The sequence below is a fragment of the Rattus norvegicus genome, chromosome X (assembly GCF_036323735.1).
Source record: "Rattus norvegicus strain BN/NHsdMcwi chromosome X, GRCr8, whole genome shotgun sequence".
Classification (NCBI taxonomy): Eukaryota; Metazoa; Chordata; class Mammalia; order Rodentia; family Muridae; genus Rattus; species Rattus norvegicus.
Genome location: NC_086039.1, coordinates 22,700,303 through 22,822,198, shown reverse-complemented (window position 1 = coordinate 22,822,198; position 121,896 = coordinate 22,700,303). Strand labels below are relative to the sequence as shown.

Here is a 121,896-nt window from a genome sequence, read left to right as displayed (position 1 = left end):
ATTATCCTAGAGTTGTCTTCCAAGTTTGCTTGCCTTCCTTCCTTCCTTCCTTCCTTCCTTCCTTCCTTCCTTCCTTCCTTCGTTTAAGATGGTGATTCATGTAGGCAAGGCAATAGTCCAACTTGCTTTAGAGTGAAGGTCTAACTTGGACTGGAGATCCTCTTGCCTCTCTCTCCTTAGTGTTGGCATTACAGGGATGTGCCACCATGCTGGCTTGTTTTACAATTCTTTTCTCTGTGGTACCAAGAATCTATAAAAGGTATCCTGTGTCCCCAAGTAGCAGTAGTGGCTTTGTTAGCTGTACTCTTTCTACTGTTGTCTCATGACAAGGTAAATCTGTTTTGCTTGAATACTTCGGTGAGTTTTACTTGCTTTCTCTGTCTTTTGGCAACCCAACTTCATTGTCCTGTGGAGAAGGCTCCTTTGATTCCACAGCAAGCTGAGAACACCTTTTCATACGTTTGCTATTTTATTTATCATAGTCTCTAAAAAGGCAATTCATTTATTTTGTATCTGTTTGGTTTGGGGTGGTTTGGTTTGGTTTTATTCAGGTGAGAAAGAGTCTCACTTCGTACCCCAGACTGGTATGGAAACTCAGTCTTCTAGGCTCAACTTTGTGAATGCTAGGATTATAAGCCTGTACCTTACCTGACAATTCATTTATATTGTAGACACTTTTCAATATGCAGAAAAGTATAAATAAAAAGAGTAGCTATAACTCAAGCATTCATATGCATCCATTTAAAGGCAACATGACTATCATTTTTCATATTTGGCATAGTATATTGCCTCAAATTAAATTATGAAATTATGTTGTGTACACTAGGTATCATATATTTTTGGGGAATTCAAATTTTCCAGTAGTCCACATAGTGGTTTGGATATGATTGGCCCCCATGAGGCTCATATATTTCAATGCTTAGACACTGAGGGATAGAACTCTTTGAAAGGATTAGGACAATTACAAGGTGTTGCCTATTTGAAGGAAGTGTGTGGAGGTGGAGTCATGAGGATGAGAAGTTCAAATCTGGCCTTGGTGAAATATCAAGTTCTGGACCAGCTTCGACTACAGGAGACCATCATGCATGGCTCAAATACAAGCAAACATACAAACAAAAAAGAAAGACAAAAAGCAATATAGATTATTTGTGTACAATACTGTTCAAAATATACCTTTTTTGGCAAAAAGGATGTGCTTTTTTCCCCCAGTGTTTTTAGGGTACAGGTAAAATCATTCAAAAAGGCTTTATGGTCAGAGAGGTAAGGACGGAGAGGCTGGGCTGACAGGGAGGAGACCTGGCTCAAGGCTCAAATGGTTAGAACAGAAGGAGATCAGGGCTGTGTGGCTGCAAGTCACAAGCTGTCCTTTGGCCTATATAATAACAGCTTTGGAAGGCACATCCGGGCAAACCTTAGGGAAACTGGCAGCAGCCTCATTTGTGCTACTGCGCAAACGCAAAAGTTAGCCAACCCCAGACCGCAGTTTACAACTTCCTTCCGGTGAGGGGGAGGGACTTCGGCTGATTTTCGCTAGGGCGAGGATGGGCGTACGGGCTTTCATCGCGGATCCAGTTGGTTGTGCTCTCTTAGGCAAGTACGAGTGACTTCGGCGGTTTTCTCCATTCCGCTTACCTTCCGGAGTCTTCATTTCTACAACCGTTGACTGAAAAGCAGCCGAAATTTTTTTTTGTTCTGTGAGGGTGAGTCTCAATTTCCGTGGCCGCTAGATGGCAATGTTAACCGTAGTATCGCAGTCCTGCCTACTCCACCCCGCCCTTTGTGCTTAAAAAAAGTCGTCTTTCTAAATTATGCTTCCTTCTTCCGGTTCTCTTTCGCTTTTTTTCCCCCCGCTTGCCGGTGGTTAAAGCCCTTTGCTCTTCTTGTAGGCGGTTTTGCTTTTTCCTTCTGTTGGGCAGCCTAGACACCACAGCTACTCGTGTTTTGGCTTTCCTAAAAGTCATTCTTTTCTTTAACTTGTCATTAGGATTAACATTGTCATTAAGATCTTTATAAACATCTTTGTTCTTTCGTTTAACCGTCTGCGGGGTCAATAATGAAAACAGTTCTTATCCACATTGCTATCATCCAGGCTCCTTATAGTTTACAATACTTGATTCAGGGTTTTGTTTTTTTTTTTTCTCTATCCCTATGGGTATAATTTAAACATACAGAAATGAGTATTTGCGTTATTGCTTTAACAACTTAAAATCCCACTGAACCCCCTGATAGGTCTAATTACTAGATATTACTTAATGATTTGAAAAAGACCCGACGAACTGGAGAGATGGCTCAGCAGTTAAGAGCTAGTACTGCTCTTCCAGAGGGCCCTTCCTAGGACCCACCTTGGCTCCAGAGGAGCAGATGCCTCTGGCCTACACGAGCACCTGCACCCACATGCGCAGTCACTTGTATGATTACAAGTTGCTAAAAATGAAGCTTAAAATGAAAAAAAGACTTGAACAGTTTTTCCAAGTGTGACATCATCTAATAACCGATTTTCCTCCTTATGCCAGTGTCACATATCATAAAGTGTGGTGCCTAAGGATTGTACCATACTTGCTTTGCTTCCTCCTTGCTCACCATTATGCTTTCAGCTCAGCACCAGAACAGCTCTGTGTTCTCAGCATTAGTATTTGTTGAACAAATGGCCAAGTGCCTGATTTCTTCAGGGTGCAGTTCTCTATCCATACAACATGACTGAGTCAGATCAGGCCTGGTGGTACAGGCCTGTAATCTAGCTACTGGGAAGACAGGAAGGGTTGCAGTTCAAGGCCTGCCTGTGTTGTAGAGTGAGTTGAAGACCAGCTGGGACTTTTTAATGAAACTTTGTCTTGAAATTAAACAGAAAGAAAGATCAGGAGAGCTGGAGATATTATTCTATTGTAGGCCAATGCCTAGCTGTTGGCGTCCTTGGATCCACCATCCTTGTATGAGATGCAGCAAAGCATTTTACAAAGCAAGTGTGTGATTAGATAGTGATGGACTAGGGATGTTGGCAAAGTTTGGTGTTCTTGTTGCTCATCTTGATACCCTTGGTTGTTGTCTCAGTAAACATTCCTAGGACACAAGAAGCTGTTGACCTATGTGGGCTACCACCCCCTAAAGCAGGTTCTGCTACCACTCTCATTTACTTTTTCTTTTTTCTTTTCTTTTTTTTTTTTTTTTTTGAACAGGTCACCATCAGCCCAGAGTAGTCTTGAAGTGGCAATTTAGTGTAGCTAAGGATGATCAGAGTTTCTGGTTCCATATCCTCAAGTGCTGGGATTACAGGTATAATGTCAGGGGAATATAAAGAAGGAAAGCAAATCAGTATATATTTTTTAAAGATAATTTCTCCATAAAGTGAAAAGAATATTGTTGTACTGACATACTGTTTCAACATCTCCAGTTATCCACAATGCATTTTCAGAAGTAGATTTATTAGGCCCAAAGGCCGAACAGTCCATTCACTCTTATAAGCATATACTTTCTATAAGGATTCTTGTTTACCATGCCTTTCATATGATTTATAATAACAAATTATTATAAATATTAAAATAAATTAATAGCTAATAAATTAATATACAATGACTATTTATTTTAAATATTAGCTTATATATAACTAGTAAAATTTAATGTAATATTTAATTATTAAATATAAATATTATATATTGTTATTATTGTGGTACTGAGTATTGACCTTATACATGCTAGGCAAATGCTCTATCACGGACCTATACAGACCAGTCCTAATGCTTTTTGGTTTGCTTGTTTTTCCAGGTAAGGTTTCTCTGGGCAGCCCAGGCTGTCCTCAAACTCAGAGGTCTGCCTGCCTCTGCTCTCCTGAGTGCTGGGATAAAAGGCATGTGCCACCACCACCCAGCTCCTAGCCCTAATTTTTAAAAGTAGTTAGTTAGATTATTAATTTTAATAGTTACAGGTATATAAATTAGCTCCCATCCATCACCTGCATTGCAAATTCTTCTTTTTCTTTTTAGAAAGTGAATCATGACAATTTATTAACAAGGTAGGCAGTTTTTTTCACCCCAGAAGGTAAAGTTGACTTAATTTGTTTCACAAATTTGGGTGTCGACCTTACACACAGAAGCCATCCATACATCTGTGGATTGTTTTAAAATATGTGCTGCTGAATTGAGCGCTACATTGCAACTCTTTGATTTTTTTTTAACTTTGCAGTTATGTTTATCATTTTCAGATGTATAATATTTTTTTCTATGATCAAGTTTATTGATCTTTTGCCCCAGTGCTGGGATAAAATCTGCTGCTTAGACTGTGCAAGGTGAGTGCCCAACTGCTAAGCTATACCCTTAGCACTCACCCCGTTTTAGACTTAGGGACTTAGACTTGTGTAGAAAACTGAAGGGATCCCTCTGATTTACTCTACTCCACCTGTTATTTATTTATTTATTTATTTATTTATTTATTTATTTATATTTCATGTGCATTGGTGTTTTGCCTGCATGTAATGTATGTCTGTGTAAGGGTGTCAGATCTTGGAGTTGCAGACAGTTACATGCCATGTGGATACTGGGAATTGAACTTGGCCCCTCTGAGGAGCCAACTCTCCTCAGGTGATTCCTCAACTAAGTCAGCTCTTCAGGCGTGTGTGTGTGTGTGTGTGTGTGTGTGTGTGTGTGTATATATATATATATATATATATATATATATATATGTGTGTGTGTGTGTGTGTGTGTATATACGTAATATGTACATTAGTGTTTTGCCTACATGTTTTGCCTACAGACATCTGTGAGCTGCCCTCACAATGGGGAATTGAACCTGGCTCCTCTGGAAGAGCAGATGCTTGTAGTTCATTCCAGATATAGTCAAGGTGACAAGCAGGAATAGCCATTACAGCATAAGATATGTCTAACACAGCCCTGGTTAAGATGTGGTCTCACTCATCTTTGGCATATCATCAGCTCAGATCCTGTCTCTCTTACAGGGTATGTTGTCAGAACCATGTGAAATCCATCCTTGGGAGACAAGGTCCTCATCTGGCTGGTCCCAGGCTTTTAAGTCTTTACTTTGTCTGAGGATAAGATTCTTGAGGAATGTCCAATTCTCTGGGGCTAACTGTACTCTCATGGCCTTCACCTTGCTCTAGGACAGTGGTTCAACCTATGGGTATTGACCCCTTTGGGGATCAAATGACCCTTTCACAGAGGCCACCTACGACCTTTGGAAAACACAGATATTTACATTACGATTCCTAACAGTAGCAAAATTAGTTATAAAGTAGCAATGAAAATAATTTTATGGTTGGGGTCACCACAACATCGGGAATGAATTCCATGAAAGGGTCACAGCTTTAGGAAGGTTGAGAACTACTGCCCTAGAGAAATCCCAGTCCTGCTTCTGCTGTGGAGTTAGCTGGTCTCACTGTCATTCTTAGTGTGCTTCAGCTGAATAAACTTGAAGTTAAGCTTGATTATTTTTTTCCCATTAGTATTTGTGGTACCTTGGCTTGGACAGGTATGAACCACCCCTCCAAACTAAGATTTCAGAGAAGGACAGAACACAAGGTCTTGAAGACCACTTTCAGAAGGGAAGTTCAGCCATGTGACCTGGTGCTTTCCTTGTATCCTGAACTTTGAAGGCTTTGATTCCCAAAAGGCTTTGATTCCTAAAAGTACATACTTAACCTTAGTCCTGTGATTTTATAATCTATAAGACCATCAATTCTATAATCATGACTTTATAGAGAATAAAGAATTCTTCTGTATCTTCAAAATGGAAACCAAAGACTACTAGTTTTTAAAATTAGTAGCAGAATTTGTTATGGTATTCCATACTACTTTATGCTGATCCATGGCCCCCTCCCCTTCACCATTGCCTTCCTCTTCCTGTAGGTCTGTCTTTACACCACCTGGCAGCTTTTCTGCTTTCAAAACAAAGGGTTCTGTAATAAGACAACACAACTTAATATGGCGGTAGTAGTTAAATATAGGGGAAAGTACGATGTGCTGTTTGGTAAAGATTTGTCACGAGAATATCACTAATTTGAAATAAAAGAATTCAAATCTCTATAGTTTTTTTTTTTTTTTTTTTTTTTTTTTTTTGGTTCTTTTTTTCGGAGCTGGGGACCGAACCCAGGGCCTTGTGCTTCCTAGGCAAGCGCTCTACCAGTGAGCTAAATCCCCAACCCTTTGTCTCTGTAGTTTTTAGTGGTGCTAAATCCCCAACCCTTTGTCTCTGTAGTTTTTAGTGGTGCTCAGGCTGGGTAGGAAGAGAAGGAAGGGGGCTTTGTGCAGTCTCAGAGACTCCAGGCTATCCTTGTCAGGTTCCTTTGAGACAAGTGCTGCTTCAGTCCATGGTGTGTAATTCCAGCTCCCCCTGCAGGCGGATCACTTCAGTTTGTCCCTTTTTTAAAACTGAGGGGAAACAGGCCTAGAGAAGGACTGACAGATGGGACAGAAAGGAAATTGGGTCTAAAAACCTACCTTTCAGAAAACCATGTCTGTCTTTGATAGTGTTTAAAGTGAAAGCTTGTTTTGTTACTGCGTATATGATTTCTTTTTCAGTTATGTGGGAATAGATCTAAATCATTTTAAAAGCCTACAGTTTTCTTATCTTTGTCCAGGGACTCAGATACATTCAGGACACCTGTCTATTACTGACTGATAGACAGACACGGTCTTTCCTGCTGCCTGGGGCATGACAAAGGGCAGGTATACTAAAGAGAAACCAGAAGGTTCTTGAGGAAGAGGGTTTAGTGGCCTTCTGCTCTCTGTCCTTGACTCTGTGGTGGGTAGTTAGGGTGAGTTTTGAAAGACTGAGTGCTCTTCCTGAGGAATGGGTTCCAAGGCTGACTTGAATGGGAGGCCTGTCCAAAGGACTGGTATATGATGGTGGTTGGGTCAGCTGTTTCTGGAGATCAGCAGTCCCAGCCATCAGCCTACCAGCAATTGCACATTGGGAAGGTATGTCTTGGTAGGCTCCAAGAAGGAGAGTTGAAGAGACCTCACTATTTCTGTACAGGCTCAAGGCCTGCTATTTCTTGGATAGAAACCAAGGGCTATAGCAGGGAACGCTTATATGGTGAATATCATTTTCTGGGTTAGGACCATTCTGGTTGGTAAAATATAAATGTATTTTGTAAAGGTTTTGGCCATTTCATTATTTTCTCAGGTATGACATTTCCTAGCAGGAAGCTAGTTTAAAACAAGCCTTTCTTCTGAAGTACGTGAGTCAGTTTCTTTGACCATTAGGTGGCAGTATTGCCCTAGGATGTGACCCCGTGCGTAGGTTCACCCGCCCTTTGTGTTTGAAAAAAAAGGGGAAGTTGGCGTTTTTTTGCCTGCTGGGATGATGCCATTGATTGCGGCATTCTAGAGGTTCTTGCCTTACAATTCAGGGTCTGTGGACTTAGAATGCTTTACTTTTTAAATTGCTATTCTCCTGTGGAGCATTCTAGGCATTAGGCTTCTTAGTATTTCTTCTCCTCTGAAAGGTCTGGTCATTGTTTCCCTTACTTGTTCTGGGGATGTGGACATTCTTGTAATAAAGACTCAGTTTCATCTCTGTCTAGAAATTTCTGTAAAGTGTAATGAGAGCAGTACTTGTGCTTATCATTATGTATATTTTATGGTAATTGCCTTGTAGGCCTTCTCCCCGGTAAAGGTACATTTAAACATACAGATATCCATACCTGTCTGCCTTGATGCTTTTAACATCTTTTTACAAACACACAGATCAGCTCAATAACCGCGACTGTCTTCTTAGAGAAGGTTAAGAGTGTACCTGGAGCTGTTTTGACTGACCATAGCCTGACAACACAGATTTAGCTTACTCCAAATGCCATGTTCCAACGTGGAAGCAATTTCAAGAAGTTTTATAGTTTTAGAGAATAAAGCAAATTTAAAATACATTGGAGGATATACATCAAGGAACTAGGTCTGCTGTCTGAGCTTTCGCCTTGGTGGAAGCTAGTGATCTACATGAAGAGATTCCAAAAGGTTACTGTTAGTCACAGGATGTTCCAGTATAGATGTGGAATGGCTATTCTTCTCTAGGGCTAGAACTAGTTCAAGGTAAGTTAATTAAACTCTGGACTTGTAGCATCTGTATTCTCACAGGTCTCTGCAGTTCCTGTCAATGAGTCTGCAGACACAGCTTCTTTGCACGCACACATGCACATGTTTATCACAATAAATCTCATTTACATGTTGTAAGCTAGGGGCTTAGTAAAGAAACCAACATGACCACTCCATGGTGAAGAGTTTTATATTTTTGTTATAGATCAGAGAGGGAGTGAGGGAGAGAGGGAGAGGAGAAAGTAGCAGGCAGGCAATAGCCCGGGCTATGGGAGCAGAGAAAAGCCAAAATGATGGTTGAGAGCTGCCAGGTATAAGGGCTTATGTTATTTGGGAGGAGGACAGGTTGGCTGAAATAGCCTGGGAACTAGCTTGGGGCTCTGATGTGTTGGAGGCTGAGTTAATAGAGAAGTAGATTCCCTTTTTAGAGGTTGGGGAGCAGGTAAGACAGTAATGGTGTTTCCTAACAAATTGGAACCATGTTACAGGGTTTTTGAAGAATGCAAGTGTTTACTGAGTAAGAGTCTACCCTGAGCTGAGCTAAGCTGCTATTTGAGGTACTGGGACCCAACCCATGTATTAATTACCCAGTCTCATATTTAATATCAATCACCTTGACCACATAATCATTTGAAAAGCTGTGAACATTTTTCTACGTAAAACATTGTTCGCTTTCTTTTCATCATATTTTTCCTTAGCACACCAAAAAGTGCCCAGAAGTGTACTTTCAATATGCATATTTTGTTCAGTATGTATGTGATGATTTCTTCAGAGTAATTTTAAGACTGCGTTTTAAAGATTTATTTTTAATTGTGTGTGCATGCATGTTTGCATGCATGTATGAGTGCTTATAAGTGCAGTGCCCACCCTTTGGGGCTGGAGCCACTAAACATGGGTCCTGGGAACTGAACTTGGGCCTTCTATAAAAACATTACTTTCTTTTAACTGCTGAGCTGTTGTGCCAGCTTTTTAAAAAGTTTTCTTTATAAATATAACATATTTCATAGTGTTCTATAGTGTTGGAACAGTTATCTAACCATGGCTTTCTTTCCACTTAATACTTTGTTCTGAGCTCTGAATATGTTGTAATAAAAATAAGTCTTTTGTGAATGGAGAGATGACTCAGTATTTAAGAGCACTTGTTGATTTTGTTGATGACCCAGGTTCGAGTACCAGTACCTCATGGTGGCCCACAACCATCTGTAACTCTTAATTTTAGGGATTCCAATTCCCTTGTCCTCTTTTGACCTCCATGGGCACCAGGCAGGCACATGGTACATAGACATACATTCAGGTAATCGTTCACACACATACAGATGAATCTTTATAAGTTTAAAAAGAAAATTCTTTACCTGGGTATTTAGCAACAGGAAAGCATCTTGCAAAGCCATGTAGAGTATAAGAGATCAAGGAAATGGGTGCATACTCCTCTGTTTTTCTTGTAGTGGCTGGAGACTCTTGATGATTGGCTTCACATCTGCATGGCATGTTCTCCACAAATTTAATTCATCATTAGATGGTATTAGTACCTGCTTCAGGAAGTGATGGTTTACATAATAGCCCAATAGGCTCTTAACATGTATCTTGCCAGTGTTACATGTCATGTTATTATTATTTGTCATATTTCTGAAAATGTAGAGTAGACTCTTTAAAAAAATATTAACACTATGATAAAATGTACCTTAAAAAGAAAAAAGATAGTCTCATGTAGTCCAAGCTAGCTGTAGCTGAGATTGATCTGATCTTCTGGTTTCTACCTCTTAAATGCTGGGGTAACAGTTATGACTCCATACTTAGTTTATCTGTGGCTAAAAAATCAAGCCTAGGGCTTTGTATATGTCAGGCAAGTGTCCTACCAACTGAGTTAAATGATCCTCAGCCCCAAATATACTCTTTAAATACCATAGCTCATATATGCTATATATATGTTAAGCTTCTAATTTTTGCTTTTTAATAGAAAGAGAAAAATATCATTTGTATGAATCCATAAAAGAAATGTGAGTCAGGAAAGCACATTTATACATTTCTCAAAGATAATCTTTCTATAAAACAAAGAATATTTTGTGTGTAAAGATTTTCACCATAATGAATTGTTTGTAATATATTTCTTGAAGCAGACTTATTGTATTAAGAACATACACACTGTATACCTTGGTTATATACTGAAGGAAAGGTAATACCCATTATATAAAAATTCTTGTATACCCTCACTATTATTTCTTGACTTTAAAATATCATAGTATTAGATAATAGCTACAGGTATAGAAATAAACCCCAGGCGTCACAAACTTTGTAACTATTATCATTGAATTTTGCTCTTTAATTGAACTTTTGAAATTTTCATTTTTCTGTAGCTAAGTCTATAACAGTTTCTGCTGCCCCTGAAACACAGTCCATGAAGAATAAGGATTCTACCAGTGAGACATGCCCATAATGCTATGGGCTTTGTTGGTTTTTTTGTTTTTTTTTTTGTTGTTGTTTTTTTGGTAAGCCTTCATGCTAAAAATGTTATCCCTGACCTGGAGAGGTGGCTTAGAGGTTAAGAGCACTGGTTGCTCAGCAGAGGTCCTGAGTTTAATTCCCCACAACCATGTGATGGCTCACAATCATCTATGATGAGATCTGGTGCCCTCTTTTGACATACAGGTGTACATGCAGGCAGAATGCTGTATACATAGTAAGAAACAAACAACAGTGGAACTGGAGAGATGGCTCCATGGTGAAGAGCTTTTACTGCTTTTTGTGAGTTCCTGAGTTCAGTTCCCAGCAACCACATGGTGGCTCACAACCATCTGTGATGGGATCCGATGCCCTCTACTGGTGTGTCTGAAGACGGCTACAGTATACCATATACTTAATAAATAAATCCTTTTAAAACATGTCATTCCAATCTATGGTTTCTGTCACTGAATTTTACCCCTATTTTTCCTGTTTTCCAGTATCCTGGTAAAGTTTCCCTGGATTACCTAGGGAGATACCAAATAAAACTCACATTTGTGATTTCTCTCAAACTCCCAGATATCTTCCTAGACTTGCTAATATGAATACTTACAGGACTCTTAAAATGGTTATTATTTATGCATATATGTGTGTACCTAAATGTCTGTGCACCATGTGCACACATTTCTCCTGGGAATAGTCAGAAGAGGGTATTGGATCTCTTAGAATTGGAGTTACAGGCAGTTGTGGGGCATTTGATGCAGGTGTGGGATATTGAAGCTGTCCTCTGGAAAAGCAGCGAATACTTTTAGCCACTGAGCCTTCTCTCTAGCCTTGGACTCTTTTTTTTTTTTTTAAATTTTTTTTTTATTTTGTTTTGTTTTATAACACAGTAGCTCTGGCTGTCCTGGAACTAGCTGTACAGACCAGGCTGGCCTCCAACTCAGAGAAATCTCCCTTCCTCTGCCTCCTGAGTTCTTGGATTAAAAGCATGTGCTGCCGCCGCCGCCGCCGCCGCCGCCGCCACTGCCACCACCACCACCACCACCACCACCACCACCACCACCACCACCACCACCACTACTACCTGGCCTGCCTTAGACTTGATGTCTATTTTCCTTCCTCATAATCTTTAAACTTGTGATGTAGCCCAGTTAGACCCTGTCCTATAATCTCAGTAGAAATATTGGACCCTACATATTCTGACTCAGTAAGCTCCTTGAAAATGTACATTATTTTAAACTTCATCCATGAGGAAGGCAGAGTGACAGCTATACAAATTGTTCTCTTCATCAGATTGGGTGTAAGGACCAAGAGTTGCTGGGGGTGGGGTGGTGAGAGCAAGAAAGAGATTCTGCTACTGTCAGAGGGAGAGGGAGAGGGAGAGGGAGAGGGAGAGGGAGAGGGAGAGGGAGAGGGAGAGGGAGAGGGAGAGGGAGAGGGAGAGAGAGAGAGAGAGAGAGAGAAAGAGAGAAAGAGAGAAAGAGAGAGAAAGAAAGAAAGAAAAAAGCTGATGGTGCTAGCCTCTAAGTAAGACAGGCACCTTTGGGGGTAGATGTCTGTGTTAATGTTCCTTCAAGGTGTTCTTTCATTTACTTTCAGCTAGAACTTAATGGTGTAAGCTGAGCCTGCCTAGAGAGAAGCCTTCCTGCTCATCACTGAAATCTCTTTACACATGTGCTCTAATTACATTAAGTGAGCATACTTAGCAATGGGCCCACCCCTATATGAATCTGTATAGGCCCTTGACTAAAATCTCCATGCTCTCTCTGATCCAGGGGCATTGCTTTGGAAATAGCCCTGTGCTCTCCTTCCATGTTGTAGGAAATAAATCTTTCTTCAGCCTGATGTTTTGGCCTTGCTTATTTTAGTCCTTGTGAACCCTTTTTGTATCCGTTGACAGTGGGAGTTGTGGTTTCACCAACCGCTATTATTCTGTTATTTTCACTTTAAAAGGGTTATCAGTTTTGCAGAGACTACCAGCAATAAATTATACTTCTTTTATATGTTCATTGATAACCTGACTTAATTGCCATCATGAAGAGGCTAACTGCTCCCTTGAGTCTGTTCAGTGGATTGTAGGAGTTTACAAAGCCATTTTTCCTCATATCTTCACTCTATCATTAATTCCTTATTCTAAAATAGCATTTTATATATTTTTGGTATATTATTTTGAGACAATGTCTAGCTATTCAGCCAGGTTGTCTTAGCGTTTTCATTATCCTGATAGTCTTTCTTGAGCTATAATTTCAAGCTTGCACCATCATATTTAGCCTAATAGGTAATATCTATTGTAGTCATTTTGGAATAGACAGACAAGATAGAAGGGAAAAGAATAACCATGACCTACCTGCTCACACAAATCCCTTGTAATAGGTTCCGTACTTCCAACATGTTTTGTATATCATGTTCATTTTTTTGTATTTGAGATAATATATATTGCCCCATACTGAATTCTGAAGTTGTTTAGTTAATTATTAGGTAATTAGTATATTTTGTTTAAATCCAGAACCCAGTACTTTGGCATATATTATCCTTTATAAAATACTTAAAATGTCCTCCATTGTTTCTGAAATAGAAAAAAAATATAATTCAACTGATATAGGAGAAACTTGAAGTAGTAAAAATTGATGCTATAAAGGATTTTCTAGTGAGCTTGCTTAGGAAGTACTAAATGGCACAAAGGAGAATTTGGCTAAATGAGTGCTGCCTTGCAGTAAAACTGGAAGATAACTAGTGTATTAACGTGACTTGTTGGAAACTGAGAAAGAAGATTCTGTGCCACTATTGAAGATCCTGGTTGCTGGGAAAGTTTCATTCACCAAAATTGACTTCCAATTAGGCTCCATTCTTATAACAAAAGGGAACAACCCTGAGTTAGAACTAGCTATTAAAAGGGACATGCTTCTCAGGATGCAGTGCAGGGTTATAACTACTTGGTCTGCCATTAAGCCCCTCTGCTCTCATCAGGAAAAGAACAATTCTGGCAGATAGGCAAGGTGAACCTGGCTAACATTTATTGAAAACAAACAGATAAACAAAAAACCAAGAAAACCCAATTTTGACCAGATCCTCTGAGCATTAGCCAGAGCTGGACAAGTGCCATAAAATTTTTTCTTCATTAATCTCTTGATTATGAAGTATGCAGAATGATTTCCCATGGGGAAGACATTATTTCTATACTCTTCAACAAATATTGTTAATAAATCCTTATTCACATTTGAGATAAAAATTCTCATGTTGAGTTCTACAAGTTGACATGTTTCTGGGAGTTGCTGGGTTACAGCAGCCTGATTCTGGCAGCCCTACGATAGGCATGGCCATCCATCTATCATCAATAAGTCAATTAGAGAGACAGGTAACAGTGAAGATTTCAGTGTGGTCACATTGGAAAGAGGAACAAATAAAGAATCCCCATTTGGAGGTCCTGGCATCTGGTTTGGGATTCAGTAGAGGGCAAGACTTTTGTATGACTAAGCAGTCCTGGTCAAGATGTGATCCTACTCATCATTGACACATCCCTGTGAGGTCTGCAAGGTCAGCCATATGAACTGTCAGCAGCATGCAAAATCTCAAGCTCCCTCTCTGGCTAGCACCTGGACTCAGTCTTGTCTCAGGGTGAGACTCGGGGTAAATGCCTATTTCTTAGGGTCCATTGTCTCAATAGTCTGATAACCTAAGGCAGAGGCACAGGTGTTTCTTTTCAGAATATCTTGGCTCTTGCTGATATGATTCAAGATACTTTTTGCAAAATTCCCTGAGAACATTCATCAAGAGTCTGTATTACTGTACCCTAAGATTATTGCTGCCCTTTTAAATGTTACTAAATTGAGACTTGGTTATATATTACGTCAAAGGTTTACATTTTCATATTTTTAATACCTAAACATATGTTTTCACATGCTTTTTTGTGAAAAAATATAAGATATCATACTGTTAACTTAAATGAGTATTTTGTGATCAGTGTTAGAGCATTTGCTTAGCACTGCAAGGCTTTGGGTTCAATCCCCAGCTCAGCAAAAAGTAATGACAAAAAGGGAAAATATTCTCATAAGGAAATGTTTAAAAGGTGGTAGAAAACAATTCTCAGAAAACCTGGGGCTGTTCCCAATACAATCTCAGACTCCATTCCCTGCCCTAGATAAACTACCATCTTGCCTCCTTGTTATCTTTGTGCGTATAAGTTGAATAGGTACTTTACATTTGAGTGACAGCTTGGCATGCTGTAATCCCAGAATTTAGGAGGTAGAGGCAGGAGGATCCTGAATTCAAGGTAACCTCGGTTATGTAGCTAGTTGGAGGTCAGCACGGACCACTTGAGACCCTGTGTCACAAAAAAATCCTGAACTTGGGTCACTTGTTTAGTTTTTACATTGTGATACTTTGGCTTGGACACATTTGAACAACCCCCTCCCCCCTTAAGATTACAGACAAGCACAGAGCACATATATTTTCCTTCTGGGAAACAGCAAGTTCCATTCCTGACTAAGTAATCTGATATTTCCTTGTGTAAGTGTCCAGGTAGGAATGAAGATATCTTAAGGAGATACTAAACATTTGTTCCCTTTGGCTAACCGTTGAACAGTGGACCTCAAGGAATTGGGACTCTCCCCAGGAATTTCATTCTGGGGGATCTAAACTACTGAAGCTCTGTGCCAGCCAGAGGATGAACAGAGCTTGAACAAAGAGTTCCCATAGTTCTGATGACTTGCCAGACTACCTTGTAAGAGCCTAAACTATGATGGCTGGGACCACAGTGGGACCAGGACAGCTTAGGCATACTTTTTGCTTTCCTTTTAAACCTAAATGCCACTTCTGTGCACTGGAAGTTGGGCTTGGGGGTAGATCACTGGAGTTCTGTGCTCCTCTGTACCCTGTGGCTGCAGTAACCAAATCTTTCCACTTCTTACTCATACTTTGTTTAATTGGCTTATTGAGGACAGGTGGTCTGTCAGGGCCTGTGCTACTTTACTTATGACTTTAGAAGTAAAGGTTTCCCCATGCACCTTAAATCAGAAAAGGGTGCTGAAACAAAATAGCATATCCTACATTGCTATTAGGAACTTCAGACTGGAAAAAGCATGATGAGCTTACTATTTGAAAAGTTAGCCTATTTTAAAAAAAAAACCTCACCAGAAATGGCTTCAAATATCTATGGAGTTTAATAGTTTTCAGTGCTGTTACGTCTGTGTACTTTCATACTGTTTAGGTAGGACACAGTATGGCACAAAAAAAAAAAAAAAAAAAAAAAAAAAAAAAAAAAAAAAAAAAAAAAACAACCCATAAGAGTGAAAAGTTTTCTTCAGATACTCTCTTAATTTGAATGCCTGTCAGTGTTATTGCCCTCCGCTTAGAGGTTACTTTTGGATGGCTGATACCCTTCAGGATGGTAGAGTTTACTTATTCTTGTAATATCCAAATTCTCAAATTATTTTTCTGCTTGTCTAGGATAGTGAGTAGAAAGAAAGGCTTAGAGGTCCTGTAGACCAATGGATTTTAAAATCTAAATCTAAGTGAAAGAAACTTGTGGTGTGGCAGGGGAATGTGGTGTAGGGAGGGAGCAAATAGAAGCAGGGCTGTTTTTTCTTTTCTTTCTTTTTTTTTTTTACCACCTCCTTGGTCCAAGCCCGGCCTTGGACCCCAGGAAAAGTAAAGAACTGTGTGTGTGTGTGTGTGTGTGTGTGTGTCTGTCTGTCTGTCTGTCTGTCTGTCTGTCTGTCTGTGTTTTTTATGGTAAACCTCACTCATTAAAAAGGTGGCGTACAGTTCCATTCAAAAATGGAACCTGTTTTTGTTATGAAATATGATTTTTCCGGTTATGTTGGGATAGAGCTAAAAGAATTCAGAAGGTTTTTACGATATTTTTGTCACTGCCTCTGGGAGCTCAGATTCAGGGAGGGGGCCTATCCATTATAGGACCTGTAGGCACGCGCTTCCCTGCTGTTCCCTGCTGCTCAGGTGTGACCGCCGGTGAGGAAAGCCCCAAAGGAAGAGAGGTTCCAGTGGAGGTTTGCTTGGTGTCGTGGACACTGGTGTGGGTAGTTAGATTCAGATAAGTGAGGGCCAAAAGGATAGTGAGTGCGTCAGAAGTGGGTTCGAGGCTGGGGTGAGTGGGAGGAGCGAGTTCTTGTACGCGTCTTGAGCGTGAGACGCAGGGGGCTGTCGGGAACAGGTTCTGGACATCTCCAACCGCGTCTCTTAGGCAACAGGCAACTACAGCATTGGAAGGAAAGTGCAGAAGACTCGAGCCACACTGGCAACAGCCTCCCCAGCATATGCGTGCAGACTCTGAACCAGCCAATCCTTCCCTAAGAAGAGTTCATCATTCCAATGTGGTAGGGACTTCCTGTTGCTGTTGCCATGGTTCCGCGGGCGGGACTTAAAAGAGGCTTCCTTTGTTTGAATGGTTCTCCAGTCCCCTTGCTCAGGTTTGAGTGCGTTGTGTGCTGTTCATCCCACCTGTCTTTCCCAGCCTTCATCTTATGGGCTGTGGGTAGAAAAGCAGCGGAAAAGATGGATGATCCTCCGAAGATGGACGATCCTCCGATGTGGGTGCCTGTCTGTTTTTTTTAAAGTCTTAGATGGCAGTATTGTGCCATACAGCCCCTTCTCTTCTGCCCTATGTGTTTGAAAAAATACTGTGAGTCTTTTTAAACTAAAGAGGCGTTTTTTCCCTTTCCTTCTTCCCTTCTCTTCTACCCCTTCTCCTCCCCTCCCCGTCCTTTTCCCCAGTAGGATTTCTGCCTTTCTGGAACTGGCAATTGAGTTAATAAATTCTAGAGTTTACCTTGTTGATATTCACAGCCTTAGAACAAATCCTTTATTTTTCAAGTTGGATTTACTGTTGTGGGGCAGCCTGGACACTATAGCTACTTGTATCTTAGCTTCTCTGAAAAGCCTTATTATTCTACCCCCTGCGTTCCCTGGGGTTTGTCGGCTTTTATCAATGTGTTCTTTCAGTATAGACTTTGTTTCACTTCCGTCTGGATATTTTTTGTAAAGTGTTAATGAAAACAGTTTTTTCCTACAGTCCCATCACCCAGTGGTCACCATTAATTGCATTTTTATGGTAATTGCCTCGGAGTTTTTTTAATCCATACGGGTCTTTTAAACATACTGGGATGCATATTTATACCTTTGCTTTAGCATCTTAAAAACTTATTTAGAAAATAAGGCAAAATTCCATTGACGTGTAATTGCTGAGTCACATTGTCACCTGAACATTTTCTTCAGTGTGACAAAATTATTTAATAACTGATGTGAAAAATACAAACAACCCATAGCCCCTATCTCAATATCAAATATTATAAAAGTATTGTTGCTAAGGACAAGATCTGTACTAGTTTGTTTCTTTTTACTCACCATTGATTTTTGAGCACATAGAGTGGCTAGCAGTGTGTTCTGAATAGATATGTTGTGTATATGAATTAGTGTTTGATTTCAGCAGGGCAATTTTGTTTACAAATACAGTGTGACATTTCATTATATCCTGTAGTGCTTAAACAGTTTCCTACATGCCTTTTCTTTCCATTTAATATGTAATAAGTATCTTACTGGAATTTCAAACCACCTTTGTTTCCAGGGTTACATTCCTTCCCAGAGTGTCTTTTGTTCTTGTATTTAGCACAAAAAATGTGTTCTACAAAAGGGTGTATAATGTAGAATGTGATTCCACATCTGTGTGCCACAGTTGCCACAGATATGAAGGGCGATGCTTTTAATTTGTGCTTCAGGGTGTTGATAGCCTGTATAAATGGTGCAACAGGTTCTTAGTTTGAGTCCTAGTCACTACTAGATGTCACCTTATTGATATCTTTACTATTTGCCTTGACATGTATAGTAGGGAGATATTTTTAAACCAGCATTTTATTTATTTATTATTTATTTAGTTGAGCCTGGGTATGATAAAAATCTCCTTAAATGTAACCTCTTGAGGTTCTCATTCCTACCTTCCAGTAGGAAAAGCACTATGTAATTTTGAGTGAACTGTGTCAAAAAGAAAAATCTTAATACATTCTTCAAAGATACTTCTATAAATTACAAAGAATATTTTCATACATTGTTATATTTCTAGAGGCAGAGTTATTGACTTCACAAGTCTAAACTTTTTATATTAAATTAAATTTGCTTTTGACAATATTATACATGTACAAACTTTATATTTTATGAATATATTTTGCATGAAAGTTAATTCCCATTCTATGTAAACTTTGTTTTCTTGTGTACTTGCCATCATGTATAAATTTGGAAAATTGATTTAATGTTGCAGATGTAGAAATTAACCCCACAGTGACACATATATTATAAATGTTCTCGTTTTAAATTATGGTTGTGGTTTCCAGATATATAATTCTTATTCTTATTCTTACTACTTACTTATTCTTACTACCCTACCCCCACACTTCTCTGCTAGGGGTGGAACTTAGAGCTTGAGGCACTCAGGTATATTCACTACCACTGAAGTACTGCTGCCTCCCTCCTGGCATTGAAGTTTCCGGTCCACCATTTTATTCTTCGTGTAGAGCTGACAGTCCCATCTAGTCCTCCTTCCTCTGCCACTCAGTTTTAGCTTCTTCCTTTTATTTTTCCACTATTCCAAGGAAGTCTACATCAAAATGCTTTGAAAACCTCAAGTAAAAATTCTAAGTGACTACACATTTGAATACTCTCCTAACTACTTGTTAAACTCGTTACCCTCTAGGACACCAATATATGCCTGGTCCCCATATCTCTTGTGGTAATTCAGCAGAATTACATACTTTTTATACTCTCACTAGAAAGACTGGGTCCCACAGATTCTGATTCATCAAAGCTGCCCATACATACATAAATTTAACCTTCATCAGTGAGGGCAGAGCTGGTAGTTGTGGAAGCAGTTATTGTCATCTTCCTTCAGGAGCTGAGGGGGCGGGTAAGCAGTGACAATGTTGTCAAAGGAAGAGATGACTACAAGGTGTGGCTGGGAGTGGTGGCTCCATTAACCATAACTTCTACCATTTCCACCTTAAAAGGAATGTCAGCATTGAGAGAAGACCCGCAGGAACTCTACTTGCTTTCTCTTTCATCTTGCAGTTTTACTTCATTGTCCCCACGGAGAAGGCTGACTGCTTCTTTGATCCTGTCCAGTAGGTGTGGGAGTTTACAAAACCTGCTGAAGAAATGTTTCTCACATATTCACTATTAATTTAATCATTAATTCCATGTGATGAAATGGCAGTGTCTTTTGTTTCTTTTGTTGGTTATTTTTGAAATAGGGTATGCTTGTGTGGTTCAGTCTGTTTCTAGTTTTCTGCTTCAGCCTCCCATGTTCTGGGATCAGAGAAGTGTGTCACCACCCTGAGTTTCTAATTCATTTCTGTTGTAGTCACTTTGGAATATATGGACGAGAATAAATGAAAAAGTATAATCTTTTCTTAATGTGTTTTGCATATTGCATTTATTTTTCCATAATTGTGGTAATATACTGTTCAATGTTAGAATATGAAGTAGTTTTTCCTATTAGGTAATTAGTATATTTTCTTTGTTTTTACTTTTTGGAGATAGGGTTTTTCTGTGTAGCCTGGAACTCACCTTTGTAAACCAGGCTGGCTTTGAACTCACAGATCTGCCTACCTATGCCTCCTGAGGGATGAGATTAAAATGCCTATGCCACCTCAGCCTACTATCTATATTTTCTTAAAATTCAAATTTCATGTCTACCATATCTATCTCTTATAATATGATTAACAGTTCCTTCATTGTTCTGACAAAGAAAAAATAAGTGCTATGACAAACATTGTTAGGACACCATTGCCCTCATTTTAAACAATGTATCTTCTGTGACTTTCTGCCAAGTGGACAGATACTGCAAAACTTCTTGGACCAAAAATATTGTGTACTGAGATTACTGTTAACCTTCAAAATGATACTCTGTTGAGATTTGAATTTGTTGTCTTCATTTAAAAAATGTCTTTTAAGTTATTTATAACAGTGCCTTTTCATACATTTAAGCCCTGTACATTATTATATACTCTGGGAAAATGAATTTTTCAGATTTCATGTGTGATATTAATTTTAAAAGGAATACATTGTGGCTGGAAGTGGCTTTGTACTTGCACAGTACAATTAAATCTGTGGGCTGAGTACGTACAAAGGGGCGGGGGTGGTAGTAGTGGACAGCGACCATCAGTGAGTAAATGAACAGTAAAACAACCCAAACATTTCTCAAGGACTGTCTGTCAGCCATGTACTCCAGATAGTTCTGTGTGCAAATTTATAATCTGAGAAAGATCAAAGGTCATGGTTGCATACCTGACTCTCTGCCCTATGGAAACTGCCACCATGTTTCAACTCTGTTGTTGGCCCATCTCAGGGTTCTCCTTGATATCTCTTAGTTAAAAAACAGGTCAATATGAACCCGCCCTGCCCCCACCCCCGACTCCCTTTTCATGTCACAGTTCCTTGAGTTGGATATTTCTGAACAATGTTACCACACTAAGATTGCAGGGCATAGAACACATAGCTCTTCTTGGGACCTGCTGGTTATACTATAAGCTTGTGGGCTTTGATTGTTAAAAGCATATATATTCAGTCTTAGCAAAATCAGAGCACCAGCTCTGGAAGCACTCAGTTAGGGAGAGCAAAATTTTCCTTACATCTTCAAAATGGCAGACAAAGAATTCTGCTACAACATTCTATAATCTATGGTGCCAAATGATTGAATTTAGGAAAAACCATCGTGTGCTCTTTGGAAAACATAAGCTACACACACTCACAGGAAAGAATAGGACCCGACTCTGTAGGGATTTGGTTTTCAGTGACAAATGCAGATATGATGTAGGGAGTCTAAGAAGGAAGCAAAGATACGCTACCTTGGAAAAAGATGAATTTTTTTCTTATCTCTTGTTTAAGTTTATGCCTGGTTAGCAGCTTATCAGTATCATAGACCTTAGCATAGCAGTTACTTCTGGGTATACATAGAGGCACTCCTAAGAATGGTTAAGTTTACTCATTTTCTTTCTTTTGTCCATTGTCTTTTCTGTTTGGGACACTGGGAGGAAAGCTTAGAGAGATTGTTGATACCAGTAGATTTCAAACAGCTTAAGTGTAAGAAACTTTCTTGGGGAAGGAGTGTCTGGTTGATGAGATACTGTAGAGGAAAGGGGTTCTTCCCTTCCACTTTCCTATCTAGTTGGTGCTACCCTCTGGTTCTTAAAGCTAGAGAAACAGCCAGAGAACAAAAGGAGTTTTGTTTGCTGAGTTATTTGTTTTTTTTTTGTTTTGTTTTGTTTTGTTTTGTTTTTTCAAGAAAATAGGAGAGGCTGATGGAGCTTGGACTAGAAAGGCCCACGCTTCCCAGGGCCCCGTTTGCTCACAGTACTGTTTGAGTCCCTCTTAAGTAAACGTGTGCTTGTTTTTTCCACATTTGACTTCTGTGAGGATTGAGTTAAATAAGGAAGTGGGGTGATTGGCGTCTACTAGACAGTAGCATGCTGTGGGCATGACCACCAATAGGAGATTTTGGAGGGGAATAAGTGGGGTCCCCAGGAGGAAAGGCTCCATTGGCTTCCTGTATTGTGTTCTGGGCTATAAGGTGGACGTTTAGGGTTAGAGGGGATGAAGGCTGCAAGGAAAATAGTGCAGCCACGTGAGAGTAAGTATTAAAGGCTGGGCGGAGTTTGAGGAGTATGTCCAGGGACTGGCACACAGCCCACGTGGCCTCCTGGGCAGAAGGTCATACTTATCAGCAGTTCCATTCTGCCTCAGCAGTTGTATCCCTTGGCCAGCAGAGAACTACAGTCCACAGACTTGGAATTTGCCAATACTACGAAGAGCAGCATCTTTCAGATGTGGTAGGGACTCTCTTATGCTGTTGTTGTGGTTCTGTGAGCGATACTAAGGGGAGGCTTTTGTTACTGGTGTAGACCGCTTAGCCTCTTGAGTTCTGGGTATGGTCTGTCTGGTCAGTCATCTCAGTAGGTTGGCCTTTTCATTTTTATGTAATCGACTGGCAGCAGGAATCTCAGAAAAGATGGACTTTTCTCAGATGTCATTGTCCAATCCTTAGGTGGCATTATTTCCTGATGTAGTAGGAGGGTACCCTTTGCGCGTAGAAAGAAATGCCCACTGCAGAGCCTCTTTCTAGTATGGAGGCTTTTTTAGCTTTTTTTTAAGTTGCTGTCTTGGAACTGGAGAGTAAGTTACCAACTTCAGGATCGCCTCCAAACAACTCCCTGCTGCTTGGACAAAGCCCTGTTCTTTCCAAGTTGCCCTTGCTTTAGTGGTCCAGCCTAGGAACTCATTCTTCTTTGCTTCTGACCTTGGAATTTATGCACCTTCTCAAATAGATTTTATTTCACTGCATTCTAGACATTTTCTGGGGGATATTAATGAAAACAATTTTTTAAAAAGATTTATTCATTTACTATATATAAGTACACTGTAGCTGTCTTCAGATACACCAGAAGAGGGCATCAGATCCCATTACAGATGGTTGTGAGCCACCATGTGGTTGCTGGGAATTGAACTCAGGACCTCTGGAAGAGCAGTTGGGTGCTCTTAACTGCTGAGCCATCTCTCCAGCCCCATGAAAACAATTTTTAAAAAAATTAATTTTACTTTTTACTTATTCATTTTACATCCATTCACTGCCTCTCTCCCAGTCACACCCTACCACAATCATTTTCCCCTTCCTTTTCCCCCCTCCCCTTCTCTGAGTATCCCCCCACTCCACCCTGGCACTTCAAGTCTCTGTGAGGCTAGGCGCTTCCTCTCCCACTGAGGCCAGACAGGGCAGCCCAGCTAAAAGAACATATCCCACAGACAGGGAACAGCTTTTGGGGTAGCCTCTACTTCAGTTCTTCAGGACCCACATGGAGACCAAGCTGCACATCTACTACGTAAGAGTGGGAGGTCTAGGTCCAGCCTGCATATGTTCTTTGGTTGGTGGTTTAGACTCTGAGAGCCTCAAGGGTCCAGATTAGTTGACACTGTTGATCTTTCTGTGGAGTTCCTGTCCCCCTCCAGGGCCTGCAATCCTTCCTCCTATTCTTCCATAAGAGTCCCCCAGCTCCATCCACTGTTTGGCTGTGGGTGTCTGTATCTGTGAGTCAGCTGCTGGGTGAAGCCTCTCATCAGATAACTTGCTCTTTCTTGTCTGCAAGCATAACTGAGTATCATTAATAGTGTCAGGGATTGGTGCTTGCCCATGGGATGGGTCTCTAGTTGGAGTAGTCATTGGTTGGCCATTCCCTCAGCCTCTGCTTTATCCTCCATGCTTGCATTTCTTGTAGATAGGATAAATTTTGGGTTGAAAGTTTTATGGGTGTGTTGGTGTCTCTATCACTCCACTGGGGTTCCTGCCTGGCTACAGGAGGTAACTTCTTCAGCTCTGTAGCCTCAATGTAGTGAGTCACATCTAAGGTCACCTCCACTTCCCTGTCTCATCCTGGATATGCCCCCCACCTCCTCACCTTCATCAGTTGCAGATGTCTATTCATTTTCATGGCCATCTAGCCATCTCTCCTGTTCTTTTCCACACCTGATCTTGAACCCCCCATTTTCTTTCTTATCCCCTCCCTCCCAGTTCCCTCTCTCCATCTGCCTCTTATGACTATTTCATTCCCCTTTCTAAGTGAGATTCAAGCTTCCTTATTTGGGCCATCCTTCTGGTTTAGCTTCTTTGGGTCTGTGGAGTATAACACGGTACCTGTATTTGATGGCTAATATTCACTTATAAGTAAGTACATATCATGCATGTCCTTGGGACTAGGTTACCTCATTCAGGATGATATTCTCAAGTTTCATGCATTTGCTTGCAAAATTCATGATGTCTTTGTTTTTAATAGCTGAATAGTATTCCATTGTGTAGATGTACCACATTTTCTTTATCCATTCTTCAATTGAGGGACATCTAGATTGTATCCAGTTTCTGCTTATTATGAATAAAGCTGCTATGAACATAGTTGAACAATTTTTTTTTTTGTGCAATGTTGGAGCAGCTTTTGGGTATATACCTAGGAGTGGTATAGCTGGGTCATGAGGTAGGACTAGTCCCAGTTTTCTGAGAAACCACAAATTGATTTCCAAAGTGGTTATACAAGTTTGCACTTCCACTAGCCAGTATGTGCTACCACTTAAGTACATCCGAGAGAGGACTAATTGCCAAAATTTATAAAGAACTCAAGAAGTTAAACACTAACAACTCAAATACCCCAATGAAAAAAATGGGTTACAGACCTAACCAGAGAATTCTTAACAGAGGAATCTTGAATGGCCGAGAAGCACCTAAAGAAATGGTCGAAGTCAGGGAAATGCAAAGAAAACAGCTCTGAGGTTCCATCTTAACACCCATCAGAATGGCTAAGATCAAAATAAAATAATTTTACCCACAGCTCCATTACTCCACGATCACTATTAATTCTGTTGGGTGATTCTTGCTTTAGAGGTTTTCTCCATGCAGCTGTGTTTAAAGCATACTGACACCTGTATTTGCATATTAAAACAAAACCTGAAATTATTGCTATGAGTCCCTTTAACTGTACAGTTACTGCAAGTTACTGTAATATCCACATACCTAATTAGCCTCTGATAGGTTGGTCCTAGTAATGAGCAACAAGTATGACAGTTCTTTCAGAACTGATTTGGAAAACAAGTAACCCTTGTATTCCAATGTAAATGTTGAACAACAAAGAATTCCTGGGAATCCTTAGTCTCGCCCCAGAGCTGAGATTACAGGCATCTCTGATAACAGTGGAAATTGGGGTTTTGTGCCCATCTGTTAGGACTTCCAGGTTTTTGTGTCCCAAGGAGGAACTGAACAAAGAAATGAAGGTAATAGCAGAAATGGTGCAGTTTATCAGGAAGGCATAGACTTCCAAGGGAGGAAGTGGGCTGGAGCTGGGAGGAAGATCAGAAACATGGAGGATTGGGACTTTTACAGCTCATTTGCATAGTATGGGCTTTTTTGATTACAGTTTAACTCTTTTATTTTTTCCATGTGGACTTTGTTAGTGTATGTAGGGCATATGGTTCTAGTCTTCCTCTCTGCAAACACATTTATTCTGGGACGGGGGGACGGGAGGACAGGGGTGGGGAGCAGAGACTGACTCTGACTTTAATAATCATAGTTCTACCATTCTGCACTTAGAGAGGTCGTCCATTTTTGCATGGTAAAATGTTTTAAATCTGCTTACTTTCTTTGTCTTCTGGCAGCCTGACCTCATTGTTTAGATGGATAGGGCTAGGTGCTCCCTGCTTAATCTACTGAGGAGATCTCAGGACACAGTCACTCTCTGACTTTAATTTTTTTTAACCGTAATTTTTTTTTTTTTAAATGTGGCTGGAGAGATGGGTCATTGGTTAAGAGTACTGGCCGCTTCTCCAGAGGACCCAAGTTTGTTTCTCAGTACCTGCATGACCACGCACAGGCATCTGAGACTAGTTTCTAGATATCTAGTACTGTCTTCTGGCCTCCATTTGAACCAGGAATGCATGTGGTACACAAACTACGTGGTAGAAAAGAACCCATGCACATAAAATACATGTAAAAATTAAAATTGTGTGTGTGTGTGTGTGTGTGTGTGTGTGTATGTGTGTGTGCGCGCGCGCCCCCCCCCAACCCATTATCATAATGCATATGTAATTCAGGTGACAAGTTTTGGGAATTGTTTTTTTTCATAGCCTTGGAGGCAGATACCTTTCTCCATTGAGCCATCTTGCTAACCTGGCATTTAATTTTTATTGTAATATGGAACGTACAGAAAATAATAAGAGAAATAATCATTATTGAAATGCTCATAAACAAATTATTTCACTGTTTTGTATATCACATTTTTTTCACTTTCAAATACTACCAATATACTCTCTCAAAGTATGTTTTCCAATATTGAATTCTGAAGTTTTCATATTAAATAATACATTTTTAGAAATCCTTTGTATTCTAGCATACATATTTTCCATATTGTATTTTAAAGTTCCTCTATTTTTCTTCAACTATAGAAATTAATTATACAACAAATACCATAAATAAACAATTTCTCTAATTTTAGACAATGCGCCCTTTGTGGATTGCTATACATAGAGATGAAAATAATATCTTTAAAATTCTTTGAGAACTGATATCTTTTCATGCCTTTAATATATATGCATGTGGGGGGATTTGTTGTTTTTTACTTTTTAATTTTATATTCAGTTCTGGGAAGTGAACCAAAGATTCATGCATACTACACAAGCACTTGACCACTGAACTATAACCCAAGCCCTCTTTTAGAAATACTTGTATACTTCATGTAGTTGATGTTTACCTTACAGATATCTTCTTTGTATCTGAGAAATATAACATTTATTAATTTATACATTGTATGAAACAATTCTAAAAACTCTCAAAAATGTATACAGAAATATATTCTGAGGAAAGTAAATATCTCAAATTAAGTAATATTAAAATCAACTAAAGGTTCATCTGATCTGAAGAGAGCATGTGTATGTGTTTGTGTGTGTGCCTATTGCATGAGGATTATAGGAAAATCTCAGCAATTTAAAAAGAAAAACAAACAAACAAACAAACAAACAAACAAAACCCAAATGCTGGAGACATGGCTCAACAGTTGAGAGCACTGACTGCTCCTCCAGAGGTCCTGAGTTCAATTACCCGCAACCACATGGTGGCTCACAACCATCTGTAATGGGATCTGCTGCTCTCTGCTGTTGTGTTTGAAGATAGCGACAGTGTACTAACATATAAAATAAATAAATCTTAAGAAAAAACCCCAGATTTCTCAAATGCTCATTAATTGCAATTAGTTTACAACCAAATTAAAAAAGATACTAACCTGGTAAGTTCATGTTCTGCTACTTAAGTAAACCTTAGTGCAGTAGTCTTCAACCCACGGTTTGAGTCCCACCTCGGTATCACATATCATATCCTGCCTATCAGATATTTACATTATGATTTATAATAGTAGAAAATTATAGTTATGAAGTAACAATAGAGTAGTGTTATGGTTGTGGGTCATCACAACATGAGGACCTGTATGAAAGGGTTGCAGCATTAGGAAGGTTGAGGACCACTGCCTTAGAGAATTATTTTACCTAACACTTATTTTCAAGAATGAAATTAGAAAGTGGATAGTCATAAGATGTTTTTTTTCACAGTGAGTACCTTATAGACACAGTATATTGAAAACTTTCAGAACATCTGCAAGTTATGTGTTTTTGGGAGCCTTGTACACAAATTGCTTTGTATCAAGTGCTTCATGTTGATAAATGTTGGTGCCACTCCACTGAATGAGGAATTTCTCCAGGTTTGTGACATTGTTACAAATAATAAATTTATCTTGCACATTTATGTGGTTTTGATCCACTGTGGATTTATTCTCTATTGGTAAACTGATGATTTTGTGTATCTCCTCTAATCAAGATTTCTAACCAGAGTACATTATTTTATATTTCTTTACTGAACTGACATGACCAGACATGCTCCTGGGCATTTAATATTGATGAATTTCCTTTGTTATGTGTTGTCTTCTTTGATTAAAAGTCTTGGGATAATAGAGCCTTCTTCTTCTGTCCTTAAAGTCTCAGTCTCTCTCTCTCTCTCTCTCTCTCTCTCACTTATTTTCACAGGGAACCAGAACAACCGAAGGCTTTCCCATTACATATTCGTTAATAGTTTCTGTTCAGTGGGAATCCTTACATGATTCAGAAACCTTTGAGAACTAAAGGCATGCGTGCCCTAATTTTTTATATTTTCCCCTGTCTCCTTTTCTGTTCCTATCTGGATGATTTCCATTTTGAGTTGTGATAAGAACATTTAGGGATGAATGAACATAAGGGATATCTCCATCTTCACATTCCTGCCTTTCACGTGGTTTTACTCTACAAGGATTTTCTTGTTCACAATGGGATGGAGAGTTTAGCTGAATTTTTCCCACAGTGATTATTATGTTCCAAGTCTCTATGACTTGATGTATTTGATTTTTCCTGGAATTTCTGTAGTTCTCTTTAAAGTTCTGCTCTTCCCGTCTCCACCAGGTTTCTGAAGGTTTCATGCATCACATGTCTGTGGAGCTTTTGTGGGGAAGAATCCTACAAAGCCCACTCCTCCAAGGGGAGATTCACAGCCCTGTCTTCACATGTCACACCCTTCATTTCTGCTTCCAAATTCTGCTCTCTTCACAATCCCTTCTAGGGTTGCTTGTCACAAAGTGACAGATTGGGTCACCTGACAATGTCTTACCAGGCTGCATAAGCTGACCATGAATTCTGTAGCCCAGGCAGGCCTTGACCTTGAGATGGAGTGTCTTCTACTTGTTCTCCAACTTATTTTTTGAGATAGGCTTTCTCATTGAACCTAGAACTGAACATCTGGCAAAACTGGCTGGCCAGTGAATTCCAGGAATCTGTCTCCCCAAATACCCCTCTCTGGCACTGCAGCATTGGGGTTACAAGATATGCCTACAAACCCGGGTTTTCATGCTTGCTGGGGCAAGCAGCTTACCAAATAAACCATTTCAGCAGTCCCTGCTTCTGGTTATTCAAGGAACGATTAGTGAATACCATAATAAGAGTTGGTGTTGGTGCTCTTGTAGGGCTATTATAAGCAGAGGAGTGAGAACACAGACTTTATTATTGGGGCATTTGAAAATTAGTGAGGAGGGAAAAAAGGAACAGCACAGATGTTTTTGTGGGGAGTTCATAGCTACAGGTCTGGCATATGGTAAGAAAACTGGCCAGTGGAGTGAGTGGAATCCTATAGGATGTTGAAGTTATGGATATGATGTGGAACCATTAGGGAGTTAGAAGGCCAGAAGAACTAGTGGTGATGAGAGAGGAGAAGAAAAGAAAGAGATAGCACTGAACGGCATCTTTCTTGCTGCTGGAGCATGACCTCAGGCAGGAAGAGTTAGCAGGAGAAAATGAGAATGTCCCTGGAGAGAAGATCCACTAGTGGCCTTCTCCATGTTGTGGGCACCAAGATAGGCAGTTAAAGGGTTGCAAAGAAGACAGTGCAAGTACCAGGGTGGGAGGAGTATGTCCAGGGGATTGGCACACTTTTCAATTCTGGCACTACAGGAATAATTGGGCAGTACGTTTCATATATTGGTGCTCCAGATCCTTAGTCACAATAGCTTAGGCCACAATAGCTTTAGAAGGAATACTTAGGCAGACCCCAGGGTGTAGACTGAAAGTGATCTCTCTGGGTTCCTACAGTCCTACAACCTACAAATCTTAGGTAGTCTTCCTCGCCTGTCTTTCCGCTTCCATTCAGGTTTCATGTAGTACATGTACTTTCTGTTGTTGTCATGGTTAGGAAGGTGGGACTAAGAAAGGCTTCCACACTGAAGGCCTCGCTGGTACCAGTTCATCTGTTATTTTTTCTTTCATTCTACTTGGCTTACTTACTCGGAATTTTCCACAGAAAAGTAGCTGGAAAATTGGATTTTCCATCAGGATTGGAGACACATGCCAGCTTCTCTGCCGTTCACCCTACCTTTCACTTTGGAAAAGGTCATGCAGAACCTTTTGCTGGAAAAGCCCTTTCTTCTGGTATCAGTGGTATGCAGGTTCTGGTGTATGTATTTGGTGGTGGTGGGTGCTACCTTCTGGAAGTTTCTTGGTAAAAAGTCATCATTTAGAGGCACAACCCTTTGGAGTTTCAGATGTTCAGTTCTCCCATGGGGATGCCTAGATACCTTAGCAAGTTGGCATTTCTACTTCTCTGAAAGATCTTTTTGGTTTCTTGGACTCAGTGATGTCCTGGGGTTTATAGGCCTTTCTTAACATATTCATCCTTTGTAGTGACTATTCATTCCCATTCTAGAAAACTTGGGAGCCGTATACTGTACACTATAGAAAGCTTATTATCCATAGTCTTATTGCTGAGAGATTAAGCTTTCATAATGCATTGTAAGAATTCCTGTAGACACTTTTATTCATGAGGTATGTTTAACATACTGCTTTAGAGCTCAGTTTTACATTTTTGAAAAATGACTTTTTTACACTGTACATATTTTTGTTTAAAAACTAAAATGTAAGGTGTTGAAAGCTTCAGTAAATCAGGAGATCAAAGTACAGTAACTTATGATCCAAAACCAGCCATCATCATCACACGGTCTTGTGAGAGCAGGAGCTGAGATCTATGCTTAATCTTAACCCAATACCCAAAGGAACATCTTTATTGTGGTTTGTGCTCAGTGAGTGTTGTGAACTAAAATGTTAGCATTTTCAGTCTTTTTTCGTTATGTGTATGTATATCAGTGTTCTCATAGGATTGTGTTGTTAACAGTTTTTCTATATAATTTTCTATTTAATATTTTACCAAATTTACTATTTTGTCTTGAACATCAATGAACATCAAGCTTCAGTCTGGTTAGTTCACTTAAGGGAAAAACATGTAGCTGGCTGGTAATAAACAGAGCCCAGATCTTTCCAGGTTGAAAGTGCCTTCCTTCATTATATGAGGTTTAAGTAAATGCTGTATAGCATAGAATTTATTTGGTTAGTATCGTAGACCTGTTATTGTTGCTTCATGTGTTATTTGATTGGCTCTTAATATATTTACTATCTTTCTACACAGACGCTGTTCTGAATCCTAGTCAGTTTATAGCAACTAAGATTTTGGAAAGCATCTCAAGGTTAACTGATAACATAGTCAAGATCTGGAGTCAGCTTAAAGTGTTAGTGATTTGGAATATGTGATGAGGTGGGGGGGGGCTCAGAAGAATATAATATATGTGAAGTTAGAAGCTAAAGTATTTAAATACTATTGTAATTAAGAACATAATTATTTGACAGGAAACAGTGTGAAGGGAAGCCAGTCTTTTTTGCAATATTCCATATTTCCCAAAATTAGCCACTAGGTTTTGATGTTGTTTTGGCCTGTGTGAAATACCTAGAAAAAAAATTTGTATTTGCTTCTGAGAAATTTCTTTTTAAATAGCACTCTATATAGATAATATGACATGAACTATATCGTCAACTTTTTTGCCATAAGAAACTATTTGATAATCTATTAATTGTAAACTGATTTTTCCCATAGTGTAGAAAAGGAGACTGAGTCAGTATTCAAGAGAACTTCCCTTCCAGCCACTCTTGTCCTTCTTATTCATTATCTAGTCACTTCCTTTTATTTTAAAAGGTTAGCACTTGACATGGGAAAGGGGATTCAGAAAGGGATGTGCTTAAACTTCCCATGTAGTTCTCAGTTTTCAATTAGACACTGCTTATAGAAACAGGAAAGAGGCAGTGTAGAAGATATTAAAAAAGAGTCTGATAGCGCATTGAGCCTCTTAGAGATGAGCATAAGATCAAAGATCAATGAAAGAATGAACATCAGTAAATTTATAGTCGTAAGGAATAACAAACTCATAAGATAGTTTCTAATTAAGTAGTTAAAAAATATTATTTCTGCAAAACTTTTAAGATCAGGCAAATAGACTGTAGTCTTGAAGGTGAAGCAGGAGAACTATAGCAAGTTCAAGACCAGCCAAGGCACGTAGTGTGATTGATGACAGATTGGACTATAGAGGGAGACAATTGTAAATTAAAAGAAAATAGAAAGATAGGGATTATACTGGCAAACACCACAACAAAATTAGTGATGAATAATGTGGTGGTTACTTTTTTTTCTGAAACAGGGTTTCACTATAAAACAGCCCAGGTGACTTGGAACTCATAATATAGCCTAGGTAACAATGGAAATATAGATAGATCTTTAGGCCTTAGCCTCCCTGGGACTGGTAGCATAGGCATGTATCACTATCTGGTTTCATTAAAACACTGTTTAGACATGGTTTCAAGGAAGTAATCAGCCATAGTGCGATGCTGATGCTGGCAGTCAAGTGACATAATAATTGTTGCTATAGCAGACTACACAGAGGATGTATCTGTTCAGTGTTTCTAGCCACTGGCCAAAGGGACAGAAGCACAAGTAGACTCTAGAAGTTACACATACTTTGAGAGCTGCCATATGGCAGCACGTAAAGTCTATTAAACTGGAGTGGATGAAGACTAAAATAATGGACCTGGTCAGGTAGACTTTTAACATTTGACCCAAAATTCTTCGTTTCTAGTTTGAGGCAGTGGTTGAAATTGAGGTGCTGATTTGGGGAAATTGAAGTTGGGCTTTGAGGTACACATAGACTTCCTGTTTGACATGTTTCCTCCACTGCCTAGTGCCACCTGCTGCAGAATGTGAGTCCATCAGAGCAGTACTGACTGGTACTTTCATAGACAAGACCTCAGATTTGGGTATTGGCACAGGGTTGCAAGGTAAGCATCCAAGGTCAATTACTGAATGACAGATGTCCCTCTCCCTTTGAAAACTGTTTTCAGGAAACGACGACCAGATGACAATGCGGACGACAACCATCATCCCCCTCATTCCAAGAGGACAAGGAAGGACCAGACCGAACAGGATCCTTGTGCTATAGAGGTAGGAACTATGGCCACATAGCTGATGCTTCTGACTCACTGCTCACAAGTGCTGTATTCATTTCCATCCCCACAATGGCAAGAGAACCTTCCCAGATGTCCTCATGAAAGTCTTCTCATGGGCTGCAGTAGCTCTGAGCCAGAGCAGGGCTTTAAGTGTTGTCTCAAGCATGGTGTGACTGTTCAATAGAACACAGAAAGGGTTGACAAGGAGACTTTCCTAAGCACAACCAGGGGGGACTGAGTCACAGAAATTTCTCCACTGCACAAATGGGGCAGAAAATCACACCCCACCTGATATGGTTAGGTCAGAGCACTATGATAGTAGCTAGCTACAATGTCCTTCTTGCTTCTCACTGGAAAAAACTGAAAGCAAACTGGGGGTGTGTGAAGGCATTTTGGAAAGCTTTAGTGATGCTGTGCTGAAGAGCTGGCACTTCAACTCTTGCAGTCTTAACGTGAATAGCTAATATTGGGTAGTTATAACAGAAGGCTTTGAATGGAAGAATAACATAGTGAGGAGGGAGCATTGTAAAGCCTTTCTGGACATGTCTCACCAGGTAATGAGTAAGTATGGCTCACTTTTACCTTTCTTGAGAAAGAGAAAAAAAGTTTATTAACATGCACCATTCCTCCCTCTAGGACATGAACACAGGTAGGTTTTGGATAAAATATATCTAGAATCTGGGTGCTAGGCCTACCTCTGCAATGAATTTGGGCTCTTGAGCAATAGAATGTCCTGTTGCATACAGTCACCAAAGTACAAATACTGGCCTTATTTTCCAAGGTCAGCATCTTTAGACCATTGCATGTAAATGCACTCCCTGGATGAAAGGTATGAGAGATGGTGGTCCACAACAGGAGCCCGGAAGCTTCTGTGTGTATCTGTATTGCTGATAAAGAACAATGGCTTCCTACATTTCCCCCAATTACTGAGTAGAACAGACCATGGAGAGTGTAAGGCAAGGGTGTAGATTATACTAGTACAGATACCACACCCTTACTCTGCTATTGATCACATGTCCTCGTGCTCAAGTTCCAAGGAAGAAACAGCAACAAGACAAATGAGAGAAATAATTTAGGATCTCACATATACTTCAGTTAGGCTTCTGTGCATGCTCATTTCCAACAAATGTTGGGCTAATAGACATTTGTTAGTTGACAAGGTAAGTTCAGGTGTCTGAGGGAATGTTTGGTAAGCTGCTTTATTTCTTTCTTGTGTTGGCAGTTTGTGGCCTTTGCTGGTGGGTTTAACCATCAGCCTGATGGGACTCCGAACAGCCTGAGAGGAGAGCCTCATTTTAATACTATTTTTTATTCTTTGAAATTTTATGCGTAGATACCATATGCCTTGATCATATCCATCTGAAGCCTCTCCTTGCACCTCTACACCAGATGCCTCCTGATACATGTCCTTCCAACCTTCATGTCCTTTTTATTATATATGAATGTTCCTATTTAAAGCACTGTGTCTGCTTAGTGCTACTCAAGTGCCCAGAACTGTGGGGTCACCCACAGAGGCACAGGTCACTGACCTGTGGCCATTACACAGAGAGAAGTGACTCTTCTCCAGGAAACATCAGCTGTCAATAGTGCCTCAGCTAGAGATTTGGCCACCAGTCTCCTTCTGGGACATTTACATGCCTTGTTCAGGTCTTGTGCAGGCAACCACAACTGTGAGACATGCATCAGCCATACCATCACCAGAGGACAGCATTTCACAGTGTTCCTACCTGTAATCTGGCTCTGACATCCGTCCTGTCTCTTAGTAAACAGTGTTCCTGAGCCTTGTGGCAGGAGCAGATGGATGGATATGTCCCATCTGTGGTTGAGCACTCACAGTTGTTTAGTGTCAGAACTTTGGAGAGTTATGTGTTTCTGCACTGACCACTATTCCTTGCAACTAAAAGCTTCTCTGATCTGTGTGGGGGACAGCAGTGTAGATCCATGGATGTGAACATAAATATTTACAAGGCAGTTTAACAACACAATCACTTAGCAGAAGAACAGTAAGTATCCCCCAGCACCATGCAGAAACTATGGGCTCAGTAACAGTAGGGATAGACCATCTTTACAATGCCAGCCATCCACTTACTCATGTGGCACAGCCCTCAGATCCAATCAGGAGAACACTTGCTTAGCCCCAGAAACAGAATTGCCAGTAGTACACCAGTGTACTCATCATGCCTGCCAGGACAGTATTATAGCATACAGGGTCCATCCATGGGTAAGACATGACATTTTCTCTCATGAGAGCCATCATAACACCTTCTGGGTACTGTGAACACTAGTTAGCTGGGAGAGTTTTATGATGAGTTCAAGACTGATTTTCCTATGCCCACTAACAACACTGTGTAATGTCTCAGCTACAGGGTCCAGGCCAGTGGCAATAGCCTGTATCCTTATGGCCACCTCTGTGGCTGCCCTGACCAGAAGGAGCTAAATTGTTTCTGGTGCTGAAATTTTTGTTTATTGAATTGTGGCTCCCAGGTATAAGTTTGTTCACCCACATACAGTATACCTGTTCATATTTCTTAAAAATAGTATGAATGACTTCATTTCCCAATCAGAACAGTTTCGTAAAGCTTTTTCATTCATCCTTAGTTTTGCTTAACATGGCCAAATTCAACCTCCTTTTCCCATTCCTACTTAAGCTTTTTGTTCTGGTTTTTTTCCCAGACAGGGATTTTCTATGTAGCACTGGCTGTCCTGGAACTCTTTGTAGATGAGGCTTCCTCTGCCTCCTGAGTGCTGGGAATAAAGGAAAGTGCCATCATCACCCAACCCCATTTAAATCTTCAGCCTCCAGTATTCCTTCACATTCTTTCTTGGCACCTGTGTTCCCTTGCCTCCTCTTTCTATATTCTTTCCTTGGGGTGGAAGGTCATAGGTTTTCATGCAGCTTCCTTCTGCATACATCATTTTGGTTGACCCTCATCCCAAGGCCACCTTTCTAGTCACTCTACAAACTGCTTAACCTTTATGACACCAGGATTTCTGCTCTCTACTTGGATTTTACCGTGCTCTGCTCTTTCCCCCCCTGTCAAATGGCCTCTTCCCATTTTCTTGGGTTCCACTGGGACTTCATGATAATCACAGGAAACATTTGAATCAAGGTCCCACATATGAGAGAAATCATATGGTGTTTGTCCTTAGGGTGACCTTACTTAAAGTTTTTCTCAGTTCAATTTATTGACTTTCAAATAGTCTTAGTGAGAAAAATTTTTTTAAATCAGATTAGAGTGTGTCTGTGGGGGTTATTTTGATTGTGAGTGCATTTAGAAAGACACAACCCATTAGAGGTGGTGCCACTCCCTGTGCAAGGAATTCAGAATGCATAGGAGAAAAACAGAAGCAACTATAAGGAAACAAGAAAGGGAGCCAATAAGGATCGCTGTGCTGATTCTGTTTCTACCCTTGAGTGTAGGTGAGATGCTTTCAATGTTCTGCCTTGACTTTCCCACAATAAGATGAAAACATGGAGCTGTAAGCCAATTAAAACTTCCTCCCCTGAGCTGTTCTTGCTTAGGGTGTTTTATCACAGCAACAGAAATGAAATGAGTGTGGGGTCATTTCTGTCACTCCAGATGTCTTCATATGATCTGGAAGACAGAACTTCTGGAGGGGGACATTAAAGGGCTCTGAGTCTATGACTATGAGCCAAAACCATGTCTCTGGTTGTATTGGAAACACTAAGCAAAGGGGTCCATTCTGAAATGACCTTCCTAGAAGATATAGTCATTGAACTTGTGTGTATGGGGGCATGGAGCCTGCCAAATATGGCCTAATAGGTTATAGCCATATTAAAAAGTTTTGTCCATGGAGCATGCCAAAGTATGGCAAGCAGTCTCTTATTCAATTTCACATTAGAATCTGAGTTGCTGACTGAGGCTTATACGGGTTCATATGTTTTCTACACATGAGATGTACCTAATTTTTTTTTTTTATTAGAAACTGCTTAGAGCCCAAGGTCTGGCCCAGTTTTACCTCTGGTCTTCAGAAAGCCTCGCTGAGCCCCCTACATGTGCTCAGAATTTCACACATGAATGTCATTCATCTCTTGGTTCTTTGCACTGTGGCAGTAATTCAACAGCCTGCTTCCTTGACTTTCTGCTTGCTTAGTGTTTTGATTGGCTCAGGGAAGGTGAGGCAGTCAGTTTGAATGTGGAGAGCCTCGGGAGTTGGTAGTCTAAAGACTCCAGTGGACTTGTTCCGCCTTTTTGGATTTTCAGGTGTAAACAACAACATGTAATTCCAGGGGTGTATTAGGGGTGAATTTCCTTACACTCTTGGGGTTCATAGAAATGAGTATCTCTAAGGTCTACTGGAATGGAATTGGGTGGAAAGCAAGAACTGAAGGTAAAAAAACATTGAATTAACTTGTTTCTCATGTTAGGAAGCATTTACAGTTCTATGTCATAAATACTCATGAATTACCATTCAGTTCTTGTCATGGTATTCTCTGATAAAGTTCTTCCTTACAGGTTCCATTTTCCCAGCATTTGTATTAGTCCATTGAGGCTCTCTTTCCACCTACTGTGAAGCCTCCTAGCCTATGATACTTCTTCAGGTGCTGGCTTTCTTTTGGCCTGTGATTCTAAGCTGCTTCTGCACTCCTTCCTGCCACCTAGCCTTTGGCATCTACTTTCTTATAGCTGCTCACCATCTTACTTTTGGTATCTTCCACTTTGCTTTGTTATAGCTTACAAGGGAGAACTCAGTACGGGGCGCCTGCCAACCTAAAGGACAGAAATATTTCAATTACCAAGCATTTTCTGTAGAGGTGGGATGATCTTGTGCATCTGGAATTCATCAACTCCTTCTTCCTTCCTTCTCTGGGCATCACTGGATTGTCCCTTGTGTTTCTGCCAACAGAATCAAGACCTGCACAGCCTGTTCTGGATAGTTTGCAAAACTGTGTGGGTGGCCTCTGTGCTCTTGTCTTCTTCTGCAGTTTATCCATTAGGATATCCGTCTGTCCAGCTCAGATAGACACCCCATTCCTGTAGAGCTCTCAGCACAACAGCCAAGCCCCCCATTGTCCTTGACATGTTTTCTCTTGCATATCCATGGCTCAAGAATTTCCCAAGGGCACAGACCCTCACCCTAGCAGCATCTGACTGCTCCTTGAAATCCTCCTCACCCTTCTTGAGCTCTTGTTCTCCCCAGTAGTCATACTCTTCCTGTTAGTGTGCCTCCCATCCTGCAATGTATTATGCAGGAGACTTTTTTCTTTTAATTATTTATTTTTGATATTATAGTATAATGATATCATCTTACCTTTCCCTTTTCTCCCTCCAGGCCCTTTCATATACCCTTCTTTCTTGCACACTAACTCATATTCTCATTGTCATTATTGACCGCACACAAACACACACGCACACACACACACACACACGCACACACACACACTCTCTCTCTCTCTCTGTCTCTCTCTCTCTGTCTCTCTGTCTCTCTCTCTCTCTCTCATACTCACTCACTCACTCACTCACTCAAAAATGTCAGCTGCCCAGTCTGTATAGTGTTACTTTTATGTATGTTTTGAGGATGGAGTTTTGGTATAAATGACCAGTAGGTGTGTTCTCATCTCACCTCATCAGCTTTTCGTAGTTGCCTGTAGTTCTTTTGCAGCATTAAGGTCTCCTGGGCATTCCCTGTTCACTTTGGCATGCCTATTCTGATTGTTTTCTTCAGTTCACGTTTAGGCACTCATAGTAGTGAGACTGTATGGGTGTACCTTCTAAGATTCGTAGGAGACACAGTCCCACAGCACAGTTTATGACCCTGTGGTTCTAACAATTGTTTCTTGTATCAATTGTGGCTGGGCTCCACAATTCTCCATTCTGATGAGGGGTAGTTTTCTTTAATGGTCTGTCATGAAGAGCTATTTCATTTATGTGGCCTGAGGACTGTTCTGCTCAGTGGGTATAAGGAAAATATTTAGAATGCCATTAGGGACTATGTTTGGTAAACAGGCAGTTAGTGATTCTATTCCAAATTTCCTTAATATATCTATCTATCCCTGGGTAGTTTGCTAGGTTTCCTGCACTAGGCATGTTTCCTGTCCTTTGAGAAGTCCGGACAGCTGAGTAAAGAGCTAGAGGTTAACACCAAGGCATGTGTGCCACTAGTGCCCCTTTAGGTTTAATGTACCCTGCTGATCATTGTGGTGGCTCACAGGCATCACAGCTGGGTAGGACTGTTGGTTGCTTCCCTCATTTGGAAACTTGTCCTCATGAAGGACAATCCTCATGAAAGCTAATCCTCCAGGAGAAAGAGTTCAGGTCAGTTCCAGCTGGGGCGCCATTGTGGATGTGCTGAGATTTGTGCTCGGTTAGTAAACACTTAAGCAACTGTTTGTATTGGTTGGGCCTTGGCAGGACATGTGCCTACCCAGCATTCTCCCACAAGTGCAGCCCAGGTAAGTAGGCTGGGAGGCAAGCTGAGAAAGAAGCCCCCACCCCAGGTGTTTCTGTGGCCCATCCTCAAATAGAACTATAGCAGTTTCATGCTGTTCTTACAGCTTCTTTAGCTCGGAAGTAAATATGCAAATTTTATGATGACCTTGAACCAAATACAGCCTTGCCTTTGCACATATATAGAGCCTACATCACCATTGTGAAGCATACTTGGAAATTTTGAATGGTAAGACTTCTTCCCCAGCATCTTCATAAATGTACTCCTTATTTTGTAGTGTGTGTGGACCCGCAAGGACTTGCTCAAAGCAATTGCTTGTCTTAGTCAGGGTTCTTATTCCTGCACAAACATCATGACAAGATGCAAATTGGGTAGTAAAGGATTTATTCAGGTTATACTTCTACATTGCTGTTCATCACCAAAGGAAGTTAGGACAGGAACTCACACGGCAAGAACTTGGAGGCAGCAGCTGATACAGAGGCTGTGGAGGGTGCCTGGTTACTGGCTTGCTTCCCCTGGCTTGCTCAGCCTGCTTTTTTATAAGAACCCAGGAGACTAGCAACACACTCATAATGGGTGGCACCACCCACAATTGGCCCTCTGCACCTTGATCACTAATTGAGAAAATGTCTTACAGCTGGATCTCATAGAGGCATTTCTTCAAGGGAGGCTCCTTTCTCTGTGATAACTCCAGCTTGTGTCCAGCTGATACACAAAACTACCCAGTACAGTGTTAAATTGTGTTCAAAGTGCAGAGTGTCAGGACTGGGCTTTGTGTGTTTGGAAGAATGTCTCAGCAGTTGGGAATATAAACTTCTGTTTCAGAGCACCTCACATCTCTATTGGTTGGTTCCCATCCACCCATAACTCCAGTCAGAGAGCAACCAGCACCCTCTGTCTGCAGAGGCTCCTCCTTACATGGTGCATATAGCATAAACCCACACACACAAAAGCAGTCAGTCTTTTTGTTTGTGTTTGGTTTTTGAGACTGGGTTATTCTATGTACCCCTGGCTGTCTTGGACTTCAGACATCTGCTTGCCTCTGCCTCTGCCTCTTCCTCTGCCTCTTCCTCTGCCTCCCAGTGCTAGGACTGAAGGCCTGTACCTCATGGCATGACAAATAAATCATTTTGTTCCCTTTTCTATTTTTCCTTTTTAAGGTGTGAGCTTTGTACTTGAGCAGGCATTCTGAAGAGATGTTTCTAAGAGCAGTCAGGACATGCTAAGAAACAGCTGTGTCGATGAAGATTTGTTCAACCTAGAAGCATTTCAGGTCTTTGTATTCTGGCAAAAGAACTTGTCTTTCTGAAAGTTAGGTGTAGGAATGTGTAAATGTTTATGTTACAAAGAGCAGTGTAGGCAGTGAAAACACACACCTTTCAATCAAGCAATAAACAAATTACCAGTTAGTCCCACACATGAACATGTCTTTAATTCAAGAATTCTTTCTGAAGTTCATTCTCTTAGAACATTAGAGCCCAGGCTTTATGACTGGGAGGACTTGATTAGATTAAGATTGATTTTGGATCCAGAAAAAAATTGTAGACTGTCTTTGCTACTTTGAAGCATATTAAGCACTCTTCCCAAGGTCTTGTTTCCAGCCACATAGTTCTTTTCTCTAATCCTCCTGTTGAGGTGAGGGGGAACTGAGTCTCAACAGAGATTTTCATTGGCATTTTAGCAGCATTGTTTGTTTAGTGACTTACAAAAGGAATCTTTCTTTGTCTATAAATCATTTGCTGTACATGAGATGCAAAGTGAAGGTTTCAGCAAAATGAAATAGTGGTTTCCCATCTCAAGGTTTGAATAAGGATCACCTCTATAGCTCATGGATTTAAGTGCTTGATCCTCAGTTACTAAATCTGTTTGGGAAGGATTAGGAGGTGTGTGGTCTTGTCGGAGGACATGTATCATTGATGGTGGGCTTTGAGGTCTCATAGGCCCTTGCCATACCATTCCTATTTAGTGCTCGTGTTCTCTCTCTCTCTCTCTCTCTCTCTCTCTCTCTCTCTCTCTCCCTCCCTCCCTCCATCCCTCCATCCCTCCCTCCCTCCCTCCCTCCATTTTTCCCTCTTTCCCTCTTTCCCTCCCTCTCTCCCTCCCTCCCTCCCTCCCTCCCCCCCCCAGCCCCACCTCTGCTTCATGGTTGTGCCTCAAGTTCTAAACTCTCAGTACCTGTTCAAGTGCCATGCCAGCCTTTCTGCTGCTACATACACACTGTGGTGGTCTTGGTGTCGAACTGCCCATCATGGTGATCTTGATGTCTAACTACCCACCATGGTAGTCTTGGTGTGTACCTACACTCTGCATCTATAGATCTCAAATAACTCTTCTATAAGCTGCCTCCATCAAGGTGCATTCAGAACAATAGAAAGTAACTAAGGCAACATAAAGATACTTTTTCAGTGAATTATTCCTGTTGATGTGTACAAACTACACGTCAAAATTTCCAAACTGCTTGGGTAATACAGACATCCCATGAGAAATCAGGAAGCACATTTTCTATTAGCAAAACCACAACTTTATCAGCCTTGTTAGCAACTGGAGCCCCGGAGACCCTATTTAATTAGTAGATGTTCTTTGATTTAGATTGATTAAATTTAATATTGATTTCTGTCTTTGTCACTTTTTTCTTCTTGTCTGTCTGTCTGCCTGCCTGCCTGCCTGTCTACCTGCTGTAAGCCTGTCTGCCTGTCTGTCTCTGTATATTGGCAGGTTCTTCATACATAGCTGGGGTGGGCCTGGAACTCAGTATGTAATCCAGACTGGCTTCTAGATCCTCCTATCTCAGCCTCCCACATGCTGCAAGCACAGGTATGTGCTCACATGCCCTGCAAGTAACTTCTCTTATAAAAACCATTTTGTGATTGTGATCATCTCTATTCAAGATGCTGAAGTTGTAGTGATGTCTCTATACCACAGACTTATGTTTCAATCATCTATTGGAGGCTGGTCATGCACTCGTCCTCCCAGTGATTCTGAAGAATTTCTTTCTGGACTATGAGGTTTCCTATAAGATGTCACAGGCAGAGTCTCAATTGGTTCAATTTAAACTGGCTCTCTTGCTAAAGAAGGACATGACCTTGACATTCTGATCTTCCTAATCCACCTGGCTTTGTAAGAGTGCTGCTCAGTACCTGGTGTGCTGGGTGTTTGAACACAGTCCTCTTGTGTGCTGGGGAAGCTCTCTACCAATGTTACTGTGTCCTCAGCCCTTACTGACTATACCCCTCATCATATAATATTATCATCTTCACAACACAGAGTGCAAACCAAATATGCTGTCATTTGTGATGATTCCTCCCATGGCCATATTGTTCAGAATATAGTCCGGAAAAAAAATCCAAAAAACAAAAACAAAAACAAAACAAACCAGGAAATCTATAAGGGAACCCAGAATGTATACGAGGTGGTTTCTTCCAATGTGTTATCTTACATGGTCTTTGAGTATTTGTAAGTAAAACATATGGTAATAGTGCTACATGTAAAAATAAGTAAATAAATAAATGTAGTGCTACACGTAGAATTTTGCTGTAGGACTTATAAGGGATATTCATTCTCTAGTTTCTTCTGAAACCACTTTCACACATGTAGGTAGCCCTTAAATCTACTTCCATTTCCCAGACTCACACATAGGTTCTTTGGCTTCAGTGTCTCTCATAGCCAGTCTCGGAATGCATGAGTCTCATTGCATGAATACTGTTATTTGATACTTGTAGGTGATGTACTGAGCTGAGGAGCTTCACATGACCTGAGAATAGTGAGATGTCTTTGTTTCAGTCATTATTAAAGCTACCTTTGGGACTGATGGATATCGAAGTCATAAAAACCAGTATTATTCAATATTTTAATTAGATTGCATTCCTTGTGAGCACGTCCTCTGATGAGAGAAAGACATTGATGTGTATGTAAGAATGAGCGTGTGTTCCTGTACCTAAAGGTATGGAACCCAAGGTCCCAAGCATGCTAGGAAATCATTCTACTATCCCTAGTCTACATCCCTGGTCTATAGAATTCCAGAATATGACTCTGTTTTTGAGACCTCACATAATATGGCCAATATGTCAGAGTGAAGTTATTTTAAGAAAAGACAATTTTAAGAGGAAACACAAAAACACACTACAATAAGCAAACAAATAGGAAACCAATGGGTATTAGTCATCAAAAATGCTGATCTGTCACTTATAGCTTTTATTAGAAATATCAAAGACATTTCAAGATATGAGAGGAGCCTTGAATTTCTGTAGGAGGAGCACATCTGTCTGTTCTCACAGATAAGTAGGGAAAGATCCATTATTTGTAGGTAAGCATGTTTGCCTTTATATGTGAATGGAGTACTTCCCATCATTTCTTTGTCACATTGGCACTTGGAATTGCATTCATCTTACTTGCTTTGGGCCCAATCTCTACCCCAATTGGCAGAAGTGATTGCTGCTTGATCACAGAAGATGGGAACTTCTCTGAAGCAGGTAATTGGAATGCATGGTACAAGGTGAGCCAACAGATATGTGCGGAGATTTGGAGCAAGAGAGCCCCTGTTTGAACCTGCTTCCTGACACTTCCTAGGGACTGGCCTTTGGGCCCATTGGAGACCTCTTTCCTGTTCTGTCAAATGGGTGCTATTAAACCCCTCTTCACCAATAGGGCGGCTATCAGAAGGGAATGAACTGCCCAAATGATTGCATATTATTGACTGTGAAGTCTTTTGTAGACTGTGATGCCAGTATACTTCAAGCTGCACAGGAAATGATGACAGTATCATAATAGCCATCCTCCTTCTGTCTTTCTTCCAGTCGACAAGCAGTGACAATAGAAGGAACCAAACCAACATCAATAATCCTAACCGTGAGAGAGTGCCAGAGAACAGCTTAAACCAGAGCACTGCTGAACTAGACTCCAATATCCCTGAGTTCTCCCAAGAGGAGGACTATGAAGTGTGCCAAGACCAAGATCCTTACTCGCATATTAACAACATCTTGAAGGAGGCTCATTTCTACAGCCTCCAGCAGAGAGGACACTCTCCGACATGAAGGCCTAGGCATCCTTCTTTTGTTTATAAAATCAATGGCATTCATGCAAATCGGTCTTGGCTTTTGTCTGTATTTTTCAGTAAAAGGTCAATGGGCATTGTATTGTTTTGCTGTTTTGCTCCACTACTACAATCTCAAAGGGTCATTCATGACAGTTTGATGCGTTTCCTGTCACGTCTGATGTCTTATTCGTGTTAAAATAGCAGCATGAGGACTTCTCCTGAGACTGAATGGATTATAGGTCCAATTCAGGTTGGTTTCCAAGTTGCTCATTTAGGGTGTCCACGTTAAATGTTGTTTTTAAAAAGTGATTTCTTTATTTTGAAAAATGTAGTGGCCTGAAGAAGTTTGTGTGTATTTCCTTGAAATGTAAAAGAACGAACAATGGAGAACCCAACACCAAATCAGTAATGAGCATTGGCAAGAGGGGAAATGTGGGTGGTATGTTCTCTTTCTGATATGAATGTGGGCTGATCCTTGGAAGGGAAACATCTACAGAAATCCTTTTCTCCCTATACTGGTGCAAATGTCAGCCCATTTAGGCTGTGAACTTGAAGCCTGTGTCTGGTAACTGCATTCTTTGTATTCCAAGGGAGAAGCCTTCTTCCTTTAATGCTCCTGTGTATGCCCTTCAGACTTGTGACAAGCACTTATAATTCAGAGAAGTACATAGCAATGCTGTGTCTTAAGCACAAAATTTGAATATTTACTGCTTCTGTGTTGTCTCTTACAGTTCTATCTATTATGTCTAATGTCGATAAAATCTAAGCTATTGCAAATGATATCTGTCTTGAGAGGTATTGTAAAGCTGGGTTGGTGACTGTCCACTTGTTTAATGAATCATTCACGGGAAGGAGAGCATCTCAAGTCATCATAATCCATGCAGAGGTGTGGGACTGGATGGGCCAGTAGAGCATTGCTTGCCTAGCCTATGGCATAACCTCAGAATGGCAAAGTTATTAGGACATTTAATGTGGCTTGTGATGGGTGAGCTGAGGTACAATTAGAAGAAACAGGCAGTGCCCCTTAGTGACAGATCTTTCATGGTGGTTACCCATATTGAGCAGCCAGACCAGCTTGTCAGCACACTTAAGTAATGTCCATATTTTCTTGCCAATCAAGGAACCCGAAGGCATCAGACCTTGTGTCCTGTGGCTGTTGAGTCCTACAACTGTTTTTCACATTTACTGAGAAAAGAATGGCCTCAACTGTTTGCTAAGCAGAGTCTTTGCAAATGAACTCCATGCTCTACACAGTTTTGTAATCGCCATTGACTCCAAAGTCAGAGTCAAGTCTTCAGGTGAAGACGTGAGCCTTTTAGACAGGGGACAGTGAACCAGGCCATGGGTAACATTTTCTCTGTAGCAGGAAAGTGAACAACAAAACAATAAAGAGGAGAAGCTATATGAAATCTGAACCTGCATTCACCCAACACAGTCCATGAGCAAAGGGTAGGGTGGATCTCCAGCAGGCAATATACCATGTGTAAGAACCACAGTCATAAAGGTGAGATGTCTTGGTGGGTAAACATGCCCACCAAAGTAGCCTGACAACCTGAGTACTATCCCTAGCACCCATGTAGTGTAAGAAATCCTCTCTCTCTCTCTCTCTCTCTCTCTCTCTCTCTCTCTCTCTCTCTCCCCCTCCCTCCCTCCCTCCCTCCCTCCCTCCCTCCCTCCCTCCCTCCCTCTCTTTCCCTCTCTCCTCACATCTACCTATGGCTAGCCTTGAACTTTCTGTGTAGGCCAGGATAGCATTGACCACAAGAAAGTTCACCTGTATTAGCCTCCCCTATGCTAAGATGAAATCCCATTGTCATTTTATCTGGCCTTTCTTAAAATGTATTTCTATTTTTGAAGTCAGGGTATTACCATGTGACCATACTGCAAGTCTAGTGCCTCTGTTCCTCTAGCTTGCCTTAAACTCATACAAATCTTCCTCCTTCAGCAGTATAAATCTCTTATCCTAGTCAATACAATATGTCATCCCCTTACTGCCTTGTAAAACTCCTTTAACCTTATAAACAGCCTATGTCCTAAAAGATCTCAATTTTGATTAGAGAGATGGAGCTTTGCTCATCACACCCCACCCCCAAAGTACAAGTAGTTCTTAGTATAGCAAGGGAAAGAAGGGGTTCTTTCCACCGAAGAATCAAGTACATGGAACAAGGAAAGAATCTTTCATCAAAGGAGAGATAGGGTTTGCAGGGAGTAAGGACTTAACTTACCTCTAGAGATAACCTACTATTTGCTATGACCCCATCACCTCCATACCTCACCCCTTTATATAGAAGAAGTGTGAGCTTTGCAAGTTGCATGCAGCAAGGGGACCTTATATCCAGTCTTCTGCCTGCCCCATGAGGTCCTAAAGGAGGTGACAGGAGTCCAAGATGAGCTTAAGGCACCTAAGTGTTGAGAAGTAATACCAGACTTGAAGTTTTTTCCACTTTGTCCAACCTCCCTATCCTCCACTACAAATTGGCTTTTTCAGTCATAGCAGGTTTGAGTCTAGAAGCTAGAGCTGGAAGTACCCTTTCATTGGCATTGCGTATCTTGGCACTGATTGAGCTCAGTGAGACCTTCACAAGTATAAGAACATTCCATAGATCTAGAACCTTAGGAACTTCTTTGTCTCCTATATGACTTGCCACTCTCCTTTTTACCTCTGTACTCTGCCCATTCTTTCTCTCCATCTATTTTTTCTCACTACTCTCTCTCCCTTCATCTTCAAGTCAAGAACTCTGACCTGGATTCCCTGTTCTTCTGATGGCCTTTCATCCACAGTTACTACTTGATACAGGGGCTCTTCAGCACCTCTACCAATGATGTCTTTGTCTTTTCATGGCTTTAGATAAGAGGTATGACTTGTCTCAAAGTAAATAAGAAGGAATTTGAGGGACCAACTGTCTGGTGGCCATGTTGTAGCCACTGAATGACTGCTGGACCGTCTTAAGGAGCCACCGAGTTGCTTTTGTGCCTGTGTATTTCTCCCAGAATGGCATATCAATGCCTCACTGTAGAGTTCCTCAGCTGTCCTCTGTGAATTCTCCCCTTGGACACTGGCAGATGGTATTGGGTTCAACTGTGATTTTTGCTTGAGAAGATTCAGATTCACCTGGATGATGCATATCACAACCCTTTATCTACCTGACCACAACACAGAACAGCCTGAAGCAAAGATCACTTTGGGCCCTTATCAAACCTTAGATGTTGAAGGATTTTCTGAACTTTTGTCCCATCTTCTACATCATCATCATATGCCCATTTCCCATGAGAGCAGTGTAAACATATTGATTGTGTCCCCCTACTAGGGCAGCTGACTCTGATTACAGACTGCTCTGCATCTTGGCACTAATTGTGGCAAACTGTGGCCAGCATGACCTCTGAAAGGAATAAATAATCACATGAACCAAGACTTGAGGTGGAAAGGAAGCACTCTTTCCAACATGTGCTTCTCAGACATGTAGCTTTGTATTGTTTAAGGTTCCTTAAGAGAGTGTGATAGTGACCGGGTGCATAATCAACACACAACTTCTTGTCTTTAAAAGAGGTCCATTACTGGTACAGTCATGACTGACTGGCCTTTACCACAGAGGTTGTCACTGTATTTTTGTACATGAGTTTTTCTGTGACAGACAACATAAGAATTAGTTGCCAATTCTCAAGCCACCATGGGGCATACCAGGCAAATGATGCTTAAGATGAAGAGCAGAGAATTGATGGATGTCTCCTGGAAGAAAGAGTACTGTGTTTATTTCTTCTCTTGGAAGGGAAAGAGGTCCATGTTGTGAACCAAGAGGATCACAGCTCTAATCTAGAGCTAGAGATTGAGTTCAAGGACAGCCAGTGTCCTGTTTTGAGCCCTTATGTTGAAAGAAAAAGTCAAAAATCAAGGTTGGAAATGTAGTCCAGTGGTAGCATATTCCTACCATGTCCCAGGTTGATACTCCATACAGACAAAAGTAAACATATGCATATACCTGAAAACGTTTCAGTTGTCCATCACTGGATTGAAAGATACGTGCTTTGTCTCTCAGGAGTCAATGTAAGTATGACATCAGACTGGTTCTTTCCTGCTAGTGGAAAGATAGAAGGCGGTGAGACAACAAATTGGTAAGTTACCTACTGAAACTGAACACGTGCATCCATAATCCTTGGTGACACCCTCTTTACCGAAATTGATGTAGTGGTATCCCTGTGACCTAACTGGGCCATGACCTTGCCACCACTCTTACATTTTTGGTTGTGAGCCTAGCCATTAACAGCTGAGCCATCTCTCAAGCCCAGCCACCACTCTTCTTAAGCATGGTCAGTCTTGATCTCGGTTCCACAGGCCTTCACTGGTGATGTAGACTTGACACATCCTTAGTCACTTCTCAGTTCTCTGTGTGGCCTCAGGTATATTTACTTCACTGGGAACAGTATCCTGCAATGATTGGCAGCATCCAGCCGTGAAGGGGACTGTGTGCAGTATGATACTGTTGTGGGTCTATTCTGGTCCTTGGGTATGCCCCATAATTGCTCTGCAGGTAGACCCAAGGACATTGAAAGATGTGCTTGCTAAGAGCTGCACACTGATTACAGCACATTTTTTCCAGAGTCCATGCATCTAGACATGTCAGTGACACAGTATGAAACTACCATGAGGATCCCCTTTCTATGTTGGCATCATCAGAGGGAAGATGAATTAGGAAGGCATCAGCCTAGTTAACCTCCAACTTGAACTCTAATTTCAAGAGGCAGACATACACACGAGGTGTGAGGCAAGAACACTGCCTAAGCAGCTGCTATTGGCACATGGGCCATGGCACTTCACATTGAAGCATGCAATAATTGGAGGCAAGTTTTGAGGGTATTTAAACTGGGGTCCAGAGATATGCTTTCTCTGTTTCCTTGGATGAATTCATTTTGTCAAAATCTGCTGTTCCCAGGAGTCTATAAAGCTAAACTGTGGTCTTACATTGTGCGGAGCCATTGAAGATCATTTTTTCAAGCATTTTATCAGAGTTTAAAGAAGACTGCTCAGATCTAGTGTAGTAAGGCATTTCCCCTCCCCCCCCCCTTTCTTAGTCAGAATATCCTCATTCCTGTCAAGAAAGGTATAGATTTTGCAGAGAACAAAGAATCTACTAGTGAGCAAGTAGTCCCCAACATTGGGAGAGCCATGTTCGAAACATTGAGATCAAGACTTAGGCATCTTAGGTTTTAAGGACAGGCAAATTGATATGAATTTGCCCATCTCCAGGCATTGGGAAGTCAAGACAAAAGGACCAGATGTTGGAGGTAGGCCTTGGCTTCATCATGAGAATCAATCCATTGGCAAATTTTGTACATATGTAGTTTGCATCTGAGAATAGGTAAGTGTGTAGGACACACTTACACACACACACACACACACACACACACACACACACACACACACACACATAATGCCAAAGACATATACATTCCCATCTATGCATATTCAAAAGGCACAGTGTCCAATTCCTCTAATTTCCAAGGTGCCAGATGCAGAAATGTGACTACGCTTCTGAGAGGGTTTTATGCTATGTACTGAGTTCCAGTCCAAGCTACACTAAAAGTGAAGCCTGAACTTAATATTAAAAAGAAATAACATAAGAGAAAGATAATAATAATGTTTAGTAATAAAGAATCTATCTTTTCTGACCACAGAACAATGAGTTACTTTGAGGACATATTATGCTTTAAGATTGGAGAAGATTCAGTGTGTGGCAGAGTAGTTGACTTAATCAAGGGAAGTACATGAAGGTCATTCACATATTCTACAAGGCCACAGAAGTTCCATTATCTTACTCAGACAGTTTTTGCCAATACCAGACTTCCAGGATAGGGTAACAACTGTTGAAGGCAAGAGAACTGTGGGTCATTAGGACATGACTCTTGGACTAAGGGGCAAGACTGAGGTAGGACTTTGCTGCAACATTGCGTTTCTTAAATGATGGCCTAGGTATGTGACTTACTGTATTTTACTTTCCTTTTGCCTTTTTCTCAGTTTATCCAAACCATCAAACCTGGCATTTGCATTGTAGGATTCCTTGAGGCATAGTCATTGATGATCTTTTCTGTTCACTAGTGATATCCAATGCCCCAGCCCTGAGGGATATGTCTGTGCCAAGAAGGATCAAACACACCGTACCTGGCCAGCCTGGAATTCCTCTCTGCCACATGACTTATCTTCCCCCCGACCAGGTCTCCAACTGAAGATCTCAGTCCTCCCCAACATGCAGATTTCAACCACAATCTTACTGCCCCATTAGCTGTACCGCTCTCTAGCTTGCTCTTACTCCTTTGATCCACCCTCAACACATGGTCACTATGACGTTCTTTCTTAGAACACCCAACTTAGATTTTGCCCACTAAGCTGCAGCTTCACTGTTGTCCCAACAGACTGTCTCACTTACACCATTGCCTTCCCAGCCTTTGGCTTGATGAGATATGGAGGTGCCATTGAGTTCATAAAAGTGTAATTTGAGGGCATTATTCTGTTCCAAGCTTTGGAATGTTGAGTGCAATTGAGTACACACGTTTATGGAAACATTGGCTAGAACCCATTTGAGAAGAATAGTGCAAGATACAAGTACAAGTGAAGGGATGCCTGGCAGGAACTGGGATGCTCTCAGCTGCCTGCCATCCCCCCAATCCCCCGAAGCCTGGCCACTACTTTAAAGGTAATGTGCCCAAATCCTTACCCTTTCTCCAAAAGGTTTGCTTCATCTATCAGGGTCAAGGGGGGAACCATTTTAGGCTCATCTGGCGGTACCCTGACCCATACCTTAGACCCTTCAATCATACTGTCCTTTTAACCAGAAGTCTATATTCCTCACTGTTATCCCAGAGGACCCCATTGTCCTTCTCTGAGTGGCAATGCAAAGGTTATTTCCTGAAGAGCCTTATGAGGTATCCTGTGCTTGCTCTGTTTGGTTCATGTGGTACCTGATCCTGAGAGAGAATATAGTTTTGTTTGTGCATCCAGACCAAATATTTGTGTGTGCAGCAATGACCTCGTCCAACTGTTTACCCTTTAGAAAATAAGGGATGCATGTGGATTCACAGCTCAGGCCCTAGTGCACTTGGGCTTGCCTCCGAGTATCACTTACTGAGCACAGAAAGGCATGTGAGAGCCTTCACCAAAGAGCTGCTTTCCAGTGTGAATCAGAGCCTGTCACACAACAGGGTCGATGGTGTCAGCAGTCTATCCACAAAGATGAGCTTTCACATGGGCATCCACACAAAGAAATGGCCGACCTCTCACAATATCATACAGTAAAGTTGAGAACAGAGGGCTTTCTGCATCCCTTGTTTCCATTCAATGAAACCAGCCTCTTCCTCTGTTAAAGGTGATCACGTTTGATGCTCACAACTCCCAGGGTTTGTCAGGTTGAGAGTTGTTGAATGACTATCTTTCTGACAGATGGGACCTTGCAGAACTTGTGAGAAGGGTTTCTTTGCAGTACAGAGATAATGTGAGTGGACAGAGCCTGCAGCCTGGCCAGGGACTTCTTCAGGGACTGATGGAAAAGCAAAAGCTATGTCTAGGTTAAGGGGGCAGTGGTGCATGTGCTTATGACTTTGATGGACAATGTGGAACTAGTCTCCTCCCCTCCAATCTCTTCCTCATCCTGCCTTCCCCCCTTTCAACAATGTCTTCCTCATTTTTTGTCTCCCCACCCCTCACTTGTTATGTCTCTCTGCTTTTGCATTTCCTGATCCTCCAGCTCATGAACTTGGATATTTGACAGCTGACTTGTAGCACTGACTACTAACATTTTTTTAAACTATCTTCTCCTTAGAAGCAGTTTCTCCACACCCATGCAGTAGCTAGCTTACCTTGATCTCCCCAAAAATGGTGACCAAGAATGAAATGTGTCTTTCTTTGGCAGTTCCCCATGCCCTAGCAGTGTGAGGTAGCCTTCCTGAAGCTGGCTGCTCCAGCCTGCATGGTCCTGTGATTGTCTTTCCAAATTCATCTCACAAGAGCAGAAAGCAGGTTGACTGAGCAATGCCACTACACTTTTGTGTCGCCTCTCTTCTGTCTTGCATGGTCATGGAATTTTACCTACCCATGTACATGGAGGTGATCTGTGTTAGCCCTGGAGTGTCTTCTGGGTTGGATAGCATAGGGTGACAGGAAACACTGAGGTTAGTTTTACAGAAGTGGAAACACAGATGGGATGGTTTGCTCTTGGAACTGAGATATCTGCTTCGGGGAGAAAGGTCAACAGTGCTTGACATATAATTACTGGGGACACAGCTTGATTGGTCATATCCACCATGCTGCTATCTGCAGGCAGAGGTGTGACAACTATATTTCCATCCTTGAGTGACCACTGGCTTTTTGTCCTGTGTCCCTGATGCCTCCCATCCCCAGATCATTCAGACCCTCTTTTGGTTTATTCCCAGTGTTTCACCTTCCTGTTGTTCAGTGGATGAGGAGACTTCTTTGTGTAACGCAGCAGTTTGCAGCAATCAGGCATGCCTTGGGGAAGCAGTTGGCAGGTACAAGTTGAAAGGATGATGAACCTTAGTTGCAGAATGCAAAAATGAACTTCAGCAAAAATAAAGACCAAAATAGTCTTCACAGGCCAATGGATGGGTGGATCAAGAAACTTACATGGTAAAGGAGAAACCATACTAAAATGAGGATCAGTACACAGCTCTCAGTGTCATATCAGAAAATACCTGTCTGCAACTAATTTTAGGATTGGCCACTTTCAGGCTGTTGCCTAAGATCACATGTTGGCACACAGGAAGGAGCCACCCCAGAGTCAAAGTCATCTGCCAGTATCCTTGCATTCTTATCACAAAGAGGGAGATTTGGTTCTGATTCGTACATGTCATGGAATAGTTCATACAGGTAACTGAGCAGATTCTAGGATGGCATGCAAGCCAGTGATCAGTGAGGTTAAAAGTTAGAGATGGGCGAGCTCCCAGGGTACAACTCCTTATAAGCCCATAAGATCCTGTCCTGCAGATATATGTGAGCACTGCTATGAAGAATGACTATCACTGTCTATACATTGCAGTAGAGTTGCCATTGAGAGTTGGGGAGAAGAGAGGTGAGAATCAGTGTGATTTACCATGTGATGATACCTTCCTCATGAGCTGTCAGACAAGACGTTGCATCTGTGCCAGAGATGCTGTTGATGTACACTGCCCTGTGCTAAGCTCTCTGGACATGTATCATCTCATGTAACCCTCAGAAGAAGCCTAGGAGGTGGCCCACTTCGAAAATGAGGGACAAACAAAGTGAGATGAATAATCATGAGCTTTCTTTCTTCTCTTCTCACCTCTTGTTACAGTCTGGCTTTTCCTGGCTGCACACATCCCTACTCGCCCTCGCCTAGTTATTCCACAAGCCTCCACTTTCACTTTTCCTGTGGGACCAGGGCTCAGTGTGGCCTCCATCTCAGACTAGACCCCCATGGATCCACTGCAGAAATGGGATCCAATGTCAATTGCTGTGCCCTCCCGCATAGCCACTGTGAAGAGCTCACAAGATGCTCCGGCAACCCCTCAGCCTTCCTCTTCAGAAAAGCTAAGCATGGGCCTCAGTGTCCTGAGCAGCAGCCCCAGCCCCAGCTCAGGTGTCCCTGCTACTCTGTCAGAGGGGCTGTTCCAGCAGCAGGCCCGGGAGAAGGCGGCTCTGTGGCAGCAGTACTGGGAGAAGCAGGGCTTTCCTCAGAGGAAGAAAGTCTTCCTGAGGCACTCGAGACGCTGGCACCGGGATCACCTGGCACCTTACCTGCTTGAAAGGGATGTCAGAGCCTTTCCCTCAGGTGATCGAGCTCAGAATCAGCTTCGATGCCAGGGCCACGTGCAGAATATTGCTGAGATGAGTGGGGAGAGGAACACAGCCCCCAACCCTCCCTCGTGGGAAATGCTGGTGCAGGGCCTCAATGGCCTCACCCTTAGCCTGGGAGCCAACAGACCCGGCCCCCTGCCAGAGGGGCCTCGGCAGCAACAGCAGCCAGAGGACATTTGCCAGCTGGAGAGACAGCAGGAAAGCCTGAAGATGTTCCAGAGGATGCTCAAGTAGAGGATGCAAGAAGGCTGAGGTGCTGGCTCCCAAGAATAAATGTGAAAATGCATTTAGAAGGTGCTGCATCGCTATCTCGGGGGTGTGGACTCCTCTGAGGTCAAGGCAGTCCACTGCCACTGGATAAGTCCCAACACTTGTGCTATGATGGGAATTGTCCTTGGAACGATCTCAACTATCCTGCCTGTCTTTTCGCATGCCTTTTTGGATGTGGTGCTGCGTGTTAGCCTATACAGAAGAAAACTGGGTACCAGTGATCCCCAAATGCATTTGATGTGATTCATACACAGAGGTTTTGCTGTTTTTTTTTTCCTTAGAGCTCAACACCTTTTCCACATTCTTGTTGAAAAGAGCTAATACCACATGTATATCTGTATATAGTGTGAAGACATGGCTTCTTGATGTCAGTTTATTGAGTGTCCCCACAAGAAGGATTACTACATACCTTGTGATGCATGTGGTGGGTAGGAGAGAGGGAGAGAGATTCAATTGCAGCTTCCAGAAACTGAAGCCAGGGAATTCAGTCTTAAGGCAGCAACCCAATGTACTGAAGTGGGTAAAGCATCCAGCGGTGTGAACCTTCATGGAAGAAGAGATCTTGTCTTCCTTAGGCATACCAAATGGTGGCTCAGTGCAGGAGTTTCCCACGTGTTTACTCAATCATTTGTGAAGCAGAAGTTGACTTGGAACTGCAGAACTATATCATCTTCCCTCCTAGTCCTACCCTCTGGCTCTTCATCTCATTAATAAGACAATTTAAAGACACTCGGGCAGGTCAGGAAAGCCGTAGTTTCCTTTAGATGAGAAGGCAAAGAGATTAGAAGCTCCAGTATGCCTGCTAGGGGCAGCATGGACAGTCTGGGGTGTGGATAAGGACTGTACTGAAGGAAGGCTTGGAGTACATCATTATGGCCTCAGAAATTGGTTAGATGTGAATGTTTGCAGGGATTTACTTTACAATCCCATCTTTTCCCATAGTGGCACTATATATAACCAAGGCCTGGGTATGCGCATATTATTAACTGGAAGCTGGGGAGGGCTGTGCAGCTGTCCTTCAAGTGTTCCTTTAGTGGCCAATGACCACAAGTGGCAAATGCTCTATCCAATTCTATTAGTGGGAGTGTTTGTTATCTGTGTGTGCTGTTGGATTTTAGTTTTGGTAAAGACTCTGAACATCGGACAGATCAGTAGGGAGTGCAGAAATTAGCCCCTAGGTAGATTACCAAAGGGACAGCAATTTACCTGCCTGTGTGCCACATGGTGTTATGGTAGCAGTGTGGGCTTGGTCAACTTTGGACTTGGCCATTGCTCCAGTTTGTTGCATAGCAACCATTCTGCAGTGGGAACATGAAATCCATGTGTGCTTAAAGGGAACGTGCTCTTAACCTTCAGGTTCATTTTATCTTATTACTTCTGAGTGGACAGAATTACAATCCTGGGCAGCTATTCACCATAGCTTGGGAGCACTACCCATTTATAGCTTCTGATTGACAGAGGGAGCTGGTCGAGGCCTTGAAACACATCCCTGCCAATTATTCGATGCCTTGATCACTGTGTAGGTAAAGGCTGCCTGGCAAGATAACCCTTCTCCCTGGCCATTTGGCCATGAGAAGCAGAGCCTCTTGTGTACTAGGTAACAAGGGAACACCTTCATCCTCACATGCCCTTTGATCTGCAGGCTATGTACAGGGCATCCCTTACCCCTCTCTGACCCAAGGGGTGTGTCAGGGTGTACATGTGTATTTTAACTTTTCTGACATGGAATTGATTTGCTTTGTTTCAAGGATGAGCTACCCTCTGCTTGTACCAGATGGCGTGAAATCCCCTGTTCCAACTGTGATAGCAGGTTCTCTTCTGTGAGTGCCTGCCTCCTGTTGTTTATGTTAAGTAGAATGTCATAGTGTGGTCTTGTCAGAGACTGTGAGGTAAAGAAACTGAGCAGTGATCTCCCCTCCACTACTGGAGACAACTGGTTTGCATTACACAGTGTGAGTTTTGTAACACATTGTCTGACTGTGAAGGGTTAAATTTCCATTGCACTTAAGTTTGCCTGGTCACTTTGTACTATTTCTCCTTTTGAAACAGCAATGCTTATCTTTGTTTCTTTCAACAGTCCTTCTCTGAAATAGTGCCATGTTTTTCTCCTGTTACATTTTCAGATCCCTGGTGATCTTCCTGATATCCCCTCCGTACCCAGCATCCATACCTGTCCCTCTTCAGTCATGACAGGAAAGTTTCAGAGTTAGATGATAGCGTAGGAGGATAGTCATAGAACCAGTCAACAAGGCCAGAACCACCTTGTTGTATACTCAAGGGAGCCACGTCAATCAACAACAGGATCCCCTGTGACTCCATTGTCCTGAGGAGGCAGAAACCTTTGGCATGTTGGCTCAGGCTCAGCTGTTAGCTCAATTGTCACAACCCCCAGAAAACTTCATCCTACATTGGATAAGAACACTGAGAGCTTGGCCAAGAACTCTGTCCCATTCATTGGAATGGCTTGGGAGCCTTTTGCCCTTGTTCTTTTCTTACCCTAACAGGTTGCCCTCTAAGGGGATTAGATAACCCTCTTTACACCCACCCCTCACCCCGGTAACTTGAGCACTCTCTGGTAATCTCACTGGACAATAATTACTGACTACTCATCTTTACCTCCTTTAATTGCATTTCTTAACCCTGTTCCAGGGGGTTGAGCTAAACTATTCTATGTGCCCTGTATGAGTGTGTGTATGCCAGTATAGGCAGCCACGCCTGTGTGGGTATAGGTCTGAGGTTGATTCTGTGTGTGTTCCTCTGTTGCTTCCCATCATATGTGTATAGATTTATCTTTTGTATGATCTTGGAACCCACCAGTTTGGCTTCATCTGATAGAGTACTAGTCCCAGGATTCCTCGGTTCTCTGTCTAGCAGCAATAGGATTATGGGTGTGTCCTTCAAGGCCTGGCTTTGAGTGAAGGCTGGAAATCCAACATCAGATCCTCAGGTGCTTATGTCAGACACTTCACCTGCCTCCCTGGATTCCCAGGCATGGGTTGAACAATTTTAATTAATCGCATTTGACCTTCAAATTCTATCATTCCTCTTTCTGAGTAATGAAGTCCCCAACCTGGTGTGCTTCATTTCTGGCCTCACACTCTTTGGAGGGGTGCTGCCTGTGTGAGAAGACCAGGATGTGATTATTACACTCACAACGTAGCAGGCAGCATCTTCATAAGCAATTTTCAGTATCTTAGATGTGTTGCTCTGCTGCTCTCAACACTGCAAGCACCTTTAAAAGCTGGTGCTACAAGAGCGATTCTAATTATGCCTTGACTGTTGTCATGGTGATGCCATTAGAATACTTTTCATCAGTTCAACCTAATTTGCCTCTAGGTCTGCATACTGCCAACCTCTCACATCCCTTTGGAAATAGAGATACATTTTGCCACTGCACCATTCTGATTTTCTCTCAGGAGAGGGTGGAGATCTGTGTGTCATAAATGTGACTGAGCTTACAGCCCCATGAGGATCCTGTGAAGAAGATGGTGGCACAGGTGTGGGTGGTTAATCTCATTCAAAAACCACTGTTCCATCAATAACCTGGGAGAACAAGATTTTCCTAACAGGATGGAATGTAGTTGGTTGCCTAGGTTACAGGTAGAAAAAAGCCAGGATTCTTGGAGACCGTCACATGACCAGCCTCGCTCTGCAGGATCCAGGCCTAGAATGCCTGAGGGATCATGTTCAGTTTCAGTGCCCCCTCAATACTGGCAGTTTACTGAAGATCCTCTGGGCTTGCTTATGAGAAGTAAATTCAGTGAGGATGCGGACATAGATTCTGGCCACTAGTTTCAGGGGCAATTGGTTTTGAGTGAGAGCATGCAGATTGGTTAGTCTGTTTCCTCACGGTGATGAAAACCGTGAAGAAGCCCTGACCCCCAGCCACAGATGCTATGCCTTCTGTGCAGATGACCCTGTTGCCTGTATGCAGGTGCTAAAATGGAGTGTTTCTCAGTGTCCATGATATGATGGGTGGACAAAGAGATTCTGAAGATTCGAGAATGTACCACACACACACACACACTCACACATACACACACACATACACACCCTCATACTAATTAAGGCAGAGAATAGAGGAAATTGTGACATTTCAAACACCATGTATTCTCTTAGGATGTAATGCCAAGTTAACTGAGCTTGGCAAAAATCAAGCCAAACTAAAAAGCTCATATATATATATATATATATATATATATATATATATATATATATATATGTGTGTGTGTGTGTGTGTGTGTGTGTGTGTGTGTGTGTGTGTGTATGTATGTATATGTATATATGTGTGTGTGTGTGTGTGTGTATGTGTATGTATGTGTGTATTGGATTACCTCACTGTGTGTAGCACCTAAAAATGGTCATATCTTTTATTCAGTGAAAAAACCTGTCATTGGTTATCATTAGGTATATGTCGGTGAAGCTTGCTGAAATGTGCTCCATGTAAAATCATCACACACTTGTGTCCTGAAGTTTGACCTGATAGGGTAAACTAAGTATGACAAGCAGAAGCTCAAAGTGGATCTTCAGATTTTAATGGACGTTCAAGGTTTGTTGTCCTTAAAATTAAGAAATGGGGGTATAGATGGAATTGGTTGCTATCAGGATAACGTACTGATTCAGGTGAAAATATTGACCTTGGTGGCCAGACACTATGTACATTCCTGAAGAGGACATGATGAGGTGTACCACTGCATCCTGCCTGTCTTCCACCATGTGCTAAATCTTACCACTTTCACTTGTCTCATGTTGTCAACCCAACAGGAATGCCCCAATTATGGAACCATCTTGGGGATACATGACCAAGTGTGAATATCAACATGGGGATACATGACCAATAATGAATATCAACATGGGGATACATGACCAAGTGTGAATATCAACATGGAAACACATGACCAAGTATGAATATCAATACAGGGTCACATGACCAAGTATGAATATCAACATGGGGATATATGACCAAGTATGAATAGCAACATGGCAATACATCATGATCACATGTGAAAAGTGACACAGGGGCACATGACCAAGTATGAATGTCAACACAGGGATACATGGCCAAAGTGTGAATAGCAGCAACACGGGGATACATGACCCATTGTGACTATCTAGGTACGAGAGAAAGCAAGTTGGAACAAGCTTAAAGAACATAAAAGGTAGTTGGATGGGATAGGAGACCTCAGGCATCTGCCTTCAATCTCCACCAGTATTTCTTTGATTGTTCTTTTTATTGTTGTTGTTGGTTGGTTGGTATTTTGAGGCAGGACTTGTCTACTGTGCAACTGTAGCAATGTTGGAATTTTCAATGTACATCAACCTGGAAGAAATTCACAGTGATCTCCCTGCCTCTGCCTCCTGGATGTCAGGATTGATGGCTAGAACCATCACACCACCTCAGTTTCCATTCCTTTTCTTTTTGTAATATCTTGTAAACAAAATTTATTTTTGTAAACAATGTTTATAAATAGTACATAATCATTTCAGAAGTAATTTCAAAATAACAAAATATTTAAAATAGTTTGTATGTATTTCCTTTGAGACCAAAAAATATGTTAGCAGATACAAAATGCCAAAAAGCTCATGAGAGTTTGTTATATTGTTGCAGACTAAAACTGGAACAACTTGTTTTTTTTTTCTCATCCAGAAGACCTAGTAAAGCAAATCAATGTTGACCTAGTTTGAGTTTCATCTTTAAAATGAAGAAAATAAAACTTGGAAAGTATACTATTCCATATGGCACATATAAATTCCATTGTGGTTTATTATCATTATTTTATGGTGTATTAGTATATGTTTCCTGTGTATATAATTATGAGAAATCCCATCTTGGAGTGTGTCTGTAAAGACCAGAGGTCAACATCAGCTAGCTTCCTGTGTAGATCCCCATCTTAATGTTTTTGTTATTATTATTATTACTAATTTTTTACTTTTCACCCTCATTGCAGCTTCCCCTCCCTCCTCTCCCCCGAGTCCCCTCTCACTCCATGCTCCCCATCATTCTCAATTCCATTCTTCATGACTACCTTGATTTTGAGTGCAAACATTCATGGGCCAATTCAATCAATGGGTGCTATTCTTCAGACACGAATCTTTCCCTGCAACCATCCCCATATAGAGAGAAATCACATGGTACACACTGTTTTGCTGTGTCCATGCAGCACAGGGCACAGGGTGAACTGAGGACTGTTCAGAAGGGGATGGAAAGATACCAATGACATTTTTGCAAAGAGCATTCTAGTGGGATTACAGCTTTCTTGCCCCTGGATATGGTGGCCCTCAACATTTACATTCCCTGCCGGCATACTGTGACTGGTCTGAGGTTTGACCTTACACACAGATGGTGATGTTGGGGGAGGGATAATGAGATTGCTTAACAGTAACTTCAGACTCTAGTGAAGTTCCTTTCTTTATGACATTTGGGTACATAATGCATGGAAAAGCCTCTCCTTCCTGGAGTAAGCCTTCAGGGCAATCTAGGCATTAGCCACCAAAAACAAGGATACCAGGAAAGAGGACAAAGTAAGAAATATTAGTGTGAGGCCTTCAAAAGGCCTCCCCTGCTGCCTTGATAGTCTTCTAGTCTGACAGTGAATCCGGGGACCCATGCATGTCCTATAATATTACTGGCTTTCTGAGCTCATACAGAAACTGACCAAATGGGACTGCTGATTACATGATGGGCACCTTTTCCTAGCAACTACGGGGGCAACACTTCCAAGCAGAGTTAGTGGTGAGCTTATTGAACGGGCAGTCTTGTCCCTATAGGCCTATTCCAAATAGCATGAAGAAGAAAGAAAAAACAGCCTTAAAGCAAGGGCCTCAACCAGCTCTTGTGTGTGTCTGGCTCTCTTGCTTCTGAGGGACATGAAACATATTGTTTCTTTCAACTGAATCACTTGTGGGGATACAAGATGGGACATTACACTTGAGAGTAGAGTGCAACTACATAGGAAGAAAGGGGCCACCAACAAGGAGTTCCTGGGTTCTCTGTCTACCTGTGAGACCATTTTTGTAGCTTCGCCTTCACTGCCTCCCTGCTTGGCTAGGGAAACGTATTCTTTAAGCGAGCAACATTCTCCAAACTGGCTTCCTTGTATTCCTCAGCCCCTGGGAACCTGAGCAAGGAGTCTTCCCTGAGTAATGTGAAGTCAGGTGCCTTCAAGACATAATTTCCATTTTTTCTGATTCTTTTCTTACATTTTAAAACTGCGCATTTGTGTATTCACACGTGCCATGACTTGGCACACATATCTAAGTAGTAGAGGCCAACACCTGCAAGTCTGGTCTCTCCACAAACCATATGGTTTCCAGGAACTGAACTCCAATTTTTGAAAGGCATGGAGACATGTGGGATGACCATCCTGCCTGGCACAAAACTCAGATTTTAATGAGTACTGTTTCCCAGAACTCTTGTTCTCAATGAGTACCAGAGGAAAAGCTTTGCACCCTGGACGTTAGAAACATACTCTAACTGCTAACGCCCTGGCATTAACACCTACTGAATGATGACTCTCATTCCAAAGGAAACTCTGGTTCAGGAATGAATGGCTACACTTGGCACAACTCATTCAATAGCTCATTTAGGTCATAGTTTGGAGGATAGAGGCCCAAGCGGTATAGGTGTAGACACTGTAGACGTACATAGGACAAAGCACAGCACACTCATTTGAGATAAGAAATGAGCTAGAAGCTGACAGGTCATGACATCTGTCAGATACCTTGAAAATTCTCTATTTTGGTTCTCTGAGATTTTCATACAATGTCTTTTCATCACGGTCACCCCTAGCTCTTCCCAGATCCAAGGAACCTTCTATGTTCTCCTAAATTTGTGGCTATGCTTTTTTGTTTTGTTTTAAGCCCTCCAAGATCAATTCGTGCTACCCACCCCCTCCCTTTTTGGAATATTGATCCCCAAAGGCACCTGCATGGATGAGCCGCCAGCAGTACAGACAGCAAGCCCAGCCCTGTGTAGGATCAAGCCTGATCTATACAATGCCATTGAGAAGGTCTGGGGTATTAGCTCAAACACTGAAGTTGCAGCAGGAACAGGAGTAAGTGAGTTCATGGTAGAAAGCTAGGCCTGGTGGCTTGCCCTCAGGTTCCTAGATCCAGTGAGGCCTTAACTGGAGGGTGGGTTGGGTAGGATCACAGGCCAGCAGGCCCAGTCTAATCATGAGCTTCACATCAAACCAAAAGACTGTCTCTACAAACAAAGTAGCCAACTCCTGAAGGATTTATGGAACGTGAAGCAAAACACACTTTCATGCAGGTATTTACCCTACCCATATACAGACATGCATCTACTCACAAAGGACACCCGGAGAAACAACACATACACCCATAAAAGGCCTGTGAGGGCCAGACAGACTGAACTTCACCACTACCCTGTGACTCCACCTCTAAGCATCTCACCATCTGAGTAGCTTAGGCTACTCAGAGGACAACAGTTGTATCCTGCGAGTGTTAATGGGGCACATGCTCAACCACAGCGGTCATATGTGTGTAACATATGGACTTGTGACATCTTATTTAAACAATTGAGAGACGGACCCCTAAGTACTCCTGGAACCTCTCCCCAAGTGAACAGTCTCAGGAAGGACAACTAGATCCAACAATCCAGGTCATTATCACTGTACCTCATGGCAGAGATGGGGAGTTCCTTTTGGCCCTGTGTGCAAAGAACTACTTCCCATTTTTAATGGACAGATTCTGGCTAAGGTGACACTTTGGTAGGACCTGAAGTCACTGGTAAAGGAGGAAAATGCACCAGAGTCCCCCAGTATAACTAGCTGCTCTACCTGGGATCTGCCCTGATTGTAGTGGATGGTGCGTGGTCAGTAACAGCTCATCCAGGGCAAAAGGACATGTTTCCTCAGAACTCCTTCTCTCTGGTCCTGTCTCTATCACCTCCTTTCCCCTTGCTGCCCTTCAGAAATAGAAGCAGGTCCAAACTGCCTGGCTGAGGATGTTTGGTTCTCTGACCCCTTCCCTCCCTAGCCAGGTGTCTTGATGGAAGAGACCCAGGGGTAGCCACAAGGTTTTTCTTCTCTTCCAGCTCCCATGTCCCCATTCCCTAGTATCTCATCTGTGGCTGAGAGTCCTTCTTTTATTTCAGACACCAAGAAAGATGTAGTCCTTCAGTAATCTGTGTGGTGAGACTGGCTCTTACCGCTGCTATGCAGGGAGATTCTATACCCTGAGAGCAACCTTCAGAGCAGGATGTTGTACTTCTGTTAGGAGACAGTTGGTTCTCCCAGCCTGTATGTCCTCTAACTCTTCTCCAAAAACTGCTCCCAATTTGATGCCCAGAGTCTGAGCAAAACAAAAAGAAGTACTTGCCTTTTTAAGTTTGTCCTTTATGCCTGCTCCCAGTCCCCAATCCATTCATCTTCTAGTAACCTACTGGCCTATATATGTGTCTTACAATTTCACTTCATCTGTGGAAATTCACAGTGTGATTATGGGATTTCTCATATTCACACATTCATAGTCTTGGAATCTGACACAAAGGAGTGAGGGATTCCATTCCATGGTTCCTTCCTACTTGATCCTCTACTCTAGCAGTTGCCCCAGGGGTTATCCTTGATGATCCATTCTTTGTACACCCACAGTATCCAAGTTCACTGTCATACATCTTCCCATTGCTCAATAAGTCTTTTGCCCATGAATCTCTGGGCTCTTCTCTGTTTTCTCTCCCCAACCCTCAGCTCTCTTTCTGCTTTCCCTCCTACATAGATAAATACACTCATTCTCAAATTTGCTCAGAAAATGTGGAACTTGGGGTAGACTTAAATCCTACTGTCCTCATGAGTACATGCTTCCATTTGCCAGGTGGACAGAGGTATTCTCACATGCTCCAGGCACAGATGCTGTCCCCTCTGATTGGTATGTTCCAATTAGTATCCCTGCTAGGATCTCTCCACCTTCCCCAATGGCTCCCCAGAGCTCTTGGCTTTTAACCATCCAGCAAGCTATCTACATGTTGAGTGTTTGCACACACATGAGGTAGGGTTCCATGCCTGGCCTTCAGCATGCACCTGGGCTGGTGATGGTCACACTACAACTGGACCAGGCTGCAGTGCTGTACTTGACAGGAAGTCCCACTGGCGATCTGGCTACTGAAGGAGAAAAGATTGGAGAAGGCCCCTGTGACACTGTCTGATCATTCGAGGGATTCCATCCGGTTGCACCTTCGTGGATCAAAGCCCTTTAACCTTCAGTTGATCCTCATTGGACAGTTCTGAGGCATCTTTAGACCTGAGCTCCATTCACAAAGTTTGTCTCACTTTTTCTCAGGCCAATCCTGAAGGACATCATGGTTACCTGGCATAATGGTAAAGAACCACAAAGGATGCCCAGGAAGTTCTGTGAGCACAGGAAAATGCAAAGAGCCTGGAGGTTGCGAGCAACATGTGTTGTGCTTGCAGAGGGCTAGAGTCTGGTTCCGGAAACTCTCATGGGGCTCCCTACAGTTTCCCAGAATCATACTAGCTCTGAGATATCTCATGCCCTCTTGTGTCCTCCATGGGCACTATACTTATACACAGGTCTGATCTCATGCACACACACATGCACGCATGCACACACACACACACACGACAATTGAAAGGAGAGGTTATTTGAAGACTCCTATTCTCTTGATTCAATAATTGTCTAATTAATTCCAAGGATCATTATCTTTATGTCTCAGTGTTTCTTTGTTTTCTACAATTGACAATAGATAGTATTTTCATACAACATATCCTGATTTTAGTTTTTTACCCTTTTACTCTTCCCAGGTTTTCCTTTTCCTCTGGATCCATTGCCCTCTTTCTCTTATTAGAAAAAAAACCCGCTTCTAAGAGGTAACAACCAAGCATGACAAAATAAAATATAAGAAGATAAACAAAAATGATTACATCAACACTTGAAAAGGCTATCCAACAGGAGGAAAAGAGTCCCCAAAGCAGGCATAAGCATCAGAGGACAACTCATTCTCACAGTCAGGATTCCCATTAGAATACTAAACTTATCTATAGTATATAAGTAGACCTATCATGCATGCTGCCTATGTCCCAGTGAGCTAATATGCACCCTTCTTAGTTGATTCATGGGGCCATGTACTCCTGGTGTCCTCTATCCCCTCTGGCCCTTACAATCTTTCTGGGTTTTCCTGAGTTCTGAGGGAGTGAGATTTGAGGAAAAGTCCAACGTCTACTCTTTCCCTGTAAGGTATGGCTGATGGTTTCTGCAACTGTTCTAATGTGCTGCTGGAGGGTCTCTCTGGTGCTGACTTGGTAAGGTACTGGTCTATGAGTATAGCAGAATAACATTAGGAATAACATCAGTTATTGGGTTGTTGTTGTTGTTTTAAAGATCAGTAATGATGTTTTTACCCTAGGTCTCTAGGCTGTCTAGTCTCCAGATCTTTGCTACCCTAATGGCATTAGATATGAGATCCCTCTCGTAGAATGGGCCTTAAGTCAAATGAGACATTGGTTGAGTATTCCCATAATTTCTGTGCCACCATTGCCCCAGCATATTCTGCAGGCAGTAGAGGTGGCAAATCCAAAGTTCTCTCTCTCTCTCTCTCTCTCTCTCTCTCTCTCTCTCTCTCTCTCCCTCTCCCTCTCCCTCTCCCTCTCCCTCTCCCTCTCCCCCTCCCTCCCTCCCACCCTCCCTTCCTCCCCCCTCCCTCCTTCTCTATCTCCCTCCCTCATTCTCTGCTGAGTACCTTGTTACCAAAGAGATTAGAACATAGGAGTGAAAGTTCCAGCTTGACCTCTCCATGTTCAATGAGTTGTGTAATCGGTGTCTTCAGCAGTAGGGCCAAGCTATGAATTTGTGGCAAAGAATCATTTGTCTTAGAAACACCCTGGTTTGTTTAGGGTTTCCCGTGGGCCAATCCAGTACTGCCACCTGAAGCCTGGCCTGTCTATGATTTTTTTGGGTCTGGGTTACCTCATTCAGGATGATTATTTTATACTTCCTGCAAAATTTGCCTGTAAATTTCCTAATGTCATTTTACAACAGCTGTGTAGTACTCCATTGTGTAAGTGTACCATTTTTTTTATCCATTCTTCTGTTTAGGGACAACTTGGTTGTTTCCAGTGTCTGTCTATTATGAAGAGAGCAGCAATAAACATGTTTGAGCAAGTGTCCTTGTGGTCGGATGAAGCATCCTTTGGGTATAGGCCTACAAAGGGTAGAATTTGGTCCTGATGAATATCAATTCACAACTTTCTGAGGAGCTAGCATATTGATATCCATAGTGTCTGTATAATATTGCTTTCCCAAAAGCAATGGATAAGTGTTTCCATTACTTGCCATCCCGGCCAGCATGAGCTGTCATTTGTGTTGATGATCTTAATTATTCTAATAGGTATAAGAGAAAAAACTCAGGGTTGTTTTGGTTTGAATTTCCTCTTAGCTAAGGATGATGAACATTTCTTTGATTCTCAAACATTCCTGGTTCCTTTATTGAGAAGACTATATTTAAATCTGTACTCAATGTTTAATTCTCTCATATACTATATCACAACTCTGGTTTTCTCTCCTTACCCTCCCCCTAGTCTCTCACCCACCATATCCCCTCTCCTTTATACACCCCTCCCCTCAGAAAAGAGCAGGCCTCTCAGGAACATCAACCCAACACGACACAACAGGCTACAGTAAGAGCAGGCACATATCATCACATCAAGACTGGATGAGGCAACCGTGTAGCAGGAAAAGGATTCTAGAAGCAGGCCAAAGTGTCATGATGGCCCTTGCTCCTAAATCCCAAAGAACACTCAGCTATAACATATATGCAGATGACCTAGGTCAGACCCCTATAGTCTCCCTGATCTTTTGGAGCACTTATGAATTCTGGGTAGTTGATTCTGTGACTCCTTTTCTTGCAGTGTCTCTGACTCCTCTGATTCTGCTTCCAGAAGGATTCACCTAATAATTGACTGTGAGAATCTGCATATGCTCCCATCTGTTGAAGGATGAAGTCTCTCTGCTGATGAGGCTGCTAGGCTCTAGTCCCAGAACACTACAGGTAGGAGAAACTGTAGGTCTAAGGTTTTGTGGCTGTGTTGGTATCCCAATCCATCTACTTCTTCAGGCCTTGTCTACTTACAGAAGATGTTGTGTTTCATTCCATGTCCCCCATACTAGGAGTCTTCCTTAGGGTTATCCTCATAGGTTCCATGGAGTTTCTATCATATTAGGTTTCTATCTTGCCCCTGAAATTCACCCCAATTGCAGGATTTTATCCCTTCCTTTCCATACTACCTGATTCCTCTTGTTCCCAACCCTACCCAACCCCCGGTCAACCCTTGATATCTATTCTATTTTCTATTCCCAGGGTGATCCTTGAGTCTTCCTGTAAGCCTTCCATGATATTTAGCCTTCCAAGGCTTGTGGATTGTATCATGATTAACCTTGATTTTATACTAATATCTACTAATAAGTGAGTACATACTGTGGTTGTCTTTCTGGGTTTGGGTTACTTCACTCAAGATGATATTTTCTAGTTTATCCATTTGCCTGCAAATTTACGAATGGAATTGTTTTAAACAGCTCAGTATTACTTTCTTTATAGTGTAAATGTATCACATATTTTTACTATGTATTCTTTGGATTAGGGACATGTAGGTTGTTTCCATTTCCTGGCTATTATGTACAAAGCTGCCATGAGCATAGCTGAGCAAGTGTCCTTGTGGTAGGATGGAGTGTCCTCTGGGTATATGCCTGGGAGTGGTATAACTGAGTTTGAGGTAGATTGATTCTCAAATTTCTGAGAAACCTCCATATTGATATCCAAAGTGCTTATACAAATTCACACTCGCACCATCAATGGAGGAGTGTTGTTGTTGATCCACATCCTCACCAGCATGTGCTGTCATTGAGGTTTTGTTTTAATCCTAGCCATCCTGACAGATATAAGATGGAGTCCCAGAGTCCTTTTGATTTGCATTTCCCTGATGACTAAGGACATTGAACATTTCTTTAACCGTGTCTCTGCTTCTTTTCCATTGATCAGTGTGTCTATTTTTATGCCAATACCATAGTTTTTATTGCTTTATGTCTAGTACCTTCCAATCAGGGATGGTGATAATTCCAGACGTTCTTCTACTGACCAAGATTGTTTTATCTATCTATCTATCTATCTATCTATCTATCTATCTATCTATCTATCTATCTATCTATCTATCTATATATCTAATGATAGTTAAAACAATCTTGGTTTTATATATATATATATATAAATAAATATATATATATGTGTGTGTGTGTATGTGTATGTGTATGTGTATGTGTATGAAGTTGAATGTTGTTCTTTCATGTCTGTAAGGAATTATATTTAAGTTTTAAAAGGGATTGCATTGAATGTGTAGATTGCTTTTGGTAAGATGGTCATTTTTACTATGGTAATCCTATGGTACATCTATGAGTTCTTTCTAACTTGATGTCTTCTTTAACTTCTCCTCAAGTTTTTCATATAAATCATTCACTTGCTAGGTTGTAGATGATGTGAAGAATGCTGCTTTCCTGATTTTTTTTTCTCAGTATGCTTGACATTTGTATATAGGAAGACTACTCATTTTAAAATTTTATTTTAGTTAGTTAATGTTGTATTTAGCCAGTTAGCTGATAGTATCTATCACCCGTAGGAGTTCTCTCATAGAGTTTCTGGGGTCACTTATGACCCATAATCTACAAACAATGATACTTTGACATGTTCCTTTCCAATTTGTATCGTCTTTATCTATTGCTGGTCTATGCACCAGATGCTATCAACAGAGGTCTCTTGCCAAGCCTAGCACAAGCATTCAAAGGGGTAAGGGGTCAAGGAAGGAGCGGGAAGTGCAACTTCTCTGCCTCTGCTCTAGTGATGCTGCTCTGGTGCGCTTGTTGCCCTGGCCCTCTGAGATGCTGTGCTGGCCGTGCTGAGCCAAGTCAGATGAGGGCTGGCTAGCTAACAAGGTACAGGGGAGCTTCTAGCAGCAAAAGTTCAAGAGAACAATTTCTTCCCAAGAAGCATTATAGATCTTATATGACAGATGCTTTCTTGTGATGGAGTAATTCTCACACACCTTTTATTCCTTCTGGATAAGATCTTATGTACAGTTCTGGGGTACTTCAGGGTCTGACAGCAGGTTCTTCCTATTGGCTTAATCTGAAATGTTAGGGATGTCTCATCTACATTTGGAGGGGTAGAGTTGCTACCCCATACATGACTGATGGTCACAACTCTGGAGCGGGGAGGGGAGCTGTGGTTACATGACTAGGGCCTGGTTTTGGGAACTGGTGAAGCTCCCATCATCCCTTTGCATCGCAGGGCTTCTGACCCAGCTTAACCTTACCAGGCTTGCTCCCACAGTCCACTGCCCCACAATCCCCTTGAGTTGTTTTATTGTTCTAGCAAGAACTTCAAGCAGTATATCGAATAGATATGTAGTGGCCAACATTGTCTTGTTAGGGATTTTAGTTGAATTGCATTAAATTTCTCACCCTTCAATTGATGTTAGCTAAAAGGTTTATGTAAGTTGCCTTTATTATGTTAAAGTATGTCCCTTGTATCCCAAATCTCTCTAAGACTTTTAGCATGAAGGTGTGTTGGGTTTTGCCACAGCTTTTCCAGTATCTAATGTGATGATTATGTCAGTAATTTCTTTCAGTTTGTTTCCATGGTGGATGGATGTGACAAATTTTCAATCATTGAAACGTCAATCTAACACTGGGATGAAACCTATTTGATCGTGGTGGATGATCTTTTCATGTGATTTTTCATTCGGTTTGCAAGTATTTTGTTGAGAATTTTTGCATCTATGTTCACAATGGAAGCTGGCTTGTAATTTTCAATTTTTGTTGGGCTTTTAGGTTGTTTGGTTATTAGGGTCACTCTGACTTCCTGAAAGGATTTGAACAGTATCCATTATGTTTCTATTTTGTAGAATAATTTGAGTAGTGTAGGCCTTAACGCTTCCTTTGAACATCTGTTAGAAATCTATGTTAAACCATTTGGCCCTGGGCTTTTACTGTTTGGAAGATGTTAATGACTGCTTCTATTTCATTTGCAGTTATAGATCTGCCTAATTGCTTGCCAGATCTTCATTTAACTTTGGTGAGTGATAGCTTTAAAAAAGTTATTCATTTCTTCTAGATTTTTGAATTTGCTGCAGTACATGTTTTTAAAGTATATCCTTTCGATTCTTTGGTTTTCCTTTGTGTCTCCTGTTTTGTCCTCCTTTGTGTACCTGACTTTCTTAATTCAGCTATTGTCTCTGCTTCTCATCTAGTTTGGCTAAGGTTTTGCCAATCTTGTTGATCTTCTCAAAGAATAATCTCTCTTTCACTGATTGTTTGTAATGTTTTTTTTTGTTTCTATTTATTGATTTCAGCCCCAACTTTGAGTCTTGTGACTCCACTTGGTGTTTTTGCTTCTTTTATTCTAGAGCTTTCATGTGTGCTCTTAAATTGCTTGTGTTCTATAGATTTTCTTCTTAGCACCGCTTTCATCATGGGACATAAGTTTGGGTATGCTGTGCCTTCACTTTCATTGCATTCTAGAACATCTTCAGTTTTCTTTGTTTTCTATACTGTACTGTTTTTCATTTGGTAGAGAATTTTGTAGAGAATTGCGGAGTTTCTCTGAGCTTTTTCTTGTTCCTGTTGTAGAAACCCAGCACTAATCCCTGGATATCTCATAGAATGCAGAGAGTTATTTCTATTTTCCTATACCTGTTGAGGCATGTTTTGTGTTAGAGTATGAGGTCAATTTTGGAGAAAGTTTCAGGAGGTGCTAAGAAGAAGGTTTATTGCCCTGTATTTGGGTGAAAGATCCTGTAGGTCTCAATTAAGTCTATTTAATGTAAAATGCTAAGTAGGTCCAGTATTTCTCTGATTAGTTTTTGTCCAGATGACCTGTTTATTGGTAAGAATAGTGTATTAATGTCTCCACTATCAGTGTTTGAGGGTCAATGTGTGGTTCAAACTGGAGTAGTGTTCTTTGTTTTTTAAACTGTGTGCCCTTGTGTTTGGGGCATAGATGTTAATAATTGCAATGTCCTCTTGTTAGATTTTTCCTTTGATGAGTGTGTCGTGTCTTTTCCTATCTCTCCTGTTTAGTTTTGGTTTGAAATCTGTTTTGAAAGATACTAAAATGAGTACAACAGCTTGCTTCTTATATCCCCTTTCTTGAAATATCTTTGTCTAAACCTGTGCCCTGAGGTGATGCATATCCTTGATGTTAAGGTATGTTTCCAAGATGCAGCAGAAAGATGGATCCTATTTTTACATCTACTCTGATACTCTGTGTCTTTTTATTGGGGAAATGAAACCATTGACGCTGAATGATATCAGTGATCAATTATTGTTGATTCCTGTTATTTAGTTGTTGTTGTTTGTGATGGTGGTGCTATATTTGTGACACTGTATGTGTGTGTGTGTATGTGTGTGTGTGTGTGTGTGTATGTATGTATGTCTGTGCGTGTATATGTGTGTATGTGTGTGTGTGTGTGTGTGTGTGTGTGTGTGTGTGTAGGTATGTGTGTGCTTATGTGTGTGTTTTATTTCCTTTAATTTTGCAGGCAGAAAATTCTTCATTTCCTTCATTTTCATGCGTGAAGTTAACCTCCTTATGGTGGAGTTTTCCTTCTAACAGCTTAGTGCTCTGATTTGTAGATAGATATTGGTTAAATTTGAATGTCTGATGGAATTATCACATTTTCCCCTCCTGTAGTGATTGGAAGTTTTTCTGAGTTTTTGAATCTGTGGTGGCATCTGTGTTTTCCTAGAGTTTACAGAACCTTTGTTCCTGTCCTTCTGGTTTTGTAGTCTCTACAAAGAAGTAGGGTGTAATTCTAATGAAAGTTAATAAACTTTCTTTTGTTCTGTATACTTAGTGTTTCGATTATTATGTGCCCAGGGTCCTATATGTTTGGTGGAATCCATTTGGTGTTCTATATCTTCTATGATTTTGTTGAAAACAGTTTCTGGGCCTTTGCACTGGGTTTCTTCTTCTTTTATACTTATTATATACAGGTTTGATGTTTTCATAGTTTCCCAGGTTTCTTGAGTGTTTCATGTCAGGAGCTTTGTTTTTAAATTTAACATTTTCATTGTCTGATAAATCCATTTTCTATTGTGTTTTTGACACTGGAGATTCTCTCTTCTCTTTTTTGTATTCTGTTAGTGATGCTTGCTGTTTCAATGCCTACACTTTTCATTTTCATAATTTCCTCAGATTGGGTTTTCTTCATTGATTCTGTTTCCTAGTTCAGGTCTTAAGCAGTTCTAAACATTTTCTTCCACGGTTTGTGTTTTCCTGGATGTGTTAAAGGGATTTATACATTGTTTCTTCAAGTATTCCTATCACATTCATAAAGGCTGTTTTAAGGTACTTTCTTGTCTTTCGGGTCATGGGGACATCAGGACCTGCTGTGGTAGGATAGCTGGGCTCAAATGGAGACATGCTTTCATCTCTGTTGTTGATTATTTTCCCCCTGGTGTCTAGACGACTGGCAGGCATCGGGAAAATTGCAATTGTTGAGGCTCTTAACTTGTTTTCTTTTTATTGGGCAGGTGTTTTGTTCCTTGGCTCCTGTTTTCTCTCTGGATTTTCAGAGAATATGGTAGCTGTGTGTTGCTTGGTTTCCTAGGTTGTTCATCTGGTGTGTTCATAGAGCATACATGCTGGGGCTGGAGGCTGAGATACTGGGAAGAGTTGGTGAAGGGAGAGTAGGAGAGTGAAGTTCTCTGTCATCAATTGGGCATGGGGTCAGCTAGGGAAAGGAGACAGCAGCAGGTTTACTGCTAAAGAGCTGGGGAAGGGACTGGAGGGATTGGACTCAAGATCAGTAGTGGAGGTGTGGAACTGCCTTCAGCCTCCTTGTTGCTGCCCTATGTTTAGCAAGAAGTGACTGATAGAGTTGGGGCATCAGACAGAGCAACAAATGGGGACAGAGGTAAGGAGGGGAAGCATGGTGAGATGTACAGCAGATGGGAGTCTTAAGTTCAGGGGAGGCTATAACCTGTGTTCTGCTGCAGAGTTGGCTATGAGCCACGCAGAATCAGTCTCAGGTCTCAGGTCTCAGGTACAGAGTAGAGAAGGCCTGTAGGCAGCCTACCTGATACTGGGTTCTGGCAAGTGATGCCTGTGGTTTAACAGGAGGGGGGTGCCTGCTTGAGTTGGAGGTTGACACACATGCACTGGGGGCGGGGAGGCTAGGAGGTAATGGTCTGTGGGATCCTCCCAGAGAAAAGAGAGACATTGGCTGGTGTGGTATTCTAGCACTGGGGAAGAGACTACAAGTTTGAGTCAAGGGAACTCGCAGAGAGAGAAGTAAGCCTGTGAGCAACCTACTTCGTTTTCTCTTACATCACAAACTTTTGAGACAAAAGTTATGCCAATGTCCAATTCCAAGAAATATTCCCCTGGCCTTCGTAGTCCAGAGAACTTTGGGTTGGGGCTGTGCGACAGTTTGCGTATGCTTGGTCCAGAGAGTGGCACTATTAGAAGGTGTGGCCTTGTTGGAGGAAGTGTGTCACTATGGGGGTGGGCTTGGAGACCTTCCTCCTACCTGCCTGAGGATGCTTAGTCTGTTCCTGGCTTTCTTTGGGCCGAGATATAGAACTCAGCTCCTCTTGCACCATGCCTGCCTGGATGCTGCCATGCTCCTGCCTTGATGATAATGGACTGAACCTCTGAACCTGTAAGCCAGCCCCAATTGAATGTTGTCCTTTATAAAACTTGCATTGATCATGGTGTCTGTTCACAGCACTAAAACCCTAACTAAGACAGGCAGGCATAGGGTACATTTAATAATGAGGTGTTTGTAAGGGCATACCGGGAAGCTGTGCTTTCTACACCTTGTGGTCCATCTGTTAGGACTCATTGAGGCCCTGAGAACAAACTTCCATTTTCATCCTCCAGCTTCCATTGGAGACATGGAGATTCAACCAACCCTGTTGTAATCAGAGTTTAGTGTAAACAACCACTTGAAGAGATGTGTGTGTGTGTGTGTGTGTGTGTGTGTGTGAGAGAGAGAGAGAGAGAGAGAGAGAGAGAGAGAGAGAGAGAGACAGAGACAGAGACAGAGACAGAGACAGAGACAGAGAGTTCATTTCATCCAGGCCATACTGGGAAGAGGAAGACATAAAGGTTTCATGGCCACAAGGCCTCTTCTCCTAAGCTTTAAGCTTACAGAATGGAATAACTGGGAATAGCAGCCAATGACTCTCCACACTTGAGCCATCCTGGTCAAAACTAATGCTCAGGTTGTCTTGCTCAGGTTTGGCTCTGCAAGATCACCTCCAGAAATCATTAGACTGCCATGGGCATTAGACATGGATCTGGCTCCAATGAGATGTCATGTGTATAATTGGCCTTAAGGCAGTGCATGTGTTCCTGGGCTGGAAGATTCTGCTCTTTCTAAAATACAAGGCAACTACAGGATGAGGACAATGACATCACCTGGGCCTGCATCCTCAATGGGAGCAAAGTCAGGGTTGGATATTAATGGGTCTTTTAGATTGGTCGTCAGTGAATGGCTATCCTAGGTAAACAGAGTGAGGCTGGTGTCTGAAACAAAGAAAGTGAGACATATAGCAGATGCACTGACTGAGGGATGGACAGTGAGGAATCCAAAGATGCCAGCCTTCCAACCTTACCTGTAATAGTGTTCAGAGGCCAAGTGAGGATTTGATGTTTTCTTCTTTCCTTTAGAATCCAAAGTAATTCCTAGGTACCCATTATCCCCTCAGGCCCTGAGACAGACAGTGGGCTTGAGGAGGAGGATGCTGGTCCTCATGAAGTTCTGGGTTACCTGTGATGAGGGAAGAGAGCATCAGTGTTAACATGGGATCTCCACCACCTTCTTATTTCTATTCTATATGCCTCTGCACAATTAGATGACTTGTGCTGAGTGTTTTGAAAATGACAGACTGTGCATGAAAGTGTCATAGATAGGCTTTATATGTCCACTCGTTGGAATGAAGACATTTGCTGCTGTAAGTTTGTTGTATCCTGAGGCTACCAATGAAATGGGTGAGGGCTTCTTGTGTCTCCACAAGCTGTCAGACAGATGGTTCTTTCCTTCCTGGATGACTCATGGTCAAGAGGCACACAATTGCTGGAGAAGAGTGGGAATCCTTTGATGTGGCACTTGCTCTTGCCCAAAGTTACTATGGTGTCTGTAGGCTATGAAAACCTTGACAGTCAGTGAGCGTGCGGTGTCCATGAGCAGAAGACTTCTTTGGTCTTTCCAATTACATCTGCTTCTTCCCTGTTCACGAGTTCCCCTTCCACCTGGTTCATAAAAAGTAAAGAAGGTGAAAAACAACACTTGGAAAATGGGGAACTGGTCCTCAATTTTGCATTTCCCACCGAGATCCTTGAATACATTCCCCGAAATCAGCAGCCTCTTCTTGCTGGGAGCTGCTGCTGAGGTGGTGTCCTTATGTACTTCCAGTGGAGATAAAGTAGTGGAGATAAAGCTTCCTTCTCAGCCCACTCCACAAAGGTGTCACATCCTTCTCCTCTGTCTTTCCCATGTTCATCACCATCATAGATACTGTGAAAGTGAATTTTCTTCCCCTATCCCCACACTAGGCTGAGACCTCTCACCATCTGATTTTAGACTGAGATAAATCTAATTCAACATCCCATACAGTGACTGCTGTTCTCTGGGGATTCCAGGCTACTGTGCACATGGACCTACTAGGCTATAGTAGAAAACATTCATATATATATATATATATATATATATATATACATATATACATATATGTGTGTGTGTGTGTGTGTGTGTGTGTGTGTACAGACACACATACATATATACATAAACGCCCATTCACATACACACAGCACACATGCTAACATGCTCTGTTCAAGTAGCAACATCAAGAGCAGAATTAGAGGAGATCTTTGTATAGCAGGTGCCTTCCTTGTGTTTCAGTCCCTGCCTGACAAGTGAAGCAGGGAAAGAGGAGAATTCGTGGGTCAGAAGAATTGGCAGGTTTTGGTAACAATCAAGTTGTCTGAGGGATTGTGGGAACAGTGTAGGATTATAAGAATGGGGGGACAATCTGGGAGATGGTAGGGGCTTTCAAACAATTCCTTAGACTAGAGGAGACATATTTTCACAAATGTTTGGTGAGCATGATTTCCAGTGGGTGCATGGTGTCCAGGGTCCCTGGAACATCAGTTGAGAGTGGTCTGGGAGGAGACTAGAAACTGAGGACAACCACCACGATGGAGGTGCAGCTGTGGAGTTGGGAGTCAACCGCAGATGGCAGCACAGCACAACAGTTAAGACCTAACCTGCCTAGCTTTGCACGGAGCTCCCAGGGCTTATTCAATCTTGCACTGTGTGCAGCATGGCACAGTCCTCTCTGCTCCACTTCCTAATGTCAACCAAAGACAGAAGATGGTGAGCCAATGAGCCAAATGCCTTAACACAGCTGCAATCACTTGGTAAAAGATAATGTTGCTGCTCTTAGATGATGCCTGGCTCTACAGAGGTTTTGTTTTGGTAAGGACGGGAATAAGGAGTAGGGCAGAGGGGATCCAGGAAGGAGACTGCAACCTGTGGAATAGACTAAGTACAGTGGTATTCATGTGTGCACTGTTGTGCAGAAACCCTTCATTTCCAGACCTGCAAAGCCATTGGGCAGGTACTGCTGTTCTCTTGATACACAGATACATGAATATAGTCCTTGCTTTGATCCCCAGCACCACCTAATATAGGCATGGTGACCCAGGCCACTAATTCTGACATTTGGGATCTGGGAGCTGGAGGATCAGAATCTCAAGGCCATTCTGGTATGAAAAGGAATTTGAGGCATGAAGTATACAGGCTCTTCACACACACACACACACACACACACACACACACACACACACGCATACACACACACATACTATACTACATAAACACCACATCACCATACCTTGAACACACACACATACACACAAACACACACACACAAACACAAACACATAACTCAGACACACACACACAGACATACACATACACACTGGACACAAACATACACACACACACACACACACACATACACACACACACACACACACACAAACTATACTAAACTAACACCACGTCACCATACCTTGAACACACACACATACACAGGTCACAAACATACACACCAACACATACACAAACACACACAGAACACAAACATACACACCCACACACACAAATACACACAGGACACAAACATACACACACAGACACACACACATACACTATACTGCACAAACACCACATCACCATACCTTGAACACACACACACACACACACAAACACACACAACACAAGCATACACACACACTATAGTACAGAAATGCCACATCACCATACCTTGAAAACACAGACACACACAGACATACACATACACACACAGACATACACATGCTCATCCACACACACAAACACACACGGGACACAAACATACACATATACACAGACATACAAGCAAACAGACATACACATATACACAGGACACAAACATACACACACACACACAAACTATAATACACAAATACCACATCACCATACCTTGAACACACACACATACAGACATACACATACATACACAGGACACAAACATATACACACACACACAAACTATACTACACAAACAACACATCATCACCATACCTTGAACACACACACATACACACAAACACACACACACACACACAAACACAAACACATAACTCAAACACACACACAGACATACACATACACACTGGACACAAACATACACACACACACACACATACACACACACACAAACTATACTAAACTAACACCACGTCACCATACCTTGAACACACACACATACACAGTTCACAAACATACACACCAACACATACACAAACACACACAGAACACAAACATACACACCCACACACACAAATACACACAGGACACAAACATACACACCCACACACACAAATACACACAGGACACAAACATACACACACAGACACACACACATACACTATACTGCACAAACACCACATCACCATACCTTGAACACACACACACACAAACACACACAACACAAGCATACACACACACTATAGTACAGAAATGCCACATCACCATACCTCAAAAACACAGGCACACACACAGACATACACATACACACACAGACATACACATACACACCCACACATACAAACACACATGGGACACAAACATACACATATACACAGACACACAAGCAAACAGACATACACATACACACACAGGACACAAACATACACACACACACAAACTATCATACACAAACACCACATCACCATACCTTGAACACACACACACATACAGACATACACATACACACACAGGACACAAACATACACACACACACACACACAAACTATACTACACAAACACCACATCATCATACCTTGAACACACACACACACAATCACACACATACACACACACAAACACACACAGGACACACAGGCACACAGACATACACATACACACACAGGACAAAAACATACACACACACACACAAACTATACTACACAAACAACACATCACCATACCTTGAAGACACACACACACACACACACATGCACAGATATACACACACACACACAGGACACAAACATACACACACACACACAGAAACACAAACACACAAACACACACAGGTCACAAACACACACACCCCCACAGACAAATACACACAAAACACAAACATACACACCCATACACACAAATACACACAGGACACAAACATAGACACACACACACACAAGCACACACAGGTCAAAAACACACACACCCCCACAGACAAACACACACAGAACACAAACATACACACACACACACACACACTCACACTATACTACACAAACACCACATCACCATACTTTGAACACACACACACACAAACACACACAGACATACACATACACACAGGACACAAACATATACACACACACAACTATACTACACAAACACCATATCACAATACCTTGAACACACACACACAAATACACAACACAAACACACACACACATACACTATACTACACAACCACCACATCACCATACCTTGAACACACACATACACACACACAAACACAAACACACACAGAGGCGTACACACAACATACACACACACACACAAACTATACTACACAAACACCACATCACCACATCATGAACACACACAAACACACAACACAAGCATACACACACAGACTATACTACACAACTGCCACATCACCATACCTTGAAAACACAGACACATACACACACACTATAGTATACAAACACCACATCACCATACCTTGAACACACACACACACACAAACACACACACACACAGAGGCATACACATACACACACAGAACACAAACATATATACACACACACACATACACTATACTACGCAAACACCAGATCATCATACCTTGAACACACACACACACAAACACACAAGACAAACATACACAGACACATATACTATACTACACAAACACCACATCACCATACCTTGAACACACACACATACAGACATACACATACACACACAGGACACAAACACACACACACACACACAAACTATACTACACAAACACCACATAACCATACCTTGAACACACACACATACACACACACAAACACACACACATACAGACATATACATACACACACAGGATACAAACAAACACACACACTCTATACTATACAAACACCACATCACCATACCTTGAACACACACACACACACACAAACACACACACATACAGACATATACATACACACACAGGATACAAACAAACACACACACACTATACTATACAAACACCACATCACCATACCTTGAACACACACACACACACAAACACACACAGTCACAAACATACACACACACAAACACACACAGGACACAAATATACACACCCACACACACAAATACACACAGGACACAAACATACACACACACACATGCACTATATTACACAAACACCTCATCACCATACCTTGAACACACACACACACAAACAGACAACACAAGCATACCCACACACTGTACTGCACAAATGCTACATCACCATCCCTTGAAAACACAGACACAGAAACACACACACAGACATACACATACACAGGACACAAACAGACACACACACACACATACTATACTACACAAACACCACATCACCATACCTTGAACACACCCCCCACACACAAACACACACACAGACATACACTTACACACACAGGACACAAACATACACACACACACAAACTATACTACACAAACACCACATCACTATAACTTGAACACACACACACACTCACACACACAAACACACACAGGTCACAAACATACACACCTACACACACACAAGGCACACACACACACACTCACATACTATACTACACAAATGCCACATCACCATACCTCGAAAACACAGACACACACACTCACACACACACACACACACACACACACACACACACACAAAATGAACAGAGTCGTCAAATTCAAATGATTACATAGGGGTTCACTTTGATATACACCTTTGCTTGAGCAGCAAGTTAAGGCCTGCATCTATTTGATGATGACTGGAAGACACACTGAGCAGTTTCAGTGTGGTGCTCTTAGAAGCAGACACAAGAAACAAATGAAATGAGTGCTGTGTTGTGGATTCCTACAGAAAGGCAATCCCTGCCTATTACACAGAGATTCTCAGTCCTTTTCAGTGCCCCTAAACATGCACACGTTCCCCCATAGCACCACCCTGAGTACAGAGTTCATGACAAGTTTCTCCATCCCTTCACTGGTAGGTCATACTGAGCACCATGGAAACACTTCTCATGTCACAGTGACTCTCAGCAAGATACCAGAGCCTTGGGCAAGTATCTCCTCAGTATTGCCACACTGTCCACTGGGGTTGGGAATGGGATGGGGGGACTGATAATCTTGGATCCTCAATGAAGGAGTGGAACTTGATTTCCCAAGAAAAGAAAAAAAAAATAGCTGGCTCATCACTGCAACAAGCTGACCGCCCTCAGGACCCTGGTCTTTTCACCCTTTTCTAACTTGTTCTCACTCTCCCTGCAGGGAAAAAGCCAATCTTCTCAAGAATCCCACTTCTCCCCAGAGGCTCTGGCCACATTCAGACACCAGTTCCTGAGAGACCTGAGCAGGAGGGCCCAGCTTCTCAGAACTGTTCGTAGAGGCTCAGCTCAGAGAGCTGGGCTGCCTCTTTCCTCGAAAGGCCACCATCCACTGGACAGCATCTTGCAGCAGCAGCAAGAATTAAAGAGGAGTTTGGCATCCAAGCAGCGTGGGACAGGGTCCAGAGACAGCAAAAGGTGGTCTGCTACTATCAGGTGAGGAGAGAATTTGTAGTTTTTGAGAACAGGCACATATTTGATGTTTGCTCATGACCTATGTGTGGCCTCCCTAAGGAGGAGTTTTATCCTGTCTCTAGTGACATGTGTGTCATCTAATGCTCTCAAATCCTGTGGAGAATATTTGGTCATTCTCTGGCTGGAGAAACTGGTTCTCCATAGGTTGTAGGTCTCTAGGGAGACCATTAGACTTGAGTCTGTGACATTAGACTCCGTTTCCAGGTATGTGCCACATAATCTTAGTACATCCCCCACCACAAAAGATCTCAAGTGAGGGGCCAGAATTGGCCTGCAGAGTTATGAAGATGCAGAGGCAGGCAATTTAAGGACAATGTGGTCTATACAGTAAGGTTCAGGGCAACCATACTTACACAGTTAGGCCCTCTCTCAAAATATAAAACAAATAAACCAATCCTGAAAAAAAGTCCACCAGGAATGATCAGGACTGACACAGACATATAAGAATGCTGATGTGGTTCACTGAAATAGAGGAGAGGTCAAATATCTCAGGAGTTTTTCTGAGCACTCAGCAGAAGGGAATTCAACTGCCAACCACCCCAGGAACTTGTATGAGCACCCACTTAGTGTCTCTGTTGGACCTTGAGAGTATCAGCTGGCCTGATCTCAGCACAGAGTTAATGCTTTGGGCCTGGTGCTAGAGCAGGCTGGAGGTAGCTCAGAAAGGAACTCAGGCAGCCTCTGCAGCAGCACCTGTTCTGTCTCAACTGCTGGGCAGCAAGTGTGCAGGGTCATGACACCAGAGTGTAGGAGTAGCTGAATTCCCACAGCAAGCAGAGTAAGCTCTGGCATGTCAGCTTCTTCAGGAACTCCTGCACTGAGGGATGCACTAGGGACATATTGCTCGTAGCCTATTAACTCCAAGGCATTTGGCCTCTGCATCTTAGAGAAGACTACATAATAAATTTCACTTACCTGAAGACTCAGCACAGATGGCTGATTGGTACAACACTGATGAAAAACCAGGTGGACTGGAAAAGGTGGATTTTCCTGAACATACTCAGCTCCCCTTTTCCTTGGAAGGTTAAAGGCATGTTCATAGACTTTACAAAATGAGTGTTCAAATCCTCGTAATGGCTATTGATTAACCAAGATTGACCACAATAACTAGTGATTGCCAGACCTTGGCCAACCAGACGTCTGCATTAGGCTGGGTGATGGTAACTAGAATTGCAATGATATTAGAAATCCAACCCACATTTCAAAGAAAACAGGTGTTTCCAGGTTTCCTTGGCCTCATCATCCAATTATTAGTGAAGGAGGCGATAAAAAAAAGATGCACAGTGTTGGTGAGCATTATTAGTTTTTATTTTTATTTCTTTTTCCCTCATAGACTACATGAGGACCTTGGTTATTCCTGCATTCACTCCTCCCAGTTCACCTTCCTCCCTCTCCTAGGTCCATGCCTCCTATGTTTGGGTTCAGAAATTAGCAGACCTCCCAGGGGTATCAACTGAACACGGCACAGTGAGATATAGGAGAGCAGGCACAAACCCTCTCATCAAGGCTGGAAGGGACAAGGCAGTAGGAGGGAAGGGGTCCCAAGATCAAGGGAAAGTGTCAGAGATACCTTCACTCCCAGAGTGAGGAGTCCCACAAGAACATCAAACGATCATTTATATTTGCAGAGGACCTAATGCAGACCAATACAGACTCCCTGATTGTCAACTTGATCTCTGTGAGCCTGTGTGAGTCTTGGTTAGTTAATTCTGTGGGCCAGGCTGTCTCTGTGCCCAGGGTTTTGCTGTGGGTGTCCTATTTGAGGGAGTAATTTTTAAACTGAGTCCAGCAGTTGTTGTACATGTGTAGTAAAATCTAGGAGACACCATTCTCTTATGCATGCTCACTTTGGTCATTTGATGAACTCACTACAGTTGGAGATTGTTTATGGCTTGGCAGGAGGTCTGGATTTCCAGTTGATAGTTATGTGGATAGAATTTTTACATTGACCCTCTGGGAAAACATCCAGGTTTAGTCCATGGCAAGGTGAATACTCACTCTAACAAGGAAGCATAGCTTCCCTCATGTGGCCACAAGTATCTGTAATAGATACGAAGAGGAGCTGAGGAATATAGAAGGGTCAAGTGGGACAAAAACAGGGAAGTCTGTCAGTGTGAATGAAAAGAGATGAATAAAATCTGGATGGGCCATTTCTCCCATCTCTCAGGGTAAAAGTCTGCACTCCAACAGACAGAGCTTATAATGCACTTCACACCCACCCCAACATGTGGGAGTTATGTGTCTTTCTGGCTTATGTGTCAAGTGACACATGGGTGTGTTGTGCACACACCATGCATTTTTCAAGACATTCATCTTACAGGGACATTCCCTGGTTAAGGAATATGGCCACAGTCCCTAATCTGAGCCTTGCACCCAACAAGTTCTCAGAGAGGACACTCCTGAGAACTAAGCTGCATGAGATTTCGCACTGGATACAGGGCAACTTTGCTCACCTAGTCAGTCCATTTCTTAGAAATGGTAGGTTGTATCATTTTAGAAAATGTTTAACTCTGATTTCCCTACAGAGCCCTCTGAAAGGTACCCATTGGTCACTCCAAATATCACCCAATGAGAAATTGAAGAAACACTGAAGAAATCATTGTTCCTAGCGTCTGTTTCTGCCAAAATCATCAAGAGATCACTGAAGAGGTAGGTTCACCTTCCTTCAGATATGAATATAGAGTGTGAGAATCACCATGGTTCTGAATGAAAGTTCAGGAGCGTTGTGGAGAAGAGGAAGAGGATGCTGGCCTCTTCCCCATTCAGATTTGAAGCTCTGAGTTGGAGCAGAGGACTCTGTCAGTATTAGCATTCTGCACAGAGAGCAGTTGCCAGGAGCTAAGGTACACCTGTGGTGTACTGTATGTCAGGCTCTGTTCAAAATGCCCATTTTCAAATTTCCCTCAACCATCACAAAGTAATCTTCCAATGTGGGACCCATAGGAACCTTCCCTCTTTCACAAAGATGACTTCAGTGCTAAGAGATGCAGCACAGTGTGTCCTCCAAATGATAGAGCTGGGACAGAGAGACAAGTTCAAAAATGGTGACTTGGGACATAGAAAAAGTTCACAAGTGATAAGGCTGGGACATAGACTCAAGGTCATAAATGGTGGGGATGGGGCATAGAGAAATGATCCCACATGATAGAGCTAGAACATAGGCACAAGCTTACAAAGGGTGCATCTTGGTATAGATGCAAGCTCAGAAATGGTGCGAATGGGACATAGATGCAATCTTGTAGCTGGGACATAGACACAAGCTCACAAACTGTGGGGCTTGGACAGAGATGCAGTGGTTCAGCCAGTGTATACACATATGCTTCCCAATAGTGCAACTGGGACACAAACACAAGGAATGTGAACACAAAACTGGCAACACTTGGGAGGAAGAGGCAGACAGAAGTCTGTGAGTTTGAGGCCAGCCTGGCCTACTAAGTGAGTTCCAGGACAGCCAGGATATGCTGAGAAATGACTTCTGGGAAAATGAAGGAAGGGAAGGGAGGGAGGGAAATATGGAGTGAGGGAGGGAGCAAGAAATGAAAAAAGACAAGAGAATAAAGAGAGAAGACAAAAAGGGAAACAGAAAAGACAAGAAAAATGAAAAGAAAAAAAAGGGAAGAAAGAAGTGCTGACCCAGCAGGTAGTCTCTCAAAATCCTCTCAGGACCCACTAAAGCTCTATCAGTGACCTTCAAGAAGTCTGCCCTTACAGTAAAGGCTGGTTGTCCTCAACTGACACCACCACTAACACCTATGTCATAGTATTACCTCCAAGGAGGAAATAGTATAGAGCCCATGCTTTCTTTTTACCCACAGAGTAGCGCCTGTAGGGTCTTTGCACCGAGAAGTGTGATTCAAGAGTCTTGCAAAGGCACTCAGAGAAAATCAGAATTATGAAGATTAGCAAACCCAGAAGCTACTAATTAAATGAATCTTTGAAACACCCCTTTCCCCCTTCCATACTAGGGACTGGCACCTCACAGTTCCACTTATTTCTCTTGAGAGTAAGGGTTAGAAGAGGAGCATCAGAATCATGGCCCATGAGAGCAGGTGGACACTCCTAGAAAAGTGAGGGGAGGCATGAGGTGGGAGCTGTACAGATGATACCAATTGCACTTGCAATTGCAAAGGAGGGGGAGGTCTCCTAAAATGAAGCAAAGATTCTCTCTCCCTCCTTTTGAAGTAGGTGAATTACACCTAAGTGCAGAAATCTACAAGGTTGGAGACACTGTGTGTCTTTGCCAAATGTGAACCCAATAAAGCCCATGTGGCCTGAAAGTGAAATGTACTATGGTTGGACAGACAGACATCTGCTTTAAGGGATATATCCCCTACAGGAGAGAAGTCTAACCCACATTCTAATAGTTTGCCTACAAACAAGGTTGGATTATTCCTTGTCTCTTCAGAGTTGTTTTTAAACCTGAGATCTTCTTTTGCTTTTATTTGATTTTTTTAATTTATATTTTAAATGTTATTCCCTTTCCGGATTTGCACTCCAGAAACCTGCTATCCCATCCCTCTTCTCCTTGCTTCTATAAGGGAGCTTCCCTCTACTCCCTCCAACCTCCCTGTCCTGAATATCCCCTACACTGGGGCATCAGATGGTGGTTTAGTCCCTGAGAGCTCTGGGGGCAGATCTGGTAGTTTGATATTATTGTTCTTAAGTGTTTGCAAACCCCTTCAACACCTTTAGTTCTTTCTCTAACTCCTCCTTTGTGGAACCCTTTCTCAGTTCAATGGTTGGCTGCGAGCATCCGCCTCTGTATTTGTCATGCTCTGGCAGAGCTTCTCAGGAGACAGCTATATCAGGCTCCTGTCAGTATTCACTTCTTAGCATCTACAATACTGTCTGTGTTTGGTGGTTATATATGGGCTGGATCCCATGGTGGGACAGTTTCTGGATGGCCTTTCCTTCAGTATCTGCTCCATACTTCCTTCATATTTCCTCCTGTGAGTATTTTTGTTCCCCCTTCTAAGAAGATCTGAAGCATCCACACTTTTGTTTTCTGTCTTCTTGAGCTTCATGTGGTTTGAAAATTGTATCTTGGGTATTCCGAGCTTTTGGGCTAATATCTGCTTATCAGTGTGTGCATACCACGTGTGTTATTTTGTGATTGGGTTTCCTCACTCAGGATGTTATTTTCTAGTTCAACCCATTGGCCTAAGAATTTCATGAGGTCATTGTTTTTAATGGCTGAGTAGTACTCCGTTGTCTAAATGTACCACATTTTCTCTCTCTATTCCTCTTGTGAAGGACATCTGGGTTCTTTCCAGGTTCTGGCTATTATGAATAAGGCTGCTATGAACATAGTGGAGCATGTGTCCTTGTTATATGTTGGAACACCTTTCAGGTATATGCCCAGGAGTGGTACTCATTGGTGATTTAGACCCTGGGAGCTCTGCTAGTTTCAGGTTGGTTGATGTTGTTTTTCTAACTCCTGCATTGGCCTCCCCTTGTCCAGTCCAATGATTAGCTGCAAGCATCCTCCTCTGTATCAGTAGGGCTATTGGAGAGCCTCTGAGGACACACCCACATCTGGCTCCTTTCAGCAAGCACTTCTTGGTATCAGCAAGAGTAACTGGCCTTGGTGGCTGCATATGTGACGGATGCCCAGGTTGGGCAGTCTCTGTATGACCTTTCTTTCAGTACCTACTCCATTCTTTGTCCCTGTATTTCTTCCCATGAGTATTTTGTTCTCCCTTCTAAGAAGGAATGAAGCATACTCATTTTGGTCTTCCTTCCTCTTGAGGTGCATATAAACTGTGAATTTTTCCTTACGTATTCCAAGTTTTTGGGCTAATATCTGCTTATCAGTGAGTGGATACCATGTGTGTTCTTTTGTGACTGGGTTACCACATCAGGATATTTTCTAGTTCCATCCATTTGTCCAAGCATTTCCTGAAGTCATTGTTTTTATTTTTTTATTGGATATTTTTATTCACATTTCAAAGGTTACTCCCTTTCCCAGTTTCCTGGCCCTAAGCCCCCTATTCTATCCCCTTCCACTTCTTCTATAAGGGTGTTCCTCCTCCCCAAACACTCTCCCTTCCTGCCTCCTCCCCAGACATTCCCATATGCTGGGGGGGTCTGATATTGGGAAAACCAAGGGCTCCTCCTCCCATTGGTACCGAACAAGGCCGTCCTCTGCTACATATGCAGGTGGAGCCATGGGTCTGTCCATGTGTGGTGTTTGGGTACTGAATTAGTCCCTGAGAGCTCTGATTGATTGTTTTTTTTTCCAAATGAATGTATAAATTGCTCGTAATCTTTGAAGAATTGAGTTGGAATTTTGATTGGGATTGCATTGAATCTGTAGATTGCTTTTGGTAAAATGGCCATTTTTCCTATATTAATCTTACCAATTCATGAGCATTAGAAGTCTTTCCATCTCCTGAGATCTTCAATTTTTTTTTCAGAGACTCAAAGTTCTTGTCATACAGATTTTTTACTTGCTTGTATAGTGTCATTCCAAGGCATTTTATATTATTTGTGGCTATTATTTTTTTTATTAACTTGAGTATTTCTTATATACATTTCGAGTGTTATTCCCTTTCCCGGATTCCGGGCAAACATCCCCCTCCCCCCTCCCCTTCCTTATGGTTGTTCCCCTCCCAACCCTCCCCCCATTGCCGCCCTCCCCCCATAGACTAGTTCACTGGGGGTTCAGTCTTAGCAGGACCCAGGGCTTCCCCTTCCACTGGTGCTCTTACTAGGATATTCATTGCTACCTATGGGGTCAGAGTCCAGGGTCAGTCCATGTATAGTCTTTAGGTAGTGGCTTAGTCCCTGGAAGCTCTGGTTGCTTGGCATTGTTGTACTTTTGGGGTCTCGAGCCCCTTCAAGCTCTTCCAGTTCTTTCTCTGATTCCTTCAATAGGGGACCTATTCTCAGTTCAGTGGTTTGCTGCTGGCATTCGCCTCTGTATTTGCTGTATTCTGGCTGTGTCTCTCAGGAGAGATCTACATCCGGCTCCTGTCGGTCTGCACTTCTTTGCTTCATCCATCTTGTCTAATTGGGTGGCTGTATATGTATGGGCCACATGTGGGGCAGGCTCTGAATGGGTGTTCCTTCAGTCTCTGTTTTAATCTTTGCCACTCCCTTCCCTGCCAAGGGTATTCTTTTTCCTCATTTAAAGAAGGAGTGAAGCATTCACATTTTGATCATCCGTCTTGAGTTTCGTTTGTTCTAGGGATCTAGGGTAATTCAAGCATTTGGGCTAATAGCCACTTATCAATGAGTGCATACCATGTATGTCTTTCTGTGATTGGGTTAGCTCACTCAGGATGATATTTTCCAGTTCCAACCATTTGCCTACGAATTTCATAAACTCGTTGTTTTTGATAGCTGAGTAATATTCCATTGTGTAGATGTACCACATTTTCTGTATCCATTCCTCTGTTGAAGGGCATCTCGGTTCTTTCCATTTTCTGGCTATTATAAATAAGGCTGCGATGAACATAGTGGAGCACATTTCACTTTTATATGTTGAGGCATCTTTTGGGTATATGCCCAAGAGAGGTATAGCTGGATCCTCAGGCAGTTCAATGTCCAATTTTCTGAGGAACCTCCAGACTGATTTCCAGAATGGTTTTACCAGTCTGCAATCCCACCAACAATGGAGGAGTGTTCCTCTTTCTCCACATCCTCGCCAGCATCTGCTGTCACCTGAGTTTTTGATCTTAGCCATTCTCACTGGTGTGAGGTGAAATCTCAGGGTTGTTTTGATTTGCATTTCCCTTATGACTAAAGATGCTGAACATTTCTTTAGGTGTTTCTCAGCCATTCGGCATTCCTCAGCTGTGAATTCTTTGTTTAGCTCTGAACCCCATTTTTTAATAGGGTTATTTGTTTCCCTGTGGTCTAACTTCTTGAGTTCTTTGTATAGTTTGGATATAAGGCCTCTATCTGTTGTAGGATTGGTAAAGATCTTTTCCCAATCTGTTTGTTGCCGTTTTGTCCTAACCACAGTGTCCTTTGCCTTACAGAAGCTTTGCAGTTTTATGAGATCCCATTTGTCGATTCTTGATCTTAGAGCATAAGCCATTGGTGTTTTGTTCAGGAAATTTTTTCCAGTGCCCATGTGTTCCAGATGCTTCCCTAGTTTTTCTTCTATTAGTTTGAGTGTGTCTGGTTTGATGTGGAGGTCCTTGATCCACTTGGACTTAAGCTTTGTACAGGGTGATAAGGATGGATCGATCTGCATTCTTCTACATGTTGCCCTCCAGTTGAACCAGCACCATTTGCTGAAAATGCTATCTTTTTTCCATTGGATGGTTTTGGCTCCTTTGTCAAAAATCAAGTGACCATAGGTGTGTGGGTTCATTTCTGGGTCTTCAATTCTATTCCATTGGTCTATCTGTCTGTCTCTGTACCAATACCATGCAGTTTTTATCACCATTGCTCTGTCATACTGCTTGAGTTCAGGGATAGTGATTCCCCCTGAAGTCCTTTTATTGTTGAGGATAGCTTTAGCTATCCTGGGTTTTTTGTTATTCCAGATGAATTTGCAAATTGTTCTGTCTAACTCTTTGAAGAATTGGATTGGTATTTTGATGGGGATTGCATTGAATCTGTAGATTGCTTTTGGTAAAATGGCCATTTTTACTATATTAATCCTGCCAATCCATGAGCATGGGAGATCTTTCCATCTTCTGAGGTCTTCTTCAATTTCTTTCCTCAGTGTCTTGAAGTTCTTATTGTACAGATCTTTTACTTGCTTGGTTAAAGTCACACCGAGGTACTTTATATTATTTGGGTCTATTATGAAGGGTGTCGTTTCCCTAATTTCTTTCTCGGCTTGTTTCTCTTTTGTATAGAGGAAGGCATCTGATTTATTTGAGTTAATTTTATACCCAGCCACTTTGCTGAAGTTGTTTATCAGCTTTAGTAGTTCTCTGGTGGAACTTTTGGGATCACTTAAATATACTATCATGTCATCTGCAAATAGTGATATTTTGACCTCTTCTTTTCCGATCTGTATCCCCTTGATCTCCTTTTGTTGTCTGATTGCTCTGGCTAGAACTTCAAGAACTATATTGAATAAGTAGGGAGAGAGTGGGCAGCCTTGTCTAGTCCCTGATTTTAGTGGGATTGCTTCAAGTTTCTCTCCATTTAGTTTAATGTTAGCAACTGGTTTGCTGTATATGGCTTTTACTATGTTTAGGTATGGGCCTTGAATTCCTATTCTTTCCAGGACTTTTATCATGAAGGGGTGTTGAATTTTGTCAAATGCTTTCTCAGCATCTAATGAAATGATCATGTGGTTCTGTTCTTTCAGTTTGTTTATATAATGGATCACGTTGATGGTTTTCCGTATATTAAACCATCCCTGCATGCCTGGGATGAAGCCTACTTGATCATGGTGGATGATTGTTTTGATGTGCTCTTGGATTCGGTTTGCCAGAATTTTATTGAGTATTTTTGCATCGATATTCATAAGGGAAATTGGTCTGAAGTTCTCTTTCTTTGTTGTGTCTTTGTGTGGTTTAGGTATAAGAGTAATTGTGGCTTCGTAGAAGGAATTCGGTAGGGCTCCATCTGTTTCAATTTTGTGGAATAGTTTGGATAATATTGGTATGAGGTCTTCTATGAAGGTTTGATAGAATTCTGCACTAAACCCGTCTGGACCTGGGCTCTTTTTGGTTGGGAGACCTTTAATGACTGCTTCTATTTCCTTAGGAGTTATGGGGTTGTTTAACTGGTTTATCTGTTCCTGATTTAACTTCGATACCTGGTATCTGTCTAGGAAATTGTCCATTTCCTGAAGATTTTCAAATTTTGTTGAATATAGGTTTTTATAGTAAGATCTGATGATTTTTTGAATTTCCTCTGAATCTGTAGTTATGTCTCCCTTTTCATTTCTGATTTTGTTAATTTGGACGCACTCTCTGTGTCCTCTCGTTAGTCTGGCTAAGGGTTTATCTATCTTGTTGATTTTCTCAAAGAACCAACTTTTGGTTCTGTTGATTCTTTCTATGGTCCTTTTTGTTTCTACTTGGTTGATTTCAGCTCTGAGTTTGATTATTTCCTGCCTTCTACTCCTCCTGGGTGTATTTGCTTCTTTTTGTTCTAGAGCTTTTAGGTGTGCTGTCAAGCTGCTGACATATGCTCTTTCCTGTTTCTTTCTGCAGGCACTCAGCGCTATGAGTTTTCCTCTTAGCACAGCTTTCATTGTGTCCCATAAGTTTGAGTATGTTGTATCTTCATTTTCATTAAATTCTAAAAAGTTTTTAATTTCTTTCTTTATTTCTTCCTTGACCAGGTTATCATTGAGTAGAGCATTGTTCAATTTCCACGTATATGTGGGCATTCTTCCCTTATTGTTATTGAAGACCAGTTTTAGGCCGTGGTGGTCCGATAGCACGCATGGGATTATTTCTATCTTTCTGTACCTGTTGAGTCCCGTTTTTTGACCAATTATATGGTCAATTTTGGAGAAAGTACCATGAGGAGCTGAGAAGAAGGTATATCCTTTTGCTTTCGGATAGAATGTTCTATAAATATCCGTTAAGTCCATTTGGCTCATGACTTCTCTTAGTCTGTCGACATCACTGTTTAATTTCTGTTTCCATGATCTGTCCATTGATGAGAGTGGGGTGTTGAAATCTCCCACTATTATTGTGTGAGGTGCAATGTGTGTTTTGAGCTTTAGTAAGGTTTCTTTTACGTATGTAGGTGCCCTTGTATTTGGGGCATAGATATTTAGGGTTGAGAGTTCATCTTGGTGGATTTTTCCTTTGATGAATATGAAGTGTCCTTCCATATCTTTTTTGATGACTTTTAGTTGGAAATTGATTTTATTTGATATTATAATGGCTACTCCAGCTTGCTTCTTCTGACCATTTGCTTGGAAAGTTGTTTTCCAGCCTTTCACTCTGAGGTAGTGTTTGTCTTTGTCTCTGAGGTGTGTTTCCTGTAGGCAGCAGAATGCAGGGTCCTCGTTGCGTATCCAGTTTGTTAATCTATGTCTTTTTATTGGGGAGTTGAGGCCAGTGATATTGAGAGATATTAAGGAATAGTGATTATTGTTTTCTTTTATATTCATATTTGGATGTGAGGTTTGTTTGTGTGCTTTCATTCTCTTTGTTTTGTTGCCAAGACGATTAGTTTCTTGCTTCTAGGTTATAGCTTGCCTCCTTATGTTGGGCTTTACCATTTATTATCCTTTATAGTGCTGGATTTGTAGAAAGATATTGTGTAAATTTGGTTTTGTCATGGAATATCTTGGTTTCTCCATCAATGTTAATTGAGAGTTTTGCTGGATACAGTAACCTGGGCTGGCATTTGTGTTCTCTTAGTGTGTGTATGACATCAGTCCAGGATCTTCTGGCCTTCATAGTTTCTGGCGAGAAGTCTGGTGTGATTCTGATAGGTCTCCCTTTATATGTTACTTGACCTTTTTCCCTTACTGCTTTTAATATTCTTTCTTTATTTTGTGCGTTTGGTGTTTTGACAATTATGTGACGGGAGGTGTTTCTTTTCTGGTCCAATCTATTTGGAGTTCTGTAGGCTTCTTGTATGTCTATGGGTATCTCTTTTTTTAGGTTAGGGAAGTTTTCTTCTATGATTTTGTTGAAGATATTTACTGGTCCTTTGAGCTGGGAGTCTTCACTCTCTTCTATACCTATTATCCTTAGGTTTGATCTTCTCATTGAGTCCTGGATTTCCTGTATGTTTTGGACCAGTAGCTTTTTCCGCTTTACATTATCTTTGACAGTTGAGTCAATGATTTCTATGGAATCTTCTGCTCCTGAGATTCTCTCTTCCATCTCTTGTATTTTGTTGGTGAAGCTTGTATCTAGAGCTCCTTGTCTCTTCTTTTGGTTTTCTATATCCAGGGTTGTTTCCATGTGTTCTTTCTTGATTGCTTCTATTTCCATTTTTAATTCCTTCAACTGTTTGATTGTGTTTTCCTGGAATTCTTTCAGGGATTTTTGTGCCTCCTCTCTATGGGCTTCTACTTGTTTATTTATGTTTTCCTGGAATTCTTTCAGGGATTTTTGCGATTCTTTCAGGCATTTTTGCGATTCCTCTCTGTAGGCTTCTACTTGTTCTCTAAGGGAGTTCTTCATGTCTTTCTTGAAGTCCTCCAGCATCATGATCAAATATGATTTTGAAACTAGATCTTGCTTTTCTGGTGTGTTTGGATATTCCGTGTTTGCTTTGGTGGGAGAATTGGGCTCCGATGCTGCCATGTAGTCTTGGTTTCTGTTGCTTGTGTTCCTGCACTTGCCTCTCGCCATCAGATTATCTCTAGTGTTACTTTGTTCTGCTATTTCTGACAGTGGCTAGACTGTCCTATAAGCCTTTGTGTCAGGAGTGCTGTAGACCTGTTTTCCTCTCTTTCAGTCAGTTATGGGGACAGAGTGTTCTGCTTTCGGGCGTGTAGTTTTTCCTTTCTACAGGTCTTCAGCTGTTCCTGTGGGCCTGTGTCTTGAGTTCACCAGGCCACTTTCTTGCAGCAGAAAATTTGGTCTTACCTGTGGTCCCGAGGCTCAAGTTCGCTCGTGGGGTGCTGCCCACGGGCTCTCTGCAGCGGCAGCAACCAGGAAGACCTGTGCTGCCCCTTCCGGGAGCTTCAGTGCACCAGGGTTCCAGATGGTCTTTGGCTTTTTCCTCTGGCGTCCGAGATGTGTGTGCAGGGAGCAGTCTCTTCTGGTTTCCCAGGCTTGTCTGCCTCTCTGAAGGTTTAGCTCTCCCTCCCACGGGATTTGGGTGCAGAGAACTGTTTATCCGGTCTGTTTCTTTCAGGTTCCGGTGGTGTCTCAGGCAGGGGTCCTGCCGCTCCTGGGCCCTCCCCCACGGGAGCCCAGAGGCCTTATACAGTTTCCTCTTGGGCCAGGGTTTTGGGCAGGGGTGAGCAGTGTTGGTGGTCTCTTCCGCTCTGCAGCCTCAGGAGTGCCCACCTGACCAGGCGGTTGGGTCTCTCTCTCGCCGCGTCTGGGAGCAGAGAGCTGCTGCGGGCCGTGATCCTCGGGTGTGGGACTTCCGGTAAACACAGAAGGTGCCTGGTCCTAGAGAAATTCTGCTTCCGTGTGTCCCAAGCTCACCAGGCAGCTTTCTTGCAGCAGAAAATTTGGTCTTACCTGTGGTCCCGAGGCTCAGGTTCGCTCTTGGGGTGCTGCCCAGGGGCTCTCTGCAGCGGCAGCAACCAGGAAGACCTGTGCCGCCCCTTCTGGGAGCTTCAGTGCACCAGGGTTCCAGATGGTCTTTGGCTTTTTCCTCTGGCGTCCGAGATGTGTGTGCAGGGAGCAGTCTCTTCTGGTTTCCCAGGCTTGTCTGCCTCTCTGAAGGTTTAGCTCTCCCTCCCACGGGATTTGGGTGCAGAGAACTGTTTATCCTATTTGTGGCTATCATGAAGGGTATTTTTACCCTAATTTATATCTCGGCCTGTTTATCCTTTGAGTAGAGGAAGGCTACTGATTAGTTTGAGTTAATTTTATATCCAGCCACTTGGGTGAAGTCGTTTACCAACTGCAGGAGTTCTGTGGTGTAATTTTTGGGACCACATAAGCATAGTACCATAACCCCAGCCAATAGTGATATTTGGGCTTCTTCCTTTCCAATTTGTATCCCTTTGACCTCGTATTCTTGCCTCATTTCTCTGGCTAGGGCATCAAATAATATATTGAATAGGTATGGAGAGAGTACGCAGCCCTGTGCAATTCCTGCTTTTAATGTGATTGTTTCAAGTTTCTCTCCATTTAGTTTGATGTTGGCTACTGGTTTGCTGAATATTTCTTTTACTGTGTTTAGGTATGGACCTTGAAGTTCTGATCTTTATCATCATGAGATTTTTATCATGAAGGGGCTTTGAATTTTGTCAAATGTTTTCTCAGCTTCTAATGAGTTGACCATGTGGCTTGTTCTTTGAGTTTGTTTATATAGTGGATTATGTTGATGGACTTCTGTATATTCAACCATCCCTGCATCCCTCAGATGAAGCCTACTAGATCATTATATTATATTATATTATATTATATTATATTATATTGTATTGTATTATATTATATTCGGTTTGCATGAATTTCATTGAGTATTTTGGGATTGATATTCATAAGGGAAATTGTTCTGAAGTTCTCTTTCTTTGTTGAGACTTTGTGTGGTATAGGTTATAAGAGTGATTCCATTATCATAGAAAGAATTGGGTAGTGTTTCTTCTGTTTCTATTTTGTGGAACAGTTTGAACAGTATTGGTTTGAGGTCTTCTTTGAATTTCTGATAGAATTCTGCACTTAACCCATCTGGTCCTTAGCTCATTTTTCTTGGGAGTCTTTTAATAATATTTCTATTTCTTTCGGGGTTTTGGGATTTTTAGATGGTTCATCTGATCCTGATTTAATTTTGTATCTGGTGTCTGTCTAGAAAATTGTCTACTTCATCTGAATTTTTCAGTTTTGTTGAGTATAGGCTTTTGTAGCAGGATCTGATGACTTTTTGAAATTTCCCTATTTTTTTTAGTTATGTCTCCCTTTTCATTTCTGATTTTGTTAATTTGGATACTCTTTCTGTGCCCTCTGATTATTCTGGTTTAGGGTTTATCTATCTTGTTGATTTTCTTAAAGAACCAGTTCCTGGTTTGGTTGATTCCTTGTATAGTTCTTTTTTTTCCTACATGGTGATTTCAGCACTGAGTTTGAATATTTCCTGCCATCTACTCCTCCTGGGTGTATTTGTTTCTTTTTGTTCTAGAGCGTTCAGGTGTGCTGTCAAGCTGCTATGGTATACTCCAATTTTCTTTGGAGGCACTGAGAGGTATGAATTTTCTTCTTATCACTGTTTTTGTGGTGTCCCATAAGTTTGGATACATTGTGCATTTCTTTTTGTTAAACTTTAAAACAGTCCTTAATTTCTTTATTTCTTCCTTGATTGAGTAAAGCATTGTTCAGCTTCCATACATTTGGGTTTTCTGTAGTTTTTGTTGTTATCGAAGACCAGTCTGTAGTGATCTGATAGGATGCAGTGGATTATTTTGATCTTGTATCTCTTGAGGTCTGTTTTGTGAATGATTATATGATCAGTTTTTGAGAAGGTACCATGGATCTATATTCCTTTGTTTTTTGATGACATGTTCTAGAGATATTTTTAAAATTCTTTTGCTTCATAACCTCTGGTAATTTCATTGCATCCCTGTTTCGTTTCTGTTTTCATGACCTGTCCATTGGTGAGATTGGGGTGTTGAAATCATCCACTATTATTGTGTGAGGTGCAATGTGTGCTTTGAGCTTTAGTAAAGTTTCTTTTATGAATGTAGGTGCCCTTTCCTTTGGAGCATAGCTGTAGAAAATTGAGTGTCCATCCTGGTGGATTTTTCCTTTGATACATATTAAGTGGCCTGCCTTAATTTTTTGATAATTTCTGGTTGAAAGTTAATGTTATTTGATATTAGAAGGCTACTCCAGCTTGTTTCTTGGGACCATTTGCCTGAAAAATTGTTTTCCAAGCCTTTTATTTGTAGCAAGTGTTTGTTTTTATCACTGAGGTCAGTTTCCTGTATGCCGCAAAATGTGGAGTCCTTTTTATGTATCCAGTCTTTTAGTCTATGCCTTCTTATTGGGGAATTGAGTCCATTGATGTTGAGTGACATTAGAGATGAATGATTGTTATTATCTATTATTTTTGTTGTTAGAGGTGCAACTATGTTTGTGTGGCTATCTTCTTTTAGGTTAGATGAATAAAGATTAATTTCTTGCCTTTTCTAGGGTGTTCTTTCCCTACTTGTGTTGTGTACGTATTATCCTTTGTAGGGCTTTATTTGTGGAAAAATATTTGTAAATTTGGTTTTGTCATATAATATATTGGTTTATCCATCTATGGTAATTTAGAGTTTTGCTGGATGTCATATACAGGGCTGACATTTGTATTCTCTTACAGTCTGTATGACATCTGCCCTAGATCTTCTGGCTTCTATAGCCTCTGTTGAGAATCCTGGTGTAATTCTGATAGGTCTGCCTTTATACTTTTCTCTTCCTGCTTTTAATATTCTTTCTTTGCTTTGTGTATTTTGTCGTTTTACTATTATGCGACAGGAGGCATTTCTTTTCTGGTCCAATATATTTGGAGATCTGTAGGCTTCTTGTATGTTTGTGGACATCTCTTTCTTTAGGTTAGCAAAGTTTTCTTGTATAATTTTGTTGAAGGTATTTAACTCGTCCTTTAAGTTGGGAATCTTTGCTCTCTTCTATATGAATTATTCTTAGGTTTGATCTTCTCATTGTGTCCTTGATTTCCTGGATGTGTTGGGTTAGGCTCTTTTTGGTTTTTGCATTTTCTTTGACTGTTGTGTCAATGTTTTCTATGGTATCTTCTGCCCCTGAGTTTCTCTCTCTCCCTTGTATTCTGTTGGTGATGTTTCCATCTATAACTCCTGATCTCTTTCTTAGATTTTCTATCTCAAGTTTTGTCTCCCTTTGTGATTTCTTTATTGTTTCTACTTCCATTTTTAGATCCTGGATGTTTTTGTTCAATTCCTTCACCTGTTTGTTTGTGTTTTCCTGTAATTCTTTAAGGGATTTTTGTGTTTTCTCTTTAAAGGCTTCTGTTTAGCTCTTCCTAGTTTCTTTTCACCTTTGAACCATGGCCTATGGTATCCCCTGTTTGATCATGGAGAATGCAAATCTTTGAAGGTGAGGTGTTGACCACAGAATTCAATTGTTGTTTGGGGAATAATATATTCCATGGTTGATTTTTTTTTTTTTAGTTTTTTCTGCTTTCAAATAGTCTGGTATCTCCATTGCTACGAAAAGCAATGCAGTTCATATGTATTCACTCAGAAAGTTCTTCAAATTCTTCAGTTTTAGGGAGTGTGTGTGTGTGACTTCTCACCTGAATGTTCTGTGGATATTTTCTTCATCTGGTAGTCTTGGGAATAATTCGAGGTAGTCAGTTTACTGTCAGACACAGTCATGTCCTCTTCAGTTTGTCGTGAGTTTCCTTTCCTATTTTGGCTTTCATAGGTATTCCCCATTCATCTTTTCCTTTCCCTTCTTTAAGCAATTTCTCTTCAGGAGCAGAACATTTGTTATACAACGGTCGAATGGGAGAGCATTCATCTTTGTGGTCTCCAGATGGAGTTTCAGGGTCTGCTTCCATTGAGTCTGTCCATGTCTCCCACCATATACACACCTCTTTGTCCTCCTCTCAGTCTTGTCTTCCTTTGGTAAGTATGGGATCTTCAATGATCCCACTTGAGATCCCATACTTACATTTCCTGAAACCATATCTTGGAGGAAGCAGTCTCCTCCTGAGTGTTTGCTTCTACCATCTCCAAGATCCAGATTTGATGGCCGATCTGTCCATTTCCTGTTGCAGTAAAAATAATAAAGGACAGAACCAGTTCCCACATGCACGCTGGCAGTGGCTAGTTCTGGATCCAAGGGGCCATTTGAACTAGCACTAATTTAGCTCGTATTAATATCTCTCCCAGCAGCTTTCTGCTTGCAGCAAACTCTCTAGTTCCAGCTACTCTGCAAAATCATAGTTCTAAAAGTCTAGCAGTCGCTGGCTTATCGCAGCTCCCTGTCCGGTCCTCTGCCTGCACTCCAAGCAAGTGCCCCCCCGGTAGTTAAAAATATCAACTCCCACCGAGACAGGACTATATCCAATCACATTATGTAGAGGGAGTAAGGGCTTATAGGAAACATTAAAAAGAGGTTATTTGTTTCAAAAGACATGAGTATCTTAACACTAAGGAATGGTAATCTGTGTGTTCCACTCCCAGGAATTTTATCCTGGTTTGTTTGTTTGTTTGTTTGTTTGTTTGTTTTTGTAGCACAAATACTCAAAACTGCAGGCAAAGCTGTGCTAAAACAGATATTCCAAAGACAGAGTGTACCCTTTAACTGTGGGTGAGGTGGTACCATAAACAAAGCAAAACAAAATCAAATTATAACACAACACACCCAAATGAAAAACAGCTGCAGGAAGCAGTTTCAAACTAAGGTTTCCATCTCTGAAACCATGATAAGCATATTCCAACATGTGTGTCTGTGTAGGTGTGAACATATGTGTGTAGGTGCTCCAGGAGTGTGTGTAGCATGAGCTGTTTTCAATAGACCCGTTGTGTTTCTGATATGTTTTCTTTTCTTAGAAAAGATGGATGAAGACCAAAATAGAGAGAGTTCAAAATCACCTCAAAAGAAACTGAAGACAGTTGAATTCAAGAAAAAGAAACATGTCAGATTTCTGTTACCCTGCAAATCTGACAAGAAAAAGAAACCCTCTTCCCCAGGAGCTATCGATGAGGCAGTGTTCAGAAGTGAATGCCACTACCCCCAGAAGTGTGTGGGGAACATATCCAGAGTCTCTTTAGCAACAGGAACAGAAGCAATCTTTCAATCACCGTCCTGGGAAAAACTAACACTAGACCTCAGTAACTTGACGCTCAACCCTAAGACCGTCACCCAGCCCTGTCTTGTGCAAGATACCACACAAAATGAGAACAAAATTCAGTGGCAGCGGAAAAGCAAAAGAGTGTTTAAAAAGGTTCTTCATGAATAGACAGAATGACTCTGAAACTGTCATCCTCACGAGTAGGAAGATCCAAACCTACGGGATCATGAGCACCAACATTTTTTTTTTTGAGAGCATGGTCAGGAGGAGTAATGATGTCCAACCTAGTGACAGTAATTCTGCCAGATCGCGATTGTAATCTATTCCACAAATGTAGCTGTCTTTTCTTTAGTAGTTTTGGCATCTTCCCTGAGGCATTCTGGGAAAAGATGCTCCTCAGCAAGGACGACCAGATAGCAATGTTTCTATACCCTCTATGCTGCTGTTTCCATGGGGATAGCTACTGCTTTCCCTCCCGCGGGTTTTTGGCTTTTCCTCCCTTACTTGTTGCCAATAAATTTACAATAACTATATAGGGCTTCTGGCTTGCTGTTTTCACACTGCTTCCATTCCATTTAATTGCCTGGAACCCAGAAGGCGCACTAGGTCTGATGGCTGTGTGTGTGTGTGTGTGTGTGTGTGTGTGTGTGTGTGTGTGTGTGTGTTTGTGTCTGTGTGTCTTTGTGTGTGTATGTGTGTAATATTTTTGTTTCAAAACCATTATACATAGATACAGAAGAATCTGAGCATGTAGAGCATTCTTCATCTAGTAGTTTCCCTGATAGTGTATCTTCAATTACAACAATACATCAAAAACGGGGCACAGATACTGGTATAATGGGTGAGATTTTTCTGTCCCTATATCTTATGTGCAAATCCATGCAAGCACTATCATAACCAAGTGTCACATCTGTCCCATTGGTAAACTCTGACTCATGCTAGTTTTTACCACGTAGAGCATATGTAAAACTTGGGCAGCATACAGCATTGTTTACTATTTCTGTAATTATTTCATTTCAAGAATGTCATATAAAATACCTGGTGTTGGCTTTTTCTGCTCATCACCATGTGCTTAATTATTGATACTTGATGGTGTATGTCAAAATTCCCTTTTGTATAAATGCAGCTTGTGGGCAAATTGCTTGCCCGGTGGGTGTATGGCCCTAGGATTGATTACCCAGCACAACCGTTAGTAAAAAAAGAGATCAAACCTCTGCTACTACTCCTTTACTTTGCTGTGTGCCATACCAAGATTCAGGTTCTTTTCTCAGTAGAGACAGAAAAGGAGTATATCTAGGGAGAGGTAATGTGGGGAAGAACATGGAAGAGTAGGGGAAGAAGAAACTATAATCAAGATATTTTGTATGAGGAAAAACTATATAATACAAGAGTGGAACAGAAAATACAATGATGTGGAGTATGGAGGACAGGGGAAGGTTAGCACTTAGAAGTATGTAGAGAAGATATGGGAGTAAACACTATCAAAATAAATTGTATGAAATATGCACAGAATTAATAAAAATGTATTTCTTAATAAACAAAAAATAATTAGGACCAAAGGGAAGAAGGAATCAATTAAATTTTACTTATTTATCCATTTATTCAGTTTTTAACCCATTCTCAGCATCCCCTTTTTCCAAGTACTATCCTCACATACCCCTCTTCCATTTTCCCCTTTTTCTTGTCAGAAAAGGGGAGCCCACCCATGGATAACAATCTTGCCTGGCACATGAAGTCACAACAGTCCTAAGTGCATCTTCTCCTACTCAAGATAGAAAAGGAACCCCAGCTATGGGTAGAGCATCCAAGGCAGAAAACAAAGTGAGAGACAGCCCCCTCTCCAGTTCTTAGAAAACCCACAGGTAGACCATGATGTATCATCTGCTACAAATGTGTAGGGGTCTAGGTTCTTAAATCCAATCTTAAAAGATGATAGAGGCCTTGAAGGAGGAACTGAATAAATCTCTTCAACAAATATAGGAAAAGATGATAAAAACATAGAGGCTTTTAAGGAGAAAATGAATAAATATAAAGAATTATAGAAGATACAATCAAATAGGTGAAAGTGGTGCATAAAACTGTTCAAGACCTGAAAGTGGAAATAGAAGTGTTGTGGATTGCCTTGGTGCTGTTTGTATTTTAATGCTAATCTCGTCCCTGACAAGAAGTGGATCACATACTCAGATGATTCAATGTGAACCTGCGCCCCAATTTAATTGAAAATACAGGCTATAGCACGTGATTTGGCAGTTGAAGGGAAAGATGGGACTGTAAGTTCTAGAGAAGGGGAGACAAGAAGGTAAGAAATAGATGAGACAAGGACAGAGAGAAGATGGAGGAAGCTGAGGTGGAAAATGGAGCAGATACAAGTGGCCCGGAGGAGCTGCAAGTAGTAAGGGAACTCATAGCTGGGGAATAGAATATTGTAGTGGCATATCAGTCCAATGTGAGTGCTCATTTCATGAATATTATAACTGAGTTGTGGGTTCTTTGCACAGGCTTATTGGGGTTGGAGATTTACAGACACAAATCTGGCTGTTATAAACATAAAAGTCTCTATTATTTCCCTGATTGCCTGTGGATCTCAAGGAATAGCTCTAAGCATTTTCAAGAAAAATGATTTGTTTGTTTTTTTAATGTCTTAGTAAGCTAGCCTTGGAACCAGGGCCCAGATGACTGTTTGTAGGGCAAGCAGCAAGGTTGATATATCAGTCTAAGAAAGTATTAAGTGAAAAGACCTAACCTAAGAATAATAGGAATAAACAAAAAATGAAGCTCCGAAGTTCCAGGGAACTATCAACAAAATCATAGAGGAAAACTTACCCACCCTAAAGGAAAAGATGGCTGTAAACATACAAGAAGCATATAGAACACCAATTAGACTGGATCGGAAAAAAAAAAATCCTCTAGCCACATAATCAAAACAGAAAAATCTACAGAACAAAGGAAGAATATTAAAAGTATCCAGTGAATAGGGCCAAGTAATATACAAAGGGGGAAGTACCAGAATTATACCTACTTTCTTCAACCGATATTCTAAAAGCTGGACAAATGTGTTGAAGCCTCTAAGAAACCAAAGATGCCTACTTAGACTACTATAAACAAGAAAAACTCTCAATCCCTGTACATGGAGAAAACAATATATTTCAAGACAAATCCAAATTCAAACAATATCTATCCATGATTCCAGCCATACAGAATATAGTAGAAGGTAAACTCCAAAACAATGAGGATGAATATATCTAAGAAAAAGAAAGGGAAGCGTACACACACACACACACACACACACACACACACTAACATCACTGACATCAAAATGACAGAAATTAATAATCACTGGTCTTTAATATCTCTCAAAATCTGTGGACTCAACTCACCAATAAATGATAGAGGCTAACAGAATGCATACAAAAGCAGGATCCATCATTCTGCTGCATACAAGAAACATACCTCTGCAATAAAGACATATGTTACTTCAGAGTAAAGGGATGAAAAAAAGATTTCCTAGTAAATGGACCCAAGAAGCAAACTGGAGTTGCCAGTCTAATATCTAATAAAATAGATTTTCAAACAAAAATAATCAAAAGAGACAGGGAAGGAAACTTCATACTCATCAAAGAAAAATATATCAAGACTCTATCTCAATTCTGAACACATATACACCAAACCAAAGTTACATACATTTGTAAAAGAAACATTGATAAAGCTAAAATCAGATATTAAACTCTACACATTGATAGTGGGAGACTTCAACACTCCATACTCACCAACTGACAGGTCAATGAGACAAAAATTAAACAGAGAAATAACAAAATCTAACCAATATTATGAATCAAATGCACCTAACAAATATCTACAGAATATTTCACCCAAACAATAAAATATACCTTCTCCTCAGCATCTCATGGATCCTTCTCTAAAATTGACCATATAGTCAGTCCCAAAGCAAGCCTCAACAGACACAAGAAAATTGAAACAATTCTTTGTATTTTATCAGACTACATGTATTAAAGCTGGATTTTGGGGAAAACTGTATAGGGCATCTGGAAACAGGAAGATAGGGGCACTCAACGCTACGGATCAGACATCACACCGACCTGAAGGGACCAGGACAAACAGCTCCCTGCACACAAATCCCTTGGGAGGGAGAGCTAGACCTTCAGAGGGGCAGACACGCCTGGGAAGCCAGAAGAGACTACTCTCTGCCCCCATTTCTGACTCTAGAGAAAATGCCTAGCGCCATCTGGGCCCCCTGTGTACAGGGTCCTGAGCGAAGGCCGGGGCAGGCCCTTCTGGTTGCTGCCCTCACGGAGATGAAACCCGAATCTGAGAAGCGATTCCAGGTGTGAGACCAGAGGTAAGACCAACTTTTCTGCTCCAAGTGACCTGCCTGGTGGACTCAAGACTCACAAAGGCAAAATTCCTCCGGAACTGGGCACTTCCGGTTTCTAGCTGGGGCCCGAACATCGCTGATCCTGGCCCATAGCTCCCTGCTCCCAAATCTCATGGGAGAGAGAGAGAGAGAGAGAGAGAGAGAGAGAGAGAGAGAGCGAGCTCACCACCAAGACAGGTGGGCACTCCTGAGACTGCAGGGCAGGAGAGACCTCCAGTACTGCCCACCCTTGCCCACATCCCTGGCCCAAGAGGAAACTGTATAGGGCCTCTGGGAACAGGAAGATAGGGGCACTCAATGCTGTGGTCCAGACACCACCAGGATCTGAAGGGACCCGGTCAAACAGCTCCTGGCACCCAAATCTTATGGAGAGAGACCTAGACCTTCAGAAGGGCAGATATGCCTGGGAAGCCAGAGGAGACTACTATCTGCCCACATATCTGACACTAGAGGAAAACACCTAGCGCCACGTGGGCCCCGTGTGCACAGGGTCCCAAGCGAAGGTGGGGCAGGCCCTCCTGGTTGCTGCACCCACAGAGAGATGAAACCAGGCTCTGAGAAGCGACTCCAGACCTGAAACCAGAGGTAAGAGCAACTTTTCTGTTCCAAGTGACCTGCCTCATGGACTCAGGACATACTCCCACAGGAACACCTGAAGACCAGTAGACAGGAAGGACTACACGCCTAAAAGCAGAACACTCTGCTCCCATAACTGTCTGGAAGAGAACAGGAAAAAGGGCTACAGCACTCCTGAAACACAGGCCTGTAGTACGGTCTAGTCACTGTCCGAAATAGCAGACAAGGTAACACCAGAGACAACGTAATGGCAAGAGGCAAGCGCAGGAACCCAAGCAACAGAGACCAAGACTACATGGCATCATCAGAGCCCAATTTTCCCACCAAAGCAAAAACTGAATATCCAAACACACGAGAAAAGCAAGATCTACATTTAAAATCACATTTGATCATGATGATGGAGGACTTCAAGAAAGACATAAAGAACTCCCTTAGAGAAACACACCAAAACATAAATAAACAAGTAGAAGCCTATAGAGAGGAATCACAAAAATCCCTGAAAGAATTCCAGGAAAACACAATCAAACAGTTGAAGGAACTAAAAATGGAAATAGAAGCAATAAAGAAAGCACAAAAGGAAACAACCCTGGATATGGATAACCAAAGGAAGAGATGCAGAGCCATAGATACAAGCATCAGAAACAGAATACAAGAGATAGAAGAGAGAATCTCAGGAGCAGAAGATTCCACAGAAATCATCGACACAACAGTCAAAGATAATGTAAAATGGAAAAAAACTACTGGTTCAAAACATACAGGAAATCCAGGACTCAATGAGAAGATCAAACCTAAGGATAATAGGTATAGAAGAGAGTAAAGACTCCCAGCTCAAAGGACCAGTAAATATCTTCAACAAAATCATAGAAGAAAACTTCCCTAACCTAGACAAAGAGATGCCCATAAGCATACAAGAAGCCTACAGAACTCCAAATACACTGGACCAGAAAAGAAAATCCTCCCGTCACATTATACTCAAAACATCAAATGCACAAAATAAAGAAAGAATATTAAAAGCAGTAAGGGAAAAAGGTCAAGTAACATATAAAGGCAGACCTATCAGAATCACACCAGACCTCTCACCACAGAGAATGAAAGACAGAAGATACTGGACAGATGTCATACAGACCCTAAGAGAACACAAATGCGGCCCAGGATATTGTATCCAGCAATATTCTCAATGAACAAAGATGGAGAAACCAAGATATTCCATGGCAAAACCAAATTTAAACAATATCTTTCTACAAACCCAGCACTACAAAGGATAAAAATGGCAAAGCCCAACATAAGGAGGCAAGCTACACCCTAGAAAAAGCAAGAAATGAGACACCGCCGGAACCTGAAGGGACCGATCAGTTAAACAGTTCTCTGCACCCAAATTCCATGGGAGGGAGAGCTAAACCTTCAGAGAGGCAGACATGCCTGGGAAGCCAGAAGAGACTACACTCTGCCTCCATTTCTGACTCCAGAGGAAAACACCAAATGCCAACTGGGACCCTGGTGCACGGGGGGTGGGGTGGGGTGGGGTGGGGTGGGGTGGGGTGGGAGGGCGGGCTCACCAAAAGGGTGGCACAGGTCCTCCTGGTTGCTGCCCTCGCGGAGAGCTCAGAAGCATCACCCCATGAGCAAACTTGAGCCTCGGGACCACAGGAAAGACCAACTTTTCTGCTCCAAGCGACCTGCCTGGTGAACTCAAGACACGGGCCCACAGAAACAGCTGAAGACCTGTAGATAGGAAAAACTACATGCCCAAATGCAGAACACTCTGTTCTCATACCTGGCTGAAAGAAAACAGGAAAACAGGTCTACAGCACTCCTGACACACAGGCTTATAGTACAGTCTAGCCACTGTCAGAAATAGCAGAACAAAGTAACACTACAGATAATCTGATGGCGAGAGGCAAGCGCAGGAACCCAAGCAACAGAAACCAAGACTACATGGCATCATCAGAGCCCAATTCTCCCACCAAAGCAAACACGGAATATCCAAACACACCAGAAAAGCAAGATCTAGATTCAAAATCATATTTGATCATGATGCTGGAGGACTTCTAGAAAGACATGAAGAACTCCCTTAGAGAAACGCAGGAAAACATAAATGAACAAGTAGAAGGCTATAGAGAGGAATCACAAAAATCCCTGAAAGAATTCCAGGAAAAGACAAAGAGTTGAAGGAACTAAAAATGAAAATAGAAGCAATGAAGAAAGAACACAGGGAAAGAACCCTGGATATAGAAAACCAAAGGAAGAGACAAGGAGCCACCAAGAGATACAAGCATCACCAACAGAATACAAGAGATAGAAGAGAGAATCTCAGGAGTAGAAGATTCCATAGAAATCATCGACACAACTGGCAAAGATAATGTCAATAAGGAGCTTCTTTTCTGGTCCAATCTATTTGGTGTGATTCTGATAGGTCTGCCTTTATATGTTACTTGACCTTTTTCCCTTACTGCTTTTAATATTCTTTCTTTATTTTGTGCATTTGGTGTTTTGAGTATAATGTGACGGGAGGATTTTCTTTTCTGGTCCAGTGTATTTGGAGTTCTGTAGGCTTCTTGTATGCTTATGGGCATCTCTTTGTCTAGGTTAGGGAAGTTTTCTTCTATGATTTTGTTGAAGATATTTACTGGTCCTTTGAGCTGGGAGTCTTTACTCTCCTCTATACCTATTATCCTTAGGTTTGATCTTCTCATTGAGCCTGGATTTCCTGTATGTTTTGGACCAGTAGTTTTTTCCATTTTACATTATCTTTGAAAGTTGTGTCGATGATTTCTATGGAATCTTCTGCTCCTGAGATTCTCTCTTCTCTCTCTTGTATTCTGTTGGTGATGCTTGTATCTCTTGGTGGCTCCTTGTCTCTTCTTTGGTTTTCTATATCCAGGGTTGTTTCCCTGTGTTCTTTCTTCTTTGCTTCTATTTTCATTTTTAGTTCCTTCAACTCTTTGATTGTGTTTTCCTGGAATTCTTTCAGGGATTTTTGCGATTCCTCTCTATAGCCTTCTACTTGTTTATTTATGTTTTCCTGCGTTTTTCTAAGGGAGTTCTTCATGTCTTTCTTGAAGTCCTCCAGCATCATGATCAAATATGATTTTGAATCTAGATCTTGCTCTTCAGGTGTGTTTGCATATTCAGTGTTTGGTTTTGGAGGAGAATTGGGCTCCGATGATGCCATGTAGTCTTGGTTTCTGTTGCTTGGGTTCCTGTGCTTGCCTCTCACCATCAGATTATCTCTGGTGTTACTTTGTTCTGATATTTCTGACAGTGGCTAAACTGTCATATAGGCCTGTGTGTCAGGAATGCTGTAGACCCGTTTTCCTGTTTTCTTTCAGCCAGTTATGGGAACAGAGTGTTTTGCTTTCAGGCATGTAGTTTTTCCTGTCTACTGTTCTTCAACTTTTCCTGTGGGCCTGTGTCCTGAATTCACCAGGCAGGTCGCTTGGAGCAGAAAAGTTGGTCTTACCTGTGGTCCCGTGTCTCATGTTTGCTTGTGGGGTGTTGCTTTTGAGTTCTCCTTGAGGGCAGCAACCAGTGGGTCCTACGCTGCCTTTTCTGGAAGCGCTCGTGCAGCGTGTTGACAGATGGCATTAGTTGTTTTCATCTGGAGTCAGAAATGTGGGCAGAGTATAGTCTCTTCTGGCTTCCCAGGCATGTCTGCCTCTCTGAAGGTTTAGCTCTCCCTCCCAAGGGATTTGGGTGCAGAGAAGTGTTGATCCGGTCCCTTTCGGTCCTGGTGGTGTCTGGAGTGCAGGGTACCTACAGCTCCAGTGCCAGTATCTTCGGGTTCCCAAAGGCCATATAAAGTTTCCTCTTGGTCCAGGGATGTGGGCAGGGGTGGGCTGTATTGGTGGTCTCTCCCGTTCTGCAGTCTCGGTTGGGCCCACCTGTCCGGACAGTGAGCTCTCTCTCCCAAGGGGTTTGGCAGCAGTGAGCTGTTGGTGGGGATCAGCAAGGTTGGGTATCCTACTAAAACTGGAAGTGTCCAGTCCCAGAGGAATTTTGCCTCTGTGTGTCCTGAGACCACCAGTTAGGTTGCTTGGAGCAGAAAAGTTGGTCTCACCTGTGGTCCCGTGGCTCAAGTTTGCTCGTGTGGGGTTGCTTTTGAGCTCTCTGTGAGGGCGGCAACCAGGATGGCCTGTGCTGCCTTTTCTTGGAGCCCCCATGCACTGGTGTCCCAGATGGTGTTAGGTGTTTTCATCTGGAGTAGAATTGTGGGCAGAGTGTAGTCTCTTGTGACTTCCGAGGCATGCCTCACTATTTCAATTTTTAACCTCTGCATCATTTTGTTCATTTCCTTCTCCTGTTTTGTTGTTTTTTCTCCCATTAATTATGTAAGCAGTTTTTGTGTTTCTTCTTTAAGGGCTTCCAGTTGTTTACTTGTGTTGTCCTGTATCTCCTTAAGGGAGTTATTTATGACCTTCTTAAAGTCCTCCCTCATCATGATAAAATGTGATTTTGAATCTAGAACTTGCTTTTCTGGTGTGTTTGGATATTCAGTGTTTGATTTGCTGGGAGAATTGGGCTCCGATGATGCCGTGTAGTCTTAGTTTCTGCTGCCTGGGTTCCTGTGCTTGCTTCTCGCTATCAGATTGTCTGTGGTGTTTCGTTGTTTTCCTATTTCTGACAGTGGCTTTACCTTTAAATAGGCCTGTGTTTCAGGAGTGCTGTAGACCTGTTTTCCTGTTTTCTTTCAGCCAGTTCTGGGAACAGAGTGTTCTGCTCTCAGGCATGTAGTCATTCCTGTCCATTGGCTTTTAGCAGTCTGTGGGCTGGGATCGGAAGGGCCTGCCCCTCCTTCTCCTGGGTCCTCGTGGGCTGGGAGCCCAGATGGTTCTAGGCGTTTTCCTCTAGATTTAGAAATGTGGACAGAGAGTAGTTTCCTCTGGTTTCGCATGTGTGTCTCCCCATCTGAAGGTCTAGCTCTCCTTCCCACGGGATTTGGGTGCAAGGAGCTGTTTGACTGGATCTGTTTAGATCTGGGTGCAGTCTGGATCACAGGGCTCCTGCAGCTTGACTGCCCCTCTCTTCCTGCGCCCAGATGCACTATAGAGTTACCTCTTGGGCCAGGTATGTAGGCAAAGGTGGACAGAAGTGTCGGTCTCTCCTGCCCTCCAGTCTCGGGATTGCCCACACTTCTGGGTGATCAGCTCTCTCTCCCATGGGGTTTGGGAGCAGGTAGGTGTGGGCCTGTATGTGCGGGGTTCGGGTGGCAGCTAGAAACACAATACCATACAGTTTTCATCATTATTACTCTATAATACAGCTTGAAATCAAGGATGGTGATTCCCCAAAAGATCTTTTATTGTTGTAGTAGTCCGAGAAGGAGACATATCAAAAGCCCTTGGCAGTCCCTTGTAGGAAATGGTGGCGTATGGGTTATTGAGAAGCAGGAGACATATCCACCAGTGTATCTGCCATATGAAATAAGAAGTTGCCTTCTGTAGTCTGGGATGGAGGCAGCTAAGTAGCCCACATCAGCCCTTTTTAAAAATACTCATTCCCATTTCTCCTTACCTTAACCCTGGACAACGTCTATATAGATTTCATTTGCATGTGAGTTCATTTTAGTTGGTTTTGGTCTGCATAATCATTTTATCTTATCTGACTTTCCTACTTCTTTCTCCTTCTACTCTGGTGAATTCTGTGAAAATAGATGTTCCTTGATGTAATGATTCATAAACTGTTGAAAATTGAGACATAGGGGCACAGCACAGCACTGCACAGTCCTATTGGCCCAGGTGCATACTGTGAGTTCTCATCTGGGAAACAATGCAATAAGTTCACAATGGTAGTTCCAATGAAATTTTGAACAAATTGTTTGAAAACGAATTAGAACCAACATTGGAACTCCAAAAAGGAAAAAATTATTGGAGTTAGGAAATAAAATTTGCATAACATTTGAGACTGGCTCCTGGATATGGTAGTATGGAATGCATAATATTGTATACTAACAAAACTATGTCAAAATACTGGAATTCTTAGGAGAGTCATTTTGTGGATTGGTGCAATATAAAGGAACAGAAAGATAGTGGAACTTCTTTTTTTTTGTTGTTGTTGTTCTTTTTTTTTTCGGAGCTGGGGACCGAACCCAGGGCCTTGCGCTTCCTAGGCAAGCGCTCTACCACTGAGCTAAATCCCCAACCCGATAGTGGAACTTCTGAGTTAAGGGTTAACTTGATTCTTTCTGACCACTGCCTGGCAGCTTTGCCCATGTCATTTATGCTTAGAGCTTCACAGGAAAATGCAAGTAGCTGACCTCACATCTCTGAGATCTGAAGTATAATAAGCCAAAAGTTAAAGTTTAAATAATGATAAGTTTGCAAACATTATTATTTTGTCCACAGGCCTGGGAATAGTGGGAGCTTGAAACTTTGGGGGTACAAGTGTAATTTTTAATTCTTTGGGGGTTGTGGTTATTCTTTTGAATTTGATTCATCAATGAAATACAATGTCTTTTTTCTACCTGCATTTGGAGTATCAATTAAGGACTGGGATAAGAGAAAGGCATGAGAGCATGAAAAGTGCATGTGAAGAGTGAGTGAAGAGAGAATGTGAGGTGTGTATGAAGATTGTGTTTTTGAGTGAAAGAAGAGTACATGTGGTGTGTGTGAGATATGTGTGAAGTGTCTATGAAGAGTGTGCGTGAGAGAGAAAAGGTAACGAACAGAGGTATATATTAATATGGGAGATGGAAAAAAGAAAAGTTCAAAGAAGAAAAGCAGAATACACAAGAGAATGCAGAGTGTGATCTCAAGCTGCAGCAAAGCTAGTGAGAGAAAAAGGAAAGAGAGAAAGAGAAAGAGATATAGATAGATAGATAGATAGATAGATAGATAGATAGATAGATAGATAAATAGATAGATAGAGTGCTGCCGGGAGCCTTCAGACACACAAACCCAGGAACAGTTTGGAACAGGACACTTCTGTTCTCTGTGTGTGCCCCAAGCTGTACCTGGCCCACAGCTCTCTATACCCAGTTCCTGATGGGAATAAGCCAGTCACCAAGAGTGCTGACACATAGGCTTACAAAAGGTCAAGCCACTGTTAGAGATAGCAAGACCAGCTAACACCAGAGAAGCAGATGGCGAGACACAATTCAAGGAAGCTAAACAACAGAAACTAAGAATACTTGGCAACATCAAAGGCCAGTTCTCCCACCAAAGCAAATGCCCACAGGAAAAGCAAGGTTTGAATTCAAAATCACATCTCAGGATGATGATAGTGGACTTTAAGAAGGTAATAAATAGCTCCATTAAAGAAATACACAACACAGGTAAACAAATAGAAGCCCTTACAGAGGCTCACAAAAATCATTCAAAGAATTACAGGAAAAACACAACCAAACAGATGATTGAATTGATCAAAACCACCCAGGATCTAAAAATCAAAATAGAAAGAAGGAAGCAATCACAAAGTGAGACAAACCTGGAGATACAAAATCTTGGAAATTGATCAGAAGTCACAGATGCAGGCATCACCAACAGAATACAAGAGATAGAAGAGAGAATCTCGGGGGCACAAGATACCATAGAAAATATTGACACAACCATCATAAAATGTAAAATACAGGAAGCTACTGACTCAAATAATCTAAGAAATCCAGTACACAATGAGAAGAACAAACATGAGGATAATAGGTAGAGAGTAGATGAAGATTCCCAAATAAAATGGCCAGTAAATATCTTCAACAAAATTGTAGAAGAAAATGTCCCTAATCCTAAAGAAAGAAATGCACAAAAACATACAGGAAGACTACAGAACTCCATGTATATTGGACCAGAAAAATTCCTCCCCTCACATAATAGGCAAAACACCAAATGCACAAAACTATGCACAAAACTAAGAAAGAATATTAAAAGCAGTAAGGGAAAAAGGTCCAGTAACATATAAAGGCAGACCTATCAGAATTTCACCAGAATTCTGCCAGAGACTATGAAAGCCAGAAAATCCTGGACGGATGTAATATAGAACCTAAGAGAACACAAATGCCAGCCCAGGCTACATATACAGCAAAACTCTCAATTAACATAGATGGAGAAACCAAGATATTCCATGACAAAACCAAATTTACAAAACGTATTTTTACAACTCCAGCACTACAAAGGATAATAGGTGGAAAACCCCAATATAAGGAGGGAAACCATACCCTAGAAAAAGCAAGAAAGTAGCAATCTTGCAACAAACCCAAAATAAGATTGCCACAGAAATATAATTCTGCCTCTAACAATAAAATTAACAGGAAACAATTATCTTTACTCTTTAATATCTATTAATATCAATGGACTCAATTCCCCAATATAAAGACATAGACTAACATATTGACTACATAAACAGGACTTCACATTTTGCTGCTTACAGGAAACACATCTCAGTGACAAAGACAGACACTACCTGAGAGTAACATGCTGGAAAACAATTTTCCTAGCAAATGGTTCCTTGAAACAAGTTGGAGTAACCATGCTAATATTGAATAAAACTTACTTTCAATGAACGGTTATCAAAAAGAATAACAAAGGATACTTTCTGTTCATCAAAGAAAAAATCCACCAGGATGTACTTCAATTCTGAATATTTATGCTTCAAATGCAAGGACATTTAAATTCATAAAAAGACACCTTACTAAAGCTCAAAGTATACATTGCAACACAAACAATAATAGTCGGAGACTTCAACAACTCACTCTCATCAATGGGAAGGTCATGGAAACAGAAACTGGACAGAGACACTATGAAACTAATAGAAGTTATGAACCAAATGGATTTGACAGATATCTATAGGATATTTCCTTCTAAAACTAAAGAATATACCTCCTTCTCAGCACTTTGTCCAAAATTGACCATATAATCAGTCACAAAAGAGCCCTGAACAAATAACATTATTGAAATAATCCCATGCATTCTATTAGATCACCATGGATTATGGTGGTCTTCAATAACAACAAAAACAACAGAATGCCCAAATATACATGGAAGCTGAACAACACTCTACTCAATGAAAAATCAGTCAATGAGTAAATAAATAAAGAAATTAAAGATTTTTTAGAGTTTAAGAAAAATAAAGCACAACATACATAAATTGTGGAAGATAGTAAAGCAGTGCTAAGAGGAAAACTCATAGCTCTAAGTACCTTCAAAAAGAAACTATCAGAAGCTTGATAGCACACCTGAATGCTCTAGAACAAAAATAAGTAAATAAACACTTGAGGCATAGAAGTCAGGAAATAATCAAACAAACAGGCGAAATCAACCAAGAAGAAACAAAAAGAATCAACAAAACCAGGCACTGGTTCTTTGAAAAAAATCAATAAGATAGATAAACCCTTAGCCAGACTTACCAGATGGCACTAAGATGGAATCCAAATTAATAAAATAAAAAATGAAATGGGAAACACAACAGAAGAATCTGAGGAATTAAAAAAAAATCGCCACATACTCCTATAAAATCTGTAGTCCACAAAACTAGAAAATCTGGGTAAAATGGAAGTTTTGAGTCAGAAGCCCAGCACCAAGGTTAAATAATGTTCAGATCAACAATCTAAATTCACCCACAATATCTAAAGAAGTTGAAGCTGTCATTAAAATTCTCCCAAGGGGGAAAAAAAGTAAAGGACCAGATGGATTTAATGTACAATTCTATCCGAAATTCAAAGAAGTCCTAATACCAATACTCTACAAACTATTCCACAAAATAGAAACAAAAGGCACACTACTGAATTAATTCTATGAAGCCACAGTTTTTTTTTATACCTAAACCACACAGAGACCCAACAAAGAGTACTTCAGACCAATCTTTTTAATGAACGTTGATTCAGAAACACTCAATAAAATTCTTGCAAACTAAATGAAAGAACACATCAAAACAATCAGCCATCACGATCAACTAGGTTTTATTCCAGGGATGCAGTGATCATTCAAGATGTAGAAATCCACCAATGTAAACCACTATATGAATAAATTCTAAGAAAAAAACCACATGATCATCTCATTAGGTGCTGAGAAAGCATTTGACAAAAATCAACGCCCTTCATGACAAAAATCTTATAATGATCAGGATTCCAAGCACAACCCAAACACAATAAAAGCAATATAGAGCAACCCAGTCACCAACACCAAAAAAAATGGAGAAAAACTTGAAATAATCCCACTAAAATCAGAGATTACATTAGGCTGACCACTGTCTCACTACCTATTGAACATAGGACTTAAAATTTTAGCCAGGGCAATTAGAAAACAAAAAGAGGTCAAAGGGATACAACTAGGAAAGGAAGAATTCATAATATTACTATTTGCAGATGATATGATAGTATATTTAAGTGATCCCAAAAATTCCATCAGAGAACTCCGGAACCTGATAAACAACCTCAGCAAAGTGGCTGGATATAAAATTATCACGAACAAATCAGTAGCCCTCTACTACTCAAAGTATAAACAGACTGAGGAGGAAATTAGGGAAATGAAACCCTTCACAGTAGTCACAAATAATATAAAATACCTTGGTGTGACTCTAACTAAGTATGTGAAAGATTTGTATTTGAAGAACTTCCAGCCTCTGGAGAACAGAATCTAGTGAGTTATGAAGTTGGAAAGATCTCACATGTTCTTGGATTTGCATGATTAATGTAAAAAATGGCCATTTGGCCAAAATTAATTTATCAAATCAATGCAACCTCTATTAAATTCCAAGTCAATTTTTCATAGAGTTGGAAAGAGAAAATTTGAAATTCATTTGGAATAACCATGAACCCAGGAGTGTGAAAACCATTCTCAACAATAAAAGAATTTCTGAGGGAACCACGATCCCCTACCTTAAGCTGTATTACCGTGCAATCATAATAAAAACTGTATTGTATTGCTACTAAGACAGGCACTTAAATCAAAGGAATAGAATTGAAGACCCAGGTATGAATCGACACATCTATGGTCACGAGTTCTTCATCGTAGGTGCTAACACCATTCAGTGGAAAAAAGACAACATTATGAACAAATGGTGCTGGTTCAACTTGATGTCAGCATGTAGAAGAACACAAATGGATCCATTCTTTTCTCCTTGTAGAAAGCTCCAGTCCAAGTAGACCTAGGACCTTCATGTAAAATTCGATATACTGAAACTAGTAGAAGAGAAAATGGGGAAGAGCCTCCAACAAATAGGAACAGGGGGAAAGTTCCTAAACAGAATACCAATGACATATGCTCTAAGATCAAGAATTGCTAAATGAGGCATCATAAAAGTGCAAACGTTCTGTAAGGCAAAGGATTTTGCCAACAGGGCAAAACAATAGCCAACAGATTGGGAAAAGATCTCTACCTACATCCAATAGAGGACTCATATCAAATATACACAAAGAACTTGTGAAGTGAGAATTCAGAGAATCAAATAACCCTATTGAAAATAAGGGACAGAGTTAAACAGAGAATTCTCAACTGAATAATATCAAATGGGCTGTGAAGCACCGAAAGAAATGTTCAACAACCTTAGTCATCAGGGACATTCAAATCAAAACAACCCTGAGATTCCACCTCATATTAGCCAGAACAGCTAAGATCAAATCTCAGATGACAAGCTATCCTGTTGAGGATGTGGAGAAAGAGAAACACTCCTCTATTGTTGGTGGGATGGCAAGCTGGTAGAACCACTCTGGAAATCTATCTGGATGCTCCTAAGATAATTGAGCATAGCACTACCTGAGGACACAGCTATACCACTCCTGGGCACATACCAAAATGATACTGCAAAATATAGGAAGGACACATGCTCCACTATGTTCATAGCAGCTTTGGTCATAATAGCCAGAAGCTGGAAAGGACCTAGATGCCCTTCAACAGAGGAATGGATACAGAAAATATGGTACATTTTCACAACAGGGTACTTTTCAGCTATTAAAAACAATGATTTCATGAAATACTTAGTCAAATGGATGGAACTAGAAAATATCATCTGGAGTGAGGTAAAGAGAAAACTCAGCCTTTGAGAGTCACAGCTCAATAAAACAGCCACTCTCAGATAATTCTTTGTGAAGTAAGTATACATTTTATTGCATGTGGATAGGTGTCAACATCCATTGGGTTTGGGTTCAAGGAAATAGCCACATTAACAGGACACACGCGGTACACAACCAAGCCAGCCAATGACAGTTTATTTAAAGTTTCAGCTCCTTTTAAAGGGAAGGCAGAATAAAAAATTTCCCACTGTTTCTAGTTTTCACTTGATACTGTTTCTATAGCAATAGTTTATCTTGGTTCAGTGACCCAAACCTACTTGCAGACTGACAATTCTGCCAGCAGTCCAATTCTTAGATATGTTGCTTCTTATACTTAAAAGCAAAGTTACTTTCTCCTGAAAAAAGTGGTGTGAAGGCCACTTCCCATCTTACTAGGTAGAAAACCAAGATTCCCTGTGTAAGAAAGTCTGCCTTCTTTATATTCCAGTATGCTGAGAATGACAGAATTATCCTGAGTTGCCTAGCAGCTAGCCGGTTGGGAGCAGTCTCCTCATGCCATTGCTTGATAGTTAGGGACTTTGTTAACATTTTTGGGGTTAGGTGGGATCCAGTGGTAGATGCTTCCCATCGACTCAGTTTGAGATGTTAGGGATGTTTTCTTTGCATGGGGAAGGGCTTCAGATGTTCTCCTTATGTGACTGTGTGTTATGGCCTTCTCAATGGTGTATTATGGTAACATATTTAAGGATATGGAGACCCTGGATAGGAGTTGGTTCCAAAGCTTGACATTCTCAATTATGAGAATTCCCAGGGTGTTTGAATCTGCTTAAACATTACCAGCTGTTCTGTCTGGTGGCAAGATCCACTTGCTGTATAGGAATACAAACTTGTACAACCACTTCTGAAATCAATTGGGAGGTTTCTCAGAAAATTTGAATTATTTTACCCTAAGACCCAGATGTACCCTTCTGCTCTGAGCTGGTGTAGCCCTCTGGGTATTCCCGCACCCTGGCATATCAAGTTTCTGTGAGGCAAGGCACTCCCTCTCCTACTGAGGTGAGACAACACAACCAAGTTAAAGGAACATATCCAATAAATAGGCAAGTGCTTTTGGGATAGTCTACATTCAAGCTGTTCAGGAACCACATGATGTCAGCCTGCACATCTGCTACACATGTGCAGTGAGGCCTAGAATTTAACAGGGAAAAGAGAGCCATGCTCAAAGAAGAAAATTCATTTACATAACCAAACATGCTCGACTCACATAGATAAATATACAAACTCATGAATACATATATACCTCCCTTTAAACCAGTTGGGTCCAGTTACATAATTATCACACACACACACACACACACACACACACACACACACACACACACACACACACATTCATACTACATTCATACATATGCATGTGGAACAAAAGACCATGTGCCAGAAAAGAAAAAATTCACTCATTCTCAATAATGTTCTTGCAATGTATTCCTTCATACGTTTTTGTCCCTTCTTTAGGGGAATAGATCACATGATTTTGCTAAGCATCCCTCCCCCTTTTTTCCTTAAAAGTTCACTAAAAGTTCAAATATAAATTCAAATCATAAATTGAATAAAAAGTTTACAATAGAGACGTTTGCATATATATATCCATTAAGTCTACACTTTCATTATCTGTCACTAGCTCTACAGGTTCATTGAGGGTAAAAGACTAAAATTAAGTTATCATTAAAGTTTTGTATAGATAAACCCAGCCAATATTTTATTGTCTGTCCTTGTACCTACAATAAACATTTGTTCCCTTTTTATGTCCTTTGGTTAATTGTTTTAAATCTCTCAGAAATTGTTTTAAGCTATAAATCTATGCTTTCTATCTCAGAAGTAATTAAATTGTGACACTTAAAGACTGGCAGAATTCTAATTGCAATTTTGATATGAGAGGACTTAGTAGGAGTCCTTAATATACAGGGCTTAATAAATAATGATATAATTTGAGGAATTCTTGTAGGAATATCATCTATATGTCTTTTTAGCATTGCTACAACAGAATACATCTTCATATTTCTTCCTAAATATGCCCCATACCCTCAGGATTTTTAGTGTTTCTCAGTAGACATTATTCTTTTCATCTCCAGGGCCTCAAGTATTAAAGTGTGAGTGTAGCTTGGACATAGTGTTCATGTTCTTTGCTCTCAGTTATTCCTCAGTGTAGGGGAATGTCAGGGCAGTTATGTGTTAGGAGGTGTGATTGGGAACACCCTTATAAAAGACGGGTGAGGGGAATGGGATAGGTGGCTTACGACCAGGAAACTCGGAAAAAGAATAACATTTGGAATATAAATAAACAATAAATTAAAATAGCAGTATATAAAACATTTATTTATTTTATTTATATAAGTGTTTCATATTCTAGCATGTTATAATCTGTTTGATGGTTGTGTCAATGTTTTCTATAGTATCAATTGTCCCTGAGATTCTTTCTTCAACCTCTAGTATTCTGTTGATAATACTTGCATTTAAGACTCGCGTTTTCTTTACTAGGATTTCTATCACCGGGGTTTTCTCCCTTTGTGATATCTTTAATGTTTTTATTTCCATTTCCAAATTTCCTGTATCCGTTACTCGGTTGAGGGATATCTGAGCTATTTCCAGCTTCTGGTTATTATAATACAGCTTCTATGTACATAGTGAAGCATATATTCTTATTCTTCTCATCTCCAGGGTCTTGTAGTTTTGAGCATCATTTTGGTATATGCTCAGGAGATTTATACCTGGGTCCATTGCTAGTATTTTGTCCATTTTTCTGAGGAACCACCAGACAGATTTCCAGAGTGGTTATACCAGCTTGCAATCCCACCAACAATGGAGGAGTATTTCTCTTTCTCCTCATCCTCAGCAGCATCTGCTGTCACCTGAGTTTTGGATTTTAGACACTCTGACTGGTGAGAAGTGGAATCTTAGAGTTGTTTTGATTTGCATTTCCCTAATGACTAAGAGTTTTAGCATTTACTTGGGTGCTTTGCAGCCATTCAATATATCTCATTTGAGAATTTTTGTTTAGCACTTTATCCCATATTTTTAATAGTGTTATTTGATTCTGTGCAGTCTAACTACTTGAGTTCTTCGTGTATATTGGGTATTAATTATCTATAAGATATAGGATGAGTAACGATATTTCCTCAGTCTGTTGGTTGTTGTTTTGTCCTAATGAAAGTATCCTTTCCCTTAAAATTTTTTGAAGTGACATTTGTTGATTCTTGATCTTAGAGCATAAGCCATTGGTGTTCTGTTCCAGAAATTTTCCCCAGTGCCCAAGTGTTCAAGGCTCTTCTGCACTTTTTCCTCTATTAGTTTGATTGTATCTGTTTTTTTTTAATTTTTTATCTTTATTAACTTGAGTATTTCTTATTTACATTTCGATTCTTATTCCCCTTCCCGGTTTCCAGGCCAACATCCCCCTAACCCTCCCCTTCCCCTTTTATATGAGGGTTCCCCTTCCCATCCTCCCCCCATTACCACCCTCCCTCCAACAATCACGTTCCCTGGGGGTTCATTCTTAGCAGGAGCAAGGGCTTCCACTTCCACTGGTGCTCTTACAAGGCTATTCATTGCTACCTATGAGGTTGGAGCCCAGGGTCAGTCCATGTATGTTCTTTGGGTAGTGGCTTAGTCCCTGGAAGCTCTGGTTCCTTGGTATTGTTGTTCATATGGGGTCTCGAGCCCCTTCAAGCTCTTCCAGTCCTTTCTCTGATTCCTTCAATGGGGGTCCCATACTCAGTTCAGTGGTTTACTGCTGGCATTCGCCTCTGTATTTGCTGTATTCTGGCTGTGTCTCTCAGGAGAGATCTACATCCGGTTCCTGTTGGCCTACGCTTCTTTGCTTCATCCATCTTATCTAATTGGGTGGCTATATATGTATAGGCCACATGTGGGGCAGGCTCTGAATGGGTGTTCCTTTTGCCTCTGTTCTAAACATTGCCTCCCTATTCCCTGCCAAGGGTATTCTTGTTCCCCCTTTAAAGAAGGAGTGAAGCATTCACATTTTGGTTATCCTTCTTGAGATTCATGTGTTCTGTGTACCTAGGGTAATTTAAGCATTTGTGCTAATAGCCACTTATCAATGAGTGCATACCATGTGTGTTTTTCTGTGATTGGGTTACCTCACTCAGGATGATATTTTCCAGTTCCATGCATTTGCCTAGGAATTTCATAAATTCATTGTTTTTGATAGCTGAGTAATATTCCATTGTGTAGATGTACCACATTTTCTGTATCCATTCCTTTGTTGAACAGCATCTGGGTTCTTACCAGCTTCTGGCTATTATAAATCAGGCTGCTATGAACATAGTGGAGCATGTTTCTTTGTTATATGTTGGAGAATCTTTTTGGTATATGCCCAAGAGTGGTATAGCTGGGTCCTCAGGTAGTTCAATGTCCAATTTTCTGAGGAACCTCCAGACTGATTTGTTGTACCAGTCTGCAATCCCACCAACAATGGAGGAGTGTTCCTCTTTCTCCACATCCTCACCAGCATTTGCTGTCACCTGAATTTTTGATCTTAGCCATTCTCACTGGTGTGAAGTGAAATCTCAGGGTTGTTTTGATTGTATTTCCCTTACAACTAAAGATGTCAAACATTTCTTTAGGTTTTTCTCAGCCATTTGACATTCCTCCACTGTGAATTTTTGTTTAGCTCTGAACACCATTTTTAAATATGGTTATTTGTCTCCCTGTGGTCTAACTTCATGAGTTCTTTGTATACTTTGGATAGAAGCCCTCTATCTGTTGTAGGATTGGTAAAGATCTTTTCCCAATCTGTTGGTTGCCAT

The 121,896-nt window shown here is 41.4% G+C and overlaps 1 protein-coding gene across 6 annotated transcripts; it reads left to right on the top strand.

The window, feature by feature from the left end:
* The first annotated feature begins 1,518 nt into the window (after positions 1 to 1,518).
* On the top strand, positions 1,519 to 60,177 carry Vcf2 (VCP nuclear cofactor family member 2). 6 transcript variants are annotated; one of them, NM_001408891.1, is made up of 3 exons: positions 1,519 to 1,700; positions 32,790 to 32,889; positions 53,655 to 56,435. In NM_001408891.1, exon 3 carries the CDS (start codon positions 53,777 to 53,779, stop codon positions 54,389 to 54,391), a length of 615 nt encoding a protein of 204 aa, NP_001395820.1. In that variant the 5' UTR covers positions 1,519 to 1,700; positions 32,790 to 32,889; positions 53,655 to 53,776; the 3' UTR covers positions 54,392 to 56,435. The 6 variants fall into 6 exon arrangements, with proteins under 6 accessions (NP_001395820.1, XP_006256870.1, NP_001389273.1 ...); XM_006256808.5 differs by lacking the exons at positions 1,519 to 1,700; positions 53,655 to 56,435 and adding exons at positions 16,670 to 16,810; positions 44,099 to 45,117; NM_001402344.1 differs by lacking the exons at positions 1,519 to 1,700; positions 53,655 to 56,435 and adding exons at positions 16,885 to 17,023; positions 44,099 to 45,117.
* Positions 60,178 to 121,896: the final 61,719 nt, after the last annotated feature.

Excerpts from the sequence above, each read along its gene's own strand:
- Vcf2 (XM_063279692.1), top strand. The coding sequence starts at position 53,777 with ATGGATCCACTGCAGAAATGGGATCCAATGTCAATTGCTGTGCCCTCC.